Source organism: Danio aesculapii, chromosome 12 (genome assembly GCF_903798145.1).
Source record: "Danio aesculapii chromosome 12, fDanAes4.1, whole genome shotgun sequence".
NCBI classification, from domain to species: Eukaryota; Metazoa; Chordata; class Actinopteri; order Cypriniformes; family Danionidae; genus Danio; species Danio aesculapii.
The window spans coordinates 27375269-27490519 of NC_079446.1; the positions used below are offsets into that span (position 1 = coordinate 27375269).

The following is a 115251-nucleotide window of genomic DNA, read 5'->3' on the forward strand; positions in this document are numbered from 1 at the left end:
TGGATTTGTGTTTGGACAGCATAAAGGAATTAAGTTAATTTATTAGTTTTTACAAATTTAAGTGGATTTACTCTAGCATAAAAAAAATCCCTCCAAAAAACTCATGAATGTGTTGTTTCAGCTCATTTTAAATAAGTAGTCTGAACAAACAGCAAACATAATTTTTATGTGTTTAAATGTTTTTGTTTTGTTTTGTTTGCACATGTTTGTGTTTCTTTTCTTGTTTCGTTTCTTTTAGTTTAGTTTCTTGTTTTGTTTCCTTTGATTTTGTTTTGTTTCATTTCTTGTTTTGTGTTGTTTCGTGTTTTGTTTTTTGTTTTGTTTTGTGTTTTGTTTTGTTTGATTTCTTGTTTGATTTTGTTTAATTTAATTTCTTGTTTTGTTTTGCTTTGTTTCGTTTTGTGTTGTTTTGTTTTGTGTTTTGTTTAGTTTCGTTTTGTGTTTTGTTTTTTGTTTTGTTTTGTTTTGTTTGATTTCTTGTTTGATTTCGTTTAATTTAATTTCTTGTTTTGTTTTGCTTTGTTTCATGTTTTGTTTGTTTGCTGTGTTTTGTTTTGTGTTTTGTACAGTTTCGTTTATTGTTTTGTTTCGTGTTTTGTTTTATTTCATTTCGTTTTGTTTCATTTTGTTTTGTTTCTTTTTTTGTTTTGTTTACATAAATGGCCAGAAAAACACATTTTGAGTTTGCCTTTGTATGTAAAGTATTACAGCCAACAAAATCATAACATGATTTTTATAATTATTTAACTTTCTTTACTTGTTTGTAGGACATGAATATATAAATATATTTTCTCCTTTTTCTTAACAGGGCCTGTGTATGGCAGAAAAGGGAAAGAAATAAATACTGGCAGAGATTTTTTTATGAGAATGAAATGTACGGTCACCAACAGAGGCCGCACTGTCAACCTCAAATCAGCCAGCTGGAAGGTAATATTGCATAACAATTAACCAAAAATTAATTCATCACACATGTGCGTGTGCTTTTAAGTAAAATGTGGTCTGTCTGTCAGGTTTTGCATTGCACTGGGCATTTGCAAGTGTGCAGCAATCGGTCTCCTCAAATCCTGTGTGGGTATTCAGAGCCGCCGCTCACATGCATCACTATGCTTTGTGCACCAATTCCACATCCATCTAATGTCGACACACCTCTTGACAGCAAGACGTTCATGAGCAGACATAGTATGGATATGAAGTTCATTTACTGCGACGAGAGGCAAGTATATGTTCACAATGTATGTTTATTTGTGTATGTAATTACATTATGGAAGCCTGTTTCTGCTGCACTTTATAAGGGCTCTATTTTAATGATCTAGGCGCAAAATCGCATTAAGGGCGTGTCTGAATCCACTTTTCATATTTTAAGGACTGAAAAATACACTTTACCCCCTGGCGCATGGTCTAAGAGGGTTGTGCTTATTCTCTTAATAAGTTATGGGTGTGTTTTGAGCATAACGTGCATTAAACTAATTAGAGTCTCATCTCCCATTCCCTTTAAGAGTCAGTTACATCGCACCATGGCGCATTTGCTATTTACATGGCGGAGTTTGTAAGTGGAAAAACTGAATGATTCCCTTGCGAGAAAACGGTTAAACAGGCCATCTGCAGCGCAAGGATAAAGAACGAGCCTCCTCCATTTGGCCTCTTTACTTTCTTTTTACTTTTCCTCTTTACTTTATTGCTTTATATTCATAGATAGTGAAACTGTGTTGTACGCACTCCACTGAAGACATCCATTAGCCTACATATTTAATTTAGTTTGTTAAGTGCAAAGATTTGTTTCGAAACTTTTTCAGAATTTAGTTCTAATTTCCAGCCAAGGTAGTGTGTCAAAAAAAAACGAGTTATATCCGAACACCTATTCTTATGCCCTATATGGTAAATGGTGATGGATACGTCTCCAAAACCTGACAAGTGGACAAATCTAAGCTTATAAATATGCATATAATAAATAATATTGATAATAATAATAGCATTATACAAATGCAATCTGTCATGAATAACCCCCCCCCCCCCCCCCCCCCTTTTTTGTAACATTTTAATTCTTTACATTTTATCATATGTAAAGATAAGTGTGTATTGCTGTACATCCTGTGTGTGTTAGCATGTGTACGCGTTTTGGACCCACACAGATGCATAACTAACGTGCTCTGCACTGGACTGTAGACCAGCTTTTAGTTGGTTAACAGATCTTTCAGTTCTTCAAAATAGCAACGCCTCAACAATGCACCTTAATACACCTCCTTTTTAGACTGGAACACCCATGAGTCCACAAAGCGGCGCAAATAGATTTGCTTTTTAAACATTGTGGCGCAAATGTGAAAATTAGGGTTGCACTGGTCTGAAAATACCAACAAATCGCACCAAACACATCTTGCGCTTTATTGCACCAGGTGTATGATAGGACCCTTAAAGTTTTGAGGCTTTAAGGTTTATAAGTACACAACAATCTCTGGACTTGCTGCATCACAGACACCAATATTTTAACAATTTATAAAAAATTGATCACTTTCTGGCCATTTGATATTAGACATGGATGTATAAATTGCGATTATGATTTTAGAAATATTACATCGCTTTGTAAACATTTATTATTACCATTTGTTGAGTCTCCCCATACAGTTTGATAGAGCGCTTGGACCTGGAAGCCGCTTCGCATGGCATCACACTTAACAAGTGGATAAACTATTCATTATGAATCATGATTTATCAGTTGCTATTTAGTTGCAGGTTTGACATTCTTACTTTAGACAGCATTTGATTAGACTTAAATCACTGTAGTTCAGGCTGAGTCGTCAGGAAGATTGCGTGTGTGTATCTAATTGGATTTTATGCGTATTTATGCTTCCTTTGCGGTAACTGCACCAGTTGTGCTTATGTAAATGCATATGTGTTTCAAAGGTCTCTATTGAGAAATCTTATCATAATCTTTTTTCCGCTACTGCATGTATTATTATCAGTGAGTGTGTGTGTGTGGTAGTGAGAGGCCCCTGCCATTATGGGCCCTGGTCAGCAGTGGCCCTTGAGTTTGTCCTTATATACTTTAACCATTAAACACAGATCAAGTGTATAAAGTCACTAGCGACCCGAGATATGTTATAGTGTGAGTCCATTTTTCTGCATAATGATATCCGAATTATTTGATGACTTTCACTGCAATTTACTTTTATTCTTTAAGGTGGTAAAGTCAAAATGATAATGTGATGTTCACACATAATTACCACAGGAATAAAAAAAAAATTGTATTAGCAAATTTTGAACAGGCTTTACAGCAGAGCAATTATTGTATGCAATGAAATATTACTGTCACTGTTACCTTATGTTGTCTCTATGAATAACAGTGATGGAAAAAATATGCTGCAGTGCCATTACTTGTCAAAAAAACATAGTGTAAGTAGCGTAAATGTTCTAAATACCACTCAAAGTATGAGTAAAAAAATCTCTAAAGCTATTTCAGCTTATAACCTCCAAATTAACAACTATACCTTGCATGAGTACCATTCTCTTTTAAGGGTGTTTCAAAATGTCAGTTTAATTATTTTTCCATTCATGGACTATGAATTTAAAACGTGAGATTAATTGAGCCAAATTTGTGTAACCTAAATCCAGCACTGACAATATGTTAATGCTTTGGCTATGCACTTTGAACCCTGACCAGCAATGAGTGTCCAGCAGTTAGTACCACAAACCAAGCTTGCTGTATGCAGCCCTGACATTATGCATGTTATTTGTGCATGTATTTAAACACTTAGCATTTGTAAGTGTAACATTTGTATTATCTGTACGGCATTTAGTTTTTTTAAGGTCATTTTAGTGATTTCAGTTATCATACAGTAGGCATATTTTAGCTTCTCATAATATGCAGCAGTCTAAACAGTACTGCATCTCTGTTGTGTAATGATGGTGTAATGATTTTGCTTCTTCTTGTGCACCTTTAATGCTTCCACATAATACATATTTGCTAAATTTTTAAAGAATCCATGTCTTAAGGTCTGTCTGATGCAATATTTGGATGCAAAAATGTTGAATTTGATTGGACAAGAATCACAGGAGTGATTAAATGATTATTCTATTAGGCAATCACCATACAGACAAGAAAAAAAATATTCATATAAAAGTCAATGCAGTTTGAAAGATAATAGAAACAACATTTCAGATGTCTTACAATGCAGTCATCCTGCTGGTTTGTCCATTCACACATTTTTATCATCACATGATCTCTCATAACGATATCACATGACCTTTTTAATGCGCATACTGGAATTTGTTCGGTAAAAGTGTTTCCATCATAGTTTATGTGCATCTTTTCTTATTGAATAAAATGTATATCCTACTCAGTTATGTGCATGCTTTTTATGCGCATTTTCAAAATATATGCAAATCTTGGCGGTTCCATCAACCGATTTTATGCGCATATCCAAAATGTGCATAAAAATAGGTGGATGGAAACGACTTTGTATGCAACTTAATAGGCTAGAATAGGCTACTAAATTGCACATTTGGTGTGTATCCAGAATTTGATCCTCTATCACCATTTGGTGAAGTCATGTTCCAGGGAAACTGAAAGTGTGTGGTTGGCTTACACATTAAGGACTGGTATTACAGTAGTTAGAGATCAAGAGCTAGTCCCAAATATGAAATAACAGTTTGTTAATTTAAGGGTTAATGCAAAAGCAGATTCTTGTGGCCACATTTCAGACAACGGGTTAACAGCTGAGGTCAGATGTTTGCGTGCTTCCATTTAATAGGACTTAATATTGACCACACGGAGTTCATTAAAAGCCCATTGTGGCGCAGGAAATGACTAAAGACTTTTCTAGGAGAAAAACTAAAAAGAAAAATATCAATGGCATGAGATTTTAACATCCAACAGCATAATACAAATCTAGTATATTTGTATGATTGAGATGATTAATAGTCAAGCCTGCATCTAGCTTTCACTCCAGCACTTCAAACACACAAGAGGACCTGACCTTGCAAATGCACGAGAGCTGCTCTTTCTTTTAATCCAGCAAGTTGGAAAACAGACATTAAAGATAATGATCAGACAGAACAAGTACAACTCTCACGCGCTGTAGATTTATAGCTCCAATAAACAAGGATCCCGCTTGTGATCATTTGTTCTCACTAAGCCGAGCAGAGAGTTTACATTGGCTTCCAGCAGCACAGGTCTGATTGTTTTCACAAGATGAAATCAACAGTCATGAATCTTGGTTAATGATGTCTTGAGTGCTCTAATTCAATCACGCTTTGTTTTGACTGTTCCATTAGTTTTATTCTTGAGCGGTCTTTTGTGTTTCAGAGTCAGCAGCCTGATCGGTTACAGACCCGAGGAACTTCTTGGCCGTTCGGTTTATGAGTTCTGTCACGCTTTGGATTCGGAGAACATGACAAAGAGCCATCAAAATCGTGAGTATGATTAATCATTAAAAAAAGATTGCAATCTTGGTTCAAACAACCACCCAATCTTATTTCTAAACAATCACAATTTGAGTATGTTAAAAATGGATTCGTCAGTGAATGATTCAAGAATGATAAAAAAAAAATGCTGATTCATCTAGTACTAAAACGTGTAGTCTTCTAGAGTACATGTAAATTATTAAATCATTCTTTTAAAACTGAGATTAAAAATATATTAATTTTAATTACATCATATTAATAGTAATAATATAAAAAAATGTTTGATTACAGAAAATAATATTTTGTCAGAAACTCTAGTATTTTTTAAAATTGTTTTCATAATAAAAAGAAACAAATTCTCACACCGTGTCCTAACTACATTATATGTGACGTCAAAGGGTATTTTGTCCATGTTAAAAGGGGTTGTTGTCATCTGCGACACCCCAAAACCTCATCCACAGACAACCCCCCAGCCCCCTCTATATTTTCGACCGAGACAAACCACTACCACCCTCCCTCCCCCTTCTTCACTTTAGTCGGCGACTCCCCCAAGCGCCCCACTCTTCCCTTGCGTGAGGGCAGCATTGTCGTTGTTTGTCTAGAGTGCCAGTTACCGTACATTTACATGGGGCTTCAGTGTCAATGCTTGACCGTGGGCGTGTGTGAAGTTGGGGCTGACACGATCATCATAGCAGCGTCAGCCAATGAAATTAGTCCACAATCGGTTACTGTCTGAGCTGGGTTATGTGCATAAAGCGATCTGATTCGCTGACGCTTCCATTGGCGCTTGAAATGTTGAGAAATCCCTAACTTCTGCAGCGAGCAACACCACCAAAGAGCATAGAATCACCAAGAGATGACACTCAATAGAACTCATTGCAACAGCAGCGCCCAGCAACAGCCCCGGATTCCGCCATTTTGGAGTGAAAGCGATCGGCTGTCCATTGGATCTTATTGCTGTCGCGATGGCAAGCAGCTGCTTTGTTTTTTTATTTATTTATTTAAAAACCGCATGAAAGCTGAGATACAACCTGAATGAGGACAATACAACACTTACTATCACAATCATCAGCCCTTTTTATTAGTTTATTTTACAGACTTATAACATGCTGTTGTTCTATTGGAATTTTCCTTCCAAAATGGCCACCGCGCCATTTAGTGGCTGTTTCCCAAATCGAACTAGAGTGTCGCCTCTTGGTGATTCTATGCTCTTTGACACCAATGAAGCAGCGCCAACGGTCCCACAGTTCAGTTTAGCAACTCTTGACGTCACCCATTCAAAGTGAATGGGAAGCATTGACGGTGACACTGTGTGTGAATGGGCTTTAATAGTTGAACAGTTATTGATTTATTTAGCTTAGGTAAATACAAATGTATAAATATAGACACACAATAAAGGGTATTTTTTCCATATTAAAAAGTGTATTTGTTCTTGTGATGTGTGAAATTTCTACTTTAGAAATAGTTTCTATTTCTATGAGGTCACGGCTGAACAAAAGCATAAACTACTATGACAATGATAACTTTAGGTGATAATTATGGGCTTTATTGGGTGTTAAATGCTACTAATGTGAGTTTGAATGCCATTTTATGTGACATTTATTGCCATACTGAAAGCAGCAGCAGATCATTTATCTCAGATCTTGAATTTAAAATAACTAACAAACATATAGTTTGAAAATGAAAGATAGAACTGTGAACTCTATACAATTATCAGTCACTCAGCGTGTATTCTTATAATGTTAAAGAGGTTGAATATATATGAATTAGATAATAAACCATACCATTTTGTTGTCAGTGTTAGTGCAGTGCACTATTGTGTGCTTCTGAATGGCTCTGGTATTTAATTTTTTTGTCATATTGCATTTGGTCCAGACAGCCAAGTTGCTTATTGATAGAATCTTGTCCCATCATGTGCTGTTAGGACATGGTGTCAGTTTATGCAGAATCGAGCAACATGTACACATCTAATAAATCCAGGAGACAAAACACATCAAAAGTCAGATTTTTCTGTTCCTTTGTTTCATGCACTAAAGCAAAGAACACCAAGAAAACTAGGAACAAGCAGTAGCTCATTGTGTGAATGCCGTTTTGGCTAATTTAGCTATCTTTAAATCAATCTGGACTCCGTCCTGAAGTGACTCACAGTCTGGAACGGGACGGTGTCTCTCATCTCTGTCCATGCCGGAGTTCAAAACCTTGTAGACCTGAGTTGTTCCCATGGGCTTGATGACTGAGGGAAACAGATGTCCTGTCAGGCTCCAGGAATTGTTGAGGGATATTTATAAACTCCATGGTTGTTGCATTGCTTATTTATTTACTTAGCAGATGCTGCCGATTCTACGATTGACGTTTTCTGACATTTTAAAACAATATAAAAATTAGCTTTCCTACAACCTACTGTATAGTGCTTATATGTCTTAATTAAACAGACAAACTGTGAGATTAAAACATTATTAGTCATAAATATGAGAATACGTTTCAGTTATAACTAGTCAGTCAAAATTATGAAATAAAATGATATTGACATTAACTGAAATTAAGACTACATACTGATGACATTTTGAATGATCAGACCCCCTAGTTTTCCCGTTTTTTTTTTTTTTTGGGGGGGGGGCGGTGGGGGGCTGCAATAAAAATGACTCATTTTGGGGTAGTAGTAATCATTTATCGATTTGACACACATCATAATACCAGCCATACATGTAATGGACAAATACTGTCCTTTATTTCGGTCACGTCCAGCAGACCTCATCCTTGAACCAGTTTCCAGCATTGTAAGCTGCTTGCTGTTCTGTCTGTTCCATTGCTCCATTTGTTAGATGTTTGCATTAATTTTCTTTGCAGTCTGAAGCTCGTCAAACATACAAAACTTCACATGTAAATCACTTGCACTTCATTCGCATCTGCCTACTATACAGGCTGCAAAACAACCCCCCCCCCCCTTTCATGTAATGTAATGATTGTGAGTGCGCAGGTGAGACGTCATTTTTCGACACTCAAATATGCCACTTGCGCTGCGTATGTAACATCTATAAGTCATGTAAAACAATTCATTGCAAACTGGAATAAATAAAATTTGATTAAATGGTTTGGAATTGGATGTTTTACGAGATCATTTGCATTTTTTGTGATTGTTTTGCGTTTAAATTATGAATTTTGCAGTATCGCGAAAATTTGTGACTTTTCATAGATTTTGCATTGGATTCAGCGATCGCAGAATCGCGAATAACTAGTGGGTCTGATTAATGGTGTACTGTCATTATCTCATTATGTCATGTCATATGACAAAAATGTATCTCAAAATTTTGATCTATACCTTAACATCTATGCTTTGTTAGAATATAATAAAAAATTGATATAGATAATTAAAAAATAGAAAAAATACTTTTTAAAAAATCTTATCATTATAATAAATCATAATTATATATTTTTTCTCAACAACAAATTTGTCATAAATGTAGATTTTTTTCTTTATGTCATCAGTATCTCATAATTATTTTATCTCATAAGTTTAAATTGCTTTGTCAGAACTTTTAAACTTTTTTAATCTAATTTTTGACCTAAAATGATAATTTTTTACATTTTATCTCAATGATGACATTACACACATATATATAAACATATTCAAAATTAATATCAGAATTCTTGTTTTTTAGCATAGCATCAGTTTTATCTCAAAATTATGATTTAGCTAAATTATGATTTTCCCCCTTATTGTGATAAAAACGGGTTTTAATAATTGGTCAGTATATTTACAGTAGATGAGATAAATATTCAGTACATTATCTCCTGCATAAACTATGGTCACACTTTATTTTAAAGTACAATTCTTCCTATTAACAAACCATTAACTATGACTTTTGCCCCAAAAAACTCTCAATGTGCTGTTTATTAAGAGTTATAAAGGGTTTAGGTATTAGGTAGGATTAGTGATCATTCAGAATATGTACTTCATAATTACAAATAAACAGCCAATATCTTAATAATAGGAAGGTAATAAGTAGGGCCAAACAGAATCTGCTGACATTTTTTTCTGTTTCTGAACAGAATTTTGCAAAACAAAATCTGGGGATTTATGCAGAATGATTTTGGAAGTATCACAACTAAAAACTCAATATATGAAATAAAAAATAATACCTGTTTAATTTTTATTCATTGTTTACAATGCAAATTCATTTAGATCCGCTTAATTGTTAAACAATGCAAGTCTCTCATATCATATATCTGCTAGAAGACAGAAAATATTACTTTACAAACTGTATTGTAAATAAATCATATGAACATTTTCATATTAGTCAATAATATTACTGAAATTAGTTTAAAAGCTGAATAAATTGACACATTTACACAAGTAAATAAATAGACTCAGTGATGGGCTAAAAATCTGCAGAAATCTGCACGCGTAGATTCCGCGTGGGCCTAATAAGCCACTTAGTTAATAGTGAGAATACTTAAACCAAAAAAGTGTTTCAGTAATTTTTTATTTAACCGGAGCCAAAGATGGTCCAGAAATGGGTCAGTTCCAGATTCATTGTAAACCAGAAAATAATATAATGTCTGTATTAGCCCCAGTCAAATCTTGTTTTGAATGTGATTATTTTGTGGCTTCAGATCAAACTGATTTGATTGTTGTTGCCGCATGAGGCACTGAGGCTGCAGTTACTGGCCTGAATCCCATTAGACATCCTTTGACTTCATCTTGAGCAACCCAAAAGCTTTCAGATTTGCTTGTTGAGGAAGGCACCCTTGATTAGCGAGTGCATTAGCGGCTAACAAGGCTTTGAAGCACAGAACCTGTGATCTGGTTCCTCTGATGTCTTTAATCCAGATCAGTGAGCTGGTGTTCTTCACTTTGACTCTTACCTGCTTTACTAAGATCTTCTGATTTAAAAAAAAACATGACTTCAATGCTGTCAGTTTAAACCATATACTAGTGTTACATTTTAAAACTATTCATTTATATCATCATTACAGAGCATATACTGTTGCAATCAGAAATATTAAACCCCCTTTGAATTATTTTATTTTTTTTATTTCCCAAATGATGTTTAATAGGGCAAGGAAGTTTTCACTTTTTTCACTTCAGTTTTTAATTTTTTAAAAGCCATTTTAAGGTAAAAATTATTAGCCCCTTTAAGCTATTTTTTTCTATAGTCTACAGAACAGACCATCATTATACAATAACATAGAAGTGGCTTGAAAAATCTAAAATCTAAATCTAAATATTGTCAGTAGTTTTACTAGCTGAGTGCATGTACATTGTAAATGTTCTTGGTAATGAAGCTAAATGCAATTTTTGAACTTTTTAATGACCTTTAATACATTCATTTTATGATTTTATGTGCCAAATCAAATCAAAACCCAAGCAAAAAATAAAATGATTGAATTACCTGTCTTCATTAATCAGTTCAGAAAATTTAGTTAATAAGTGTTTTATTTACATATTTCAATTGAATGCTTTGTTAAACACTTCAAACCCACAATAGATGATTAGTAAATAAATCATTTTTAATATTTCTATTACTATATAATAATAATTATAATATTCATTTTCTTTTCGGCTTAGTCCCTTTTATTAATCTGGGGTTGCCACAGTGGAATGAACCGCCAACTTATCAGGCATATGTTTTACGCAGCGGATGCCCTTCCAGTGCAACCCATCACTGGGAAACCCATACACACTCGCAGACATATTTAGCCTACCCAATTCACCTGTACCGCATGTCTTTGGACTGTGGGGGAAACCGGAGCACCCAGAGGAAACCCACGCGAACGCAGGGAGAACATGCAAACTCCACACAGAAACGCCAACTGACCCAGCCGAGGCTTGAACCAGCAACCTTCTTGCTGTGAGGCGACATCACTACCTACTGCGCCACTGCATTGCCATGTACTTAGTATAAACCACTTATAAACCACCATATACTTATAATTATATTATTATATAAATATATATTTTTAAGGTATTGTAATATTTCAACATGTTTGTTACATTTCAAAATCTAAATATTTATTTTTAAGTATTTTAGGCAGCTTGGTTAAATGTCGCCTTACAGCAAGAAGGTTGCTGGTTCGAGTCCTGGCTGGGCCTGTTGGCATTTCTGGGTGGAGTTTGCATGTTCTCCCATGTTGCTGTGGGTTTCCTCCAGGTGCTCCCGTTTTTCCCACAAGTCCAAAAACATGTGGTATAGGTGAATTGAATAAGCTAAATTGACCGTAGTGTAAGTGTGTGAATGCATGGATGTTTCCCAGTGTTGGGTTGTGGCTGGAAGGGCATCTGCTGCGTAAAACATATGCTGGATAAGTTGACAGTTCATTCTACTGTGGCAACCCCAGATTAATAAAGGGACTAAGCCGAAAAGAAAATGAATGAATGAATAATAATAATAATAATAATAATAAACTAATACATTGAATTTATTTTTCAATGTCCTGTCCATTCTTAACTTGAAAGTTGAATATACCACATAAAATACATTATATTTTATACATAACCTACTTTGAATGAGTCCGAATTACTATACATTAAGTGAAGTTTCATAAACTAGTTTCAAAAGGAGCACGTGATATGATTGAGCACGTCTGGCCGCTCATTTGTAATCAGTAATAATCCAATCAGAGTGATCCTAGTTTACTATAAATGGATCATTTTCTTCCTACTGCTCTATCTTCGTTTGGAAGAATCCCCCCTTCCACCCCATCTCCTCCTTTTCCTCTCTTTTCTAAAGGGGAGCTCTCGAGACCTACCTGATCTCGGATCTCCTGATATGCTTATTGACTGGGCGGGAGCCCTGGGCTCAAATATCTCCAAGCTCAGGGTTCTCTCCCGGGACAGCATGCCAAACCTGTTTTAAACGCCAAGCATATCCAAGTGGGAACTCTTAAAACGGCAACTGCGTCTCACGAAAGACAGAGTTAAGATGCCGTTCTTTTATCCCACGTGGATGCTATTAGGATAAAAAGAGACCAAGACCTTAAGTATGGTGAGAATGAATGAATGACAGCTTCTAAAATTGTCTGAGAGACATCCCCTTTTAGCCCAGTAGGCCTACCTTCTATCTGCTAATTTAAGCTAATTTTTAAAAGATAAATGTAATGTATAAAACTATGCATTATTTGTATTACTTCATAATACCTATATATCTGATAAGCTTTTTATATTAATGGACAATATTATTGATGTTTCTCAATGTTTTTACACTACATTATTTGAATCTACCAAGCTTAGCTTACAATGTTTACAATGTTTACGTTGCTCTACTGACATTAAATCTAAATCCCAAGTATCAGAAATGACTACAGATTGTTAAAATTTAATTAATGTCAATCTTAATGGTATTGATTAATGCACTTATGTTTGCTGATTTCATTCATTCATTTTCCTTCTGCTTTTTTTCCTGGTTTATCACAGCGGAATGAACCGCCACTTATTTGACAGATTTATACATTTTAAATTTCAGGCGGTTTGTGTATGTGTTTTGTTTGGTAAAAAAATAGTTGATTTTTCAACTAATTACACTGTATTGTCCCAATAGGTGGATTTAGAGGTTTTTGCAAAAAAAGCACAAGTAGATTTAGCTGGTTTTGACGCAAAACAAAATCTACCTTTCTAGCTAAAAACCTTTTCATTACATATAAAATTAAACTTCTGAACCTAATTACAGGAGCCTGATAGAAAATGCTCATTTACAAGAAAAGAGGTCTGATGGATTTATAGAGTTTGCATCTGAACTCTTCAAGTCCTTTTAGAAACATTTACCTTTACACGTCTGTTTTCTTCTTCAGTTTGCAATAAGGGCCAGGTAGAGAGTAGCCAGTACAGAATGCTTGCCAAACATGGAGGCTACGTTTGGGTGGAGACTCAAGCAACTGTCATCTACAACAACCGCAACTCCCAACCGCAGTGCATCATCTGCATCAACTACATCCTGAGGTACTGCTTTAAACTAATCTCACATTCCACACCATCACAACATCATCCTCACACTGTCCTCATGTTTCAGCTCTGTGGAGGAGCAGTCCGTCATCTTCTCCCTGGACCAGACGGAGGCCCTGTTCAAACCCTACCACACCTACGACATGGGTGAAATATTCAGCCAGAATGCATCCGATGCTCAGAACATTCTCTTCACTACACTCAAGGAGGAGCCTGAGGAGTTAGCGCAGTTAGCGCCTATGCCAGGGGACGCCATCATTGCCCTGGACTTTGGTCAGAATGCCACCTTTCGGCACTTCTTCAACCATTCCCCATACAACACCTTCACCCTCTTCACCCCCTCGACCCCTGATTACAAATCCACCCCCATCCTGCATGCATGAACTCTTCTTCTTCCCTTGGCTGTCCTTATTCTACCTCACAATCACACGTATACACTGCGCATGTGGCATATGGTGTTGTACTGTAATTCAATTGGCATTGTAGCTTTGCTTTGCTACACGCAATATGTAAAAACAATGACTATTGAACGTATGGCTTAGCGTTGGCTTTAGCATCAGCACTTATGGATTATCATTAACAGTTTGTTAGTTTTTGTGATAATAAAAGTAAATATGTTTTCATATCACATCTGTTCTTGAGAGTTTAACAGTGTGGGATTTAATGGGAATACTAATTTCTCTTCATTCAATTGCATGTCTCCGCATGTTGAAACCACTGCATGAGATTGAAATCTTCATTTCAACATTTCTTCTGGTGATGGCTGGGGTTGTTTTTAATGTCTTACTGGTTTATGGAAACATTGTTGTGCAAAATGTAGTTTCTGTCTGTATATTTTTGTCTCGCTTTCCAGTGCAAATGTCTAAACGTTTGGAAATCAAGGTAGATTTATTTGAAAGGCAAATGTACTTGAAATATTAAGCAGTTTTATATCTTTTCCAACTGATCCCACTTACGGTTTTCCCAAAACTGACCCGGAAAATTCGGAAAAGTCTCATTGACTTAACATTGGACTAAACTTTGTGATCTCATAACTTTGCGCCAGACTGTCTAACAGACTTAAGGTTATGCTCATTTAACTCAGACTACCAATCTGCAAATCACTGTTGACCTTTCAACTCACTAGCCCCACACTAGCAACCACTTACGGCACTCTAGCAACTGTCCCATAGACTTCCATTCTAAAATATTTTTTTATATTTATGCTAGAAACATGTTAACAATATGCTAATTCATACTAGAACCATGCTAATTTATGTTAGCAACTGCCTAGCAACAATTCAGAACACCTTAGCAACCGTCTAGAAACTCCTCAACAGCTCTCTAGCAACACCTTAGCAACTGCCTAACAACACCTTAGCAACCACTCAAAACACCCTAGCAACCACCCAGCAACACCTTAGCAATGACCTAGAACACCTTAGCAACCGCCTAGCAACACCTTAACAACCACCTAGCAATGCCTTAGCAACTGCCTAGCAACCACTCAAAACACCCTAGCAACCACCTAGCCACGCCTTAGCAACCACTCAGAACATCCTAGTAACTCCCTAGCAACACCTTTGCAACTACCTAGCAACGCCTTAGCAACCACCTAGCAACTACTCAAAACACCCTATCAACCACCTAGCAAGACCTTAGCATTGACCTAAAATACCTTAGCAACGCCTTAGCAACCCCTCAGAACACCCTAGTAACTCCAGAGCAACACCTTAGCAACCACCTAGCAATGCCTTAGCAACCTCCTAGCAACCGCCTAACAACCACTCAGAACACCCTAACAACCACCTAGCTGCACCTTAGCAACCACATAGAACATCTTAGCAACCACCTAGCAACACCACAGCAACCAACTAGCAGCACCACAGCAACCGCCTAGCAATACATCAGCAACTGTCTAGCAACCACCTTAGCAGCTTAGCAACCACCTATCAACACCTTTGCAACCAACTAGCAATGCCTTAGCAACCAATCAGAACACCCTAGCAACCACCTAGCAACACCTTAACAACCGCCTAGCAACACCGCACCGTCTAACAACAGCTTAGCAACTACCTAGCAACACCTTAGCAACCAACTAGCAATGCATTAGCAACTGCCTAGCAACACTTTAGCAACCAGCAAGCAACCACTCAGATCTCCCTGTCAACCACCTAGCAACACCTTAGCAATGACCTAGAACACCTCAGCAACCACCTAGGAAGACCTTAGCAACCACTCATAACACCTTAGGAACCACCAAGCAACGCCTAGCAACCACTTAGAACACCATAGCAACCTCCTTAGCAACCATTCAGAACACCCTAGCAACCACTCAGAAGAACCTATCAACTGCCTAGCAAGAAACATGTCAATCCATACTAGAAACATGCGAGCACATATGTAGTTATCTCTCTATGACAACTGTTTCGTACTTCTTAAAACTACTTCAATTATTTAAACTTTGAAACTGCTTCAAACTTTTAGACGAGGCGTTCTCAAGATACCATTAAGTTTGCCTACGAACTTTACTTTTCTAGTTCTTATATTCTATAGTATTATAAGTCATTTCGCTTTTAAATCGGATGTCATGTGGTGCAGGATTGAATCTGGAAGAGTTCACAATCGGCTTCCTTTAGTTTCTACAATAAGAGTCTTCAAATAATGATTAAAAATAAGTTCTGTGGTAACTCAACGATCCTTAAAAATGTTCTTCTACAAAAAAAAAAAAGCACGAACTCTCACCCCAAACGCTCTTATCTAGTGACATTAGAAACATATGCTTTAGAAAATACACACATCAGCTTCCAAATGTACATTTTCAGCATGGGTGTGTCTAAATTGCAGAGCAAAACACTGAAGTGTAATGAAAGTTATGTTTACTACAGATGTTATTTGATTTATAAATTGAAAACCCCATAGGAAAATCTTGACTTAATACACAGCAACTCATTCTTCAGTCGTCAGAGGTCATTTCTGCACCACTTTATTTATACTGGAAAACAAGACAGAAATATGTTGTTGTTTTTCAAAGTAACTCTCAGAAATCGAGCCAGATCATGAGTAACTTGCATCAAAGTGTGTCTCTCCACCTTTAATTGATCTTTCTTGGCTGATCATGTTGTATGTTTTGTTGAACTGTGACTTCAAAGTCTTGGTTTGACTTGTTTCTGTGTCCTGCAGAAAGGTCAGAGTTTGAAGAGGAGACATTCTTTTCCAAGTCCTCCAAGCTCCCTCCGGTGGGCCCATCCTGGGTTGTGGACACACCTCCTGACGGCAGTCCTGAGAGAAACCTGTCCAGCTTGCCGTCCTCCTTCACTGTACCCCAAGTGCCTCCAGCAGGCAAATGCACACCCTGTACGACACCCTGCTTGAGCAGTTGCAGCAGCTGTTCTACAGTACGTCCATCTTTTCTTCCTCTATGTGATGTTTCTGTTTTCATTTTTTTTTTGGTGTGGTATATTGTTTTATAAAAATATATGTGCAAAGGCGGTAACACCAAAAGCTCCAAAAGTATCAAATTTATTCACTCAAAAAGGTTATATAAGCGATACTTTTAGAGCTTTTGTTGCTGCATTTTCATATATGTACATACACTACATGACAAAAGTCTTGTCGTCTATCCAACTTTTAGGAACAACAGATAACAACTTGACTTCTAGTTGATCATTTGGTATCAGAAGTGGCTTATATGAAAGGCAAAGGCCTCTAGATTACACTTATTTTACCAAAATAAAATATGATCATGCTTTTTTTTATTATTATTTAGTTAGTACAGTAAAGTCTGACTTTGCTAAGACAAGTCTTGTCACTTAACAGAAATAATGTACAGTATAGGACAATGGTTCTCAACTGGTTTGGCCATGGGAGCCACATTTTTCAACCCAGGCTCATTCTGAAAACGTAGTCCCGTTGACGTTTCTGGAGACTGCGAAATACGTCCTGGGAGGTACGTATTTTTGCAGTTTTTGTTTTCGCGAATCCGCGAGAGGCCACTGTGCGTGCTTTTTCCTGCGCCGTTCTCGCGTAAACCCGCCAGAGGCCACTGTCGAACGACCTTCCGCCTGTCTGCCTGGATGACAGAATGATTGACCGTGCGACCGGCCATCGGCTGACCCACCCTCCTCCGTCCCGAAACCCAATCAACGACGATTCACAAACGCCGTCCAGAAAAAGAAAAGCCCTTGTCTGATTTTTACCACGTTTTCGGATTTTGACCACATTCTCACCCTGTGATGAACTTGTTCGCTTCATTTTTTGGATTTTGTTTTTGATTTCTTACCTGATTTCTGGAACCGCTCTTCCCCGGACTCGAACCCGGTCGTCGTCGTCGTGGTCAGCCCCTCTCTGCGCCTCGAGTCCGCCAAAGTACACGAATAGCTAACCGGACAAACTGGTTGCGGCGGGAAAGCCCTCCACACGGAGGCGAGCGGCCGGCCAGCAAGCGCCGAAAGAAACGGCGTCACACCGCCCCGCAGTGTTCGCTTAAAAAATGAAATGCAGCCGTACGTACCCCCGGCTACGTATTTCGCAGTCTCCAGAAACGTCCACAGGACTACGTTTTCAGAATGAGCATGGTCATCAAGCGTGACCCAAATTTTTAGGAACTATAATATAATTTTAGGAATTATAATTAATTTGTATTTACTTGTTAACATACACAAGTAGTGACAGATAAATCATAAGGAAATCACCAAGACTTACAAATAAACTATATTTTATTTCTGTCATTTAACAAAATGTATGCACTTTTGTGATGCCCTCAGCTCTTGGAGTCGTTTTTGAAAATAGTCCACAGGTTTGTCCTTGCAACCGGGATGTTTGGTTTCTAAATGTCGTTTTAATTTAGAAGGTTTCATGCACTCTTGTGAGAGCACCTCACTACTTATGACACACTGAGGTTTTAAGCCTTTTTTGTCATCAATATATGCAAATCCGTTCTTTACATAATCTGGGTCGTACTTGCGCTTTGACAAATTTGTTGGTATAATTAAATGAAATTTCACATGTCAAACGGTATGGTTGTCGCGCATGTATTTCAAAATAAAAGTCCGGTATAAGCAAAAGAAGCTTCATGTTTGCACGTAATCCCTGCACTATTACTCTGTTTTAAACCTAATATAATATTATAGTGTGGTGTAATACTGTGTGATGTGTATATTTGCAGCCTAGCAGTCCAGTGGATTGCTGTGGCAGTGGAGAGTGGGATCTGAAGGTGGAGCTGACAGAGAAGCTGTTTGCCCCTGAACCTGGAGCAACCAATCCAACAGACTCCCAGGTGAGTGTGCTCAATATTTAAAGGCACCTATGGTAAAAAATCTACTTTTCAAGCTGTTTGGACAGACATATGTGCATGTATGGTGTATAGACTGTCATATTGGGGTGATATAAGCACACCCAGTGCTTTTTTTTCAATTTAACAACATAAAAAACGGTGGACCAATTGGAGCGGTTTTCAAACCGACCGCAACTTTACGTAGGAGAGCGGTCCCCCCGCCCACCAATATTGATTGACAGCCGCATCATTATATCCTATCATTTGTTGATTCACGTCCGCCATTTTCAGTGTGAGTTGAAGCGATATCACTAAAGGAACACCCTAGCTCTATTTTTAGATGCAAGGCTCATTGGGCTCAACACAAGAGCAATATTCTCCACATTATCGCTCTAATCGGAATTATTGGTTGTATCTTTAGGTAGGTTTGCAAACATGTGTACTTCTCATTAAGTCTACCTTATACTTCAGCCGTTTGCATTTCTCGCGATCCCAGAAGCTCCCTGTGATCTTAACTAGCATGTGTTTTAGAATTCTAAACATAGGTTTCTATCAGGGTACACTCAAGTCGACGGCTGGGCGCCACGGACCGCTGCAGAAACCTATGTTTAGAATTCAAAAATGCGTGGCGCGACGATTCGGGACACGTCATGTTTCTGCCGCACCACAGAGAGTGTCTGGTGTGCCGTGTTGCGGCTTCGAGCGGCGCATCCGGTGCCTCAGTCAAAGTTAATTCAGTGTGCGTGGTTATTAGTTTCTGTGTACAAGCTCGGCACTTGAAACTAGCACACAGTTGGCTGTAAAACTGTACAAAGACACAAATGATTTTGTACTCTCTGCTTGGTCTGTGTCAGAGTCGTACATGTACGACTGAATGCTGAACCTCTCCAGCTCCTTCTCGCAGTCTGCCTGTCAGACTCTGTTGCAAACGCAGAGCGGGTGAGCTCATGGCCCCGCCCCCTTGTTACGTTGGCGGGAAGCCGAAACTAATTTACATGTGAAGCAACAAACCCATAAATCAACGAACTGTGGACACACCCCCAACATGACACTTTTTAACACATTATAATAAAAAAATCTGAATTGTGTTTTAAACTGAACCTAAACTGGCACACTCAGAAGAACCCTAATATTAATATTAAATCATAAAAAAGAGGTAAACTATGTGCCCTTTAAAAACATTTCATCCATAATACTCTCTTAAAAATAAGTCCCAAAATGGGGGTTTCAAGTGATGCCACAGAAGAACCGTCCTGGCTTCCTACACTGTAAAACATATCCATAAATTAGCAGTTTTTATATTTTATTTTCCCCATTTATTTCTGCTTTTAAATCACATTATGAGCCCTTGATAATTCTTCTGACAACTTTTAGTTTAAAGTGATATATACTCTCCGAGTTAGTTTTGTAAATTATACATAAACCTTGTAATAAGCTGCCAGTACATTTCCTGTTATTTTACAGATTTATTTCTCGATATTTTATTTCTTAAACATTAAACTGTTTCAAACTACTAAAGTGTCAATAAGAGTCACTTTGTTAAACTGTTGAGTGGAATTTTCCACATCAAAAGTCGACAGAGCAGAAATCAAGGTCCTGTAATGCAATTCACAACCATAAATAAACGAAAAACACAAAACAAGGAAAAATAATTTTTACAGTGTAGAATGAGCACTGTTCAGGGAAAAGTCAACTTTTTTCTTAATGTGAAGTACATTTTAATAATCTAAAGAACATTTTACACTATAAAATACTTTTTTTGAGGATTCATAAGGTTCTTCATGGAACCTTTAATGCCAATATAGAACCTTTTTTTGAGAATGATACTCCTTTTTTATTTATGCATCGTTATCTGTTCATCAAAAGTCATTTACAGTATATCATTGCTATATCATATTATTTGCCCTAGATTTGTATAAAAACACAACATTTTTATTGAAGATAAAATGATAGTGTGCAAAATCTAAAATCTGGAACAGACAGTATTTTTAAAATGCTAGCTATGGCCAGTTTGTAGCTAAATTAGTGTGTGCTTACATTTTGTCTGTGCAACTGCAAATATTGCATTTGTAATATTTGCAAGATTGCAATAGTGAATATTCCTGATTAATGATATATACACGACCATTAAAATGTCAGTTTTTTAAAGAAGAAATTCCCCTTTTTACAGTTACTATAATCTTAAAGTAGAACATCTAAACTAACTGATTTAAAAAATATATAACAAGTAATGTTTAATATCACCAAATACCATTACAGCAAGCATTTCTATTGTCTAAATAATGTTGAAATCTCAAATAACTTGAGTGATGAACTTAAGAATAAATAATTGTAGAAATTGCAGGTTATCGCTTTGTTAATTAAAAGAGGTTTTACATTATTCAAAAGAAACAGTACAAACATTTATAATGTAACAAAAAACGCATATTTCAAATAAACAGCATTCTTTTTACCTTTTATTTATTCAAGTAACCTGAAAATGTATCAGTATTATATAATATACGATAATTAAAGTAAACTAATTTCATGAGCACAAAATCTGCATGATTTCTGAAGCATCATACAACACTGAATAATACTAGAGAACATTCCATGTGTTTATGACCAAATGAATGCATCTTTGTTAAGCATATGCTCCATATTTAAAAAGCATGTAAATCTACTTTTTTGGCAAACCTTTCAACAGTAGATATTGTAGTAATAGTAATAATACATGTTATTCAGCTCTTTTTCCTCAACTTCTGACATCCTTACTAGATTATTTGAACCAATATGTTCTTTCAAAAACTTTGCTATTAAGTATCGTAATCTCATCAACTGCCCTAAGTAAATATTTGCTTGAATGTGTGCAGTTGAACCTGAGCGATCTGGACCTGGAGACTCTTGCTCCATACATCCCAATGGACGGCGAGGACTTCCAGCTGCACCCCATTTGTCTAGAGGAGTCGGTGCCTGATGCAGGTCCAGGTCAGAGCGCAGCCTTCCGGCACAGTTTCAGCAGCGTGGCCGACCTCTTCCAGCCTCTGGGTCAATTTCCTCCTTACAACAAAAACAGACCTAGCACATGTCCAGACGCAGCTCACATACAACCCTACCAAACCACGCCAAACATCCCGCTCTCTTCAGAAAAGCAAAGACAGAGTCTTCATTGGCCCCCTGATCAACCCTCACAGTATGAACACACAAATATTGGCTGCATGGATGATAGAAACACAAGAGACCCAGGACAAACGTGCAGTTTCAGTGTTCCACCACCACAGCAAAGGTCAGTAGAGTTTAATCCCGTACACGTGCTTTTTATTTTGCAATGTATCAACTTGGGGGAAATGATTAACTAGATTAACTTGCAGAAGCACTTGCTTGGGCCGCTGCGAGAAAGCAAAGGTGCAATGCAGTTTCTGAAATGTTTGTCGTTATGATTTTCTGTTTTCTGTTGGCTGTGTTTGGAAATCCATCTTTTCAAAGCTGTAAATGACTGAAAATATGCAAAAAGTCTAGACCAAACGCAAATCAGCTTGAAAATTGGTGAAAAAAAGAACATGGGTTGCAAATTATCGTGCAAGTATGTTGTTGTCCAAACATTTTGACTTGACTTGATTCCTGGTGGCTGGGTTTGGGAGTGAAGCCAACTCTTTACAGTGTAAACACAGCTATAAGTGACTGATTACATGCAAACGCTCTAGACCAATAACAAATTAGCTTGGAGATGGGTGCAAAAAAGAACATAGTTTGCAAATTAGTGTGCAGATATGTTTTTGCCCACACACATTATTAATGCTGAATGATGTCCTGTCACTTTAAATAAAGAAAACATCTTATCTATGGCTTTTCAGATGTTTTTTATGCTTGAATAGTCAAATATAATGAATATATATAATGAACAAATATAAATGTAAATGTTTTATGTTTACAGAACCTTTTCTTTGTTTTAAAAAGAAGCTTGATAATATATAGACTATGTAAGGAGTAATATGAAGACTTGACAATATGAAGGCAGTGACAAAATACAGTGGTAACACTTCAGTTGAAGTATCACATCTCACTATTGACTAGTGGCTTATTACCTAAGATATTGGCTGTTTATTAGTACTGTTTATAAAGTACATATTCTGCGTTATCTTATTCTACATCCCTACCCAATACCTAAACCCATCTACTATCTTACTAACTTTTAATAAGCAGCTAATTGGGAGTTTATTGAGGCAAAAGTCAAAGTTAATGGGTTATTAATAGCAATAATTGTGCCTTAAAATAAAGTTTGACCAAAATAGCTTTAATACATCCATGGAAGCCAAAATAATTTCAACGAAAGCAGGAGACGTTGATTTGAACTTGTGTGATGAAGGTTAAAAAAAATGTATGTAAGTGTAATAATAGTATTATATTGTAATATATTTTAAAATATATCAAATGTATTGCTTTGACTTGTAAGACATTTTCAGCACTTATTACTCCACTCTTTAGTATAGCACAAGACCATAACAAAGTCTTGACCATTGTTTTATAAAATAAAAAAACTAATAATGGTAAGGGGCGTCACGGTGGCACAGTGGGTAGCACGATCGCCTCACAGCAAGAAGTTGACTGGTTCAAGCCTCGGCTGGGTCGATTGGCATTTCTGTGTGGAGTTTGCATGTTCTCGTGGATTCAGATAAAGCTCTAGGTTTATGTAACCATTAGCATTATTACAATTAGCATTGGCATTTACATATTAGCAAATATTAATTTAAAATATGCTCACATTCAGTTATTTGTATGCCTAAAATAGCAAAAATGCTAAAAATTCTTTTATCTTGTCACATTTACTTGGTACACATGTGAAACATACTCTTACCAGCCACTTGATTAGGTACACCTTACTAGTACCATGTTGGACCCCCTTTTGCCTTCAGAACTGCCTTAATCCGTATAGATAAGGTAAGGTACTGGAAATATTACTCAGAGATTTTGGTTTATATTGGCATTATAGCATCACACAGTTGCTGCAGATTTGTCATGTGAACTCATTGTCAAGTTCAAGAAACCAGTCTGAGATGATTTGCGCTTTAGTCATCAGAAGATGGGTACACTGTGGTCATAAAGGGATAGACTTGGTTAGCAACAATACTCAGGTAGGCTGTGGCATTGAACTGTTGATACAAGGCAGGATGGATCCGTGCTTTTGTTGTTGATGCCCAATTCTGACCCTACCATCCAAATGTTGCAGCAGAAATCGAGACTCATCAGACCAGGCAACGTTTTTCCAATCTTCTATTGTCTTATTTTGGTGAGCCTGTGCGAATTGTAGCCTCATTTTGTTCCTAGCTGACAGGAGTGGAATTCCTTGAGGTGCTCTGCTGCTGTAGCCCATCTCCCTCAAGGTTTAATGTGTTGTGCGTTCAGAGATGCTCTTCCGCATACCTCAGTTGTATCGAGTGGTTAGTTGAGTTAGTTGCCTTTCTATCAGTTCAAACCAGTCTGTCAATTGTCCTCTGGCCTCTGGCAACAACAAGGCATTTGCGCCCGCAGAACTGCCACTCACTGGATATTTTCTCTTTTTCAGACTATTCTCTGTAAACCCTAGAGATGGTTGTGCATGAACATCCCAGTATATCATCAGTATCTGAAATACTCAGACTAGCCCGTCTGGCACCAACAACCATGCCACTGTCAAAGTCAATTTAATCACCTTTGTTCCCCATTCTGATGCTCAGTTTTAAATGCAGCAGACCGTCTTGACCATGTCTACATGCCTAAATGCATTAAGTTACTGCCATGTGATTGGCTGATTAGAAATTTGCGTTAAAAAGCAGTTGGACAGGTGTACCTAATAAAGTGGCCGGTGAGTGTACTTGAAACTTTCTGTGATTTTTTTACTTTTTATGTACAACCTGTGTGATCACGTTTCCACACATGCCCACAGTTGTTTACATGATCACATGAAATTAATAAAATGTTCCAAAAAAAAAAACAGTTTAATGTATTTCAGATGTGTTTCAACATATTCCGTCTGTGATCTGAAGTGCAGATCAGTCATGAATGTATTGTTTCCTGCTGTTTTCAGGTTTTTCGAGAACTTCACCCCAGTAGAGAAAGGCATGAGTTTGGGACAGAGAGCTCTCCTAAACAACTTTAAACGGAAGAGGCAATCCGAGTTCCCTTCATCCTGCTCTTTCTCTGATATTCCAAAGGTAAGCGCTCAGAGCTCTCTGTAGATTAAAGAAAACGAGTGAAGTTCAAATGCCGATGTCAAATACAAACTGTTAAATGAATGTGTTCGGCAGGTGGTCGCTCCACACAAGTCTACAGATGGAATGCGAAAAAGGATGAAGCCGATGAATGATGACAGCTGTGCTTTCTCTGTCAGAAAGTCTCTCAGCACGAGTGTTCTCACAGGTACAGCAATTCTCATTCTCACTCTGATATCTTTATGTGGTTTCTGCCTTCATCCTAATTTACATACTCCTTTTTTGACCTTTTTTTGGTAGATAAATTTCCATGTATGCAAAGTGTATTGGCTGATCCTCACGCCTGCAGTCGATCTATTAAAGGCTGTTCAGAGGATCTCAAACAGCACTGCACAGACTCATTCTGCTCTAACAGTAGCAGACAGTACAACATGATGCCGTCACGCAAGCATACGGGTCAGTCTCAAGATCTTACAGCACAAAATAAAACGTTACATATTTCTTCATTTCTAATGTATCCCCTTGGTAGGGGTGTCAAAAGTATTGATATCGGCACCAATCGGTACAAAAATCCATTTCTTGCTAACATTTTAATGCCATAGACCAGGTTTTCAAACACGTTGATTGATTAGTTTGTTCATGTGCTCAACAGATGCCACCATGCAGAAAAACATTTACACAAATACATCCCAGCTGGCACCTTGATGTCAAAATGACATCAAATTAACATCAAACAGGACGACGAAAACTATAACTTTAAAATGATGTGCGTCACTAGTAAAATTATGTTTGAAATACTAAATTCAATCTCATATACAGTGCTCAGAAAATCTACACAAATCTATTTCTTAAATTAATATTTTCTATAGGATGTTAAATAATATAATATTCACGATCACCAGTGAATTAATCCTTGCAGATCGCTGTAGAACTACATTTCTGTCAATGAACTGGACTACAAATACCATCATGCACCTCACACACACACCAGTTGCTGATTCCCTCTGATTAGACACAAATAGCTGGTAACTAAATAAACTGCACGAGGATCCTCACGTTCGTTGTCCAGCGTCCTACTCTATATTCGTGCATATATTAGATTAGTCAGTACTAAAGCCAAATCAAGAACTAATCTAACAAAATAACTTAAAGATACTGTCCAAAAATGTGTAAATAGTATTAGAAAAAAAAAAAAATATATATATATATATATATATATATATATATATATATATATATATATATATATATATATATATATATATATATATATATATATATATTATTATTATTATTATTTTTGTTAAATCAAGAGAAACTAAAAATATATAAAATTTTGTTTTTGTATTTTTTCACAATTATGTTTGGATTTTAAAATAAAATGTTTTATTATTATGTTTCTAAAGATGTTTGGTGACCAAACTATTATTTTAATGAATATAACTGTTTAATAAACCTGCTTTCAAATCCAATGCAACAAAATATATTACCTATATTCACAGAGAAATGGATAAAAATATGAATTTTCAAAATGGGGTGTACTCATTTATGCTGAGCACTGTACTTTAAGCAAACATCTCAATGCCACCCATTGCATTTAGATAAATATATAAATATGTAATGCACTTACTCTGTAATGCATTGCAATGCACTCAATAGCAAAATAAACAGAAATTAATTACAGGAATGAGAAAATGACAGTTCAGAAAGCATCAAGCTCAGAGCAACAGTTCAGAAAGCTAGCAACTTTACTGTATAAAACATCAATTCAACTTCAGTTTCTACTATTAAAATACTATTAAAATTCGGTCATCATTTACTCTCCCTTTTGTGGTTTTAAAAACTTTATGGGTTTCTTTCTTTTGGTGAACACAAAAGAAGATACTTTGAAATTTGCTGGTTGCTTAGACCCATCGACTTCTAAAGATTCACAGTATGAAAGACAACGTGTTCCAGCAACCAGCAAAATATCTTCTTTTGTGTTCAACAGAAGAAATTAACTAGATTTTGAACAAGTGAAGGGTGAGTAAATGAATCGTCAGCTAAGGTCAGACATCCATGAGTTCCATTAACACAAACACAACATTTTTGGTTCAACCTCATTATCCTGGACTAATGGTAGTTTAGAGGTGTTTACCAGCTAACGCAAACTTTTCTGTAAAATTAACTATTTCCAACTTATTAAAATTAAATATTTTGATTTTGTCCAAAATGACACCATACTTGTTTCCCCCCAAATAGATTTTGCTTTATCTATATGACATTTCACTTACAGTTCTCTTTTATTGTTGACAGGCATGATAAGTCAACTGCTGGCTCCGTCCTTTGACTCATACTGTCTGCCAGAGCTGACGCGATATGACTGTGAGGTAAACATGCCTCTACAGGGAAACCTGCATCTGCTTCAGGGCAGTGACCTGCTGAGAGCCTTAGACCAGTCCACATAAGCTGTCCATTCACCTTCATCATCCAGCCTTTACGCCTGTATTATCAGCCTCATTTAGGCTCATTTGTACATTTTCCTTTAAGACGTGTAATATTTTAATATATAAATCTGATTGTTACTTGTTTCAAATGTGTTCAGACGTACCTCTGTATCTCAGACACTAATATTGTCTTGTGCCTTCAGATGCGAAGTGCTTTTAACATTTATGGTCAGATTTGCTGTTATATGAATATCTACTAACTAGAATATGTATAATATATACAGTTGAAGTCAGAATTATTAGCCCCCCTAATATTTTTTCCCCCAATTTCTGTTTAACAGGAAGATTTTTTCAACACATTTCTAAACATAATAGTTTTAATAATTTATTTTAAATAACTGATTTATTTTATCTTTGCCATGATGACAGTAAATAATATTTGACTAGATATTTTTCAAGATGCTAGTATTCAGCTTAAAGTGACAGTTAAATGCTTAACTAAGTTATTTAGGTTAACTAGGCAAGTTAAGACAATTAGGGAAGTCACTGTATAATGATGGTTTGTTCTGTAGACCAGTGGTTCCCAAAGTGAGGGTCGCGGGACAATGACAGGGGGTCGCTTGGTGATTTCTAAAAGTCACAAAACTTCTTGCACGCCCTCAAATATACGCTGCTCAAGTGCAGATTTTCATGTGCGCTCTCAAATAAATGCTACTGAAGTGCAATTTAGGGCGTTTATGTAACAAGTATGTCTTTAACATTTATTAGATTTGCAAGGAAAATTTATGAATGTCTCCAATAGACCTACAGAGTGGCATTAATGCATCCTGAAGTAAAGTGAAACGGTTATAAACTCCAGCAAGATTAAGTCATTGTATGCAGAGCCATAGACCTTTATCTATTAAGTATAATTATGGAAACTGTGTCCATCATAACTGAAAGCTACGTTGTGTTCGCTAGCCTCATGCATCACGCAGCTCTGTCAGTCTGTCAGCATGTCACCTTAAAGGGTTAAATAAATAATGTACAGCAAACAGAAAAGTTTGCGCTGTTATAATTCACTAACTTTTTAATACGTTTTGGTGCGATTATAACCCGCTATAAAAAAACAACAACAACAGAATGTTTTGACTGAGAAGCTGTAATGTAGCCGTGACAGGATGAATTTTGGTGTGGTGCCCACCATGGAAGAATGTAGCGGAACACATGTGCCTTATTGTGTGCACAACGTTTGTATATTTATATTCACCCTTGGTGAATTTGGGTGTCGCAGTCACTGCCATTGTTATTTCGGGGGTCACAGGCTGAAAAAATTGGCAACCCCTACTTTAGACAATAAAATTTCTTTTATTCTAGCCAAAACAAAACAAATAAAACTGAAAAAATATATGGGAAATACTGTGAAAAAATCCTTTCTCTGTTAAACATCATTTGGGAAATATCTGAAAAAGAAAACAAATATTCACAGGAGGGCTAATGAATTTGACTGCAACTGTATATAAAATGGTAGTTGCATACGTAACGTCTTCATTCAGCTTGAAATACAAATACTGCCTTTGTGTAAATCAACTCTTTTGACGAAAGCATTGCCTTACAAATATTCGCTTTGAAATTGTACCAGCAACAAATGTGGCATAAAACTGTGTAGCTCTGTTTTTCTTCCTCAGCTTTCTCCTGTGTTTTTCTCAAACGCATTCATAATGACAGAACGCTGTATTAAATGTCTGTCATCTTAAGCACTTTATTTTAAAAGATGCAAATGGAAGACCAAACTGAAATACTGAGCATCTTGGCCATTTTGAGGGGAGGGGAGGGGGTGTCCATCACTAACCCATCCTTTAAAACAGGGGTCCTCAATCTCGGTCCTGGAGGACCGGTGTACTGTAGATGTTAGCTGGAGTCTCATTCAGACACACATGGGCTAGCTAATCAAGCTCTTACTGTAAAACCCCAAAAGTTAAGGTAACTCAAACCGATTGCAACAAACTATTTAAGTTCAAAAACGAATCCTAATGAGTACTGTGAACTTAATCCATTTGAGTAAATGAAGCAATCTGAGCACAGTAAAACCTGATAAATGAAGAGAACTCAAACCAACTGAGTACTGTGAAACCCAACAAGTTAAGAAAACTCAAACTGTTTGAGAAAACCGATTGCAACAAACTATTTAAGTTAAAGAAACTAATTTATATGAGTACTGTGAACTTACTCCATTTAAGTTGAAGTAATGAGGTATTTAATTAACTGATTACCTTCAACACTGAGTTCAAAACTCTTTTCAAATGATTAGAATTAGCTTCCAGTACATTTTGAGTTAACTACACTCATTTCATTTGATAAAGCTAACTGTTGGGTTTTACAGCTTTCCAGAAACATCCTTGCAGGTGTGTTGAGGCAAGTTGAAGCTAAAATCTGCAGGACACCGGACCTCCAGGACCGAGTTTGAGAACCACTGCTCTGAAATATAGTCTTTATTTGAAAACTGAGTTGTAAATTCAAAAATTATTTTCATATACAAACATATCTATTGCGTCTACATTGGATGAGGTCAGAGTTTTATGCTTTGTATCTCAGTAACACGTAACAATTGTTTGTATTTGGTGTTCAGAAGTGCCTTGGTACTCGGTTTTGTCTGCATTGCTGTAGACAGAGATGAACCTGTAGCTTTCTCTTTTACAGTACATATCTAATATATATATATGGTATTTCAAGGTTAATAGATTTTATATCAATTTTTGTGTGAAGCGTATCACCTTCTCGTGATACTCTGGGGTTGTGTGTTTCTTAACAAAATATATAAAGCTGATTTATCTTATCACTTCTGAAAGAGTCTGTGATTGATTCATCTCAGAATAGTCGCTTAAAGTAACAAGCATTTGTTTTACAGTCGTTTTTGTTGTATTAAGTTATACAAAAGGATGCATTATGTCAAAAAGAATATTAAAACATAAATGGTGCTACTTACAAATTATCAGCTTTTTTTCTTGATTATTTTACTTAGTTTTTTCTGACCCCACTGGCTATAGTGGAAAAATAAAGAAAAAAGAAAATTCCTAGAATATTTTCTATCAACACGAGTCTTGCTTGATTAATTTATTACAATAAAAATAATTTTAAGAATGTAATATATGTAAAATAATAAGAACATATCTACCTATTTATCTAACTACAAGTGTCTCTGTCTGTGCAGAATCAAAAAATTACTTAATTTTGATATATTTTCAGAAAATAATACTTTTAAAACTGTTTCCAGTTTTTTCAGTGTAACATACTATAAATATCATGGGTAATTTCCAAGTAAATGCATCCTGATTTTTATTGATTTAAAGGTTTTTTTGTACAGAAGAATTTTTTCTACACAGCATTACTGTGTTTATATACACTCACCGGCCACTTTATTTGGTACATCTGTCCAACTGATCATTAATGCAAACTTCTAATCAGCCAATCACATGGCAGCAACTCAATGCATTTAGGCATGTACACATGGTCAAGAGGATCTGCTGCAGTTCAAACCAAGCATCAGAATAGGGAAGAAAGATAATTTAACTGCATTTGAACGTAGCATGGTTGATGGTGTCAGACGGTCCGGTCAGAGGATTTCAGAAACTGCTGATCAACTGGGATTTTCACGCACAACCATCTCTAGGGTTTACAGAGAATGGTCCGAAAAAGAGAAAATATCCAGTGAGTGGCAGTTCTGTGGGCACAAAAGCCTTGTTGATACCAGAGGTCAGATGAGAATGGCCAGACTGGTTCCAGCTGATAGAAAGGCAACAGTAATTCAAATAACCACTTGTTTCAATCGAACAGAAGAGCATCTCTGAACACGCAACACGTCCAACCTTGAGGCAGATGGGCTACAGCAAAGGAAGACCACACCGGGTGCCACTCCTGTCAGCTAAGAACAGGAAACTGAAGCTACAGTTCGCGCAGACTCACCAAAATTGGACATAGAAGATTAGAAAATCGTTGCCTGGTCTGATGAGTCTTGACTTCTGGTATGACATTAGGATGGTAGGGTCAGAATTTGGCATCAATGACATGAAAGCGTGGATCCATCCTGCCTTGTATCATCTGTTCAGGCTGGTGGTGGTGGTGTAATGGTGTGGGGGATATTTTTGTTGCCACACTTTGGGCACATTACATTAGTACCAACTGAGCTTCAAGTCAACGCCATAGCCTACCTGAGTATTGTTGCTGACGATGTCCATCCCTATATGACCACAGTTTACCCATCTTCTGATGGCTACTTCCAGTAGGATAACACACCATGTCATAAAGTGTGAGTCATCTCAGACTGGTTCTTGAACATACAGTTCACTGTACTCAAATGGCCTCCAAAGTCACCAGAAATCAATCCAATAGAGCACCTTTGGGATGTAGTGGAATGGGAGATTCGCATCATGGATGTGCAGTCGACAAATCTGCAGCAACTGTGTGATGCTATCATGTCAATATGGACCAAAATCTCTGAGGAATATTTTCAGTACCTTGTTGAATCTATGCCACGAAGGATTAAGGCAGTTCTGAAGGCAAAAGTGGGTCCAACCTGGTACTAGTAAGGTGTACCTAATAAAGTGGCCGGTGAGTGTACATTAGTATGCATAATTAACCTCCTAGTGCTTTAGTGGCCACATATGTGGACAGCACATTTTAGCTCTTAAGTGGGTATTTAAAATACGTTGAAGGTTTTGTTACAGACATACAGTGTCATCCTGAAACTGTTTTGCAGCTTATGAAATGTCCCAAACACTATTTTTAACTGTCCAAAATGGGCAAAAAAAAAATGTTTTTTACTCTCTGATAGTCAAAACATGATCAAAAAATATGTATTTGTTATTAATTCATTAAAAAACAGTCAGGAAAAAGTGTTTTATGGAGATTCGGACCACGAGTTCACATATATGGACATCATTTTTCTCTAAAAGTACATCACATCAAAAGGTGATACTTAGGTTTTATTCTAATTAGGTTCCAATAAGCCCAAATAGCAAAGAAAAATAAAAATTGCATGTAAAAATCAGCTTGGGCCTTAAGACATAGCTAAAGCATGGTTAAATTCCAATTTTGGGGGAAGTGTTTGTTTTTTATATCAGCACATTAAGTCAATATAATCCAATCTTAATTCAATTCACACCAGCAAACTGACATTATCATTACACCTAATGCACATGATTAATAACTCCAGCTTAGTCGGGAGTTCAAGAATGTCTAAGAAAGCCAAAAGAAATGTCAGGAGATGCAGAAAATTAACTTGTTTGTAATGACATAACAATTAAGCTACAGGAACATTCCGATCTTGGCCTCTGTATCCCACAAGACCACGATACTGCTGGCCGCAAACAAATGTGTAGCGCCAAAACACACAAATGACCTTATAAGGAGTAAATATTTAAACACTGGACAGGCATACACTTCCTATCTAATGCTTCTGGGAGTTGAAGAAACCCGAGAGCATTGATTAAATAAAAATATACATGCTGCATGACATTTTCATGTGGTCTGGGGATTAACACGAGATCATCTGATTTCTTAAATTAGTTTTATTTGTTTTAACAGCAACCTTATGGTGAAAGGTTGCTGCATGTAAAAAAAGAAACATTAAACTGATCTATAGAATGCCAATTTAATATTTTATCTAACTGTACTATATCTATATGGTATTTATTTTCATTCATTCAGTCATTCATTTTCTTTTCGGCTTAGTCCCTTTATTAATCTGGGGTCGCCACAGCGGAATGAACTTATCCAGCACATGTTTTACACAGCGAATGTTCTTACAGCTGCAACCCATCACTGGGAACCACACACACACTCTCATTCACACACATACGCTACAATTTTAGCTTACCCAATTCACCTGTACTGCATGTCTTTAGACTTGGGGGGAAACCACATGAACGCGGGGAAGAACATGCAAACTCCACACAGAAATACCAACTGACCCAGCCTAGGCTCGAACCAGCGACCTTCTTGCTGTGAGGCGACAGCACTACCTACTGCGCCACCATATCGTCCGTATCTATTTTCATTCAACTAATATTTTATTTATTTCATAACAAATAGTTATTTATTAATTATTAATTGGATACCATACTGCTTATTGTACTAGATAATATTAATTATTAGGCTAGTATGAATTCATTTGACATTATTAATTAATAGTACAGTATCTAAACAGATATAGTAATATTTCATTATTGACTATTAACTATTATATATAGTTATTTCTACTTAATGATTAGCAACCAATGTCTATTTAATAGACAATAAACATTTAGTAAATACTAATACTTATTAAATATTAATACTTATACAAAGATTTGTAACTGAACTCAATTGGGGCCATTCTGACTAGTCAAAACATAAGACAAGTAAAAAGTAAAAAAAAATTCTAATAAATAGGTAAGCTGTATAATTATTAAGTACTAGTCTAAATGCAAACCCAAATCTGAATAATTAGGAACAGAATCGAAAACGCAAATAAATACAGTGATTTCCAAATTTACTTTGACTTATACTTGGTATTTCATTTCTGACAATATGAACACAAAATATTTCATGTTTTGTCTGGTCACTTCTTTTCATTTGTAAATATACATCCTTTTCTGTCATTCAGACCTGCAGCACATTCCAAAAAAGGTTGGGACAGGAGAAATTTAGACCTACTGTAGTAATCAGGTAAATTGGTTCAATAATGATGTGATTTGAAACAGGTAATGTCAACATGTGATTGTAATTATGATGTAGTACAAAAACAGTTTCAGGTACAGGAGGAATTTCAGTGCATAAAGAACAAGGGCGCAAGCCTAAGTTGAACAACTGTGATCTCTGATCCCTCAGGCGGCACTGCATAAAGAATCATCATTCATCTATAAGCAATATCACCACGTGGGCTCAGGACTACTTTGCCAAACCTTTGTCAAGTACTACAATACATATTTACATCCACAAATGCCAGTGAAATCTGTACTATGCCAAAAGGAGGCCCTATGTTAACAGTGTCCAGAAGTGTCGTCAACTTCTCTGGGTTCGGAGGCATCTGGGAGAACCCATCACACAGTAGAAATGTTTACTGTTGTCAGATTAATCAGTATTTCAGGTATTTTTAGGGAGAAATGGATGCCGTGTGCTCTGGACCTAAGAGGAAAAGGATCATCCAGACTGTTACCTGCCACAAGTCCAAAAGCCAGGTTCTGTCATGGTATGGGCTTGTGTCAGTTCCTTTGGCAAAGGTAATTTGCACTTCTGAGATGGCACTTTTAATGCTGAAAAGTACATAGAGATTTTGGAGCACATAATTCTCCCTTCTTTGAAATATGCACAGGGACGCCTGTGCATATTTCAACAAGACAATGCAAAACCACATTCTGAACAAATTACAAAGTCCTGGCTGCAGAGGAAGAGGATACAGGTACATGGCTGGCCTGCCTGCAGTCCCAACCTGTCTCCAATAGAGAATATGTGGTGCATTTTGAATGGCAAGATGTGACAACTGAGTCATATGATTGATAGCCAACTTCTGCATGATTGTTATCCAACTATTATGTAGGATTGGGTTTTAAAACCACAGCGGTTCGAACTGTAGTTCTGTCGAATGGGCAGTATTAATAGCTATAAATGTGGGAGAGCGTTGATATTATGTGATTGTATTTTATTGCAATATGGAACAGTTAAGTGTTGATGTTAAATCAAAAGTAACTCACAAATACTTGAAAATGAAATGATTTAATGACAATAATTCTCTATGGTTACAACTGAATTAATTATAAAATAACTGTATAAAATGATCAAATATGAAATGATAAAACATATGATATAAATTGTACCCAGCTTAAATGTTAAATTAAAGTTACCAGAGGTAGAAGGAGAGACACAGGGGGAGGGAGAGAGAGACAAAGAGAGCAGGCCCAGAAGTTAGCCTGACTGCAGTAGAGTCAGAGAAGATTCAGAGGTGGAGAGGACCAGAGGAGGAAAGCAGACCAGGAAAGACAGGCCAGGAAAAGAAAAGAGACAGAGCCGCGTTTTACCACCTATTTTGTATCTTTCTTGACCATGTGACTAAAGCCCAAATGCTGAGACATTCAAACTGACCAATCAACATGTGACCACATCGTAAAACCCCCAAAGTCCACATACCAGGCCCTGATCTTATCAGTATCTGCCTTTGGAGTCAGTATGGACCTTCTTGAGTCAAAAATACATGTTTTGTCATGTAAACAAATGCATATAATAATTTAGCCTCTTACAATTATTCCTCTCTGATTTTGGGAATAATTTACAATTAGGGTTGGGTTTAGGGGTAGGGATTAGGTGTTATTATTTTCGAACAAAAATTATGTTCCAGGATCGTAGATGTTAATTCAGAATCGCGTCGCGTTTTCGTACTTCGTAAGTGAATAACTAACATATACAAATATATACATGTATTCCTTTCACAAATTTAATACAAGCTTTTCATAATGGAGTAGTTGAAATTTCAATGACAGATCCCCATAGAAGAAAATGGCTAAGATTGGAAATTTGTAACTAGTAACAATGGATAAGTTGCTAGTTGTCATTATTAATATAAGTACTGTCTAATGAATATGAACTATTCAAAGAATACATTTATAAATAAGTAATAGCAAAAGAATATTAGCTGGTGTCTAATGAAACAGTATTAACATGTTTGAAAAGGCTGATTGTACATAACGAATAAGTACTAGCATTATAAATAATAATAGAATCCATCAAGTACTTAATGTAAAATATACTAGTGTCTACATTTACATTTAGTCATTTAGCAGACGCTTTTGTCCAAAGCAACTTACATTTGAAGAGGCATTCAGCAATTCAACAAAAAGAGGCAATAAACACAAGAGGTGCTAATTATACAGACCACATAAGGAATTGTTAGTGCTCAGAGAAAAAGGAGGAGCTAGTGTTTCTACAGATGGTTTGTCAACCCCACTCGTGTGTGTGAAGCATACTTGATAAATGCACTTTTTTTTTACAAATATTGAGTTACTGTAAGAAAGTGTTTGGTGCAAATGTGCAAAACTGGTATAAATGTCGGTTAAAGTGTCAGAGAGATGAAAGAGTGTGTTTTCTACATGTGGTTTGTCAAGCCCACTCACCTGTGTGAGGCACACTCAGAAATGCATAATGTTTTGAAGTTGTTGGGTGTGGGAGGAAGGTCTTTGTTCACAGGCGTTTACAGCGGTTCACTTTTATTCACTGGATTTGTTCACAGAGGTCTAAAAAAATAGGAATAAGAAAAATAAACAAAGTACCATTAGTATAAATAAAAAATATATAAATCGTATAAATAAAAAAAAAAATACTACTAGTAGTGGAAAGTAGTGGGAGTAAATTTTATTAAAAAATATTAAAATAGTTGGCTATAACTGGACTGTTAGATTAGATAGTGTTTCTACAGTTATGCCACACCAGCATTTAGATAAGAGTGTACTTTTCATTTGCATTCAAAGAATGTTGTTCTCTGAGAAACAAGAAATTACTATAAAAACACCTTTGTTACTATTGAAATGCTTTTCAATGATGGCTGTGTGTTTCCAGCTATGCTGAAAACCACAAAAGAAGGCATTGTACGCATGTCATGTGTATCTGAGGGGAGAAATGGAAATATTATCATCATTTTAATCCAATCTGATTGCAGCTACACTGGCAAACTTTCAGAGAGGAAGTTTCTACAATGTGATGTGGTTAAATGAGAGGGTTTTTGTTTAATATTATTGCAATGTGAAGTCAGCAGTATGTATCCAGTAATTGTTCCAGTGTGACAAAAGAGGTTTCATAACGTAAATCGTGTCACAGACGCAATCTGTCTCTGAATTGGGGTCAAATGTAAATATTATGTAACCAGATTTTTGTGTTTCTTGGTAATCTCACCAGCTAGTAATCAACATAAACTGGGTAAACAATGTAAATTCTTTATGTTTATATAAAATTCCTAGCCAGAACACAGCAACTTTCCCTACGGCTTAAGAAAACCACACAGCCATTCATTTTAAGGTGTCCTTGGTAAATATGTTTAATGTATTTACTATAGTAATTATTTATGCATAATACATGTCACTAACCCTCATCCTATACCTACCATATAGTAAGTACATGATGTAGTTAACTCATAGTTCTCAGTTGTTAAAAATATTAATCATCTGTTTCTAAATGTTCTGCTTCTAGAAGTGAGGGGGATGTATGCCACCCTCCCCCACTGCCCCCCAGATTGTTGGTCAAGATACCCCCCAGATACATGTGGTTGGTCAAGCCCAGTCACATGTGAGAATTGTTACATTATAATGTTCCCAAAAAGATATTGTAATTTCTTTTAATGGAGATTTTCTTAGCTTTTTAAGATGCAAAATATGTCCCCAATTATAGAATCAAGCATTGTGGTAAAGCACATGCTGCTCACATGAGTTGTGTTTGAGTGAACAATTCAAAATAACAGAAGTAATACAGATTAGTAGTTGCCAATAATATGTATTTCTGCTATGAAATAAGTTGTGTTTTCTCATGAAAGATGTGGACTGAAGCCAAACAGTCTTACTCCCAGTGGGATCACTGCTTGTATCTTCATGGGCCTCCCCTAATGCACAGGGTCTCAATGGCAGACCATTATTTTCCATAGAGAAGGGAAACACAAATAAGGAATAAGTCAGTAGATCACTAGAAACCAGTAATGCCGCAATCAAGACCTGTAGTCACTTAGAATTACATTCTACAAAATGAATTCAACCAGTGAAGTTTAATTTATAGTAATATTAAATATTTGAACCACAATAAAGTCCCTTAGATTTGTATACGGCAAGATTAACCTAGCACAAAACAAAATATTAACATTTTCATGTCCATTATACTATCTCAAGTCAAGTAATCTTATATTAAAAGTGTAATAAGAAATCTTCAGTGTTTGTTTATTAACAGAAACATTGCATAAGTCTGCTTACTTTATGTCTTCCTGTTGTCATCGTTTACTTTGTTGAAAGGACAATACATGAGCTACAGTGTGATTTATTATTATTATCATCATCATCGTCGTCATAGCCGTGCGTTATATAAGTATGCAGTGACACAATGACCTTTTAGATGGATAATTTCCATACAGGAAGACTCTAAATAAAGATGCTCAGGGCATGTAGAGTGCACTATTCTGCGAGCTTTCATATTTGGAAAAAAAAGGTTAGTTTGGTGGATGGAAAGGGGGAAACAATCTAATTTTATCTTTTAAAATGTTCTTAAATAAGATGTACTGTCACTGTCTGTTGAAAGAGGTTTTCCGTAGCTGCATTTAGACATATTTAAACCACAAAGGGCATCTTTTTTACAGTATGACTGAGTCTGACCTGGTGAGGACCTTTGTGAAGCTGTTACTAGATGAAGCATTGTAAGATTTTGGCTTTGATTTCTAAAAGAGGAACAAGACAATGTGGGTGTTGTTTGGCTACATTGCAAAAAAAACAAACAAAAAAAAACAGCATCTGACATTATCTGATGCATCGATAGTCACTGATTCGAGATCAGTAATTCTGAGCAATTGTCAATGTGTCCGCCAGGCAGATGCAATGTGCTTTACGCAAAAACACACAAACCACAACAACCACCACTTCCGGCAGTAAGGCACACGACTGGAGCTTTCTCGTGGGAACTTGTTCGACACTTTACCTCTTGACTTTTTCATATTCACATACTTCTGTGTGTCTAAATGTGCATGTGCTAATAGTGTCGGGTCTGCTTGTACAGTACAGTTGTGTATTGTAAAAATACATTAAAAACACCAAGATATGATAGCTATGGAAAGCAAACAAACAAATAAACTACTAGTTCTAGTCACTTAAATTTCATAGATAGTTTAATAATGTGATGTGAGCCGTTTAAGATTTGGAAATTCTAAAGAGATTGTGATTGAGAAATGTGACTGAAAATGAAGGGAATGTATTGTCTAAAATAGCTATGAAAACATTCACATCAAATGTGTGTCACAATTTATCACACTGCTTTCCCCCATTGCTCTTTTCAGCTGATGAGTATAATCAGCTATTCATTTTTTGATGCATGTCTTCCATCTGGTGGCAAAAACAGCTAAATGTCATTATATCAAACAAAGTAGTATTTAACAAAGTTGTCGAATCTATTTACAACTCATTTAAAAGACCATATGTAAATATGAATTAACCTTTTTACTGTTCATTCATTCATTCATTCATTCATTCATTCATTCATTCATAAGGTCACTAAACCGATTTCTGTAATTTTAATTAATATATAAAATAATAATATGGTAGTTATAAGACACTGTTTATGATTTGCATACATTATTAACAACATTGAGAGTATACAATGCTGATATATAAAAAATACATAATGTACATTGTTTAAAAAAAAGATTAAAAATGTCTGTTTTCAGTAGTGCTTGGTAGAAAAAAAACATTTAAACTGTAAGGTTCATTGTTCATTAAATAGCATCTACAAATCGTTTAATCAAATCAAGAAATGTAAATCAAATAAACAGATGAATTAGAGCTTGCGAGTATGAATCACATCAAATCTCTAGTCCTAGTTTTCAGGTTGTTCCAAAAAAGTACCTATGTAGCCAATGCGCAAACCACAGCATTGTTATTGGAAGTATAGAATTCCCCATCTTATGTCCCACATGACCAAGGAAGTCATAACCCAGGCCTTCCTTTGGCTTTTAGGGGGTTAGAAAATCGAGCCTGGGCTGCAGCTTCAATCAGGCCACACAAAATTATATAAAAAGTTGCAGGAGAGCACTGAGTGGATCCATATGAAGATAAGCACAAGTAAATCAAAGAGCATTTCAGCAACTATTGGAAGGCTGTCAGAAAAATCCATAAAAACTCAAGACCAGTTGCTTCATGAAGATAAACAGGGTTGTGCCTGGTCAGTACTTGGGTTGTGAGACCTCCTAAAGGAAAACTAAGAAAGGACAAGTATTTTGGATGAAACATTAAATTAACTCTCAACTTTTTTTGGAAATATATACAACATTTTATAGCTACGGAAAAAAAGGAAAGGTTTTGACTGATGAACTTTTGACAGTTTGAACTTTTTTCGGTTGTGATGTTTCTTGAATGTTAATCTATAATAAAGCATCTTTTAATTTTTAACTCTTACTGTAATGTCGAAAAAAAAGAAAAAAAAATATATTGCTATGCTTTGAATAATAGTGAAGATTTACCCTTGGTAATGATAAATTAATTTAAACAACAGAAACACCACAACATACTTTTTACTCAACATTTCATAATGTGTGGCTTACATATTTACACATGACACACTCCATACATTCGCAAACATAATACACTCTCATGAGACACCCTATACATATACATATACACACTCTATATATATGCACACATGATACATTTTATACACACGATACACTCCATTTTGTAGATATGCACAAATGATACACTTTATTCATCTACAGTCATATGCACAGATTATACATACTACACATATAAACACAGTCTATTCCATACATATACACACATGATGCACTCCTGTCAGGGTTTGGGATAGAACCCAGTTCTCTGGTGTGATAGATGAATTACATACCCTTTGAGCTACTGGAAGTTGATGAAACTCACACTCCATACACATGCAAATATGATACACTCTCCACATGTATTCACATGATGCACTCTATAAATATTTACTCATTATATACCCTATGCATATACTCACATAATACACTATACATATACACACTACACATATACATAATCCATACATATGCACATTACACTCTGTACATATACACAATCCATACATATACGCACATGAAACTCCCTATACATACAAATGATTCATCCTATTCATATACACTTCATATTGTACATTTGATACAAACACACAAGACACTCCATTTTTTAGATATGCACACATAATACACTCTATACATTTAGAGTATGTATAGAGTGTATATCCTACATATATACATACTTCATACAAATGCACTGATAATACATTATACACATATGGTATATTCAATTCCATACATACACATGATATGGTCCTGTCAGGGTCTGGGATAGAACCCGGGTCTCTGGTGTGACAGGTGAACCACATACCCACTGAGCTACTTGAAGGTGATGGAACTCACATATGCACACATGATACACTCTATACATATACAGACTGTATTCATATGTACACATGATACATTCTACACACGCACTAATGATACATTTTACACATTTACACACACAATACACTCCATATATATGCACACATGATATATCCCATTCCATTCTGCGACGGCCCGCAACCCACGAGCTCACTACTGCCACCTGCTGTGGTGCCCTGTGAGCTCTGAGCGGTGAGAGTGCTCACTACTGTGCTACTGGAAGTTGATGAAACTCTTATACACACCATCTATATTAACACATGACACACTCCATACAAATGCAAACATGATGCACTATCCACATGATACACTCTATTCATATTTACTCTGGATACATATACTCACATGATACACTATATATAATCCATTCCATACATATGCTCATTACACTTTGTACATATACACATATGAAACTCCCTATACATACAAAGGATTCATCCTATACATATACGATACATTCAATTTTGTAGATATGCACACATGATACACTCTATACATATACAGACTTTATTCATATGCACACATGATACATTCTACACATATACATACTTCATACAAATGCACTGATGATACATTATATACATTCAATTCCATACATAGACACACATGATAAAGTCCTGTCAGGGTCTGGGATAGAACCCAGGTCTCTGGTGTGAAAGGTGAACCACATACCCACTGAGCTACTGGAAGGTGATGAAACTCATCAAAAATCTTATACACACGTGGGGTGTATCATGAGTAAATATGTATAGAGGGTATTATGTTTGCGTATGTATGGAGTGTGTCATGTGTAAATATGGATGGAATGTATTATGTGTGTGTACGAATAGTGTGTATCATGTGTGCATATGTATGGAGTGCATTGTGTGTGTATGTGTAAAATGTATCATTTGTGCATTTGTATGAAGTCTGTATATGTATAGAGTGTGTGTATATGTACAGAATGTATCACGTGTGTATATGTATAGAGTGTATCATGTGTGCATATAAAGTATATATAGGAGTGTATCAAGTGTGTATACGATTTTTGATGAGTTTAATCAACTTCCAGTAGCTCAAAGGGTATGTGATTGACCTTTCACACCAGAGACCCGGGTTCTATCCCAGACCCTGACAGGAGTGTATCATGTGGGTGAATATGTATGGAATGGAATGGGATGTATCATGTATGTATGAAGTGTATTGAGTATGTGTATGTATGTGTGTAAAAGGTATTATTAGTGCATATGTATGAAGTGTGTATGTGTGTAGAATGTATCATGTGTGCATATGAATAAAGTCTGTATATGTATAGAGTGAATCATGTGTGCATATCTACAAAACGGAGTGTGTCATGTGTATATTTATAGAGTGTATTTTATGTGAGCATGTGTGTAGAGTGTATATGTATAGGATGAATCATTTGTATGTATAGGGAGTTTCATATGTGTGTGTGTGTGTATATATATATATATATATATATATATATATATATATATATATATATATATATGGATTGTGTATACATACAGAGTGTAATGAGCATATGTATATGTATAGTGTATCATGTGAGTATATGTATAGGGTGTATTCAGAGTAAATATGCATCATGTGGAGAGTGCATCACGTTTACATATGTATGGAGTGTGTCATGGGTTAATATGGATGGAGGGTATCATGTGTATATAAGATTTTTGGTGAGTTTCATCAACTTCAAGTAGCTCAGTGGGTACGTGATTCACCTTTCACTTTATACATGTACATACACACGGTACACTCTATTTACACTCACTACTGTGCTACTGGAAGTTGATGAAACTCATCAAAAATCTTATACACAAATGATACTCTGCATCCATATTAACACATGGCACACTCCATACATACGCAAACATAATACACTCTATTCATATTTATTCATGATACACCCTATACATATACTCACATGATACACTATAAATATACACACACTATATATGCACACATGATACACTTTATACACACACACACACACGATACCAATGAGCTACTAGAAGTTGATGAAACTCACCTAAAATCTTATATACACATGATACACTCCATCCATATTAACACATGACGCACCCCATACATACGCAAACATGATACACTCTATACATATTTGCTCATGATACACTATACATATACACACTCTATATATGCACACATCTATACATACACACACACGCGATACATTGAGGCACACCTCAAACGAGCCAGCGAACTAATAAGGTTTAACAACTTTATTAATCCCACCAGGGGCAATTAGATTAGGGTAATAGCATGTCATGATACAACGAACACAAAGAGACAAATCACTTACAAACAGTGTTAAAAAAAAAATACAAAAAAAACGTAAAAACCTGTATTAGAAATGTAAATTTAAAACTTGCTAAAATGTAATGTTGTAAAGCCTTATTGCCTCTGGAACAAAGGTAAATTTATATCTGTTGGAAGAGCATTTAATGCTTCTTAACCTTCTTCCAGAGGGCAACAGAACAAAAAAGGCTTCAGAGGATGGGAGTCATCTCTTATCACACTTTTCCTTAATACTTGCTGTTCATGTAAGTCCACTAGACTCTTCAGAGGTAAACTAGTAATCTTGGAGCAAGTCTTGACTAAATTTTGAAGTCGATTTTTCTCTCTAACGGAAAGTGAAGAGAACCAGCATAAAAAGGAAAAGCTTAATAAACTCTCAATATAGGTGGTATAAAAAGTTCTCAGTATACGTTTTTCTACACAGAAAGAGTTCAGTTTTCTAAGAACATACATTCTCTGATGCACTTTCTAAGCAAAAGCTTCTGAATTCTGCTGGAAATTTAATGTGGTATCACATTGTTCTAAGATACTTATATTCCTGTACCCTTTCAACTTGTTTTCCATTAAAATACACTGGTTTCACTTCTAAGGCATTTTTTTTCTGAAATCAATTACCATCTCTTTTGTTTTTGTGATATTCAGTTGTAGTTCAGCTGCTTTGCACCACTTAAAAAACCCATTATGATTATCGCTGTCATTACAATCTGTATTTGTTAACAAGGATAAAAAAACTGTCGTCAGCATACTTGATTATATGGCAGTTGTTCTTAGTGCTACGACATTCATTTGTGTACAATATAAAAAGAATTGAGGACAGTACACAACCCTGTGGAGATCCTATTGATGTAAAAAGCATGTCTGAAAGCACTCCGTTCAACATGACTCTCTGCTGCCTACATGTCAAGAAGTCTAAAATCCATAAAACCAAACCATGACACATCAAATTCATCTACAAGTTTCTTTGCTAAAATAAAAGGATTCACAGTATTAAATGCAGAGGAAAAGTCCACAAATAGCATTCTTGCAAAAGCACATTTACTCTCTAAATGTTGATGTGCGGTATTTAGAAGGAAAATTGCATCATCTACCCCTCTTTTAGTGCGATATGCAAACTGCAAAGAATCCAACTTATGATCAGTTTCTGTCAGCAGTTGTGACTTAACCAGCCTGATCTCACGAGAAAATGTAAGTATTTTACGTTTTGTCAGTTTAGTGGCTAATTCGTACGAATACGATTTTAAAAAGGAGGCGTGGCACCTAACCCCACCCCTAAACCCAACCGTCATTGGGGGATGAGCAAATCGTACTAAATTGTACGAATTAAATCGTACGAATTCATATGAATTAGCCACTAAATCAAAAAGTTACGAATTGCTGTGAGATTGTGTTGGCAATTCGTAACTTTTCGCCACTAAACTGACAAAACGTAAAATACTTACGTTTTCTCGTGAGATCAGGCTGGAATTGCCGTGAGATTGTGTTGCACTTAACCTCTCTCTCTAAGGCTTTCATAACTAAGGACGTTAAGGCTATGGGCCGAAAATCATTAAAGGAGTTTGATTTCTCTCTCTTTGGAATAGGTATTACGTTAGATGTTTTCCATAAGTGGGGAACCACTGCTTGATTTAGGGAAGCCTGAAACAATGAATGAAACACTACACTGAGTTGCTCTGCACAGTGTTTAAGTGTTCTTCCACAAATTTCATCTGGACCAGGTGCTTTATTACCAGGTGTAGCTTTCAACTGCTTAACTACATTAAAAAGCTAATCTTCTCCCGCACTACACAACGTGCGCATGCGCGAATTAATGAATTACTTAGTTTATTCGGGTCATTCTTCTTTTGTCACATAACATGAAAGAAATTATAAGAGATGAGTTATTTAATTAATCAAATTGTCTTTGTGAACCGTTTTGTAACATATGATGCTGCAGGCATTATAAACCTAAACATTTTTATAATCGTTGTTTATTGTTTTATTATTATTATTATTATTATTATTATTATTATTATTATTATTATTGTTATTATTATTATTACCAGAAAAGCTTTATAGCAAAACAGATTACTTTAAATCACAATAATAAAAACAAACAGAAGAAAAACAAAAACAAGTAAGCTTTAAATTAAATAACAGGTTTGTGCCATAAAAGCTTTATATCAAATAGGGCAACTATTTTTTATTAAACAGAAATTTAAATGAAAAATAAATTCAAATAAAAAAATACAAAAGCCACAGAGCCTAATGAGCTTAACAAATTGACTTTAGGATATTAAAACAACAGTGTACAACAAACTTGGCTTTTTTTTAAATAATTAGAATTAAATAAGCTTTAAAACAACACTGTGTGGCTTTACTTGTTGGATTTGGCTTAAGGTATGTTAGCATTCAAAAACACAAGCTCCCGAATCTTTGTTAGGCCTAGTCTGTTTCTTCTTTCTGATGATTTGAAGTGCTTCTTTTGTCATTACTTGTTGGTCGCAGGATAAGCTTCTTCTAAATAAGTAAATGTAAATGCAATCTTTTTTATACAAATATTAGACCAATACATAAAGTCTGCATAGAAAACATTATTAAACAAAACAATGGGGTAAAAATGAACAAATCACTTGTAATTGTAGAATTTGATTAATTTATCATATAGCCTAGCTTAGTGTTTGTTTTCTGATAGCAAGGCAGCAAATAGACAACCAATATATATATATATATATATATATATATATATATATATAAATATATATATATATATATATATATATATATATATATAATAACAAAAAAAAATAAAACCACATATCCAGCAGAAAAAAAGTAACAACAACTTAGTGACAATGGGACAGACCTTTTTATTTCTGAGAAAAATGCTTTTTTAGGTACACATTTGATGATTTAATGAAAAGTCTAAAATATGATCCATGATGCAACAAAAATTCAGTTTTACATAAGTATTACTGACTTAGGTTCTCGTTGCAGTGTACATTAGAGCTACAGTTTAAGATCAGAAATGCACATAATAATAATAATAATAATAATAATAATAATAATAATAATAATAATAATAATAATAATAATGATTATGATCTCAGATTTTAACTAAAATATCTTAACTTGTGTTCTAGAAATGAATGAAGGTCTCTGGGGTTTAGAACAACACAAGGATAAGTCATTAATTACATAATTTTCATTTGTGGCTGAAATTATCCTTTAAAGGGCACCTATTTTACCCATTTTTCAAGATTTAAGATAAGTCTTTTGTGTCTCCAGAATGTGTCTGTAAGGTTTCAGCTCAAAACACCCATCCGATTTTTTATTATACCTTTCAGAATATTGGATTTTCTGCTCTGAACACAATGTAGCTGTTTTAGTTGACTGTGCCTTTAATGCTAGTTCCCACGTGCCTGTCAGAGTTTGCCTTAATCTCCAGCGGTGTCAGATAAACAGCACAGTGACAGACATGAAAGAAGCAGATCTCACGTTTCTGCAAAGCTGTTACAGTTCACGCACACACACACACACACACACACACACACACACGCACACACACACACACACACACACACACAGTGGTACAAAATAAACCAGATTTAACGTCCACAAATTAGGATTGAAGCATTTTCTTTTAAAATTGTACTGACATGCGGCTGTGGTGATGAAGACGGTAAAAACGCTGTAATTCGTTACAAAAATGCACTGTTTTAAAAATGTTATAAACTTAATAAATAAACTCATTCTTGATTGTTGATCACAGCGAGCTGAACAGATATTTTAATCCCAGTTGTTTTATGCATGTCCAATCTTGTTGGTATGATTATACGCGTTAAAACGAATACATGTTAATGCGTGGCTGTCAATCAATTTGGTGGGCAGGGAAACTGCACTCCTACGTCACGTTACGGTTGGCCCTTAAAATGGGAGGGATTTAGATCCTATTTTAAGATCAGGAAATTAAAAAAAGAAAGACGTATTATCTTTATATCACCCCAATATGACTGTGGATACACTATACCTACACACAGTTCTGTCCAAACAGCTTCAAAGAGATTCATAGTTAAGATTTTCCTCATATGTGCCCTTTCAATGTCTAATTTACTGTTGGCCTAATCCTGGCTTAATCTAAGACCTGTCTGAGAAACCAGACCATTATGTTTAGAATGGAATTTAAGTATGACTCTACCATTAAGGATTAAAAGGGCAAAGGCACTAGAAGGTGGGTGCCCACCTGATGAACCCAATTAAGCTTATACCTTACTTCGTCCATACACTAAAAATACTGGGTTGCCGAAACTCGTGTTGGGCCAAATATGGACAAACGTTCTAAAAAGTGTATAAAAGGGTAGTTCAAAAGTAATTTTAAAAATTAACACATCCATATGACCCAACATTTGGTTGGCAACCCTGCATTTTTTAGAATGTACCTCAAACCTGCCCACTCATAGAACCACCATTCAAAATGTACCACATTTGCCCCCTCCCGTCTGAGGCATGTGCAGTAGCAACAACGGATAGCCCATAAAATGTGTCTACAAATCTATCGACCCAATCCTTGTTCATGATTTCCACGTTACGGACTGCATTGAGAACATCCGCCTCTTGGTTTTAGTGTTGTGAAGTTCTCACTTTGGCCAAGAGATGTCAGTATTGGAGTAGTTTAGAACCACAAGCCAAAGCAAACAGTCCAAACGTACATTTTCTGGATGACAGGAACCGCCCAGTTGTTTTCCTTGTATTTCAGTACATGCCTTTTAGAAAAACATCATTCATTTAGTGAGGATCCTCATTATATTCATAAATGTAAATAAAAGGAAATAACAGAGACGTTTCTTCAAATTTTATACATTTAATTAATGTTCATCAAATATTAAAGCAGATGTGCTTTTATCTAGGTAGCGTATGCATATTGCATGATCACCAAACATTAATCTGCAAAAATCTGTTTTCTTTTAAGGAACAGCTGCCATTTATTCATACATACGCAGAAAAGAATATTTCTAATGAAGCAAATTGTCAATAACTAAAGGAGACGTCACATGCTGAGTTACAGTCTAACTTGTGGGTGGAGATGGGGTGTCGAGGGTCGTTGTGGACACATCATTAAACGTAACAAGTTCGCAAAGAAAAAAAGCTACACAATTTACTAGGGGGGGTTGCACATTCTCTTCAATGTAAAGGGGAAGCCATTCCTGGAACAACACATTAAAGGGCAGTTAATTTACAACCTCTCTCCGCCTCCCAACGCACCCTCCTCACCGTTTATCCAATCACGCAGAAGGTGTTGTCTGTGTGTAGCCAATAATAGACCAGCACTTGCCCTTTGAAACAGGACCATGATAAATTATTGTATGTCAGTCCTGTGTGAAGAGGGACCCATGTTAATGGGTGAGAGAGTACAGACCAGCAAGCAGCACACTGAATCGATCACAATATTATTCTTAAAAAGTAACTTTTATCATTCATGTTTTTAAAAATTTGTTAAAATATGTAAATTAAAATATATAATAAAAACAAAATAAGAAAATTAAGTTTTAAGTAATAACATAAATAATAAGTCAATAACACAAATAATAATAATAATAATAATTTTCCCAGTGATGGGTTGAGGCTGGAAGAGCATCCGCTGTATAAAACATATGCTGGATAAATTGGCGGTTCATTCCACTGTGGTGACTCCAGATTAATAAAGAGACTAAGCTGCAAAGAAAATGAATGAATGAATGAATGAATGAATAATAATAATTCATTTAGTCATTTTTTTTTTCGATTTAGTCCCTTCATTTAACAGGGGTCACCACAGCGGAATGAACCGCCAATTTATCCAGCATATGTTTTATGCAGTAGATGCCCTTCCAGCCACAACCCAACACTGGGAATCACCCATACACTCTTTGGATTCACACACATACACTTTGGCCAATTTAGCTTATTCAATTCACCTATAGCGCATGTGTTTAGACTGTGGGGGAAACCCACGGGAACACAGGAGAACATGCAAACTCCGCACAGAAATGCCAACTTACCCAGCTAGGGCTCAAACCAGCGACCTTCTTGCTGTGAGGCGATCGTGCTACCCACTGCGCCACCATGATGCCAAATAATAATAATAACAATGTAAAATTATTATTATTATTATTATTATTATTATTATTATTATTATTATTATTATTATTATTATTGTGGTAAATTCATATTAAATTAGAAACTAAGCAACATTTGCTGTCCCATCAGGGCATATCTAGGCTATATGTTTTCAAAACTCGATACAGTTTAACATGAAGTTCTTTATCTTTACAACTTCACTGCTTCACAGATATTATACTGTGAATGAGAGTACACATTATTGCTTAAGGTTCTTTGAACGACAATGTTATCTTCTCTTATCCTGTTTGACTCTACTGATGAGGGACGTACTTCAACTTTCCTTCCAGTAGATTTGCAAGCATAAAATCTGATAACCTGACCCTTCGTCAACCTATTGTTTGGCTAACCCTTAGAAATTAGCATTATTATAGATTACTACAATGTTATAAACAACCAAGAAATAATTGTCCTTAAAAATACAATAACATAGAATATTTTTATCATTCTGTATCAAAACATGTTGGTTTGAAGCCAAAGTAGATGCTCAGACCACCATTAGCTGTTATATGAGGAAACAACGTTTTTTGCTGCAAGATGGTATTGATTTCTTACACCATCATTACTCAAAAACACTCGCCATGACGGTGGGTTTGTACTTCCCTCGAATGGCATGTTTTCAACAAATACCCTTACTAAAGCTCATAGTTAATATTTGCTTGTTTTCTTAACCAGACTTTGGGCCAATTTGTACCAGGCTACATGGGGATCAATCCTAATCTTATCTTCTGTGCAGAGTCCATTGGGGTAATGTGAGCTCAGTGTAAAGGTTAGGCAGCTATGTATTCAACATCAGCAAACGCTTCCCCCAGTATTGTCCACTGAAGATATTGTATGGCTAAAAATGGTCTAATTGCTTGCTAATGTGATTTAGAGATGCATTTAGATGTTCCATAGCAGTGAACGAATAACTGTAGCAGTTAGCTGGTTAAAAAAACACAGTAGTAGGGCTGGTCTTGCTGCTTGATCTGAGGGTAAATAGGGAAGTAGGGGATGAGGAGCAGGAGGAGGAGGGGGCTGAAATTAAATAAACCCTATCAGATGAACAACAGGACAGGAAATAAAGGCCTTCTTGGTTTATTAGAGTGTCATAAAAAGTCTCTCTGATCAAGAATAACCTAAAGTTTATTGGCCATATTTTTAGTTGTTTGATTTTGAATATTACTACAGGGATAGATTCATTTAGCAATGACCTTGTGAGTAAACTTGACTTGCATTTCTTTTTCAGAAAATGACAGCTGGTAAGAATAACAAATGCTTTTCTTAATTGAAAATCAAGGTTATTCCACCAAATTTTGATTTCTTAACCGTTGATTTAAAATATTTGGTGTTGTGTTATAAAAAAAGAATATATACATATATCTGTCTGAAAACATGGCCTCTTTTTTGACATTTGATGCACAAAAGCTCTAAACGACAACAGTTTTATTTTACATTTGGAAGAAATGTCAACAAACAAACAAAAAAAAAGCTTTACTTATGACTAGTAATTTAAAAAATCAAGAGAAACTGGGAATTTTCAATAGGTCTTTTTATTTTTAATTATCGGTATAAATGCATTATATAAATATATAATGTAGTGTGTGACAATTTTTGTGCTGAATGTGATTTTTAATATAATAATTATAATATTTATATTTATTACACTAATAGTGTCAACTTAAGAAATTAGATCAACAACATTAAATTGTAGTTAATAGAAAAATTACATCTAAAAGAAGTGAGCTTGACCACTAATTATAATAAAAACAATGAATGGCTCTTATGCACAAGGACTTTTAATTATAAACAAGCGCCCGGGCACCATTTAGTGAACTGTCGCAGGGTTTATAAGATCTGGCTTAAAATTTTAACTGTCTGACTGAAACACAAAATAAAATGGGTCTCGTCAACCAAGAAGCTGTTCGCGTCGTGGCTTTAAAATATGAATACTTCACAGCAAACAATTTTGTGTTTAATAGATGTCTAATAGACATCTGAGCGTACAACTATAAATTAAGGCTAAACTTGGGCTGTTAGTGAAAATCTAATAGTCATCTAAAAATAGCCCAAAACTCGACTAGTCGTCGAATAGACAGATTAGACAGACTTTATACTTGTAGTTATTCATTTATGTTTATTTGATTACTAGACCAGTTTTGGACTATTGTGAGACATATTTTCGATTTTCTGCATTTATGGAAAATTTAGCTGCTTCCTGTGCCAATGTTTAAACTGCCTTTTATGTCGACTGCATAGGTCAATACAACTGACTATCAGTAGAGTTGACTCCTCTCTGTTATTATTACACTATATTTTACATTATATTTATATTTTATATTGTCAATGCTGTAAAATATACTTTATAATTAAAGACAGTCACATTAACATTTCACCAGGAAGTTTTTCGGTGGCTGAAAAACCCTTTCGTGCATATGGCCCGTTAAAACAAACTTGAAGGAAAGGGAGATTTAAAAGTAGCGCGTGGGGGTTCCTCCTCCTCCTGACCTTCCGTTCGCTCGGCTCCTCCAAACACGCTGCTGCCTTTTTAAGCGTGAGTCGGCATGAGCCTGTCACTTTGACACTGAACGAGGCAGGCTCAGGAGCTTCTGTCGTCTCGTTCATTTACCCCCCTTTTCGTTTCCATTTTCCACCTCGTCGATAACCCGGCATCATTTCATCTCTTCTTTCTCCACAGTACCGTAACTTTCAAAGCTCCTTGTCGCCATGTACCGGTATTTCGGGGAGCTGCTGACTCGCGGAGCGGGAAGCGCTCTGGCCTCGGGATGCGTCGAGTCCGCTCTGCCGGCTTCCTCGTCTCTGCTGCGGGTGCGCCACTACAGCGATGCCGCCGACAAAGAGGACGACCCCAACTTCTTCAGAATGGTGGAGGGCTTCTTCGACCGCGGCGCTACTATAGTCGAAAACAAGCTGGTGGAGGACCTGAAGACCCGGGAGACGCCGGAGCAAAAGAGGAGCCGTGTGCGGGGAATCCTCAAGATCATCAAGCCCTGCAACCACGTCCTGAGCGTGTCCTTCCCCATCAAGAGAGACAACGGAGAATGGGAGGTTATCGAGGGTTACCGGGCACAACACAGCCAACACAGAACTCCATGCAAAGGGGGTAAGACATCTGTATTTCTTTATTTTTAATAAACCAAAATGGATCGGTTTGTAAGTGTTTTGTTCAACAGGAGTAGTTTCGGTTTGTGTTCACACTGACAGTTGTTGACAATGACTGATTATCCTCTTTTATTGATATGATGTTTGGACGTTTAGGGACAAGTGCTGTTTTTGCCTGGATTTGACCAGTTCTGTCTTGTCAATAATAAATCACCTTGACAGACCTTGCACAGGTGTACATTTTACCTGGAGGTGGAGTCAGATATAGTATACACAGGAATTTGGGATATTTTCCTCAAGATTGTGTGTTAGTCATGTTACTAAATAGCATATCTAATCATTTTAAACACTTTCCAGTTGAATAAATTAAATTATTTGCTGTAACAATATATTTTAATAGCACTCAACTTGACATAGGAAATAAAATACTTCAATACATGTCATGAAGGGATAATCCACAATACAAATTAGCCTACAATACTGTTATTATTATTATTATTATTATTATTATTATTAGTAGTAGTAGTAATAAATTTGCTTAATTATTACTCTTTTGTAATTTAATAACATCTTCAGTTTTACCCAAATAAAATAATCAAATGAAAAGTAACAAGTTGTTTAGTACACAAATTTGAATTAGTTTGACAAATAATGTGCTTCAGGGCATTTAAAATAAAAGGCATTCTTTTACTATATATATATATATATATATATATATATATATATATATATATATATATATATATATATATATATATATATATATATGAACATTTTTTTATTTCAAACCTTCCGCTGAGGTAAGATTTTATCACTTACAAAAAATATATGCATATTATTTAGGAATAGTTTTAAATAACATTCACAATCTTGTTGGAATGGAATGTGAAACTCGTATGGCTCCATCAAGTTTTCAGTGTTCATTGTGTGCTTTGCCTTGTTACGTTTGTGTTTGGAGATCTGTGGTTTTTGTTTGAGCTATGAATATGTTGCCTGCTTGACACGTTTATAGGTCATTTGTGTAAACAGCTCAGTCTTGCTAGTTACCCTGATTTTACCCTCATGCTAAACAAAGGCAACAACTTATCTCAAGTACTGTGTGTTGTCAATACAAAGATTGATCATTCAGCCAAGTTCATTCACGTTGCATTGATAGACTTTTTCCTGGATGCTGGCTGATATGTAGGCTTTAATATGTCAAATGTGTGATATGTTGTCTTTGTGATTTAGCAACATGCATATTCCAATAGTACGGGTTTTATGTCTATACTAAATCATGTGAGGCCCACGGAATCGCATTCATTGAGGCATTTTGAGTGGGAGGGTGAGGTGTCATCTTGGCATTGCATTGTGGGTGATTTGTGGGGTTATGTACCGTGAGAGAGATAGTTGTGGGGTGGATTTGGGGGGTTGGGTTCATGTGCTCTCCTTTTGCTTATATTTACATACACAGTATATATAGTGTTAGCTGAATATATGTCAGTAGGTATAGGCCAAGTGTAGTACTGAGTGCAATTGCAGTTCAAACCAAATGCAGTACATAGTACTTGCCTTACAGCACACTGTATGCATGCATGCTGTTGTAGTTTTTGGTGATTTCTAACTCACTTAGCATGTACTGTATATGTTACTGGAATATGTTATTGCTCTAAGAAATTTGATATATGAATGTGACTACAGTTAAGCAACATTATGAAGTTATGTAGATGCAACTCTAATTTATTAATGTGGTGATTTGAAGTATCCTAATTTGAGTCACTTTGGATAAAAATATCTGCTTAAGGAACAAATGTAAACGGCTGGAAAATTGTTGTTTATCTGTGCCTTGCTAATAATCCTTAATCTTAAAGGCCACATCTTCCTCATTGAAAAGATCAAGATTGAATTGTTCAAAAATAGTACTTGGTCTGAAACAAGAAATGACTCCCTTTTCTAAATGCATGATTTAGATCCTATTATGAAAGGTTTGTATATGCATTGCATGTTTGTTTATTGATTGATTGATTTACTGACCTTGTAAACTTGACCTTGGTGTAAAAACGGCATATGCAGTATACATCTCCTTATTTTTCTTTCCTTTTACCTTTTAAAGAGATTTTATCTGCATCCCAAATTGCACACTATGCACTTATCCACTATGTACTTATGCACTTACACACTCAACAGCATAGTATATTTATGTAGTGTGTACCAAATGGAACACTAATGTTTTTTTACTAAGTGGATACTCAAACCTTTTCCCAGATGATTTGCCAAATTTGCCAGGTTTGATGGTTGCCAAATTAGTGAAATAAATGACCAAACTACCAAATAATACCCGTCATGAGTATAACCACATTTACCATCGGGAGGCACTACATTAACAGAATTTTGCTTTCACAATCCAAAATAAATAAAGTAATCCAACATTAGTGACCGAAAGCTCCGCCCCTTCCTCTACGAGCAAAACAGTGGCCGCTGAGTGTGTGATGTGTCCATCATTCCACACTTCATTATTGGTTGAATAAGTGCATCATCCGGTAAGAAAAGTGCACTTATTGTTTTTTGAGTTTTCAGTGTAAATGCACTACTTACACTATTTATACTACAAAATGTTGTAGAATAGTGCATAAGTATGCGATTTGGGATGCAACTTTCCACCCACAAATTTCTATTTGCTGTTAATTAACTCACCCTCGGACGACCCAAGCAGTAGGGGATCATTAGATCATTATCTTCATTAAAACAGATTAGCTAAAGATAAGAAAAAGATTTTAGCTGAAACTACTTGCACTTTGAGAGTCAAAAACAAGTACAGGTAAAACTAAATGAATCCTATTTGCTTGTTAAGCGTGACGTCATGCGAAGTGGCTTCCGGGTGCAAGCGCTATATCAAACTGTATGGGGAGACTCATCAAATGATAATAATAAACGTTTACAAAGAGCTGCAATACTTTTGAAAATCACGATCGCAATGTATAGATCCATGCCTAATATCTGATGGCCAGAAAGTGATTTATTTTTTTTTTATAAATGGTTAAAATTTTGGTATTTGTGATGCAGCAAGCCCAGAGATTGTTGTGTACACTATGACTTTATATAAAATTCATTTTAAACTGTGATATGATTAAAAAGCGGACCAAATATGTGGACCCGGAAACAGTATTACATACGTCACCAAAACGTCACCACTTAACAAGCGGATATGCATACCTACAATACATTAGAGTCTTATAAAGTAAAGTACTCGCGCACAAAAATCTGAACATTATTTACTACCTTTCATCCATACAAACTGATGATGACACTTTTTTTTGTTATTTTTTTTATATAGGTTGCAGCATGCAGGATAGCATTTTGATAGACGACATGACACAAGCATCCTTTCTGTCTGTTTTAAGCAAACTAGTGTTGTCTCTACTGAATTTCGGTACCAACTGGTACTGGAATTTTAAAAACGTCCCTTTTCCTGTTAACATTTAAGCGATGTTGATCACGTTCTTAAACTCTACTTATTTGCCATTGTGTTCACATGCTCAACAGAAAAGACTGTGATTGGCCTTGAAGGTCTTCAGTTCACCACACTTCACTGCTGTTTACCGAGTGCAAACACAGATATAAGGACACTAGAGCATTTTAAAGCCATGAAGATCAGCTGCTCTGTCTATGAGCTGACATACGAGCGATCCGCTGATGAATTGACTGGTCTTCGCGGCTTTAAAATGCTCCAATTGGTACCAAAATTCGGTATCACTTTATTTTGATGGTCTCTAATGCATTTTGTTGAATTTAAGTTACAGTGCATCTACATGCCAACTAATTCTCATTAGATGATAAGTAGGCTGTTAGGTTGGGATAAGGGTTAGTGGAAGTTGACATGTACTTGCAAGGTTTTATATAGTCAGTTAAATACCATTATCAACAGATATTGAGCAGACAGTCTACTAATACTCAAATTAGGAGTACTTGGCATGCAGTTGCAATGTAACTTTTAGCCAACAAAATGTGCAATTAGGACCATCAAAATAAAGTGTTACCCAAAATTCCAGTATCATGACAATGCTAAAACGGTGTCAACCAACTGTGTATATGCACGTTTTCTTTAATCTCACGTTGACAAGTTCTTGTTTATCTGTCTGCATTTGTATTAAATGCAACCCCTATTTCTCAAAATCCAATGGATAATTAATGCGTAGAATTGAATCCCACTTTGTCTTTCTTTTTTTAATAATCAACTTTTCTTGGATTCACATCACAATATGGAAGATTTGTCACTACATCGGTTTCACTGCAACTTTATTAAACACCATCTATAAGCGTCCAGTGTTCATATTTAATCATCTCATAACAAGAACACTTCATTTAAATTGCATAACATTATTTGCTACTCAAAAAACACTGCTGGATATAGCAAATTAACCCCCCCCCCCCCAGTTGAATATCATGCATGCAAATGTTGCCCCATCTAAACTTGGCAAGCAGAAAGGGGACCACCTTGGGTGAACTAGAAAACCAGTCGATCAGAAAACCTCACCAACCATGAATCATTTTGCATGTTCAGCTAACGCATAGTTAACATTTGCAAAAGTCCTAAGCTAACAAATCAGCTGACATCAATAGCAGTACCCTTAATCATTTATGTAATTCAGACCCATGTTCTGAAAAAATTACCTACAAAGTGCTGTGATTTGACATTATCTATGTGTAATAGACAAGGTTAGTTACACATTACAAAGTACAAGAGCAATTCAGCCAGTCCATAACCTCAGCTAATGCCTGTGAGCGTTTCATCATCCGTATCATCAGCAAGCGAGTCATGCAAGCGAATGTGGGAATCACTGGTTCAGCAGAAACATTTTGGCCGCATATCCAGTATGTGCAAGAGTAATGGAAAAAAAAGATGGCGTGAGTCAGAAAGTGCACATCCCGGTTCTGAGGAAGCACATTTGGCTCGCTAGGTGGAGTTGAAGGAGATGCTGGGAAGGTTTCGTGCATGCGCTTTCTCCCCCCCATCCCCCCCCCATCCATTGGATACAGTAGGTGATCTATGCTGAGTCATTCCTCCACTTAAAAGCCCCCACCATCTCTCACACCGGCTTTCCTTCCTCTCTCTGTGTAGAAAATTTTAGCTATTGCAGAAAAAGCACATCTGTTCAGCTGGTGAGCTGTTAAATGCAGAGCAAAAGACGCCCACAGGGACTGGTTTTCAACAGTAAAAGACATTATGTTCTGTGGTTGCACTTGGCCTGAGCGTTGGCTGCTTTCTCAGTAATATTATGAAAATTATATATGATTAAAACATTACAGCACATAATTGTACTAATTTGGGACAGACGTCCTCATTTGTGTTTAGAAGCACTGTGACTTATTGCAGTCATTATGTATCACATAGGGCTATGCAATATGACAATATAATAGTATGGACAAAATAAGAAGTCTATCATTTTATATTATGTTCTATCGTTTATACTGTGGTTTCACAAATTTAAAGTTTACAGTGAGACTGTTTCATAATTTATATGATCAGAATATTACACACCATTACGGAGATGCAGACAGAAACATGAATAACAGCATTGTGAGAAAGTTGCACTCTTTAAAGTTTCCATTTTGAATTTTCTTTCATTTATTAATTTTCTTTTCGTCCCTTTATTAATCAGGGGTCGCCACAGCGGAATGAACTGCCGACTTATCCAGCATATGTTTTATGCGGATGCCCTTCCAGCCACAACCCAACACTCGGAAACACCCATAAACTCTTGCGTTCACACACATGCAGTACGGCCAATTTAGCTTAATCAATTCACCTGTAACGCATGTCTTTGGACTGTGGGGGAAACCGAAGCACCCAGAGGAAACCCACGCAAATGCGGGGAAAACTTGCAAACTCCACACAGAAATGCCAACTGACCCAGCCGAGGCTTGTACCAGCAACCTTCTTGCTATAAGGCGATCGTGCTACCCACTGCGCCACCGTGATGCCCCATTTTGAATTTTATTTAGCAATATTTTGTGTTTTGTCCTATAATCATTAGTTTTTGAGAAGAGTATATTATATTTTTACATTCTTAATCTAACATTTTCCCTGAATTAAATAAAGTGGGATATATGACCACATTTGGTTGACTGAGGATATACTTTAAAATGTAAAAGAAAAAAGTATGTGTATAAATATACTTTTACTTTTGTAGATGTTATATATAGTTATCAGGATACGAGATGCTTTTTTCAACGTAACTTTGTAAAATTAATCAAGGTAATTTTGTAAAAATTGTTCGAGTTTTCTTTTCAAATAGTATCTAATTTGCTTCAAATGTAACAGAGGTAATTTCTCCAAGCCACATTTTACATGTCGGGGATTCCTTTTTTCCCAAAACAGTAGCATTAGCTTCTTGGCAGTAGACAAATAGTATGAGAGCAATTTATGTTGTGTATTTAAGGCAGCATTTATTAAACGTAAAAAAAGGGACATTGTTAAAATGTATTTATTAAATATTTATTTATTACTTATTGTATGTAGTTTCAAATGAAATTATTACTCCAGTCATTATTGCTTTTATTACTATTACCATTAATAATTTTAATAATAATAACATCAACAACAATAATAATAATAATTCATATTAGAGTGATTTCTGAAGGATCATGTGACTCTGAAGACTGAAGTAATGAAGCCGAAAATTCATCATTAAAACCACTGGATTAAATTATAAACTACTTTTGAACAGTTGGTGAGCAGGAGAAGCTTATTTTAAAACATTTTAAAATCACACTGACCCCAAACATTTGACCGATAGTGTATATCTTGAAAAGAGAGTTAGCCCTAGTATCATATGTTATTCCCAGCCTTGTTTTCTACAAGATGGAAGTGTGTGTTGTCGCATTGTTAATGGGATTGATGCATCTGCCAGGCTGTGTAGCAGTGTTTGTTGGAGACAGTCACACTCGTTCATACAGTCAGTCAAGATTCATTATGCTGCCTGCATGCTGAAGGAGGTGACTGAATCATTGCAGCCTTTGGCTCAATACACACATACTCAGAAATACACAGGACTGCCACAGCACATTTGACATTCAGATACCCTTTACCTCACAAGGTTGGAACATTATGTACTTTTTTTTTCAATAGTTTGTAATGTACTATTTGCATAATCTGCAAATATGGCATACATTGGCAGTTAATTCAGTTGTTAGTTGACCATTCGTGCTTAATATTGTGCACAGTCCATTGCAGTTTACAGTATGGTAGTGATATTTTAGCAGTTGTTACAGTTGTACTACTATGTATATTAAACAAGCACTAAACATTTATCCAAATGCTTTATCTAAGAATTAAATTCAGTTCTTAATGCTTCAGTTCAATGGCATTAATGTGTAGATATGGCAACACAAACAAGAGGTTACGGTGTAAAGCAGGGCTGTAAGCAAAATCAAAACACCTCTGTTGATTGTTGTTTGGCTAGAATTGAAGACCCTAATGAGTATTTGGTTTCTGTTACGTTACTTTGGACAAAAATTTAAATAAATACAATAAAAAAAAAAATAGAATCAAATAATATATGGAATTCACTTCTTTATTTAAATGAAGTTTTTTTGGCACTCTTGAAAATTTTCAGTGTTTACATGGGGGTCATTATCAGGGGTCTCCGCAGTAGAATGAACTGCCAACTTAGCCAGCAAACAGTATTTGTTACGCAGCGGATGCCCTTCTAGCTGCAACCTCAAAAAACTATACTACACAACGCAATGACGCAAGCTCTGTGATTGGTCGGCTTGGTAGTGGTGATGAGTGTAGGCGGTGCTGAGAAGGCGCGAGCCCAATAAAGCGAGTGTCAAGTCCTGTGAAGGAGCTTCAGATGGAAACTTTCGTTTTGTTTTTAGCTTATAATTAAAGTTGTTGCACGTCTGGTTTAGACCTTTTAAAGTGTCCTTTTGGTTACATGGATCTAAAGAAGGTGTAATTGCACAACAATGAATGAATCAGGTATTTCTTGCTAGCCCACCTGTAAAATTGTAATTCTTTTTCAAATATTTGCAGAGTGCTATTTAACAGACATTTTTCAACATGTTTAAACATAAGAGTTTTGTTAACTTTAATTTCCAGTAACTAGTTTATTTAACCTTTCTCATGATGACCGAATAATATTTTAATCATTATTTGGAAAGATAATAGTATTCACTGTTAGGGTTGGGTCGCTAGAGGATGCCATCATCCATTTCTGATGGCCGGTAGACATCATGATGCTGAGCCTGCATCGCGATCCTCCGCCCTGCCCCCATCGCAGCAGCAACTCGCTTGCGAAAATAACATATTTGAACTCCGTTTACACGAATACATCTTAGTTTTAAAATGGCATTTGAGAACGAAAATGATCCACATCCACACTAGCGTTTCACCTAGCTTTTCTGAACATATCTCCGTCCACACTACACCGCTGAAAATGCATATCACGTGACTAAACACAGACACACACTCTGGCATGTGCTTTGCTGCAGTGTATGTGCACGTCTGAGCTCCAGGCAGTCAGCTGGTGCTTTGAGCACAAATCCCCAGAGAGCAGTGGACTGTAGACAGTTTATCAAGGATCTACCGCTGGATTGCGTCTTACTATAATTGTTAAACGCGATCTTTAATTAATCTTGTATTTATCTAATAACTCTTCGGTCTTTTGAATCTATCAGGTAATGTGTCACAGCGTCAGTACACTGCTTCAATCTTTCGCTTTCACGCGTGTACTTAGTAATTTTAGCAAAACCTCAGATACTATTGATTGTTTGCTGTTGGTTGTGCACCTTTTTTACCAATCAAGTTTGTCGACACCATTATAATGACACCGATCACTTTGCCTATTCATTCTAGAGTCCCGCTGAAAAAGTGATTGACAGGTAGTGATTTGTGTGTAAGTTCTTTTTATTTATTTATTATTATGGCTATGGGTAAAACAAAGACCATGCGGGTCAGGTAGCTGAAACAGTAGGCTACAAATAATTCATTTGTAATGAATTAATTATGCATGAATAATTAATTCACTGCCGCCTATGACGACGATGCTATCGTCCATCGCAATGTTTCACATTAGACATTATACGATGCCAAATTGGTCTATCGCCCAACCCTATTCCACATACAGTGCAATTTAAAGGCTAAGGCTAGCGAGGCAAATCACTGGACAACAGTTGTTGTTTTTTTTTTGTTCTGTAACCTATTGGAAAAAATGTTTAGAAGCTAATAAATTTTGACCTTAATTTATTTTAAAAATGCTTTAATTCCAGCCAAACTTAAAGAAATAGTATAATGGGAAATAATTGGATTAGTAGAAATAATGTAAAAAAATAAAAATTTTGCCTCGACTGTGTCATAGTGTGCACACAGTGTGGTGTAGTGTATAGTATGTACAGTTATGTGCCCTTTGAGGTCATGTCCATGCTGTTGCTATAGCTTTAGGAAACCAACATAGGGCGCCAGTATCTCTAGAAGGGAGTGCGCCGGCAACACCTGTTTTAATGGAGCATGACCACAGCATACAAGTTGAACTGGAATTTTCTCTACATAGCTGGAAAAGGTGACCTGTGTTCTTACAACATGAACTGGTTCAAACAAGCACATAACAAATGTCTAAAAGGGTCTTTTTATTGATTTATTTCTAAACTAAATAGTTTGAAAATTAGCTGTTCTCCATTAGTACTGCTGCGCTGTAGATTTTTCAGTCCAGACCAGTCAGACAATGAATGTGGTGATGCCTTTGTATTCCATTCTGTTTTTCTTCAGTCAATTCAGCATGAAGACACAGCTTGCAAACCAGCCAAGAGCATGTATAGCTTCACAGAGCGTCTGTTTGTTTAAGCCAATTGTGTGTGTGTTTTTGGGGTTTGATCCTCGTTGGCTGGTAGAGGAAAGATCTGCTAATGCTTTAAAGCCCAATTGACTCTGTAATGGCTGTGATTAAGTCCAGTTTCATGAGTGCTTTTTGCTTTTCTTTTTTTTAGGTATCCGATACAGCATGGATGTGTCTGTGGATGAGGTTAAAGCTTTGGCTTCCTTGATGACTTACAAGTGTGCTGTTGTAGGTAAGATTTGTCTATTCACCAGCATCAAACTGGGGTAAATTCTTTACTTGACATATTGGTGAATTGTTCAGAAAGGCCTTCATTCTCCACAGACTCATAGATTTCACATTATTTATCTTCTAGATGTACCATTTGGTGGAGCTAAAGCTGGAGTCAAAATCAACCCCAGGAATTACTCTGTAAGTGCCCAACACACATGTATAGACTCTGAGCACACAATCTCCTAAAATAACTCTGTCTGTAGGCTGTTAGCTTTTTTCATGGGCTTGATGAAGTGAAAACACTTTTGATGCTGTCAGTCCTCCTTTTTGTTTAAAACAATTGGACGTAGCCCTAAACCCATTTGTAACTTGTGTAAAACCGATTTTAATGGAATGTATATTTTTAAATGATATGTTTTTATTCAGGAAATGTTTCAAGGGAAATGTTGTTAGAATGTTGGATGTGTCAGTGTTGGAATATTGGAAATGTCAAACAAACATCTCTATAAACAAGCATCGTGAGTGATTTAAGTAGTGGAAAATCTTCTGTCTTTTACCCGTTTCATACTGCTTGTTCTGTGTGCACGAGACTGTCAACACTCCCACAGACAGTCTCACATGCTCTGCAGACCCACAGAGACCCGCTCCTTTTTGCGTCCGTCCGGGGTTTCTAAATCTACTAAAATGTCTGGATTTGATTTTGCTTTCTCGTTTTTTCAAGCTGTCATTAATTTTATGCGCACAGAGACATTAAACAGTTGATTTTTTTTTTTTTTAATCTAAACGACTCAGAAAAACTTTAGTAAATACTCTGAGAGGACGAAATTACATCTAAATTGGCTGCAGAATATTTGTACACCGTTAAAAATGGGTAATCAACTCATTTGTCTTATTTATTGTTTTATCTACATGTTTTATTCTTGTAATTATTAGGATTTTTAGAGAGATTGTCTGTTTTTATTCCTTCTCTGTCATTTGTTTCTCATTTGCTGTATATTTTATTAATTCGATGATGTCAATATATTACATATTTTATACATCTAAAATACTTTGGCCAAAATACTTTGTACAAATTGTCATGCCAATAAAGCAACCTGAAATTGGATAAGAGCTGACAGATTTTACCTGTCAGTGGGTGCACATGGCTCCTGAATAGCATAAAAAAAATATTGGGAGTTTTTATATTTTATTATTTCAACAGTCTTTTTTTTAGCTCACTAAAAAGTTTAAAACCGATAATAATAACACTGTTAAAAATCGAATTGTGTTTTGTTTGTCGCATATAGTTAACTATTTATGTGCTGTGGGTAAATGGCATGTTTCAATCCGGCTACCACCCATCGCAAGAAGTATATTTTAAACCTGTGGGAAGCACTGCAAGTGTTGCCATTAACATAGCCAATGCTGCTGATATAGCATTATATATATAATATTAATATATTATAACTCATTTCTTTCTCATTTATTTCATCTTTGCCATGATGAGAGTAAATGATATTTTACTAGATATTTTTCAGAAGAAAAAAAATATTATCAAACTTACTGTGAAAATTCTTTTGCTCTGTTAAACATCATTTGGGAACAATTAAAAATATATATTAATAATTCAAAGGGGAGCTAATAAGTCTGACTTTAGCTGTATACATATAAGAATAAAACAATGTATTAATAAATGGAGGAAACACTTAATAATGGAGTCTGTAACATAAGGATGTTTTAGTTTACAGCAGTAGAGTTACTGTATTGTGGTTTTTATTACATGTAGATTCTGTGGTGCTTTCTTAATTTTCTTGCTCAATGGGATAAAAGTGTTTTCTTTTTCTCTTGAACTGAGCTTGTTATTGCTGCTAACTGCTGGTCTCATAATCGGTATTTGTCTGTTCATTATTTTTGTCATATAATTTTTTGTTGTTTAGTGCAAACAAAAAACATGGAATTTCAGTTATTTTGCTTTTATATCAGTCAAATGTTATAAAAAAAATAGCATTTGATTTTTGTAATGTGGGAAAGCACTTTGATTTATGCTTTAAATTGGTTTTTGACTCTTTTTCTACTTTCAGGATAATGAGTTGGAGAAAATCACAAGAAGATTCACAATTGAACTGGCCAAAAAGGGATTCATTGGTGAGTATACTGGATTATTTATACTTTTTACACTCTTTTTTTTTTTTATAACACGACACTAACCACACATAACACACTGACATGAATGCAGTTAGGGTGTCCTTGCAGATTGTAGCTCCAACTTGTCTCAACACACCTGCAAGTATGTTTCTAAAAAGCCTAGTAAGAGCTTGATTAGCTAGCCCATGTGTGTCTGATAGGGGTTGGAACTAAACTTTGCAGGACACCGACCCTCCAGAACCGAGTTTGGGCACCCCTGAGTTAGGGTTAAGATTTTTAGCCTGAACTTCTAGTCATCTAGGTTGCACTGAATTTATCAAAAGTAACAGTAGCAACCCTCCCCCTTTTTTGTTGGAAATATGCTCATTTTACCCCTCCCCTACCCTTAAACAGGTAAGTTTTACCATATTTTGAATCCATTCAGCCGATCTCCAGGTTTAGCAGGAGCACTTTTAGCTTAGCTTAGCATAGATCATTGATTTAGATCATTAGCATCTCTCTCACAAAATGTTTTGATAATTTTCCTCTTTATAGCTTGACTCTTCTTGATCTTGATATAGAGTCAAGAGTCAAGCTTTATATAGGAAAATTACCCAAATTCTTTGGTAATTGAGCAACACGCTTATGATCTAATTCGATTCAATAGAATTTGCTAAGCCAAACAAAAAGCACTATCTTGTAAAAAAAGAGGCAAAATACAAACTTTATTTTTAATATTACAGTATTGAAACAAATTGAAAGACGTCAATCTTCAATGAACTATTAACTTCCCTGCACGTTTAACCCGGAAGTGCTTCTGTACTTTGGTGCTGTCAAAAATAAGGCCCGCTCTCTGCTCCCCTGCCCCCTCTGGAGCTGTTTTTGGAAATGTATTCAGGGAGTGAGGCTGTCCGCGTAGCTGTTTATCTGGATGCCTTCCTGTTTTCTCTGGCCAAAGCAGCTGGCACTGGTGAGGGGGGGAAGGGCAGTTGGTGTTCACAACATCAGAATGAGCACAGAAACTTCAGCTCGCCTTTAAAATAACACAAACTCAATATTCTGCTCATTTGTTGCTCTTCATCATAAAAGTGCATTCACTGAGATGCACTTTAATGGCAATGCTTGATCGTTTGGAACAGGGGTATCCAAACTCAGTCCAGCATGATTTAGCTCCTACTTTCTTCAACACACCTGCCTGGAAGTTTCTAGTATACTTAGAAAAAGCTGGATTAGGTGGTTTAGGTGTGCTTAAATGGGGTTGGAACTAAAATATGCATGACACCGGCCCTCCAGGACTGAGTTTGGGCACCCCTGGTTTAGAAGGTTTCATTATGAATCATGAGAAACTGCTTACACTGCCATCATCTGCATTCATAGCACAATTACATCTGACAAGCTGTAAACAGTCTTTTTCTGCTCTTCCCCCCTTGCTTTTTTCCCATCAGGACCTGGTATTGATGTACCAGCCCCTGACATGAGCACCGGTGAGAGGGAGATGTCCTGGATTGCTGACACCTATGCTAACACTATTGCCCATACAGTAAGCAACTCTTCTCACAACTATTTAAAATGTCTGTATTGCAATAGAAAACCAACTGTTAAACATGTTCTTTTGGATTGCCCCATTTTTAATGATATCAGACAATGATTTTCAACTGGAGAGACTTTAAAGGAAATATTTTTAAACATGATTTCTTCAAAAAATGTAAATTTTTTTATCATCTTAAATGTTGATCTTATTTTGTTTATTATTCATTAACTAATTTAGAGAGGAGCACAGGCTTATAATTGACCACGGCCGGTCCCGCAGTAGCTATCACATTATGTACCAATCAGATGAATCCAAATACACATAAATAGCCATCTTACCTTAGCCATCTTCGTTTTGAAGAATCACCCTATCCACTCCAACTCCTTCCCCTCTTTTTCTCAAGACCTACCTGAGCTCAGACTTCCCTCTCTCCCGATTTAATCCAAGCTCAGGGCTCTCTCCCAGGACAGCACGCCAAACTCGCATTTACCTTATCATGCATCAGCTAAGTGTGAATTCTTGAATTGCAGTTTATTATAGAAAAGTGATATTTATCAAATGTCTTATTATATTATTGACCTTATTCTTCAGTGTGGAAGTGCACTCGTTTTTGCGATTGTTTTAGAACGTCCGATTCAGTTGCCTATTCGAGAAATGACTAGGACTAATAAATGGTCAAATTAATCACTCTACAATCAAGTGTTTGCATGACTATACAAACAAAGTAGTATAATATAATAAGAAAATATCAGTTTGCAACATCAAGCAGCATAACGAGCTCTTTTTAACCTCTAAAAATGAATGGGACTGGAAGACTCGAGCCAAAAGTTTCAAATGGCTGCGCCCAGTTGTATGCGGAGAATAAGGTGAATATATATTATTTTATTTTGCCATGACATAGCCACGATTCTGGCTAAAATGAAAATGTTTTTTTTTTTTTTGCCTAAAATCAAGATCACAATTTTCTCACGATTCTGTAGATGTAAAATAAAGATTGATATGACTAGGCTATTATTTTTGTTTTTCTCAAACATATGGCAAAACAACAATAATAATATTAGGCCTATGTGTAGTTTTACTGTTGGTTAAAATGCTAAATTTTGTTATAGACTTGGAAAAGGTGGACTTGAACAGCCTAAATATGTCCTGTTTGTTGATTTCACAGTAAAGTGATGACATCAGAATGATGAAGTTGAATTATTATGTCTGAGACATATGCTTGTTATTTGCCATTGACAACATACTTAGACCATTTTTTCACTGGTAAAATGAGACCTTTGTCATTATCAGATTCCCTCTTGCATTTTATTCAACTTTATATAGGCTAGAGTAGTTAAACTGACCCGGTAAACATTTATTTTCATGCACAACCCTTTGTGTTTGCCATGAAAGAAAAAACATATCAAACACTTGTCATAATCATAACTTTAAAATGCGATATGATCATTTAAATTATGTGCGTGCTGGTTGCCCTGTCAATTCCGTGTGCAGTTCATGGCTGCCATCACTGTGAGAATAAACACACGCATTATAAATATAAATATATATAATGCAGATAAATCCAAAACTTTTATATGGGTGTTTATGAGCCTGATTATTGGAATGAAGTGCAAACAAATACGTTTTAATACACATTTTATTTTAAAACATTATTTGCAGTACCGATGTTCACCAATATGTTGTGCAATTGTTAATTCTGTCACTTTTCAATCAATAACTAGCCTCATTTAATAAAAGTGAAACATTTTAAATCATATTTGAACAGCAAGTGCTGTGAAAACTAGTTTACGGAGATTGAGATATATCATTCTCCCTTTGTAGTCTTATCAGCAACCTTACACCCTTTGTTTGTCTGTCCTTTATAGTATTATGTTATCTATATCACGGGCTGTGCAAAGATTAACTTTGTACCCTAATAAATAGATAAGTCAGGGCTTATTTGCAGTGGCAGTATAAACCGGCCTGCTGTCCTATTATGTATGTACATATTTGAAAGTGTTTTTTCTTCTTGTGATGTGATTATGGATGGCAGCTTCAGCTAGCACAGAACAGAGAGAGAAAATCCGGCTGGGTCAGTGGAGTGAAGATGCCTCGAGCATTACAAAAAAACCAAGACAGATTTTCACTCTCAGTATCTGCATTTGCTGTGGTGTTTTTGTGGTCAGGGTTAGTTCTCCTGTAGGGCTCTTATAATAGTTACATCATCCACTAATGCGCTACTGGCACTATCACCATGGCAACAACAATGGCTTGTATTTTTTATACTTGTAAATGAGACGGTAATGACTGCGTTAATCGATATTTAGCTTTAATAATCCTGAATGAATGCCAGCCACAAGTTACACAAGCTAAATGAAATGTATACGATTTATGCCAAAAATAATCTATATTTCAAAGTGAAAACAAGATTTTTTTTACTTGCCCTACTGGCAGATCATTTCACTTGTTTTAAGTAAAAACTCTTAATTTTGACTTATTTCGTCTTAAAAATGTTTTAAATGTGATTGGGGAAACCTTAAGAAACCTTGTGCATGCTGAAGAGCAAGTCAATATTTAGACAAATAGGCTTCGTCATTTTCAGAAAATTTAATTTGTAAACAAAAAATTTGCACTAGTTTCCCAAGAAATTACATGGATTGCAAATTGTGTTTTTATAAATTATTTATGCAATCAAATTTCTGTAAAGTTATTTTGAATGCTTTTTTATTTAAAGTAGTGTTTTTATTTATTGAAGTACACCTGTTTTGTATTTTTGTTTAATAACTAAGTGCATTTTATTTTCAGATCTACAGTTTTCATGTAAACTTCATTTTAAGTTTTAGAAATTTTAAGTTTACAAAGTAGATCCATTGAAGCGGATCATCGTTTTTATTCATAGCAGTATTAGCTATAATTGCCTTAAGTTTTTGAAATGTTTGGAATTGTATTTAATTACTGTATCTATACAAAAATTATACGATTTTTGTGAAAAATAAAAAACAGATTTTCTCACTTAGAATTTTTGTCTTGTTTTTAGTCTAAATATCTACATTTCAAAGTGAAAACAAGATTATTTTACTACGGTCACTGGCGGATCATTTAACTTTTTTTAAGAGAACTATTTTTTTTTGACTTATTTCTTTTGAAGTGGAAAACAAAACAATGTTTTTACGTGATCTTAGAACAGGGTGTCCGCAGGGCCTTAAAAAGTATCAAAAGTTGATAAATCAGTAAAAAAGTATTTAAAAGTCTTAATCGCATTTTTACGAGGTTATACATTTTGTTCAAGCATTGTCCAAAGTGTTTGACTCCAAAAAAGCATAAATCTAATTATTTTCCTCCTAATATTAACAACCGATTCAGGCGTTTGGTTTGGGCCGGGGCGCGTCCGGCCAAGCTCCTTTGTCCGAGTGATGTCACATAATTCGCGACAAACTTGGGAAGGTGATGTGATGCTCTCCACATGCAGGGAAACCATAGAGCGGCAAAATGGGAAAATGTATCAAACATTTTTTTAACATTTTGTTTAAACTGTGGCTGAAGCCTGTCGCTGAAAACAACCACGTAATTTATTCTTTCAAGCTTTGTTTCTTCCGAGCTTATCTGAGTTCTGTTGTGCTCCATTGATTTATTTATCTACAACGGTTTATTAAGTTAAAGGATTGATAATGGAAAGATAATGGAATTGATAATGGAGTTAAAGGATTAGAACTTGAAGTGGCGAGGAGGTCTTCAAATATTCTGAGAAGGTCTTTAAAAAGTCTTAAAAAGATATTGAAATTATCTTTAGGTTTCCTGCATATACCCAGTAGAATATTTAGGTATTTGGTGGTCTGGGATTGAGACAAAGCAAAGTAATAAAAGCATTTTTAGAATTGTAGTTATTTGATATATTGTTTCTAATCCAAATATCTACATTTTAGAGCAAAACACAATTACTTTGGATTTATTTCTTCTGAAGTTGAAAAGAAAACAATATTTTTACTTGATATAAGAATTTTTAGATGTTTGGTCTAGAAACAAAGACAAAGCAAAGTAAGAAAAACATTTTTTGCATTGTGATTATTTTATTTCTGTGACTGAATATCGATAGATTCCCAAGAAAACCATTAAATAGAGCTATTCAAACCATTTTGCAGAACAATAAAATAATGCAATATTAGATTTTTTTTCAATATCGTGCAGCCCTAGTTTGTTTCCATTAATCTAAGTGTAAAAGTACATAAATTTAGCATGAATAATTAAATAGCATTACGTTTACTACATATTAATGCAGCTTCACTCTAATAAACACTACTTGTTTAAAGTTCTATATCAGACATAAAAGGAAACTTGGTCCACTGATAGTGTCAATCATTTACTGCTCCTTCCTAGAACAGTGACAGAGTCTATTAAGGACAGCAATTGCTGAACTGCCCTAATACTGCAGTCTCAGCAGATATGCATGTGCACAGGACAAACGAGGGAAACATTAAATGAGATCTATATTATCTTGATAAAACGAGTAATATCTCTTCTGAGCCTTGCAGATTTTAGATATAATGCAAATGATGTGATTTTATGGCAGAGGAACTGTACACTTGTAGGTTAACTTGTTCGTCCTCAAGAGCAACCTCTGTCTTGGTTCACTTGCTGCTGTGCGTCATTGGTGAACAAAGGTCTTTTAACTTGCCGCCCTTTCCTCATTCAGAGATATAAATAGGCATTAGTGGGACTACAGTAGCTGTCCTATGAGAAGCCTGTAAACCGTTCACCCATCAGTTTATATGGGCTCTGGATGTCATGTTTATCACATGTCGTCTTCATCCCAACGTATTTTCGACTGGTGCTGGTGTTTTTATGAGGAACAGACAACCACCTTTGGCTGAGAACATGAACTTGTTTTTATATATATTGAGTTTCTTTATAATATATATATATATATATATATATATATATATATATATATATATATATATATATATATATATATATATATATATATATATATATATATATATATATATATATATATATATATATATTTCTGTGTGGAGTTTGCGTGTTCTTCCTGTGTTGGCGTGGGTTTAATCTGGGTGCTCCGGTTTCCCCCACAGTCCATAGACATGTGCTGTAGGTGAATTGAATAAGCTAAATTGGTCATAGTGTACAGTATGTGTGTGAATGCAAGGGTGTATGGGTGTTTCCCAGAGTTGGATTGTGGCTGAAAGGGCATCCGCTGTGTAAAACATGCTGGATAACTTGGCGGTTCATTCCGCTGTGGCAACCTCTGTTTAATAAAGGGACTAAGCCAAAAAGAAAATGAATGAATGATATATGTATGGTTTTGTATTTATGTGGATTTCAAAATACACATTCACTGGTTAGAGATGGATGTAAATGTGAAATGTGCATAAAAACTTTTACAAATTTTACAAATATTTAATTACAAAAATGTGGAAAACGCTTAATCTGTACACAGTATGTCAGCGAGGCGTTAAAAGTCTTAAAATGTCCTTCAATTTTAGGCCTTAAAAAGTCTTACTTTAATTTAAAATATTGTGTTTTAGGCCCTAAATAATTTTAAACAGATCATAGATTTCTTATGTCAATTTGAAGCTACCCAATAAGGCCAACGCCCTTTCAATCACCAGCAATACATCTCAATAAAGATTTATCAAAACTCTGTTTTTAACTTTATTCACCAATATGGTTTAATTATCTTCCTTGCAATAACATTTGTTTAAAAGTTCTCCATGTATTTATAGACCACATATAGTGAGACATTATGAGACACTGACCAGGACAGATTGTTATATACATTTAGTTTATTATAGTTTTTAAAAAGACATATTATATTGGAAATAAAGTGTATGAAAAGCAGTATATGAAAAAATATTATTAATATTTTATTATTATTGTATTATTATTAATATTATATTATTTGTAATATTATTATTTATTATTTTGATGAGGCAAGTAAAAATATTTTCCGCTGACCAATTGGGTAATTAAAAAAAAAATCTTAGCATTTAGCCTCGTACAAGTAGGAAATTTCATTTGTAATGGTCGTAAAAATGTTTTAAATGTGATTGGTGAAACCTGAAGAAAAATGTGTATATGCGGAGGAGCAAGTCAGTATGTGGAAAACTAGGCTTCATAATTTACAGAAACATTCAATTTTTAAATAATATTTTGCACTAACTTCCTATAGGAAATGACATGGGTTGCAAATTGTGTTTTTATAAATTATTTTTGCAATATTCAAATTATTGAAAAGTTAACTTTATTGCTTTATTAAGGTAGTGTTTTCTTTTATTGAAGTACTACTGTTACATTTTCAATTAATAAATTAAAGTATTTTTTATTTTTTTAAGATCTACAGTTTTCATGTCAATTTTATTTTGAGTTTTACTAATTTTAGTCTTTTTTTTTTTTCCATGCTTTAGTTTACAAAGTAAATCCATTGAAACAGATCATTATTTTGGTTCATAGCTGTATGTCTGGCTATAATTACCTTGTGTTTTTGAAATGTTTGAGTTTCTGTGCTAGAAAGTATAATGCACTAATTGTCTTTTCTTTTCCATTGGCGTAGGATATCAATGCCCATGCCTGTGTGACGGGTAAACCCATTAGCCAGGGTGGCATCCACGGGAGAATCTCAGCCACTGGTCGTGGAGTCTTCCATGGCATTGAGAACTTCATCAATGAAGCCTCGTACATGAGCAAACTCGGCCTGACTCCTGGATTTGCTGACAAAACATTTATTATTCAGGTACATAATCAGAGAACAGTCTGAAGATTCTACATTTTAACAGTTCCATCTAAACATATTAACTGCTTTTCTACAGTTTTTGAATAAAATAAAATGCCATGAATATCAGCTTGAGATGTTCAAGCTGCTCTTTTTTTATACAGCGAAAGTGTGTTGTGACCATCAACCAGATAAAAACAGGAACAGAAAATATTGTTGATGTTGCCTAAAATCTCCTTAGAGATGTGTGACATTAACAGCATGTAATATCTCAACTTTATATTTAGATTTTTTAACAGTTATGTTATATTTAGTATGAATGTCATCTTGACATAATGCACTGCAAAAAATTATTTATTACTTAGAATTTTTGTCTTGTTTCTAGTCCAAATATCAAAAAAATTCTTCAGTTAAGAAGCATTTTCTAGACAAGTAAAATGTTGTCTTGTTTTCAAAAAAAATGATTCTAAATAAAGTGAGTTTTTCCTTAAAACAAGCAAAATATGAAGTGAGATTATTTTGTTTAAAGTCTATTAATAATGTTAAACAAGACAATATTTTTTACTTGTCTAGAAAATGGTTCTGGATTTAAGAATGTTTAGGTATTTGGACTAGAAATAAGCAAGAAAAGCATTTTTTGTTATGTGCTTTTTGTTGTTACGTGCACACATGACATCACATCATGTCATGCCACTTCAATATCGTCCACAAATCCTCTTCTATGGACTCATGGGATAGTAAAGAATCAATTGTATGCACACATAGCAGTAAAAGTAGGTCACAAAGGAAATATATCTCCACTCTTTTATGAGTAATATTAATTCTGACCTCTAATGTTTCTCGCGTACTGTTTGATGAGAAAGTGTGCCATTTTGGATGCAGCCACTTTCTTCAAACCTTATGCACTGTTCAAATTTACTACCTTTTATCATGTTCGAGATGAAAGAATCCACTGAATCAAACTGCTGTGAATGCAGTGTGAAAGAACAGTATATTAGGGAGAACAAATGAAAATCTTATGCTGCACAAAAACTAACAATGCATCAAAGGCAATGTTGTTACTAATCATTCACATGTCCAAGACTGTGCTAAAAGGTTTTAAAAATGTTTAACTTTTTGTACTGAAAATACGTAATTTTGTGTGTTTTTCATCAAATCAGGGACATCATTTATGAATTTGGCAATTAAAGAGTTAAAATCCTGTAGTTTACTAAACAATTTAGTAGTTTTGATCAGGACTGAGGTTAAATTTATTAACAGATTTATGCAAAAACATTTAAAAACATATTTATCTGATGCATTTTTAATTCAGCGGTTTTCATCCCGAACATAACAAAAGGGTAGTAAATTTAGAGTGTATTGCTGAGTTTAAAAAAAAAAAAATTAAAGCATTTTCCCAAAATATGTGTCAAAATAAGATTTGTCCCCAAAATTCTACTAAGTGAAACAGAAATAATGTTGTGGCCAAAATCACCCCAGAGTGGATGAAAACACCCCCAACAGTACACAAGTGTTAATTACAGAATTATTCAGAAACAAAAACAGTGTTGTTCTGAGAAGCTAAAATATGCTGCCTTTGTTTGGACTATTTTCATTCATGAAGCAAAGAAAAAAGAACAGGCAAAACTGTTAAACTGTCAAAAGAACAGACAAAACTAAAATGTAACTTGCTCAATGCTAACTTACTGTTTTACACATTTCAACAAACAACATTACTAATTCTAATCACACTGACACCGTGATATACACAAAACTGTACTCTGGTTTGTGTGATATTATTAAACTCAAGATGTGGTTTTGTATGTTTTTATATCTAAGCTAGTAGACTGTTTGGCTACAATAATATATTACAATATGTAGCCAAAATATCACACTCTGCTAGCTTCCCAAAACAAAGATGTTGTAAGAACTTTTAAGCAGTATTAGTTCCTTTTGTCGTTTTTGGAGCACGACTGAGACTGGTCTAAATATTTTTATGGACCAAATCCTTGTCAATATATAATACAGAACATTTGTGTTGCACCTAAGAAAGCCATGCCAGTTTGGAAAGGCATAAGGGTCACAAAATAGGTTTTATTTTACGTTGTCCTTATTACACATTACATGTACTTACTATAATAATAACAATACATTACACATAATTACACAATTAACACCTTATCACAACCAAACCCTTATGCCCACCCTAACCATATAGTAGGTACATGTAATTATTTAATATTACACAGTACTTAAATGTTTAATTACACTGCAACGAGAACTATATGTGCTCAGTTTTGCTGACACAAAAAAGGGAAGAGTTAATCTGATGTCAGCATCTGGCACATCTCAGTTCCCTTCAGATCACATGCTGTAAAGAATCCACTGCAAATCCAGCAAATCACTGCTCTGCGTTACAGCTGTGATAAATCTGTTGACTTCACCACGAACCTGCGTGTTTGTTTGCTAGGATTAAGATTGTGTTTTTTTTTCTTTCTTTCTTTCTCGCAGTCTCTAGGTTGTGATGATTGTCAGTCTTAATCACAATGTAGTTGAAACTCTTCAAATCAATCAGCGCAGCCCACACTCGGAGGATTCACAAGGATTACTGTCACATGAAATTACTTTTTTTTTTCTTTTTAAAGGTTTATTGTCATGTGTAGCGAGAAGACAAGAGGAGATGCTGTCACGTGTTTTGGATTTAGAGTGTAGAAGAAGAGAGATGGTCTAGTCATTAGTATGAAACGAAGCCTCAGGAGAGGAGTGGGTTATATAATCCCGCGTTTGTATGAGTGCTTCCCGTTTGTACTTTTGTAATGTGAGCAGTTGTATGCATTTCTCCTTTTAGACATGCACATGACTGCTTGCCACAAATACTATTTGATGGAAAAAAAAAAAAAAAGGTGACCGAAATCCAGAGCAGTGGTTCTCAAGCTTTTTCGATTGTCTTGCATATAATTGAGTGGCTCTTAATATTGTAAGCTATTCACAACTGTACAGTAGTTAAAACGACTGCAGCTGTAGAAAAGCATTTTTCCTTTGCTGGTTTCTTGTGTTGCCAACTTAATTTGTTTTTTAGTTGTCACAACTTGAGATTCATTTTTGCATGTGTTGTTTTGCAACTTTGCTGCCTTTTTTTTCCTAGTCTTTCCCCTAGACCTGTGGATCTAGACATTACTGTACATTAGGGTTGTCGGAATACCGCTAATTCATATTAGGATTCTATACCAGCTGAAGTATCATGATAGCAAGTTGTATTGCGATACTGTAATTCATAACTCAAATTATAAAGAAAATTCCCAGAAATACTATATTTTACATGTTATAATAGGTCTTGAATTTAATTCATAATTCCCTTATTATTAAGAATCTATCTATTTTTTTGCACGTCACTTCACCTAAAGTTTATTCATTATTTTAGTTTATTTTGTAGATAACTGACACCAAATACCAAAAAATGCATTAAAAATACAAATTATACAAAATTAAATTTGTTACAAAAAAAAAAGCATTTTTCCAACAAAATTAGGCTATAAGAAGTGCTCAAAATTGTTTCAATGTTTCATGTTGCTATTTTGGGTTTTTCATCCATTGTTTTTTTTTCAGTCTTATCCGGTAACTATCCAAAATAATTCAAAATTTCACTTTGCGAGTCGTTCTTTTTAGGAGATTGCCACGGTTCTTGTAGCTTCTAAATCATATTGAAAGGGACATTGAGCCGATTCAGATGTGTGTTTGAAACTTCAGAAAACATCAGAAAACTTGCAACCTTAAAGGCCTCAACAGACTACTGAAATAAAATGGTCGGTTGTTGCACAAATGTGTGAGCATTTTAGTGACACTTCCACATCCAACATTATCTATTGTTGATATACCGTTAATGATGATACTACCATTTACAAACTACAGTGGTGGTTTCCTCGCCCACCAAATTGATTGACAGCCGCGCATTAACGTGCTCCAAAATCTCCAAAGTAACGCATATAATCATATCAACAAGACCGGGCGTAGGAGCAACTGGGATTAAAAGATCTGTTCAGCCTGCTGTGATCATCATCAAATGTGATCAATAATGAGATTTACAAGTTTAAAATGTTTTAAAACAGTGCATGTTTGTAATAAATTACAGCGATTTTTACCGTTTTTACTTTATCACCATAGCTGCATGTCAGTGCAATTATAAAAGACGCTTCAATCCTGGTTTGTGGACGTTAAATCAGGCTTATTTTCTACATTAACATAACAGATATTGATACAGCAGTGGATATTAATGTGTATCCTGTCACATTTGCCTGTAAAAACATTGCAAAGTTTAAAGCACGCTCTATGTGTATGTCTGCTGTGCGTGCGTGCTTATGTGACTCATCGTTGCAACTCAACAACAAATGCATCAAATAATAATCATTGGGAAAGTTCTCACTGTAGTATTTCTCACAAACTATGTGAGATCTGCATACTTCATGTTTGTCATTGTGCTGTTTATCTGACACAGCCGAGGTGGAGATTGAGGCACACTCTGACAGGCACGTGGGAACGATGGGTGGGGAGAATTAGCACTAAAGGCACAGGCCACAAAAACAGCTACAATGTGTTCAGAGCAGAAAATTTTAATATTCTGAAAGGTATACTATTTAATCTGATGGGTCTTTTGAGCTGAAACTTTACAGACATGTTCTGGAGACACAAAAGATTTATCTTAAATCTTGAAGAGGGGGTAAAATAGGTGCCATTTAAACTGCAAATTAAAATGTTGGATGCTAAAGTTGTTAGTCACTGATAGACTGTAGTCAACATATATTTTCATTCATTCAAAGAATCATTGACTCCAAGAAAACAGCTTTTTAAAGTTGTGATCACGAGAAAACTGTTATGTCAAGATAATGAGAAAATGAAGTTATGATCATGAGAACCTATGTAAGATCACAAGAAATAAATCATGAAAAAAACATTGTCATTTCTATTAAAACTTCAAGTAAATACAGTATCTGAAGAAAAAGTAATAAAAAAGGCTTTCTTTTTTATTTCATTAAAGATCACAAGAGAAAAAAATATTGAAATACACTTAAATCATTTCTATTAATAAATTATTTATATTATAAATAAAATCAAGTAAAAGCTATATATATATATATATATATATATATATATATATATATATATATATATATATATATATATATATATATATATATATATATATATATATATATATATATATATATATATATATATATATATATATATATATATAGTTAGCAGTTAAAAAGGCTTCAAATACATGACATCTGAGTAAATAAATTAAAAAACTAAAGGATTTACACACAAAAAAACATCTGAAAACTTGTAACCACTGACTTCTATAGTATTTGTTTTTCCTACTATGGAGTTTAGTTATAAGTTACAAGTTTTTAACAGTTTTCTAAACTACATAAAAATATATTCATAAAACTGATAAAAGATTGAAACCACTTAAAGGTGAATAAATATTAAGTCAATTTAGATTTTTAGGTGAACTCTCCTTTAACCAATGATTAGGAGCCAATGCTCAATCAAACCACACGGTGGCGCCACCTCCTCATAAAAAAAAAAAGTCATTCTCAGGATAGTTTTTGTCACAACCTCACATGTCCTTTCTCATCCTATGCTTTAGGGCTTTGGTAATGTGGGTCTGCATTCCATGCGTTATCTTCACCGTTATGGAGCCAAGTGCGTAGGAATTGCTGAAATCGACGGCAGCATCTGGAACCCCAATGGCATGGATCCCAAAGAACTGGAAGACTACAAACTGGTCAGTTAAAGCTCCATGTGAAATCTCTTTTCTGAAACATTCCTCTGTTCTTTTTTAAAAAAAAATTATGAACACCTTTTTTTGTGTTTCTCTTTAGCAACATGGCACCATTGTGGGCTTCCCGAATTCTCAACCATATGAAGGAAACATTCTGGAAGCTCAGTGTGATATTCTCATCCCTGCAGCTGGAGAGAAACAGCTGACCAGGAAAAATGCTCACAATATCAAAGCTAAGGTCTGACACCAGTGCCAATATCCAAATGAGCTTGTTATGCTTAAATTCCACTCATCGATTATGACACTTTCTTATATTTTAAATTGATTTAGATTATTGCTGAAGGTGCTAATGGTCCCACAACACCCGATGCTGACAAGATCTTCATAGAGAGGAACGTCATGGTCATTCCAGTCAGTGAATTTGAGTGTTACTCTCTATTTTAGGCTTCAGGAAGAAAGTAACTGGAGTAATGATGTATATCTTGATGTTGTAGGACATGTACCTGAACGCCGGAGGTGTCACAGTCTCCTACTTTGAGTGGCTGAAGAACCTGAACCATGTCAGCTATGGTCGCCTGACCTTCAAGTATGAGAGGGACTCCAACTACCACCTGCTGAGTATGTTTTACACTTGCTCCAACTACTTTTTATCAAAGGCGCTACTTGCTCCTTTTGCCAATATAATTACAAGTGGATGATGCTAAATACAGGTGTAAATTATGTTTAGGGCCCTGTTTGCATGTGCTATTAAAACGCGTTTTCATCATTGCCGATAACGCTACGGTTACTAAAGTAACCCTTCGTTCCCCGAGGGGGGGAACGGAAATGCTATGTGGAAACTTCCACTATGGGGATTTCGTCAGAATCCAATCATCTGAAAGAGTATAAAAACGGGCCAATGAAATGCCAATGAGTTGGCAGCGTCAGCGTGCACAGCTGGCGTCAATGACAATCAGTCATGCTATAAAGACGCAGCCAGTGCCATGCTCGACATCCTTTTCTAGCTGAAGAGACTTTCACGCTCAACAGCTAAGGGACAATCGTTGTGGCGAAGGAACATAGCATTTCCGTTCCCCCCCTCGGGGAACGAAGGGTTACTTTAGTAACCGTAGCGTTCCCCTTCGGATGGGGAACTCCAATGCTATGTGGAAACTTCCACTATGGGGAAATCTATGGAAAACGCCACAACGAAAGAACCTTACTGCGTCCCTGGCGAAGGGTGTGCCACGCAGTAGAGCGAGCGCACCTACAACGCCCCGAGACACAGTCTTCCAACGTGTCCCCTGGCCCTCACTTACCTGTTCAGAACAGTTATGTTTTTCGGGGAGTCGCAATAACCCAGTAAAATAGGTTTTGATACGACAGTACGTTGGGAAAGCGTTCAGTCCCGATAGGGAGGACGCTGCGGAGCTCACCTGTTACCCAGAGGGGAGACCTGGTGACAACCTATGGACTAGCCCAGAGATGGGGAGTCCTTGCATAAGGATGGTTAGCGGGGAGGGAAGACACGAGCCTGCCCTAGAAGGGGGGACTATACCGTGGCTGAGTGAACGTATGGGATCGCCAGCGGGGATCACACATAGCAGGCACCTATACCCAGAACGCGGGCTGACCAGCGGGCATGCCGACAACGTAACGGGCCAACACCTGACTCCTCCGCTGAGTCAGGTGCTGGGGGCCTCGGAGGAACTCTGCACCCTCCGCGAGTTTGGTGAAAACTCACGGAGACAGAGAGAGCCCGAAGGGGAGGACCTTGTATTGCCACGCTCGACCTTCAAACGCAAACCGCAGAAACTGCCGGTGGCGTGGAAGTGTGGAGATATGAAAATACGCGTCCTTCAGATCTATTGCTGCAAACCAATCCTGAGGACGAACGCATCGCGTGATGCGCATCTGCGTAAGCATTTCGGAGCGCAGCCAGTGAAGGCAGCGGTTCAAAATGTGCAGATATAGGATTGGCCATAGCCCATCGCTCTTTTTTGGGCACGATGAAGTGCGGGCTGTAAAACCCTCGCTCCATCTCGGCTGGAGGGCCGGCTCGATTGCATCCTTCGCCAGGAGGACAGCAATCTCCTCTCGCAAGACAGGGGCGGACGCAGGACTGACCCTGGTCGCCCGTGAACCTGGGACGCCGTTTCGCGAACTGAATCGCATAGCCGAGTCTGGTCGTATGGATGAGCCATTGCGATGGGCTGGCCCGCGCCAACCAGGCAGGCAGAGCCCCTGCAAATGGTCCCACTCGCACGAACGCTGACGTGCCAGCGGCGGGGCAGCGTGGAGTGAGTGGGCTCATCCGGGGAGCGCTGGGGTCCCACAGGAGAGCAGGAGAGGAGATGTTCTCGTCTCGCACTCAAACTCCAGGAGAGGGGCTGGGAGTGGAGAGAAAGGAGACCGTTCTCTCGCACTCCATGAGCCATTGGCGAAATGCACCGATCCTGCGAGCTGGAAGGCATAGCGTCCCAGACTGGCAGTGTTCGGGCTGTCACATCCGGAGGAGGGGAAAAGTGCTCTTTAACTGAGGATTTTGATGGCGTTTTTTTTTTTTTTTTTTTTTTTTACGTCTTTAAATAACGTGCCCCGCCCTCCAGCGGGGAAAGAGCAAATTCCCTCCTCTCCAGATGGCCCGCCTCAGGGACGCTTCGCGGTCCGTTTTACCGAACTTAGCGGCGCCCTGGGCGGGGGACGCTGGTTGCCTGCGCGATGCTCGGCGCAGCCGCGTGGCCGGAGGCGCAGGCGGGGGCGGCGAAGCAAAGCTGCGGGCGGGCGTCCTCGGCGAAAAAGCAGTGGATGTGGATGGCTCGGCGGGGGGGAGCGGTCATACAATCCCGCCGATAGAGACCTCGCCCATCGCCTCCGACTGCTCTATAACCGGCGTGAATTCCTGGGCGAATTCACCGCCAGTGTCGCCGAACAGACCAGCCTGGGATATGAGTGAGTTAAGAAAGCGAACTTTGTCAACGTCACGCACATCACCAGGTTAGCCTGAGGTGGCATTCCTGGATCACGGATGTGATCATCGTCCTTCCCAGGGCACACACAGCCGACTTTTTTTTTTTTTTTTTTTTGTAAGAGCATGGTCGGTTGCGGTGCGGAGCGCATGCTCAGTCCTGGGTCAGAACCATCCTCGCGCAGCCGGGCCAGCGCCTGCGCTTGGTAGCGCTGGTAGGTGGCCATAGCGTGCATGGTGAGGGGGAAGGCGCACGCAGCACACTGCGTGAGCCTACTGTGCCCATTAAGGAAGAAGGGGATGGGGAGGCTTAGAAGGTCTCGCCTTCATCCTCCACATCCACCCCTCTAATCGGTCCGGCCGCGGGGCTGGGGGATAAACCATCTCCAGAGCCACGGCCGAAGCAGCCTGGGGAAGCACAGCCGCAAAGTCTGCTTCTGGATTCGACGCCGCGCTCAAAGTCCCGGAGGGAGCGAGCGGGTTCGAATCCTCGTCAGACCTTGACAGCCCAACCTCCAAGGATGGTGAGGATGGAAGCGCACGCAGATCGGGCAGAAAAAAGTGCCCTCAGGACTGCGTGAGTTCACTGTGCACTTCCGGGAAGAAGGGGACGGGAGGCTTTGAAGGTCTTGCCTCCTTATATCCTCCACATCACACCCATCTAGTCGGTCCGGCCGCGGGGCTGGGGGATAAACCATCACCAGACCCACGGTCGAAGCAGCCCGAGAAAGCACGGCCATCACGTCTGCTTTTCAGATGTTAATGCTGCGCTCTCCACCCTGGAGGGAGGGAGCGAGCGGGCTCGCATCCTCATCAGACAATGACAGCCCATCCTCCGATGCAGCGATGGACATCTGACCCCCGGTGTCATCAGGTGAGAGAGCGACCATCCAAGGACGGAGCGCTTCTCTTCACCTGAAGCTTGGATGGAGCGCGTGGAGGAGCGAGAGGTCCGCGGCCCGGGGGCGGCGGATTTACTCTCACTGAAACCCTCAGATCTGCCCGAGTGCCAACCGCAGTGCGGGGGACAACTGGGGTGGGTGGCTCTTTTGCAAGAGCGAGCCGCGATCTTAACTGCGCAACAGACATGACATCAGTGATGGCATGCACTGCCCGCGAGCACCGCATTAACATGCTGGACCCCCAGACATGAAACGCTGTGCTCGTGCCCATCATCTGGGGATAGGAAACAACCGCATCCAGAAACGCACGGTCGGAGTGACGTCTTGAAAAAGACGCGCTGCACGACCGTGTTGCTCTTTTAGGAAAGCTTTTTTCCTATATACAAACCGCTCTTGGAGGACCGGACCCAAAGGACGCCAGACAAGGGAGAAATACCCAGCTCGACCATCTGCCACTGCGTATACGCGCTCTGGACCGGGAGAAGCTGCTTCTCGATCTCTCTCTGTAGACACAGGTTGGAGATACCCTCAAAGACTCTCTCAGAAGCTTCGTGAAAGGCTCTGAAAGCGAAAGGATGTCGAGCATGGCACTGGCTGCGTCTTTATAGCATGACTGATTGTCATTGACGCCAGCTGTGCACGCTGACGCTGCCAACTCATTGGCATTTCATTGGCCCGTTTTTATACTCTTTCAGATGATTGGATTCTGACGAAATCCCCATAGTGGAAGTTTCCACATAGCATTGGAGTTCCCCATCCGAAGGGGAACCCAGTGATGAGTGCTCCAACATATAGAGCAACAGCACTCTGGGTGTCCAAAGTTTGAATCTCGGCTTGTGGACCTTCCTTGATCCTATCCCTAACTCTCTCTCCCACTGAATTTCATTCTACTTTCCTATAAAATTTAGGCAAAAATCTTGTTAAAAGAAGAATCTTACAAAAGAAAAACTTTAAAAAAAAAAATCTGTTTTTGTCAATCCAATAACAAGTGAATGCTCTGACTAGAAGTACACTGTAGATGGGGTCCAAGGCCACAGTAAAACTGCAATGGTAGTGAATCACCAAAACTCTGTTGTTGATGTCTCGAAACAGTCCTGCAAACCTTAAATCTTAAATACAAGCACAATGAAATATTTTATTTTGTCATGTAGCACAAGTTAATGCATTTTAAGCAGCATAATGAGAGGAAGAGAGATAACTTACAATAACGGTCCAAAAACTAGTACACTCAAATGTAAATGTTATAGAAAAATATTAGATACAAATTTAAAAAGGAGGAAAAATCAAAAGAAGCAAAAAAAAGTACAAATTTAGTTGAAATTTTTTAGGTTGTAATTGTTTTTGCAATATTTTGCTTGAATTTCATTGTACTATCTTTCTATTTCTAAATATGTTTGGTGACTAAAATATTATTTTAATAAATATATCAGTTTAATAAATCTGTTTTGTTTAAATGCACCTACTGTAGATACATTGCCTCTATTCATTGAGAAATGGATAAAAATATTCATTTTCCAAATGGGATGTACTCAGTTATGCTGAGCACTGCAAGTGTGTATTTAAAAAAAAATAAAGGATGGTCACAAAATTTAATTTGACCATCGAAGTCTGTGAGAAGGGTACAAGCAGAGGTTGGAGCCAGCTCCAAGTGGGTGAGACTTTAACTCCAAGTGGGCTGTACAAACCTCCTGGAGTTTTCATTTATTTAATGTCTTGTACATGACAGAGTCCAAACTATGGTGTTTGAAACCTACCCCAACCTTAAACCCAACCTCACAGTAACCTGTTGTGATTTATTAATGTCTACTACGCCTAAACCCAGCCTACTTGCGTTGTAATCCCTCCCACTTGGAGGTCTCCAGGCTGCAGTGATACCTACTTGAGATCTGCAGTGCAAATGTGGCCTTATTGTTTTGAGGCTGTTTCTTTTTGACCCTTTTTAGAGGTAGTTGAATATGCATTTGATAAGCACTCAAACAGTCAAATGCATTTAGAGTGCCACAAAATACCAACTACTCCCCACCTACTGACATCACACGGGCTATTTTTACACACAGCCTCCTAATGTGATTTTTATTGAGATTTTCACAGTACGTTGAGTACACTTTACCTCATTTAATAACAATATTTTGATCAAACCAGTTCAATAATACTCATAATCATAGTGATTTTATTAAACTATGTTGAGAGGGCTTTTTATTTCAATAAACTTGCATATAAACACTTGTAAATGAGAGTGAAGATTTGTGCAAGACCCAAAACAAAAAACCCAGGGTAAACAGACTTCACTGCATTGTACAAAGCACACTGATTATGATCAAAATTCACATCTTTAATTTGTTTGCTTTGCCACTAGCTCCTATTTCTCTATTTGTTCAGTAGCGCTCATGCAAAACTGACGTACTGTCGAGCTTGATGCACCAAAATTCTGTGGTCCTATGTGACTCATTTGATGTTAATACCTGGTGGAAACTCCTCTGATGACCTCTTGTGATTAGATCCCTGAAAACATATAATAATACTACATGCAAACAGGAGCAAAGAGTTTAAAAAGTAACATGAAATAATGTTGTTACTGAATGTGCATCATCCCTGAGACGTCATTTAATTCTATTGTCTGCAAGCTTGACTCTTGATGTCCTCAGTGTTCTCTGTAACACCCTTTACATTCTCGTTTTTCTTGATTCCCTTTCTTCACTGCCTATTTTTTTGTGGTATTTTCTTTTGGCGTGCAGACAAGAGTCATATAGAGCATCTGGGTGTGTCGCAGTTTACTATAGCACACTTTGAACCTGCATTGTGAATTTGTATTGTATGTACTGAATCACATTGGCCCGGCTTCTCTTTCTCTCTTTGGTTACACCAATTTAATTGACATCCAGATGTCAGAGAAATGAGTCACGAGGCATTAATGTCATTTGCAGTTATTCGAGTAGATGGAAAACAGAGTCATGAAGCTGTTTTTGAAGGCATTAATTGGTGATGCTACCAATATGTGTGGCATGATCATATGTGCCATTTGCAACCTATTTAATCCAAATTGTAGTCAAGACCTGCCAGAAACACAAACTTTACTCTGCTTTTGATATTATGTTGGTTGAATTATATTTTATACTTGGTCTTTATACTTTATGCTGCAATTCAGTTGTTTTGATCTATTAAATGTACATATCTTCTAGATCTGTAAGCAGGAAGGATGGTCATGTGATATTGATGCATTTTAAAGTCTGCTTTAAATCAAAATTTACAATGTTTTTTTTTTTTCCTAGCTCACATTGTTATTCTTAAGATGAATAATGAATCTGTGCAAGTTAATCCACTAAAAAAAAATAGTTTGTTTTGGTAGTCTTCAATTTAAGGATTGGAGAGGCGCTCCTGTTGACGTCAACCTGAGAGCTTCCATAGCAACTGCATATTAATTATTAGTTTGCTATGAGGGAATTATGCACAAAAGAAACCCCCCTTCTCAATATTCCGTTTCAGTACATCAACATACTGTAATAAAAGTCTCATTAACTTCCGGTTCATGCTGACTTTAATAAAAAAAAAAAGTATTCGAAAGTATAAGAAGCTGTCTGAACTCTATGCCATATACTAATGTCATATAGCAATCTGGATCTTTTTATGCAATCTACAAATCCTAGCCAGTACATGTCTTAAAAGGGCGCATTTGGTCATTTAAAAAAAAAAAAGTCATTGACAACTTTTAAAGCATCAACTTTTAAAACAAAATTCCAAGTTTATGCTTTCTAAATGATACTGACAGTTCCCCACCCTGTTTATTTATTTAATCTCTTTTTTCTTCTTTCTGTTTTCCAGTGTCTGTGCAAGAAAGTCTTGAAAGGAAGTTTGGAAAGCAGGGTGGCCCCATCCCTATTGTGCCCACTGCTGATTTCCAGGCTCGTGTTGCTGTGAGTATCTATCTAATGTTTTACCTTATTTGCCTTGCGTGCCTGTTTAAGAGGCAGTTATATATGTTCATATGCATTATTTAGGGTATTTTTGATTAATTACATTTTGTATTGTTTATTTTTGTTGTGTTGACAACCATTTAAAGTCCATTTAGAAGACTGTAACCTTATCTGCAACAATACAAACATACATGCATGGATGGATTACTTATTTGTATATGAAGAGTTCAGATGCAAAACCTCTAAAAGCCGTTTGAAATTTCCTTCAGAAATGAGCATTTTTATCAGGCTTCTGTGTGAAAGTTCAGTAATTTCAAATTTATGGCACAGAATATACTTTTTAAAGGTCTTTAATATGAAATAACTCAACATAAACATAGAGGAGTGTGAATAAAATGCTCATTTTCAATGGAAATTTTTAGATGTTTTTTTTGCATCTGAACTCTTCATATATTATCACTCTGATTAACAGCTGATATGATTTCATAAAATGAAATTGATTACATGCATTCCATTTGTATTTGCATATGATGCCAAACACATGCATTTTAAGCATGCAAGTAATGAATTTCATCAAAGAAATGAGCTAAATGGACTTGAAATGGTTATGCAAACAGTGTAGAAATATAAATAAAGCAGGCACAATTTAAATTTGCCATAATGTTTGAAATTAGATTTTGTTTTTGCTTTGGCTGTGACTACCATTTACTACATAGATTCCAAAAATTGCAAATATACAAATAAGTAAAAATACACAATATAGAAAATAATCAAATAAGCAATAAGTGGATATTTTTCATTTGTATTTTATTTAAATCTGTGATTCATAATATGTCTTTATATTTATTGATTGTTTTGTTTTTACTACCAGGAAGAGTTTAATTTTTTTTTTATCAAAAATAGAACTGAAAAACCATATTTAACTTTGAATAAATTTTTTTTGTAAATTTTATCTATTTATATATTTGTCTAAGTAATTATTATTATTTTTTTTTATATAATACGAATTTGTTTTTATCATGTAATATTTTAATGTATATCCATTTGGCCACGAAATAGCCATAAGTTGCTGATGTGGCAATAAATATGCAATATGTATGTGTTTTATTTTTACTTGTAAACATTTTATCTTTTTAAAACTTCAAAGGTTAATGGTCAATTTGTATCAGTAAATCATTTGGTAGTTGATTTAAAAAATAACAAATTTGATTTCATCACTTTTGAAATGACAAAACTGTGAGTCAGTCCAAAAGATTGGAAGTGAAAATATATTTTGGTTTGATTTATGTATCTTAATGTTTTCTTTAAGATCAGCTATTCTTAACTCAAATGTCAGTTAATGTGATGTATAAACACACGGTCTGTTGTGGTTGTGTTTAACACACAGGGAGCTTCTGAGAAGGACATTGTTCACTCTGGTCTTGCTTACACCATGGAGAGGTCGGCCAGGGTAAGTTTCCCTGATATCACTGTTAACTTCTGAAGTCCATTAAACGCACTAAAGCAGACGCCCATAGAGTCATTCAGTCACACACATCTATAAAACAACAGCAGGTGAAGCAGAAACCAGCTTACAGTACTCTGTTGTTGTGGAAGAGCAGAAAGTTAATTTTAGATTGCCCACAAACGTTCAGCCCTCGCTTCAGGCAGATTTCAGTCCGATCATTATGCACAGAAAAGCACCTCACCCATTGCACAGATGTCGTAAATGTTTATTGACATTCTCTTGTGTTTGTCCTCTATACAAAACCTGCATTGATGCAATGGAGCAAATTCAACTTTATTTCTTTTCTGTTCATTGTTCCCTCATGATATTTTTTTAAAATGTAAAATAAATGCATCGAGCATTTTTGTTGCAGAAAATTGCAAAAAACTAGCATGTTGTAGAAATGTTTATAGGCATTTTTTAATCAACTTAATAGCAACGTTTTAACATTGGAGGATATAAGAAATCAATATTCGGTGCTATATCCCTTAATTTAAATCTCAAGCAATTAAAACATATTCTGAACCAATTTAAATGTTTAGGGAAAGCATAAGGCTCTTTTTATTTAAACATTTAAGAGACATAAAAGTAAATATTATTTTAATATTTTACTCAAGCCCATACCTTTTTAAATCTAGTTGAAGGCAAAATGATTAGCCCTTCTGTGAAAATTTTTTCTTTTCAAATATCGTTATATAAGTGATGTTTAACATCATTTTTTAGCAGAATTTCCTGTTATATTTCTCGAGAAAGGCTTGTTGTTTTTACTTTGGCTGGAATAATATAATATAAAAAATCATTATTATTATTATTATTATTATTATTATTATTATTATTATTATTATAAAATATTATAATATACAGTGCTCCGCTTATACAAGTACACCCTTCACAAATTTAGGTTTCATATTGTTAATAGGAAGCTATGCAATATTGTATTTGTACATATACATTAGATTAGTCCGTACTGAAGCCAAATCTAGAGCTTAGCTAATAAAATAACTTACGATAACGGTCTAAAAACTAGTACACTCAAATGTATATATTATAGAAAAATATTAAATACAAATTTAAAAAGAGGAGAAATCAAGGGAAGCAAAAAATTGAAAAATTTTGTTGAATTTTTGTAGATTGTAATTTTGTTTGCAATATTTTGCTTGAATATAAATGTGTTATCTTTCAATTTCTAAATATGTTTGGTGACTAAAATATGATGTATAAAAAAATTGAAAAATTCAAACGGGGGCTAATAATTCTGACTTCAACTGTATGTATAATTTTTATGTTAAATTAAAAAATTTTATTTTGTTAAAATTAAAATTCTATTAAATTTTAAATAATTTAATACTTTAATTAATTATTTAAAAATGGCTAATGTGAATATTATTATATGTTAATAATAATAGTCCCTTAACGTTTTCTTTTTCAATTTGTTTCTCAGAACAAACCACTGTTGTCCAATGACTTGCCTAGTTAACCTCACTGACCTTGTTAAGCCTTTAAATTGCACTTTAAGCTGAATACTAGTATCTTGCAAAACAACTAGAAAAATAGTATGTACTGTCATCATGGCAAAGAAAAAGGTATAAGTTATTTCAACTAGTATATTTAAAATATTGAAAATCTCATCATTAAACAGCCCTTGAGAAATCTTTGTCTTCAGCTGTACCTAGCAGTAAATAATAATACTAATAATAAATCTAAGTTATAATTAATAGTAGCTAATATTACTAAATATTGACTATAATGTCTGAATATTGATCACATCACTGATTACATGTATACATTCTTACAATGTAAAAAAATATGCAGTTTGATTAATTATATTTAATTAAAAAATAAATGTTTTTTTCAGACAGTGTAGGCAGTGTTTAGTCTATCAGCCACATTACCATATAGATCTTATTTAGATGTTGTTGGTGCTGTTCTTCCTCTATGCAAAACCTGTATTCACATGTTTCTCTTTTTCCAGCAAATTATGCGCACGGCCAACAAGTACAACCTGGGCTTGGATCTGAGAACAGCGGCTTACGTCAACGCCATCGAGAAAGTCTTCAAGGTGTACAATGAGGCTGGTCTGACCTTTACATAAATCTCCCTTCACAAAAAAAAGAAATAAAAACAAGACAAAAACGTCCATCAACCTCTCAATCCCCCCCCCCCCCCCCCCTTTTTTTAATATATCAGAGTTTACATCATCTTCTCTATCATAACCCCATCATATTCCAGAACCTCCATCCTCGTGAGAAACTCTAGCACGGTTTATACGGTTTCACTGCTTTGCTGTATGTGCAAACTGGCGCCCATATTCAGGTTTCTCAAGTACGTCTTGTTGTAACTTGTTTATTTAGCTCCTGGTTTTTGTATTGATCTGTGGTAAACTGTTGTGGTCCTCTTCAAATGCAGCTGTTTTAAATGTACGTTGATTTAATCACTTAAGTTGGTGCGTTTTTGTCCTCTGTCATGTTTTATTTACTTTATACCTACTGTTTGCCGTCACAGACCATTTTATCGATGGTTGTTGCTAATGAAGTAACGAAGAGCGTTAAAAATGCCTTACAGTTGCGAGCAGGAGTTTTATACTCTCACTGTTAGTTCATATAAAAGGGAAGCCCAGCCATTTTGTTTGCCTCATCTCACTGTTTTTAACCCGGAGACGTAATGGAGTACTAGCCAGAAATGTGCTGTACAATTTAGATACAGACTTTATTTTGTATTATGAGCAGTTTGTATCCCTTAACGTTTAGAGATCTGTTTGTTGTTAGCGTGCGGCTAATGCTAAAGCTAGAGGAGCCAGGCCGCATGTGCTTACATTGGAAGCTGCTCGTCAAACGTATCTGCACCCACGTCTGGAACTGTGTTTTGGGAATTTATATTGGCTTTTTTTGTTGAGAATAAATTCCAGTTATCATAATTTATGCCCTGTTTTTTTTTTGTGTCCGTTTCTCAACGTATCGCTTTAATGGTGTCAAAATACCACATGATTATCATCCACCTTATTTTTGCCAGTAGAGCAGGTGCTGTTATTCCTAAATTGAACATGTCGGGATTCTTTGTCGTCTGGATCTATGGATTTCTTGATGTACAAAACACCAAGTTTTGCATTTTGGTTGCAATTTAAAGCTTTTGTTAAATCTATATACGATATTAAAACTAAAAAGAAAAGAAGACGGAAAAATGACTGAATTTTGTTATTAAAATGTCAGCAAAATACAAAAATCTAAATACAAATATGTATAATAATAATAATAACCTAACACTGCACCGAAGAACTGCATATATAACACCTTGATTAAATGAACTATTCCTACTGTATGTACCACATTACCAGGGCTTGACATTAACTTTTTTGATCACCAGCCACTTAGTAGTTTTTGGTTAGTAGTTTTCCAAATTTACTAGCCACTCGCCATTTACATTAGCCACAGGTTTGTTGTTAAGAAAGTATATTTTCTATGCATAAATTTGACTTTGGTATGCTAAAATTACTTGATTTAAATTATGTTACGTCCACATGCCTCAACTTTTTTTTAATTTCACATGACTTTTTAGGGCTCAACACTAAGAATTCACCATTTTTGTCTCTGACCACACTAAACTAATTATTTCTTTGCCACAAAATTATAAAAAAAAAAATCTGTCAAAACAAGATATAGCTGTATACTTTTTATTCAACAAAAATATTCTTAAAAAAACAAGTGGCGTTTAATAAAATTATTCTCGTTTATCTAAAACTATACACAGTAGTTTGTCCAGGCTAAGTCTCAGATCATCAGGTTACTAAATAAATGGAGAGTTAATCTTCTATTAAAGCAAGGTTATTTTAAAGGATGATAATTAAACCATATTAATAAAAATAACTGCAAGTAAAAGAAAGCAGCTGAAAATAATTTTCTGTAGTGTAAGGATGATCACGTGCACAGTTAACGTTATGGCCAGTAGTAATCTGTTCAAAGAATGGTTAAAGTGAAAGTGGCAATAGCGGCTGCATACATAAAATCTGGAGCTCTTGAAAGCAGCAGGACTGTGGGTGCACGAGCACCACTTTTTTCCAATCTATTTCAAAGAGAAACGATCGCACCAGTTGCATTTCAAGGCACGGTTGTTTTGCACAAGGAAAGGGGAGCTTTTAAGCACTTGCACTCTTTAAATCAGCTGTGCCTCGCTCACAACGTCAATGAGTGAGAATCGCCGTGCGCCTGATCATCCTCAATCTAGTTCAACCAGTGGGTGTCAAACATACATACTGCACCTTTAAGTCAATTTGTCATACACTATTAAAAAAAATGCAAGCTTCTACACAATTTATCCATGTTGCCCATGTTGTTTTTGCAAATTTAAGTGTATTGTACATAACACTATTAAGCTCCTCCCACCAACCAAAAAATTCTCAAAAATCACGGGTATGTATCATTTTGGCTATAAATACAGCAGGATTATTCAACTCTTCTCTAATACGCATCTATTGATATTCATGTTTTGATGTTTCTGTTCACTTGATGAAGGTGCTTTAAACTGAGCCATTCTATATTTATGATAGTACAACACTATTATTGCAAAAACCCAATAACACTCATTGGACATGAAGTCAGATCATTTTGGATGGATTTTATTGAGTCTGTTTTGGTTTGTGGTTCCACTTATTTTAAGACATGACGTTTAACAAAATTACAGAGATCATTTAAAAACAAAATGTACAGGACACAAATTAAAAATGAACTTTAAACCTGTAAACGATTCAATTTCTACCTGCTCTTTAATTTAATTTAACTATGGAAGTTATTTAAAAACAGTGTTATACTGCAGCCATTTATTAAAAGGAAAAAGCTCTAACATGTAATGCAAACAGCCCTGATGCTAATACAGCTTCATATATCACCTGTTTCAAGATGATTGCTTTTGTGGAGGTACTTATTATTCCGTTTTTAAAATTTAAAAGTGATTTACAGAACGATGGGCTTCAGTTAACGTAGTGAAGAGTGAGAGTTTCCATTTGAAGTGTGCCAGGTCATTTGAACATGCCCTTTCCAAAAGACTTTGCCTGATCGGCGGCTTTATTGCCTGCGTCTGATGTGTCTGAGGCAGCTTTGCCGATCGCACCACTGATCATATCGCCAACACCTATAGACAGAAAGGATTGATCAGTGAACATGACAAATTTGATATTCAAAGAGTTTATTTTTTAATTACAATGATCTTTCCGAGAGCTACTTTTAAAAGAAAAGCTATACCTGCATCCTGATTCTTGTCAGTGGGAGCTTTCTTGTTTCCTCCACCAAGCGCAGAGCCAATTTTCTCCTTGGCCACCCCAGCTGATGCAACATTACAAGAATTAATCATCTTGTTACATAAGGTTAGCTGTCCGTTACAGAAATGGCTCCAATTATTCCAACTAATTTAATTGGTTATATTACTTTGACATTGACATTTTGCCATTGCATACACTGCAATAATAATAATAATAATAATAATAATAATAATAATAATAATAATAATAATAATAATAATAATTAAACAAGTTATTAAATATTAAATAAACATGTAATTTATTAAAATTATTGATGATTATTACTATTAAATTAGTTATTAAATTTATTTTGTTTTCTGGTAAGAACACTCAAAAAGGGATTTTTGCTGCTTGTTCAAACTACTTATTTAAAATGAGCTGAAACAACACAATTCTTGAGTTTACAACTTATTTTTTATGTATAGTCAACTTAAATTAGTAAAAAAACAATTAAGTTAGCTTAATCAATACATGTTGGCACAACATAAAAGAATTGTGTGTAAGCCTGCATTTTTTGAGTTACACACACTCAATTTGTGTTGGGACATGAAGGAATTAAGTTAACTTATTAGTTTTTACAAATTTAAGTGGATTGTACATAAAACAATAAAGTTGTCTAAAAAATTAAGAATTGTGTTGTTTTAGCTCATTTTAAATAAGTAGTTTGAACAAACAGTAAATGTCCTTTTTATTAGCAAAGTAGCAAGATAAAATTACTTGAGCAGCAATATTGTCTACTTACTGTCTACTTACTTGTTTTGTGAATTTTTAAAATCAAAATTAAGTCTATTTATACTTAGATATTTACCTTATTTAATACATGTATACCTATACATTTAAGTAAAAAAAAGCTTATGCTTAGAGATAATTCTCACATGAAATTAAAACAAAAGTTTGCTTTGTTGAACCAAAAAGAAGATATTTTGAAGAATGCTATTGACTTTCATGCTTTTTTTTATTACTTTGGTTGTCAATAGGTTCCCGTTTCCAGCATTCTTCAAATATATTTTGTGTTCAACAGAAGAAACTCAAAAAACTAGTGGAATTCAAGTTTTAAAAAATATTTGATTGTTTGATTTTTTTTTCCACATGGAAAACAAGAAAAATTTAAGACATTTTTTAAATTTCCAATGGAGTATTAAAATGACAAATTATTTTTCTTGTTTCCTTAATTTAGCAATTATTTTTTTCAGAAAATAAAAAAAAATGTAAGTAAATATGATTTACTATTTATTTATGGAATAAAATTTGTTTCTATAGTAAATACTGATTGATAACTAAACAAAATACTATAGAAAAAAATAAGATGCATTAAACATAAATATGTCTCTGACTTACCAGCTTGATCGATTATCTTGTCGACCTGGCCGCCGTCTGCTGCATTCTTCACGAAGTTCATGTTTTGTGTATTGATGTCAGGCACTGTGTTGGCTGGATTTACATGCGTACTTATAGTCTGTGGTGTTTAACATCTACACACGCACACACACACACACACCCTGAAGCTGGATAAGGAACACCCACTCAAACTCATCCACATTTCTGTCATTTCATGTCTGAATTCCACTTCTCACATCTAAGATGATATTCAGAGAAATGTCTTTTAATTCATTTAATTACTAAAACCTCCCTAAATTTCAATATTAAACCGCCAAATGAGTGGATTGTTTGTACTGTAAACAGGGCATGGCATCAATCTCATTTCTATACGAGTACTGGAAATACAAGCTTTTACTGTTGATGCATTGTTACTGGAGGAGAATAAGGTTACGTGACATACAAAAGAACAATCTGAAGAATTTATGAGGAGATATTAATCAAGCTTAGGTGTTTGTGTGCAGATTCGGTTTTTGAGAACGTCTGAAATCATTTGTGATCAAATGTTTGTTTGTTTGTTTTCTGTCAAGTGTTTATGTCAGAAATGAACAAAACAGTTATCAGAAATCCTTATGCTTAAAAACATTAACCACTTACAATTTTTTGATTTTTATATAAAAAATATACAGCTCAAAATATAAAGGGAATACTTGGTTACATTGTGTTGTTTAAGTGTTCCCTTTCTTTCCCTTTTTATTATTTTTGGTTTATGTATTATCAATTTTATACGTTTTACAACAAATATATTAGTGTAGCAAAATAGTATACTACTACAATGTTTTGTTTTGTTTTTTAGTTAAAAACCCGTGGCTCAGAGTATCCCAAATCACGTTATAAACTAATGTTTAATTTTGTTTGTTTACATGCGGGGCGGATTTCGCGGGTGTGTGTCGTCATATCCGAACCAGTCTGTGATCGGAACACGGATAAAGTAGCCTATCAAGAAATGCTGACCGAGAAAAAGCGCAAATCTCACTGGCTGAATGAGCAAAACAAAGAAATGTCAAACCGAACAGAGTTCAAGTAAGAAAGGGAATGCAGAATCCTGACAACCCTAAACATCTAGCTGCTAGGGATATTTTTCTTCAAACTAGATGGCCATGTGGTAAAAGTGTAAAGTCTCTTCGAGACCCCTTTTATAGGAACTGGCAGTTTTAAGCCTGTTTTTTCAATTACTTTTTATTGACAACATTTCTGAGCCATGAAACTATAAAAAACGAAGCTATCATTTGTATTTCAAAAAGCCAAAACAACAGAAAAGTAACGATCTGATTACAAACAGTCAACGCATGCAATTTGTTTATTAACCGCTAGATAGCCATGTGTTAGGCCTAAAGTTACATTGTAAACAAAACGTCTATTTGTCTATTAAATAAATATGGCTGTCATAAAACAAACAAATAATAACAAAAGCGTTTACAGTATTTTTTCAGCCTAAGAAATAAAATAAACATCCTGTAGTGGCCATAATTTGAGTAAGTTTAGCTGTCCTAAGTGTGTGTTCCTTTATTTTTTAGACAAACAAAGTATACGAAATACGTCTTTGAATGAGGATATTTGCATGGATGTGCTTTTTGGAGCCTCAAAAACTTGGCAGCATTGATTTACTTCAACTATGAAGATGGGAAGAGCCGGGATATTTATAATATACCTCCAGTTTTCTGATAGAAGAGTGGCATAATATCCATCCATGCATGAGGGTGAGTAACTTTTTCTTTTTTGTGAACTATTTATTTAACTCTTCCTGTGTGTGAATCTTTAGACTTCTTTGTAGAAATGAAATCAATCTACCATAACATTTTTTAACATTTGTCAAATCTAACTTTTCAAATAACCATTTGTTATTTTCTTATACACTTAAATTTATCTTATTATAGATGTACATCATGCAGTTATAACAGTTATCTCAAATAATTGCAACAAGATCACACAACCACAATCAGATGATTAATCAAAAATTATGACAGGCTTAATTGTATCTGTGCTGTCTTTGTGCCAGGCATGTGATGAATTACTTTAATCAGCCAAAAAACTGTATAAAATGTTAATACAAAACAGTTTATTTCTGTTTAATGCAAGGGTGCTTTTGTAACTAAATAGCCTGCATAATGAAAATAAAAAAGAATTGTTTTTAACAGGCCTGTGCACAGACCCTTACAGGGGCAGGTGCTCAATGCGACCACCAAGTGAAAAGCGGGGGAGCGGGGCCGATTGCAAAGTGAAGAGGGGGGGTTTGATTGAGCAAGAGCAGCACCTCAGCCAATGAGGGCAAAGGGGCAGTGGCTCTAGCCACCGGGCCACCCCCCCTGTGCACGACCCTGGTTTTTAATAATAAGAATAATGCAAATAAGAATAGTATATATGATTATTTTTGCCATGTAAAATTGCAATAATGATACTCAATAACGATGAATATTTAAAAAATTCTTGAGTTATTTTTTTGAAACTGCTCTTCACAGACAAACCATGACTGTCTATGACTGCAAATATCTCATTATAACGACTGAAGCTTTCCACTTTAGTGAATCTCTTTAGGCTGTAGTACAGTGACTTAATTTCATTGTTTATGATGGGAGAGTTTGCAAGAGTGCAGAATTATATCATCAAACTAATAACGATAACTGATATTTTCAGTAGTGACTAGTCTGAAGTTTTCTGATTGGCCTTTGAGCTCAACGGAATCTTGTGCGAGTGATTAAAAAGCAGTCAAAATGTATCAGTTGCATTAGATTTAATTGTGCAGGGGCGGTGTTTGCCTCATTTAGATTATTGGGGGCATTTGAGATGTTGCCATTTATGTGTCACTAAGTTATTTAATATTAATACAATTAAATATTTTTGCCACTATGGTAAAGTAATTCATAGCTGTCATTTTGTAGAAATATATCAAATGTACTGATTTTAGTGTAAAATTTGATGGACAAGTTTGATTAGACTGCTTGGACAGTTGTAAACAGTCTAATATTTGATGCATTGGAATTACACATCTGAAATTTCTGTGAACAGATAAGTCTGTGAACCCATGCAGCTCTTGTGCTACTCTACATTGAAATCGAATTATTTCCAGTATCCAGTTTGTTGCTTTTTGTTTATCAGAGAGAGTTTAAAGGTATTTTTGTTGTTGTACGGAATACAGTGATTTTTTTTTTAACCAGTGCACAAGCAGAACCTAATTTGAAACCGCTAGCTCAGGCCTTCATCTTAGCAAATTGTTATTGACTCTTTAGTCCTAAAATCAATCTATTCATTTGTGGATTTCAGTTGATGCATAATAAATAAATCTTCATTAGACATTCTGTAGAGAAACCTCTCATTCAATAATCACAAGTAGCTTTGTGTATTGTTCATCTTTCAGATCCTGTTCGGTTCATCAGGAAAAATAAAAAATTAAAGGATGCAATTGATTTCACTTCAATTTATATTTTTGGCTTTATATTTTTACTTCAGGTGGCATGGTGGCTTAGTGGTTAGCACTGTCACCTCACAGTAAGATGGTTGCTGGTTCGAGTCCCAGCTGAGCCATTGGCATTTCTGTGTGCAGTTTGCATGTTCTCCCTGTGTTCACCGTGGGTTTCCTCCGGATGCTTCGGGCTTCCCCACAGTCTACAGGCATGCGCTATAGGTGAATTGAATAAGCTAAATTGGCTGTAGTGCATGTGTGTGAATGTGAGTGTTTATGAGTGTTTCCTAGTACTGGGTTGTTGCTTACGTGAAATACTTACGTTTTCTCGTGAGATCAGGGTGGAAAAATGATGTCCATATATGTGGACTCATGGTCCGAATTTACATAAAACACTTTTTCCTGACTGTTTTTAATGCATATATAACACATACATTTTCTTGAACATGTTTGGCCTATCAGAGAGTAAAAAAAAAAAACATTTTCCCATTTTTGACAGTTAAAAATAGTGTTTGGGACATTTCATATGCTGCAAAACTGTTTCAGGATAACACTATATGTCTGTAACAAAATATAAAACATTCAAAGTATTTTAAATAGCCACTTAAGAGCTAAAATGTGCTGTCCATATATGTGGCCACTAACCCCTAGGAGGTAAAATACAACAGAGCAAAGGTAAAAGTTTTTTAATAACATAACAAATATTTAATAACATCTTCAATAAATAATCTAATCCTGTAATGTGACTATTGCAGATTCACACATTGCGATATCGATGCTCAAACAATATATTGTGCAGCCCCAAATATCACCATCTGTAGAGACATCAGAAGCTGAAAGCATTGTGATGTCACTTACAGACATTTAAAATCAACATTTCTACTGTGTGATAGACTGTTCGATTGATCAATATCGTGGAAAAATGTCCAGAGATTGTCACTGTTGTTACCATCACAAATGATACTGATGATCTCCTTATAATTTTATATATGTGCAGCATTCTAGCTGCGCTCATCAGATGGTGTGAAGCTTTTGCTCAGTGTCTGGGTGTGTGCGCTGAATCTGATGTTCCCAGAGGCTGTCGTGCTGAAGGAGTGGTGGATAATTACTGTGGTCGGGTTAAATGTGTTTTGGCTTGATGGTGTGTTTGTTGAATCGTACTTCAAATCTTGATCCTGTAGTTCTACCTCATAAAAACATTCTTCACGCTTCATTGCTGCTTGACCTCAAACTTCAATGTCATAATAATAACCAAGTTAAAAACTTTCAAAATTGGACACCATTTTACTCCCCAAATAAATTTTAGCTTAGCCAAAAATGAATTATGGTAACTGTAAATGACCATACTCTATACAGTACATAGTTCCAGATTCTGCAGGCCTGTACATGTTTTTTGATCATTCATGGACATAAGCCAGGAGCAGAGCAGAATTAGTGATCACACCTCATCTGTTTTCATGTGACAAGCTATTTGTTTTAACAAGTCAATGCTCTACAGTGTAGATGATTAAGTGTACAGTATAGTAAGTACAGTAAGTCAATCAAGTCATTAGGAAAGTTTGTTGTGGTCAACAGAAATATGAGTCAGTGTTTTCGTATTCCTTTTTGTCAGTATATGCACACCTAAGAAATTTGGTGTGTGTGGAGTGTACATATTTGGTAGCAGGGGCGTAGCAACCGGTGGGGGGGGGGGGGGGGGGGGATACGTCCCCCTCACTTTTAGAGACAGACCATTTAGAAACAGGTGATTAATAATTATATGAATGTATGATCTCATACAGCCGTCCCCCCAACTTTTAAAATGTCCCCTACGCCCCTGTTTGGTAGTATTTTTGTAAATTTCCCAAAAGCAAAAACTGTACCCAAGTGCAATAAAATTTAGTAAACAATGTAGAAACACTATTAAACAACTGTAGACAACCTTTGAAAAGCATAATGTGTGGATAAGCATAATTGCGAGTAGGGGTGTAATGGATCACGATTGATTTGTGGTTCTTACGGATGACAGCCCATGGTTCGGAACACATGTGACCCGCAGATTAGGCTAATACATTTTTCCTGACTTGTAGATTAATCCTAAATTTGTAACAATCGCAGAGAGATCACTTCTTGTGTCATTCAAATCACATTTATGAAAGCATTTAGGCTTTCCTGTAAAATATAATGACGACGGAGGAAATTGGTGAGGTTTATTCATAAACTAATTTCGAGAGGATCACGTGCTTATGATTTATCACAGCCGGTCTCATATTAAGCTAATCAGTATCATCCAATTATATGAGCCATAAGCTACTATAAATAACCACAGTTTTCAGTCCACTTTATCTTCGTTTGTAAGAAACCCCCCTTGCTCCCCGTTTTCCTTCTTCACTATAGATCGGGCGGCACGGAGGCCCAGTGGTTAGCACTGTTAGCCCCACAGCAAGAACACTGCCAGCCCTGGTCCTGCCAGGTCGGTAGGTGTTTCTGTGAGGAGTTTGTATATTCTCCCCGTGTCCGCGTAGGTTTTACCCGGGTTCTCCGGTTTTCTCCCACCATCCAAATATATACATCATGCATAACAATCAAGCATTTGTCTAGCCCCCTTTTTTCCTCACATGTTCCCTTAGGTACTGCAGACGGGGAGTTCTGAGATCCACCGAGCTCAGGCTCCCCTCTCGCTCTGCAAACGGGAGGAAGCCCCGGGCTCGAGGATCCCTTGAGCTCGGGGCTCTCTCCCGGGACAGCATGCCAAACAAGCTTTTGATGAATCATCAGCTAAGTGTGAACTCTTGAATGGTAGGTTATTCGGGATGTGGTGGGTTTCTTAGGGTTATTTTACATTAGGTTAAGGTGTTTAGTCTGCATTAATGCATTCAGTGTAAGCTGCACGATTAATCATTAAATGATTGAGATCTCAACAACACTGAAAAAAAAAAAAGATTTAAAGATGATCCCTTGGATTTACTGATTTTTTTTTTTAAGTTAAGAGGTTGTAAACAATTTATTTGAGCTGAATTTAAACAAACACATTAATTTGAACATTACTACATTTAAATTTGTTTAAATTCAACACAAAAATTGTTTGGAAGTTTTGCAGCCATACTTTTTTTCAGTGAACCACGCAGCAAATTGTAAATGATGGATATTTGCATATCTTTATTCCTTCAAATCGCTGCATTCAAATCTGAAAACGCAAAAATCAAGAAAGAGATTCAGTCTTTAGTCTTTTGAGTGTGTTCTGAAGTTTCAAACAGTCAAATAACACAGCAGTATACTGGGATAACAGTTTATAGTTTAAATAAAGCCACGGATGTTTATGGTAAAGATGAAAATTACCGTCATATGCATTTAACAACGCTCAAAAATGATGTTGTAGGCCGCAGTTACATTGTTTGAATCAGAAATCAAAAATATGCCACTGAACAACTCTTCAAAAATGATTCATCTAGCAATGAAACATGAAGCATTATGAGTGAATAACTGAATCATTTATTGTACAAATTAAAGATGTGAAAAATGGTCTGATCTGTGACGAAAAAAAAAAACAGAATGTGATCCCAACCTTGAGATTTGTGATTTGTTAGACCACTAATTGCAAGTATGTTATTTTAGTTGGACAGTGTGTAAAAATCTACTTTTTAAGAAATGTTGCTCATTTCAAATGTATTTTCTTCTATTAGTTTGTAAACATATTATAATGTGTCAACTTTTTGCAAAATATAAAATTTTTCATGAAAATACTGTTTTCGCTTTGCAGTTTTGCATTTAAGTCAGTTTACTTTCTATGTTTTATAAAAAAAATGTTAGAATTTGAATTGTATTCATTTCATTTAACTACATGCAATTTTCATGGTCACTCCTATTTTTCTTTTAATGAACATCTCTCAGATATTCCATTGAGAACATACACCTTAACCATAAAATTTATAAATAAACATTGCAGTTACAAGAACATTAGTTTTTTTTTTTACATTTAATTAATTTTATTACTTATAAGGTTTATATTTTAATAGGTTTCTAACCAATTAATTAGTAAATGGAGTTTTTTGATCACACCATTTTTTGAAATGACTATATCTCTGATATTTATTTGAGAACATTAACCATTCATTCATTCATTTTCCCTTCAGCTTAGTCCCCTTATCAATCCGGGGTCGCCACAGTGGAATGAACCTCCAACTTTTCCAGCATATTTTTTACGCAGCGGATGCCCTTTCAACTGCAAACCAACCCCGAGAAACACCCATATACACTCATTCACTACGGACAATTTAGCTTACCTAATTCACCTGTACCGCATGTCTTTGGACTGTGGGGGAAACCAGAGCACCCAGAGGAATCCCACGCGAATGCAGGGAGAACATGCAAACTCCACGCAGAAACACTGACCCAGCCGAGACTCAAACCAGCGACCTTCTTGCTGTGAGGCGACAGCACTACCTACTGCGCCACTGCGTCGCCCAACATTAACCATAATGTTATTTAATAAACTGCAGTTTTATTTAACTATTTAATTCATGAATTAGTTCTCATAACTTTAGAAATTGTACATTTGTGCTTGATGTCTTTCTAAAATACTTTTAATTAGTGTTGTAACGGATCACAAATCTCACAGTTCAGATCCCACTACGGTTTTAGAGTCACGGATCGGACCATTTTTTGGATCAGCTAAAATGGCAGGAGACAAATGTCATTTGCTTTCATTTATACAAAAATATTACTGCAAAAAACATTGGTTTTAACAAACAGAACTTAGAACCTGTCATTTTAATAAAAATAAAAATCAGGAAAGAACCAGCTGAAAAAAAGAAAAATATTCAATACAAAAAAAAGATCTTTGCTACTGTTGCTTCAACAGTTCAGACATACAGTTTCATGTTTCATTATAGGTGTATCATTTTTGAAAACCTATTCAGTGACATCATTTTGATGGTTGCTTGTCGCCACCCATTGATTACACAATGTCATTTCAACAACATTCACCAGCGTCAAGTTCCATTAAACTGTGATTTTAATCTTTACCGTAAACATCAGTGTTTATATCTTTTTTATGTGAAGCTGCTTTGACACAATCTACATTGTATAAGCGCTATACAAATAAAGGTGAATTGAATTGAATATATCTGAATTATAAACTGTTATCCCGGTACTTCTGTGTTATTTAATTGTTTGTAACTCACTGAAAAAATATCAAAACTGAATCTCTCTCGATCAAATACAGATTTTAATGCATCGCTTCGAAGGATTAATAAACATATACAAATCATTATCGTTTATTATTGATGTTGCGTGGGCTTGAATTGAGATCATGATCTTTTAATGTTTGATTGTGCAGTTTTACACTGAATGCATTAACCCTCCTGTCGTGTTCGCATCTTGCCCCTTACTTTAGTGTTCTCGGTCTGTTTTAACTGCTCTTACATTAGCACAAAAATCATTTTTCTCCACCAAATTTTATTCAACATTCTTTGTCTGTGAACAATGTCTCAAAGTAGTGTTTAACATGAATTTACAGAATTAGACATAAAACAACTGCAATGAAAATAAAAATATATTACAAAATGAACAATAGATGACAGAAATCAAAACCCTTTGTTTCATTACTAATAGACAGCTAACTACAACTATCACAGGGTCTGACCAAAGAAATTGAAATTTTAATCCATCTGAATGATCATCAAAGCACAAACAAAATGCTATCCTTTCCTGTGTACTGAGTGATCGAATTTTCAGTCCTTCAAGTGTACTAATATAGGGAATAGTGACTGAGGGTATATACGGTGAGCATGGACACAGAACTAGCACTAGTTATACTTTGGTTATTTTTGAGCGAGATAATAACGGTCTAACATAATAAAATAACCACAGGTGTTACAAGGTTGATTAAAACACTCAAAATTCAATGAAAGAGATGATCATCACTTTTATATGTTCAAATGCACACTGTAAAAAATAAACCCGTAAAATTTACAGTAAAAAACGGCAGCTGTGGTTGCCAGTTTTTCACCGTTAAAAATACGATACAAACCGTAAAGCAATCTCTCATTTTTACGGTATACTACCGCATTTCATTAATTTATAGCTGTAATATGTCTGTATTTTGAATTACCAACATCTACACATCTTTTGTTACAGAGTTACACACATTAACATATGCAGGTGGTGATGAGAAAGTTACACAATGAACCAATGCTCATCACAAACTATTTTTCCACAAGCAGAAAAGTATATCTGTGCACAGAAGGTGCTCAGTGTCATTCAGACAGCTACTAAACACCAGTATGGTAACACGCATAAAATTAAAGTCATGAAATAAACATTGTTTATCAACATTAGATGTAACATAAATCTCTATTGTTCATAACTGATGGGGAAACAACTAGAAAGATCCAAAGTATTGTCAACAAAAAGCATAAAAAGTGATGTGCCATGCAAGGAATTCTGGGAAAGTCAATTTATGGTTATTCGCCGTAAATATTAAGGAAACATACTGTTTACCAGGTTACGGATTTTTACTGTAGCATTTGTATAGTGTTTTACCGTTGAAATCACGGCCATTTTTTACAGTGCATAGTGTGGAGGATATCATGAGGCCTTCTGGCCATCAGATGTAAAACACAATATTTATGAGTGATTTAAGTTGTAAATCGGTCAGATTTCACCCGAACACGACAGGAAAAACACCTTTAATTAGTAGCATAGCATTTAGGTCCCACCACAACTTTTTCTGTCATCAATATATTTTACAGGGAAACCTAAATGATTTCATACATGTGACTTGAATGAAGCGGGAGGCGATCTCTCTGCAGCTGTTATAAATGGTGAATTAACCTACAAGTTCAAAAAAAGTTATTTATCTGTGGGTCACTGTTGGTTGTGATCCATGCAGATCACAGATCAACCATGATCCATTACACCCCTAATTTTAATCCGCCCAGTATTAAATAATAATAAAAAAAAATTGCTCCCAGTTTTAAAATTATTGACTTGAAAGGCTCTAAAATGTTTAGTATTTGTGCTGTGTACTATTTGTACTACATATAAGTTGTAAATAAAGGTGACTGGAAAACATTTTACAACAACCTTTAATTTGACTTGATTTTAAACAGCACATTTAGACATACGTTTCAATGCATCCTTAAAATATACCACTTAATGCAGAAATCAATGTGAGGACAGCAGTGTAGATTTCAACAAAACTCTTTATTTCACTTATACAGTTTATAAAATCAGCTTGCCTGCTTTGATGCCAACATAAACTATGTGGGACATTTGTGTCTGTGCATGTGTGAATGTGTTTTAGACGGAGACAGGCTCAAAGAAAGAACGCTTGAGATGACGGTTTTTCATCCTTAGCTTTGCGTGTGCGTGTGTGCAAGTGAATACAGGAATGCTGATAAGGCAACATGCAGTCTTCAATTTTTTTGTGGCGTCAAAGAAAATACAAACTGCGATGTTTGATAGCTTCGTCTTATAGTTCCCTACAGCAGACACAAGCCTGGGGTGCATGGGTCTGGATAAGGGTTCGAGATGATGATGATGATAATGATGAAGACGGTCATCTTATAGTATAGTTCTACTCTTCTTACGCATTCCCTCGATAAAACACAGTGCCTACAGTCAGCATACAGTAGCACAGTGCTACAAAAAAAACACACCAATCACACACTTCGCAACGGTGCAGTAGTATTGCTTTTACATCACAAATTCATGATCGCACACCGACTTCACATGCATTGCAACATAACATAAAATGTCTTCTTTTTTTAACCCTTTAACTGACACAGTTCCACTTGTGGATTAATCCAGCGCATGGTGACAAGTTATATCGAAATTGAAAGAATCGAAATTGTAGCTTTCACATTTGATGTTTGATATGTATTAATGAGCAATATTTTTTTTTTCTTCATTTGTGAAATAATTTACTATTACTTTACTACAGCAATCTGCATATAAAATCATGAAAAAATGGTAGAAACCTAATTTGGAAAACATTTATTTATTTAATGATTTTTTTTTTTACATTTGCCACATTCTGACAAGCGTCTTCTTTAAAATGAGACCAATCTTAGATCTGCGCACCAAAATTGTTTAAGATTTACACCAATTTAAGAAAGACGTGTCATTTTCAGAGTGGTACAGACAGTTAAAGGGTTAATCCTAACTTTAATGAAGAAACGCAAATCTAGCATAGCTACATCGATACGGATAATAATAGTTTGTAATACAGTATCCATGGTATGCGTTCACATTTTAGTTGTTACTCTATTAAATCACATGAGAAGTCTATTATTGGTCAACTCCTATTCTGCACACACACCGAACTAAAGGAATGTCATGTATCTGTTAATGTACACTTAAATGTACACCAATGCAGCATTTTCAAGACGAAAAAAACAAACAAACATATCTCACAAAAGATCCAGACACACATTGCTACATGCCCTGATGAAATGAGATGTATTGCTTTTCTTACATTACTGGTCATGCGGGTATCTTTTATTCTTTATTAATTTTTTCCCCATCCATGCTTCTAAAAAGCACCTCCATCTCTGATATCAGCCTCTGGGCTTCACGGTTCCTGTTAATTCTTTTGGGGAGGACGTGTGAAAGGAGGTGTGTATTGGAGTGTGTGTGTGTGTTTTGAGTGTTGTGAACAGGCAGAGGATTGACAGTAACACTAGAGAACAGCATGACGACACCACAGATGTAGAGGAGGGAAGCGTCAAACATCTAAAGGCTACAGGGCTCAGGGAAAGTCTTTTTCAACTCTGGTTTTCCACACAGTCACAGAAAAATATCAGTAAGATCTGGAAGTCTGGTCGGGTGAGGCTTTGGAGCAGAAACGCAGAGGTGGAGAGGGGGGACCGTTTCAGCTTCAGGTTTATGGATTAATATCCCTGAGAAAAAGAGAAAAAGATGTTCATTGTAAACACAGATTTAGGACATTTGTATATTATATTATATTATATTATATTATATTATATTATATTATATTATATTATATTATATTATATTATATTATATTATATTATATTATATTATATTATAAAACAATTGGTATTGTTTTACTAAACAATTTATATTATAATTATATAATATTAATATAGAAAAATTACATCTATTTGGAATGAAATAAAATATTATAAATGTAAATATTCTGATGATATTAAATAATATTAATGATAATAATAGACAATTAAGAATATTATGACATAAATTTAAAAGAAAATAATCTGTAAATAAAACAGGACTATACTATCATAAAACAATTATATTTATAATACCTTATTGTTTAAAATAGAATGATATATGTATTAAATACACGATTGTTAAAACTTAAACTATAACTTTGATGGTCAAAAATAATAATTTAAAATTCAATCAACAGACCATCAATGTAAATGACAAAAAATGTATATCATTACAATTAATTAACAATTAGTAAAATAATTTAAAGTTTTTTTTTAGTCTGGAAAACACACACACAATTGCAATATTAAAAAAAATGTTAACACTATTTCGATTGTCCATTTGAGTATTAGTAGACTGCCTGCTAGTAGGTATTAGTGATATTTAAAGGCTTAGCTAGGCTAATTAAGTTAACTAGGCAGGTTAGGGTAATAAGGCAAGTTATTGTATACCGATGATCTGTTCTGTATCTATATCTATCTATCGGAAAAAAAAAAAAAAAAAAAAAAAAATCGCTTACAGGGGCTAATAATTTTGACCTTTTTTTTTTTTTTACATTTTTAAAACGGCTTTTATTCTAGCCGAAATAAAACAACTTTCTCCAGAAGAAAAAATCTTATCAGACATACTGTGAAAATTTCCTTGCTCTGTTAAACATCATTTGGAAATTATTTAAAAAGGAAAAAAAATTCAAAGGGGGCTAATAATTCTGACTTCAACTGTGTATATATATATATATATATATGAGCAATTGAGCAATATCACACGAGTAGCAGTGCGATTTGGCTGTATATAGGCACTTGTGGGAGGCGTGCATTGGCACAAGTGCCTTAGTGTCCCACCAGTGAAGATATACAGCCACGTCACACTGCTATGAGTGTGAAATTTTGTTTATACAACAGTTTGACGGCATAATCATGTATATTAAAAAGAAAATCAAACACGGACAGTCTCAAAATCCTTTTGTAAGAGGAACTACTTTCTTCCACCATTCATTCACATCTGCAGCTGACGTCAGAACAGCAGAAATCATTAGTGATTCAGCAACATCACTTCAGGGCTAGTATTTGAATGATTCTCTAGCGAAATATCATAAAATACCATCAGTCTACAGAGATATCTCCTAATATTTCTCTGTTGTAATCGGGAGATCACAATAATCTCCAAAAAAGCTAAATCAGCACAAACACTGCAAGATCACTGTTGTGATTGCAATAAGGAAAAAACGCTAAACACATGCGGGCATTTCTTCTTTCTTTCTTATTGTGGAACTAGTCACGAAAACAGGAGACTCATTAGAAACAAACAGATGGCCAACCAAAAAGTAACTCAGGGTTTTACAAAGAGAGGCCAACACAAAATACACACATTCCTGATTTGCGAGTTCTATCTCAATACACTACTATTATATGGTATAAATACAGCACTACAACATACAAAAGACGACTTAGAAATTACGCTGTTTTTATCCCCTAAGGGCTAAGCATGCGTCTTTGCTCTGCTCAATGACAAGCTGATGAACACCGACATGCCATCTCTAAGAAATTATAAATATTTTATAGGCGCTATCCTATAAATAAACTGCATAGTTGCAATCTAAACAACTACATTCTTGACTTAAAAAGCCTCAAAAGTACGTTATGTTGTCCAACAGCTGCAATATTTGTCAACTGTAGAGTGTCCTCTGCTTGTTGCTGTATGTGGGCGGAGTAATACACAAAGGTGAAGTGGCTGGACGAGTGCTGTTATTTGCAAAATATCAGCGAATCAGATTTAAGAACTAGACAGAACTGTTGTAAACATATGTATGTGGAAGTGAGACAGGCCAAACCCCCCTTTTTATGGGGCACAGACAAAAATGATGATATGTTAGAAACAACATGTTTATTAAACAGTATTTCCAAAGTATTTTGTGTCCATTGAAATGAAGTTCTCACCTCTCCACCCTCTCCTCCTTCCATACCACCATGAGAGAAGTCACCCTGTGAAAGAAACACACCATTATCCTCCAGAATACAGCAGGGAATCTTCATGAGCTCAATCACATTGCTCTCATCACAGCCAGACTAAATGATATCATCGATTCATGCAGGGATTCAGCAGAGGGGCAGTGTGTTATTATGACTGCTGTTTCTGCAGAGATGGAGGTCATGTGGAAAGTGAATGTGTCTGTGTCAGTGTCTGCAGTATAGTTGTTCTAGACTCTTCTGCTGAGTCACAGTCAGGTCCTCTCTGTCACTGCAGTCTTAGGGACAACATTTACAGCTTACACCATTGGAATTAAAAAAAAAAACTGCATGTCTTCAGTAAATCCTGAGTTTTTTTTTTTTTTAATGGCAGTGGGAAGGTCTGGGTGATATGACAAATCTCATATCTCGATAGAAGTCATCTTATATCCTAATAATGATATATGTCACAATATAGTACCATTTCTGTAAATTCAATCAATTAATAATTTAAGTAAAGGAATATTTCTTTTTTAATTTTAAACTATACACTCAGAAATGTACTCCTTCATAAGTGATCATGTTTCTCACTTTATTTAGAACTTCAGGGCAAATGTTTGATTAATGATTGTAATCAAAACTAATGATTACAGGTTTAACCTTAAAATAAAAAAGTATTGCTAAATTAACTAACATTATAATGTACATTCAACATCACAACTTTCTCAAATATGGCTTAGTCCCTTTATTAACTTATCCAACATATGCAAGCAAACTTATCCAGCATATGTTTTACGCAGCAGATGCCCTTCCAGCCACAACCCATCACTGGGAAAAACACACACTCATTCACTACGGTCAATTTTAGCTTACCCAATTCACCTGTACCACATGTCTTTGGACTTGCGACCTTCTTGCTGTGAGGCGAACGTGCTACCCACTGCACTACCGCGTCACCCACGATATACATGATAAAGCATAATATGAATTATTATGACTTTTTATTTTGTCCAGAAAGCATTCATAGCGCTTCACTTTTTCCACATTTTTTTATGTTACAGCCTTATTCCAAAATGGATTACATTTATTTATTTCCTCCAAATTCTACACACAATACCCCATAATGACATCGTGAAAAAAGATCTTTTGAAATTGTTGTAAATTTAGTAAAAATAATGAACTTGAAAAATACATGAACATAAGTATTCACAGCCTTTACTCAATACTTTGTTGGTCTACCTTTGGCAGCAATTACACCTCAAGTCTTTTTGAATATGATGCCACAAGCTTGGGAAGTTTTGCCCATTCCTTTTTGCAGTACCTCTCAAGCTCTATCAGATTGGATGGGAAGCAGTGGTGTAGAGCCATCAGATCTCTCTAGAGATGTTCAATAGGATTTAGGTCTGGGAGTTTTTGTGAAGACACTCCATTGATATTTTGGCGGTGTGCTTTGGGTCATTGTCCTGCTGGAGTCTGAGGTCAAGAGCACTCGGTTTTCATTCAGGATGTCTCTGTACTCTGCTGCATTCATCTTTCCCTCTATCCTGACTAGTCTTCCAGTTCCTGCTGCTGAAAAACATCCCCACAGCATGATGCTGCCACCACCATGCTTTACTGTAGGGATGGTATTAGCCTGGTGATGAGCGGTGCCTGGTTTTCTCCAAACATAACGCCTGGTATTCACTCCAAAGAGTTCAATTTTAGTCTCATCAGACCAGAGAATTTTGTTTCTTATGGTCTGAGAGTCCTTCAGATGCCTTTTGGCAAATTCTAGGCAGAAAGTGGCTTCTGTCTGGCCACTCTACCATACAGGCCTGATTGGTGGATTGCTGCACAGATGGTTGTCCTTCTGTAAGGTTCTCTTCTCTCCACAGAAGAACACTGGAGCTCAGACCGAATGACCATTGGGTTATTGATCACCTCCCTGACTAAGGCCCTTTTCCCCGATCTCTCAGCTTATATGGCTGGCCAGCTCTAGGAAGAGTCCTGGTGGTTCCAAACATCTTCCACTTATGGATGATGGAGGCCAATGTGCTCATTGGAACTTTCAGAGCAGCAGAAATTTTTCTGTAACCTTCCCCAGCCTTGTGCCTCGAGACAATCCTGTCTCGGAGTTCTACAAACAATCCTTTTGTCTTCATGCTTGGTTTGTGCTTTGACATGCACTGTCAACCCTGGGACCTTATATAGCCGGGTGTATGCCTTTTCAATTCATGTCCAATCAACTAAATTTACCACAGGTGAACTCTGATTAAGCTGCTGAAACATCTCAAGAATGATCAGTGGAAACAGAATGTACCTGAGCTCAATTTAGAGCTTCACGGCAAAGGCTGTGAATACTTGTGTACATGTGATTTTTCAGGTTTTTTATTTTTAATAAATTTTTAACAATTTAAAAAAATTTATTTTATCACATTGTCATTATGGGGTATTGTGTGTATTTATTGAGGAAATAAATGAATTTAATCCATTTTGGAATAAGGCTGTAACATAAAAATGTGGAAAAAGTGAAGCTCTATGAATACTTTCCGGATCCACTGTATATCATCATATTGCACAGCTCTAGTTTTGTTTAGTTTTGAATTTTGTGGCTGATCTTTTGTATATAGAAGTAGAAATATAGAATATATTTTCCTTTCAGATGCATAATTTCTTAGAGGAGAGGGTTTCAATTTTTAAACACACCGATCAAAGTATTGTGGTCTAATGCAGATTTGTTCTTTTCAGTAACTCTGGCTCTTTTAGTTTATTAATGGCCATCAAAAATAAAAATAAAATGCAGTTTGCAACCTATATTTTACCTTAATAAGATTTACAAGTTAAACAGGCTACTCAACACAAAAATAAAATACAATTTAATAGTTTGTACCTACTTACACTCTGATCTGGAATTTCAAAAACAAACCTCTATTTATTGGACAATATGACTATGAACTTTTATGCAAATAAGTCCTTTCTAATCTGATATTGAGTTTTAAACCATAATTTGCTGTATATAATTGGTCTAAATGAGTTCCATAAGCCATTTAACTATGAAAACCAACCTGTGTCAGGAGTTGTTGTACTATACAGCAGGTTAGGGATTGTATTAACACATGCAATGTATGCTGGTCTAAAGGCCAAACTTTACTACTAGGTAAGCCATCATTCCTGCGTGCACAATCTCCAGACATTCAAAAATATTAGTATTAATACTGCTGGTGTTCATTCGATAATATTGTCAGACAACAATATTTTAAATATGAGAAACAGCAAGGAGTCGTGCATTATTTATGAGCAGTTAGAAAAGCACAATGACTGCTTAAATGTCAGTCGCATTTTATTGCATCTATTCTTTCCTGGCAGATTGAACATTCTTCAACTCTGCAGGAAGACTGAATGTTTTTATTATGACCGAGTGACCAGGCTGTTAGTTGATGCAATGGGAATGACTGGGGAAAAAATAAGAATGGATCTGACATTTGCTTGTGTAGTAGTGTAACAAATCATTTCTTTTTTAACTAACTTTCAGTGACTAAAGATTACAACTAACTTAAATTATAATTAATTTTCAGCAATAAGAATAAGGAAATATGAAATTATGAAGACCCATTTCTGCCACAGGATTTTAAAATAAAAAGGTAATAAAAACATTTTAATATATATATATGTTTTTTTTTTTTTAAATGTAGATGGAATACGTTTCATACCTCTTTTAAAGATCTTGTGGCGGAAATATGTAAAAAAAACTCAAAAAAAAAAGTATATATACTTATATATTATATAAGTATATATATATATATATATATATATATATATATATATATATATATATATATATATATATATATATATATATATATATATATATACGTTAAAAAAATTATATATATCTTAAAATTCAGATTTCTTTATTGTGCCTTTAGATCATATTTCAAACTTTTCTTAAATGGCAGAAATAAGTTTTTATAGGAAATAAATAAGATATTTAAAAATTTAAATGAAGAATTTTTTTTAAAAATATGACAAATAATGCTGTAAATAAAGTTTAAGCTCCAAAATAGATAATACTGAAATAAAGCTAAATTAAGAAAACTAATAAAATATATTTTAATACATAAGCAAAGATAAAATGACTAAAATTAACTAAAATATTAAATTATAAATATGTTATTAATAAATATTAAATTTAAATGTTAAATTAATATAAAATATTCACTAAAAATACTATAAATAAATACTGTAATATATAAATCAACCACTACATGCCCTAATGAAATTAGATGAATTGCTTTTCTTACATTAGTGGCATCTTCTTTTATTATTTATTTTTAAAACATATTCATTATTAAAATGATATTTTGTATTTGTTTTAGTAAAATATTATTTTATGGAACTAAACTGAGATTAACCACCAATGAACAAGTGTATGTTTATTAACTAACATTAACAAACACTGAAAATCTAATTAACACTAACAAATGTCTTGCTCATTGTTAATGTTGCTTACTGTATTAAGCAGTTTTTGGAAAGTGTTATCAAAACAACTTTAATCTGCTTTTTTTTTCCACTGCTGTTCACAATTTTTATTTTTTCTTTACCCTAGCATTTTACTGAACTCTCACAGTATTGGATGATTTACTGGATGGGAACTGATGGGAAGGGTCAGGTAATCAATGCAGCCATTGGGTTTCATTATTCACAATGAAGCGAATGACTCCACAGGGACTGAATGAAGAAAACTGAACTCTGCTCTTATATGGATGCTTTTGCATCAGTATAGGCTTTCATACAACAGTCAGCTAAAGCTGGGTCTCGTATTCAGCATTTCTCTCTGAAAAAACAAGCCACCAGTGTCAATTCACTGAATAAGCACCTCATATAAAGCCTCATCCTGTCACAGTTGTAGACGGGGAAGAACAAACACAAGATGTTAGACACAAAATACAAGCATTCATACAGCGCTGTACAGGGTCAGAAACTAACAGAGGCTTGTGGTACAAAAAATGCATCAAAAATCTAAAATTCCCCCCAAATTAAGGGAGTAAAAAAATTTTCGCAGTTAAAAAAAACTGTCTGTAAAATCTGTTGTGATTTTAAAGGGGTTTTTAAGAGATTCATTTCTGCATGTTAGACAGGTTCGGGTATTATGTAAACACGCCCAGCATTACTGTCTATTTTAGAATTAAATGTGTTTTTTGTTATTGTTGTTGTTATTTTTACATTCATCTTTTTGCCAGTACATTCATCAGTATAATACAGTCCTAACTAAAATATCTATTTATAAAATATGAAATGTAATTTTATGCCATGTAATTGAATATATAAATATATAATCTGAGAATTATTAATTCCATTGGAATAAATATACAATAAATAAATTAAACCAAAGCTGCTCAAAAAACAGTCCAGATTAACAAAACATCAAAACAACAGAAAATATCCCAAAAAATATTTTGATAAAATCTCTAAAAGGTTTTAAGGCAAAATAAATACATTTTACTTACTTAAATTTTCATCTTAAAAAGCTTTCATATTGCAATGGCTTGTCAAAAGATTCATTTTTCTATCAACATTTAGCAATTTTTTCAAATTAAAGTTTTTTTTTTTTACACCTTAAGGTGCTTCATTCATACCCAGTTCTAAATAATGTCAAACGTTTTTATGATTTTGTCATTAAATATAATTGTAAAACTGCACTCTCAGAAAAAAGGGTACAGGAGCGGTCACTGGGGCAGTACCTTTTCAAAAGATACATATTTGTACCCAAAGAGTCCACAATGGTACCTCAAAGGTGCATATTAGTACCCAAA

The 115251-nt window shown here is 35.6% G+C and overlaps 3 protein-coding genes across 4 annotated transcripts in view; 2 read left to right on the forward strand and 1 right to left on the reverse strand.

Moving 5' to 3' along the window:
- The window catches only part of epas1a (endothelial PAS domain protein 1a), a 53090-nt gene extending 22938 nt beyond the window's left edge, over positions 1–30152 (forward strand). Inside the window, exons 5-16 of the mRNA XM_056468873.1 lie at positions 809–927; positions 1011–1213; positions 5300–5406; positions 13186–13333; positions 13404–13609; positions 16499–16713; positions 18483–18593; positions 21443–21855; positions 24634–24760; positions 24854–24965; positions 25058–25213; positions 27053–30152. Coding sequence (XP_056324848.1) covers positions 809–927; positions 1011–1213; positions 5300–5406; positions 13186–13333; positions 13404–13609; positions 16499–16713; positions 18483–18593; positions 21443–21855; positions 24634–24760; positions 24854–24965; positions 25058–25213; positions 27053–27204 — 2069 coding nt within the window. The 3' untranslated portion in view covers positions 27205–30152. The remainder of the gene's footprint in view (positions 1–808; positions 928–1010; positions 1214–5299; positions 5407–13185; positions 13334–13403; positions 13610–16498; positions 16714–18482; positions 18594–21442; positions 21856–24633; positions 24761–24853; positions 24966–25057; positions 25214–27052) is intronic.
- A 22175-nt stretch (positions 30153–52327) lies between these two features.
- glud1b (glutamate dehydrogenase 1b) lies at positions 52328–91189 on the forward strand. The gene is made up of 13 exons (XM_056469064.1): positions 52328–52892; positions 62858–62938; positions 63062–63117; positions 64980–65043; positions 66468–66562; positions 73107–73286; positions 78895–79032; positions 79130–79267; positions 79360–79440; positions 79524–79647; positions 86698–86789; positions 88177–88239; positions 90248–91189. The coding sequence occupies exons 1-13, from the start codon at positions 52496–52498 to the stop codon at positions 90365–90367; spliced, it is 1629 nt and encodes a 542-aa protein (XP_056325039.1). The 5' UTR covers positions 52328–52495; the 3' UTR covers positions 90368–91189.
- Positions 91190–105505: 14316 nt separating this feature from the next.
- sncgb (synuclein, gamma b (breast cancer-specific protein 1)) overlaps positions 105506–115251 on the reverse strand; it is a 22092-nt gene continuing 12346 nt past the window's right edge. Inside the window, exons 4-6 of one of the 2 annotated variants that reach the window (XM_056469710.1) lie at positions 114315–114332; positions 109451–109495; positions 105506–107221 (exon numbers count right to left, since the gene is read on the reverse strand). In XM_056469710.1, the coding sequence (XP_056325685.1) occupies positions 107213–107221; positions 109451–109495; positions 114315–114332 (72 nt within the window). In that variant the 3' untranslated portion in view covers positions 105506–107212. The remainder of the gene's footprint in view (positions 107222–109450; positions 109496–114314; positions 114333–115251) is intronic. The other variant, XM_056469711.1, reaches the window with a different exon arrangement.

Bases quoted from the DNA above. Each gene is read 5' to 3' on its own strand.
- glud1b (XM_056469064.1), top strand. From the start codon at position 52,496: ATGTACCGGTATTTCGGGGAGCTGCTGACTCGCGGAGCGGGAAGCGCT. The intron at 65,044-66,467 runs GTGAGTATACTG...TTTTCCCATCAG, and splicing joins GGCCAAAAAGGGATTCATTG to GACCTGGTATTGATGTACCA. The intron at 86,790-88,176 runs GTGAGTATCTAT...TTTAACACACAG, and splicing joins ATTTCCAGGCTCGTGTTGCT to GGAGCTTCTGAGAAGGACAT.